At 40.5% G+C, this 118,573-nt stretch overlaps 3 protein-coding genes across 4 annotated transcripts in view; 1 reads left to right on the forward strand and 2 right to left on the reverse strand.

The window, feature by feature from the left end:
- Positions 1-1,133, reverse strand: part of icmt.S (isoprenylcysteine carboxyl methyltransferase S homeolog) — an 8,381-nt gene extending 7,248 nt beyond the window's left edge. The window contains 1 exon segment of the mRNA NM_001087750.1: positions 903-1,133. Coding sequence (NP_001081219.1) covers positions 903-1,109 — 207 coding nt within the window. The 5' untranslated portion in view covers positions 1,110-1,133.
- A 24,997-nt stretch (positions 1,134-26,130) lies between these two features.
- hes3.S (hairy and enhancer of split 3 S homeolog) lies at positions 26,131-28,199 on the forward strand. Of its 2 annotated transcripts, none has more exons than XM_018227963.2 (4): positions 26,131-26,337; positions 26,443-26,538; positions 26,792-26,873; positions 27,448-28,199. In XM_018227963.2, exons 1-4 carry the CDS (start codon positions 26,284-26,286, stop codon positions 27,828-27,830), a joined length of 615 nt encoding a protein of 204 aa, XP_018083452.1. In that variant the 5' UTR covers positions 26,131-26,283; the 3' UTR covers positions 27,831-28,199. The 2 variants fall into 2 exon arrangements, with proteins under 2 accessions (XP_018083452.1, XP_018083453.1); XM_018227964.2 differs by having other exon boundaries at positions 27,451-28,199.
- A 22,153-nt stretch (positions 28,200-50,352) lies between these two features.
- On the reverse strand, positions 50,353-118,138 carry gpr153.S (G protein-coupled receptor 153 S homeolog). The gene is made up of 6 exons (XM_018227965.2): positions 117,534-118,138; positions 84,895-85,412; positions 81,138-81,567; positions 61,513-61,702; positions 58,177-58,355; positions 50,353-52,114 (listed from the first exon to the last, which is right to left on the reverse strand). The coding sequence occupies exons 2-6, from the start codon at positions 85,269-85,271 to the stop codon at positions 51,341-51,343; spliced, it is 1,950 nt and encodes a 649-aa protein (XP_018083454.1). The 5' UTR covers positions 85,272-85,412; positions 117,534-118,138; the 3' UTR covers positions 50,353-51,340.
- Positions 118,139-118,573: the final 435 nt, after the last annotated feature.

Genomic DNA, 118,573 nt, shown 5'->3' on the forward strand with positions numbered 1-118,573 from the left:
ATATATATATATATATATATATATATTTTATATTTTATATAGAGAGAGAGAGAGAGAGAGAGAGAGATTGTATATGTGTATATATATATATATATATATATATATATATATATATATATCATGAAAACTAGAGGCATGTAAGAGAAGCTATCAGTAGAACTAGTATAGTGGCAGCAGGGTTGCCAGGTTGGCAGTTTTCCAGCCAAATTGGGTTCTAATTTCAAGCCCAGGCGGGTTTTGAAAGTACAAACTAACCAAGGTACAGATTTGGGCTACTTTTTGGGCCTTTGGCTGGTTTGTACTTTGAAAACCAGGTAAACTTGTTCTTGCCCTAATGTGCCAAGCCTGCGTCCCCCAATGCATGTTGGGAAATGTAGTTTTTGACGTGTAGAAGTCAGGAGTTACCAGATTTTGGGCTCTGTACCCCAGACTCCTGTCACTCTTAATTATTGACTTAATTTCAGACAATTTTGGGGCAAATATCTGCAGGCCACCAAAATGTCTAGAGGTTGAGCACTTTTACCAATCTTTATTGAAATTGTATATGAATTAGGGACTTATGGGGCCCCTATACCTCCTGGGCCCGCTCTATAGTTACACCCCCGGTGATGGCCGAATCTGTCCCATTTTGCTTCATGGAAAAAATGTTTAGACTTTTTTTTCCACTGCACATATTGTGCTTTTTTTGGGCTTCGGCTGAAGTGCCTCTTAGCTAGTTTTGTAGCTGACTTTGGCTGATTTTGAAAATGAGACCTGCCAACCCTGAGTGGCAAGTAAATGCAGGAAAGCCAGTGACACTGCTGCAGTAACTCAGCTCATGACCTATGGCTGTCAGTGTATTGTGAGAAGAATAGTTCAGTCACAGGTGGAACAAGCCTCTCCCCCAATCACACGCGCTGTACCTGATAGAGCTGAGCCTTATACAGCAGGAGCAGAAGTCCATTGAGCGCCGCTATGAAGAAAACAAGCGCTATCCGACCCGGCGCGGCTGCCAGCAGAGTCTGCTCCGTGAAGCTGCTAGTGAGAAGCGGCAGTGATATCACCGAAGCTCCGAGTGTGAAGCTAACTATGCTCACTCTTCCCTCCTGTAGCAGCCGCGCACCGGCCATCTTGGAGAAGGCAAAAAGGAAGTTAAAGTTTGCGCTTCCTGTCAGTCTGTAGCTAAACTGCTGTCGATGTGGCAACTTGCTGCTCTCTTAGTGCTGCCCCTGCTGGTACGGAGCGGGAACTGCAATGCTGTGAGGTAAATGTTTCTCTGAAGGAAAGAAAACGTGAGCACGAACTGCAAACTATTGTTGCTTCCCCTCAAATAATGAGTATTTCTCGCTGTTTGTTTGCAGGAGAGACTTTTTTTTCACATCCTTAATTGGAATTCATACCCAAAGTTAAATGTTGCCTAAAATACCCAATGAAAGAAAATGCAATTCTAAAGAAAATGCAATTCTAAACAGCTTTTCCAGTGGCTTTAAATCTCTTTAGAAATGTAATTACAGTCGAAAGCGGTATTTTTTCTGTCCCTTTCATTTCCCTGCACTGTTGGTTGTGACCAGGGCCGCCATTAGAAATCACCGGCCGTACAACAACATTTTCGGGGCCTGGGCCCTTGTACAACAACATTTTTGGGGCCCCCTGGGCCCCGCCCACCATGGCCCCCAGGCCCCACACACAAGTTATAAAAAGCCATTGACGGTAAGAGCCCCCCTTAAAAAAAAATCTGTTGTGCCAGGGCCCCTCTTACAAGTTAAAAAAATTTGGGACCCCAGAGAACATTTTAAAAAAGACAGTGGTGGCAGGGACCTGTAGAGTATTAAAATAATACATTGGTGGCTAGGGTTTTAAAAGATAAAAAGAAAATAAAAAAACACACATTGGTGTTCAGTAGAGCTGAACTCATGGCTTCCGGACTTCAAGTTTGGTGCTTTTCGTGACGTCTGGTCTTTGTGCGGCGTCAGGACTTCAAGTTCGGCAATTTCTGTGACGTCGAGACTTCGAACAGCTTCAGGACTTCCAAGTCCGACTCTTTTCGTTACTTCGGATCTTTTCGCGGCTTCAGGACTTCTTCAGTTTGTCTCTTTTCGGGACTTCGGCAAAGTCCGGACCAAGGAGAAAACACACGTTACAAAAGTACAGTTTATGGTAGCCAGAGGGGTTAAGATAAAGCGTAGTCAAATATCGGGCAAAAGGTTCAAGGCAGACAGCAAATAAACGTAGTCAGGATCAAAGCGAAGGGTCAGAAATCCAGGATACAATCCATAGAGAATTTAGCAACACTCAGGAACATGAGTAATAGTGCCCCATAAAATCGGACATTGAACCCGTGACCTTGGCATTCTTTTATTTCAAATTTTGGCTCAGTTTTCAGCCCAATGACGTTAGTGCACGGGGCTGGGTGCCGCCATCTTGGAAGCGAAGCAGATCGCTCCTGACACTCACCTTGCTAGACCTTTTGCCTGATTTTACAAGCAGGCCCGGACTGGCAATCTGTGGGTTCTGGCAAATGCCAGAGGGGCTGCTATAAGGCGCCATAGAAAGTCAGTATTGAGATGGCTGGTGGGGGCTGTTTGGACCCTTGTGTGGGCTGATTGGGCCTCTGTATACCTGAAATGCCAGGGCCTATTTTGACTCTCAGTCCAGACCTGTTTACAAGTGCCATTAAAGTACAATAATATACATTACACATACAGTAGTTCAACTGCCATCAGACTGAAGCCTAGGTTGTGAGCATGGAAATCACTATGGCTACAACAGGACACTGAATTTTCCCTTTACAGGTATGTGACCTGTTATACATAATGCTCTGGACCTGGGGTTTCCACATAACAGATCTTTCTGTAATTTGGATCTTCATAACTTAAGTCTACTAGAAAATCAGGTAAACATTAAATTGAGTCAATAGGCTGCCTTTGCCTCCAATAAGGATTAATTATATCTTAGTTGGGATCAAGTACAAGGTACTGTCTTATTATTACAGAGAATAAGGAAATCATTTTTAAAAATTTGGATTATTTAGATAAAATGGAGTCTATGGGAGATGGCCTTTCCGTAATTCTGAGAATTCTGGATAATGGGTTTCCGGGTAATGGATCCCTTACCTGTAGAAGTGAATTCCCTTGATAAAGGTTTAGTCTTATCATTGGCAGGGTCCAATTTATGTTAATGGTTGATAGACCTTGGGGGCTCCTGGGCTTGGGGCAAATGGTGCTTGCATGTCCTTCTTTCCTTCTGACTGATGCAGTACTACCTGTTCTAAATCTCCCTTGTTTATTTGTCCCCCATGCATTTCAAGGATTTCATGATCCCAGCCCCAAGCCCTGCAGTCTTCCCCCAGGCCTCATGGCTGAGTTGGATTTATTAAATGTGGGGCGTAATATAACAGTCTTATCTGAGGAGTACTTCAGGGTAAAGCAGTTTGTGCTGGGAGGTATGCTACTGTATGGGGTCTCCATAAGTGCAGGGCCTGATTGTGCTTAATACATTCAATTGATCTAAGGCCAACTGAACCTTAGCCCTGATCTTTGAGTTGTGTTCAACTTAGCCCTCTGGTCTGCTCCCCAAAGGTCCCACAACAGCTGCTGCATTCAGCTTATCTAGCATTGAACTACAGGTATTTAGAATTATTTTCTTATCTGACTGATAATATGTTTCTCCACAGTGATATAATCAAAGATTTCTCTATAGTTACTCTGCTGGCTATCCATTAAATCAAGGGGACTTAAATGTACCTATGCATGGTAAATGTTGAATACAGTTATCTAGACCGCTAAATGTATCTAGTCTATAAAGAAATGAAAGAATAGCCCTATGTGTTAAACTGCACTAGCGGAAAAACGTTCACAATTAAAGCAATTTTTCCTCTGCATGACTTAATTTTATTTGCACACAATCAAGATATACAGTACTTTGTGACCAGCTTGATACTCCACCAACAACCAAAAAAAAAATTGGAGCGATAATACAAAGTCCTTATAAAAATGTATTACTTTGCACCACCTTCAAGCTGGTCTGAAGAGTGTGCAGCACTAAAATAACCTCTTACAATGTAATAAACTGTGTAATGAATGTTATTGGTTTGCTGAATGCAAATATTATTCTTGTTTTGCACATTTTTATTCTGTTTACATATTTTATCACCTAGAGACTGAGTTTTCCTCTTACATTAGCATTGTTCTATATTTTTTTTTTATATTTTCTGTTTATTTGTACCCTCACACAAGATTCCTATTTCTTTTGCTTTCTTAAAGGTAAACTATCGAACTGTTTCTCTTCATTCTGTCTTCATGCAGGAGTTGGGTGTCAGATATTCATTGACAGATCCAATATATCTTATAGGGGGCTCCTTTTGCCTAGAAGATGTATTCGAGCTCACTCTATAAAATCCCCAGAAATCCTGTTTCTCTACATGCAGAATTTGTGCAAAAGGCAGTTTTATTTGTTAGATTTTGCTGGAATCAGTTATTTGAGTTAGCACTAATACATCTGCTAGGAAAGGAAGCCCCCCATAAGATATATTGGGGGATATTCACTAAAGGGTTAAGTGACTAACGTTAGCGAAAATTCGCCATCGTGACGTCATTTCGGGATTTCGCTGATTTACTAACAGGCTCAGGCGTAACTTTGCTAGCGAAGGAGATAGACTCTAGCGCTACTTCGCAAAGTTTTCGAATTCACAAAGGTGCGCATTTTACTGAATGTTACCTGTTCCGCCAGACTTACCTTCGCCAGCTCAGACCATACAAAGTGCAATAGAATGTATAGGGCTTCTTCAATTTTTAGTTGAAAAATTTCCTTAGTCCCAAAAAACGCTGGCGTCTTTTACTTTTTCAGGGTGATAGGCTGCAAAAGTCCATAAAATATTTTTGGGTACCCGGGCTCCCCCCACATGTGTAGGGCAATATAACAACTTTATTTTATATTATTAAGGTTCCCTGGGCTTGTGTAGTGTAATGTATTTGCTGCAACATATACGTCCATTCAACTTTAACTTCCTGCCGTATGCAAATTAGCCAACGCTAGCGCAACTTCGTCAGAGTTCGGCAACCTGGATGCAACTTCGGATTTTAGTGAATTAGCGTTGTCTTGGCGAATCTACGCCTGGCGAAGTGTGGCGACGTGAGTGAAGCAGTCGCTGGCGAATTTGTGCAGGTTAGTGAATTTGCCCTATTGGATCTAACTGTCAATAAATATCTGACACCCAACTGCTGCATGAAGACAAAATGAAGAGAAACAGATGCTGAGAGAGGAATAGGGAAGATAAACTTGATTATTTCAGAAATGATGCTGAATTTTTAATTAATTGTACAGTGGCGTAATTAGTTGTTACTGGGCCCCATAGCAAATTCAATTTAGGGCCCAAAAATATTTATAAGTTGGCCTATTTTACCAAGATATATTAAAATTGCTAATTAATTAGGGTCTCACTGGGCCCCCTACACTCCTGGGCCACCCTGCAACCAGGGTCTGCTTCCTCTATAGTTACGCCCCTGTAATTGTATTTAGAAAGTTTCTTATTTCAGTATGATGAAGCTTATATGAAATTTTCATTTTCGTGATAGTTCCCCTTTAGTGTTAAAAATCCTTTGAAGAGATGACTGGTAGTAGGCAGCCAGGTACATGAAGGGAGACGAGCCAAGCTGAACAAAGGCACTTTAATAGCACTGATTTTATTTTCCAGATGATTGGTATTTGTTTTGAAGCGGAGTTGGGCAAACTCACTATCTGAAAGGATCCCTTGTGGTTTTGAAAAGACATTGCCCCTAAAACCCACACTTGCCATTCAAAAGAGGTTTAGAGAAAAGTCAGAGAGTAGTGTGAGAATCATGGCAAGGCAATAGGATGAAAGGCCTGACTCACATGTTTGATAGGGCTTAGAAGTGCTACATTGACTGATAGGTCAGGAGGCCATGGGAGTTTTTAACTGAAGGCTCGACAGTAGAGCTCATGAAAGGAGTTTCTTACCGAGATCCAATGCAAAAAGAAACCTGGGGTAAATACATGGGAAGCTAAAGGCCACTATTTAAAACTAAAAATCTTTTAACTTGCTCTATTCTGAGGTTTATTTCAAGGAAACATATACAAACCTTGCATTATAAAGAAACTGAAAACCTCATTCTTAAAAGGGATTCAGTTACATCAATATAACCCTCTTTTTAACATCCCATTTACTTTTCTTGTACACATTTACATTCTGTGCAGGTTTTTTTTATTAACCAAGATAGCGGATGTTGGCTGGACAGAACAGGTGGATTTAAAACAGCCCCAAAATAAAGTGTTATAGGCACCGTCTTACTTTAACACAATATTTGACATTTGCAGCCCATTGCTTGCACAGAAAAAGAAACATTTGCAGACAGTTTGTCACATTTTTTTTTCCTTTGCATACATCTGCTGCTCACTTTGGGGGTATTTTATGCTTTACAGATTAGCAAGCACTCTGCCTGAGGTGCCACTAAGCAAGTGTCACTTGAATAAATGACAGTCAGAATCCTTTGTTGATACACTCATATTGCCACTAGAGGGTGCAATGGGCAGAACCTTTCAAGTTGATAGGAACAATCTCAGTCATACCCTTGCCCAGTGCCTGACAGGACCACAGGAGATACCCAGTGCTATTGCATAATACTGTATTCATGAGATTTATGAAATAGGTGCCCCATGACCTTCCACCCCCTACCTGTGCCCTACCTTATCCATCATCATTCAGGCACACAGTTAGTAAATCTAACACAGGTGCTTGAAGGCATTCCATAGATATATTATAATGAAGTGTTTTTTTGTTTTACCCTTCCTTTCACTTTCTTCCAGGTTCAGAATATGACTTGTTTCTCCAGAAATCCCCTTTTGATGAAACATATTGCGTTTCTGAACTGTATAAACCAACTTGTTGTTTGGGGTTAGTGATGTGAGACACTTGCTCAGCAATACGTTGAGCTGCTGTTGGTGTCACTGTGAATACTATACAGTAGAACCCCCATTTTATGTTTTTCAGGGGACCAGGAAAAAATTATGTGAAATCTGGGACAATGTAAAATCAGGAAAATGTATTAAAGTATCTTTTTCTTCAAGTACTGAAAGGATATAAGCACAGGAGTCTGTTTTACTATGAGATAGAATATTTACTGTGTTAAAGGGATGGTTCACCTTCAGGTTAACTTTTAGTACGTTATAGATTATAGAATGACAATTCTAAGCAACTTTTCTTTAAAGGGGAAGGAAACCTCCTCGGCGCTAACCCCCCACCCCCCCTCCCGTGTATTGCCCCCCCTCTCTCCTCCCCCCTGGCCTACCCCTCCCGCTGGGCAAATGCCCCTAACTTGTTACTTACCCTTCTGCGCAGGTCCAGTCCAGGGAGTTCACAGGCGACATCTTCTTCCACGCGATATTCTTTCTGCTTTGACCGGCGCATGCGCAGTAGGATCGTTTCGCCGGTACGATCTACTGCGCATGCGCAGTAGATCCGTACCGGCGAAATGCTCCTACTGCGCATGCGCCAAAACACCGGTCAAAGGAGGAAGAAGATGTCGCCTGTGAACTCCCTGGACTGGACCTGCGCAGAAGGGTAAGTAACAAGTTAGGGGCATTTGCCCAGCGGGAGGGGTAGGCCAGGGGGGAGGAGGGAGGTGGGCAATACACGGGAGGGGGGGAGGGGGGTTAGCGCCGACGAGGTTTCCTTCCCCTTTAAGCATTGCAGTGTTAATGTTACACTATGGGAGACATGTGCAAGACTCTCTGTCAGTCACATAAAGAACCTAAAGCAATAATTGATTGGTGCAAGAAGGGGCCGACTAATTGGAAAAAAAATTTCAATAATTGGACAAATTTTTTATGTAAAATCCGGGAAAATCAGGGAAATGCACTCATTGAAAAATGCATTATAAATTGGTGGGATCACAAATAAAAAATGTAAAATGTGGGAAAACTTAAAATCAGGGGATTTAAAAACAAAGTTTCACTGTATATATGCTACTTTTAGCCTAAATCTCAGATATCAGGGAGGGTCAACTGTGCTCTGCATGACTAGAAGAAGGGAAGACCTGCCCTATGTTGGGTCACACACTACGGGGCCGATTCACTAACTTCGAGTGAAGGATTCGAAGTAAAAAAACTTCGAATTTCGAAGTGTTTTTTGGGCTACTTCGACCATCGAATGGGCTATTATGACCTTCGACTACGACTTTGAATCGAAGGATTCGAACTAAAAATCGTTCGACCATTCGATAGTCGAAGTACTGTCTCTTTAAGAAAAAACTTCGACCCCCTAGTTCGCCATCAAAAGGCTACCGAACTCAATGTTAGCCTATGGGGAAGGTCCCCATAGGCTTGGCTAACTTTTTTTGATCAAAGGCTATTTCTTCGATCGTTGGATTAAAATCCTTCGAATCATTCGATTCGAAGGATTTTATCTTTTGATCGAAGGAATAATCCTTCGATCGTTCGATCGCACTATTTGCGCTAAAATCCTTCGACTTCGATATTCGAAATCGAAGGATTTTAATTCCCAGTCGAATATCGAGGGTTAATTAACCCTCGATATTCGACCCTTAGTGAATCGGCCCCTACCTGTTCAACTAAATTAGAATCCACAAGAGGTGTAGAAAAACCATACATTTTGCCGTAATGCCACAGTTTTTGTTATGTTTTTGTAACCAAAACCAAAAATAATGTTGATTTTAGATCGAAAAACATATTTGTGCATACATGCATTTTAAGTTTCAGCTCTGTACCTTACTTTTGTGCTAAAAAGAGTTTTGTCTCTTTCCTTTGATACCATTCACACTTCCCCAACCAATCAATTTCAAGCTTTCCTAACAAGGTAATTGATAGCTCTGTAAGACTTTGAAGTTCACAAAAAGATACACATCTCCAATCCATCATGATGTCCTTTCAAGTCCTTCCTTGTGCATGACTATAGACATACACTGAACATGCATACATTACAGATATACAGCACCGTTCTGTTCAGCCTGTCTTTCATATGTACAGTAAAGACTTTTCACTGCTTATAGTGCACCCTTACACGACACTTTAAAATGGACCATTGAAATTGTAGGATTGTAACCTAATGTTTTACCAACTGCAAAAAAAGGAAGTTATAGGGGGCAGGGGTGCTGATCTAGCAGATCTAGATTTCTTGATTTGGTTTCTATTGGACCCCAAATAACTAACAATTATATATACACTGTATGTAGTTTGGATATAATAATTCGTATTTGTCTATATAATAACAAAAATTAAGGAAATAAAAAAATATATGTAGAAAAAGGACAAAAAAGACCCTAGGGAAGAATAGATGCCTATGACCGATGAGCTACAAGAGGAATTACATCAGGGGGCAGATTTATCAAGGGTCAAATTGAAAATTTTAAATTCAGATTTTTGAATTTTTTAATGGTAAAAACTGACAAATTTGACTAGGGAGTTATTAAAACTCAATTTGAGTTCTTCAAAAAAATGTAAATTCGATTTTCAAGATTTATCATACTCTGGCCCTTTAAAAACTCAAATTAGATTATTTACTACCTAAAACCTGCATAATTGCTGTTTAAGTCAATGGGAGATGTCCAGGGATCAATTTGGAGATGTTTGCAGCCTTCCTGACATTCGAGTTTTTAGATTCGAGTTTTCGGGTTGATTTAATTCATCTGAGTTTTAGAAATTCAATTTTTTTTTTTAAATTTAGTTGAATTTCGAATTTATGGCTGAGCTTAGGGGAGTTTTTAAAAACTCACATGAATTCGAAATTGGACCGTTGATAAATGTGCCTCCAGAAGTATAGAAAGTCATGTATGTAATAAAAGACACAAAATAGAATATTTGCTGATGGGTGAAAAACTGCCAAATGAAGCAAGAAACAGTCTTCAGCTTCTCTGAGAAAAGGGAGAATGGCCTCAATGACTCCAAAAGGGCATTATATTAAGTACTTTTCTTAATACATAAGGGTACTTACGTAGTACCTGTATTCTGTATGTTATATATATATATATATATATATATATATATATATATATATAGTATCGAAATGCGCCCCAGAACTCTCAACAGTGCAATCAGCGCTCCTGTGGGGGACCCCGTCACGTCCCCACTAGATATATCCAGATAGAAGAATGAAGCAGCACACGATTCTTTGCAAAAGTGTATATTACAAATCAAGCATCAGTACAGCTACGTTTCGGGCAGGCTATATGCATTTTATCAAGCCTTAACAGCTTTTAAAAGCTTGATAAAGGGCATATAGCCTGCCCGAAATGTCGCTGTACTGATGCTTGATTTGTAATATACACTATTGCAAAGAATCGTGTGCTGCTTCATTCTTCTATCTGGATATATATATATATATATATATATATATATATATATATATATATATATACACAAATACAAGAGTCCTCTGCACTCAACTTATTATCAATATATTTAAGACATTGAGACATTTTGTAAAAAAATGCCTTACCCTTTAAACAAAAGAGGGATTGTTTGTCCATATATTGCAATATATTTAAGCTGGCCAACTACGTCAAAGTCATCCCATATCTGGCCAGTCCTATGCTCAATTTTCATCTGATTCATTAAGAATTCTATTGCTTCATTATACATTTTACAAAGGGACTAAGTTTTACCTGCAACTTACTTGCTGCTTTCAAAGTAAAACTCCCAAACTTGGCTGCCCTTTTATTAGACACCAGTGGGATCACCTGACTATAGTTGGAGGGGGTGGGAGCTACAACATGGAGCTGGTCACTGCTCCTGTATAACTATAACAAACAAGGGAAAGTTGTGCTCACCACTAATTTTTAAAACCATTAGGCGGGGGGTGCAATGAGGCTGTAACCACAAAATACATATAGTCAACTACAAGAGTCCTCTGCACTCAACCCATTATCAATATATTTCAGTCACAAGCAGCCGCACTCTGATGTGGATTTTATATGTAGCTGTGAGTGCTGGGTCAAATCTTTATAAAAATCTTCACATAGACCCACACTCCAATGTTCCGTGATTCAAATTATTATCTTTATTGCATACATCAAGGATGATAAAAGCCCTAAGGTGGGTCAAAATGTTGGATACACAGATGTATGCAATAAAGATAACTTGAATAACGAAACATTGGAGTGCGGGTCTATGTGAAGATTTAAATATATTTCTATGTGTATATATATAATGAAATGTGCCCTGTCTAAAACAGGTAGAGCGGTGACACAGACCTCTACACTAATATACACATGAGTTTTTTCCACATTTGGTCCCTTTGTCAGTGCTCCATCTTTGTTAATTAGGGTACTTGGCATAATATAACTTTAAAGGGTAGAGATAAACAGAGAAGGCCATGGATTAAATACAATCTTAGATACTTTTTTAAATTGACCTTGCATTGCAGTATTTCTTTATGAAATATTTGGCATCTAAGGCATTACTTTTCTAATGAAAAGAAAACCATCTTTTGCAGGCATTTTTCTATATCGGTTCTATGTCTGCTAAACCGTTCACCGATCATTTATATCTTTTAACATTCTGGTCCCCCAAACCATACCTGGTTCTCAAGCTTCGGCACTGTAATCTATAGAAGCAATAGTCTCAAGTCTCAACAGACGACCTGATATAGAACTCACAATAAAATATTCTTTTTGCTTCCACAGCTGAACCAGTAAGTCCCAAACACAAATGCAACCTTTAAAAGTACAATGCAGTTTGTATCTATAGTCAGAGCTGGGTTAGAAGCGTGGAAAATGGACAGTCCGCCTCCTTCTCCCTGCTGTTCTAAGAGATTCGACACAGAGATTCGACACACTTGGTTACAAAGGGCCAAACCGCTCCTGGGAACAGGTTCCTCATCCAATAAATCAGCCTTCCTGGCTGAATAACTAATTGAAGATACTGCAATGTGCATTGAAAAACATATGAAAAAGAGGTGTCTCTAATTCCAGAGTTCAGACCATTGCTTTTTTTGCTATGGAAGCCTGGGCAGATTTCACTTAAATACCACTTTCTTGGCAAATGTGAATACAATACAAAATGATAATACCTTATTGCTTTGTGAACTGCAAGAAAAATACAAATTATATGCGCTCTTGTAATAATGAGCCATTGAAAACACCTTTTATTTAAGGCCAGACACATTTCCAATAGGAGGCAACTTTTTAAAGTGATTTTTATTGCACAAAAAGTATTCATTGTATGCATTGCTTTACAGAAATAGGATTTAATGATTATTTACATATTTATTAGGGAGGCAATAAATACAAACTTGTATTAAAATGAAATCTAAAAAAAAATTGATATATTTTAACAGATATTTTCTCATGAAATACAATAAAAGGGTATCAAAAACTAAAAGATCAGTGAACTTACAAGAACTTACAGGAACATATGCTGATAATACTGTTTAGATGGATTCAGTTATATGTTCTACAATGTGTCGTGAAGGAAAACTACAAAAGGGGAGGTTGAGGGAATTAGTAGCATAAAATTGTGGATTTGTTAAAGCTCGAGAAGCCTCCGTTAAAAGTGGAACAAAATAGAAATCAGCAAAGGACTATTGAATGAAAGTGAGAAAGCTCCTGCTGATTCCATCTCAGCCCACCCACACCATGACCAGGCACATTAGCTGCAATTTTACGGAAATTTTATTTCTCATGTCAACTTTTTACCCCACACAGCTTTAGGTTATGCAGTAGTTAAAAAAAACAGGACACTAATCCACTGGACTCTCCAGAGAGCTGAATTCTTTGGAGGCCTCTGATGACTGGGTTAAAGGATTTTCCATTCATGAACGCTGTGTACACAAAGTTTAATCGGGAGAACACACGTTTGAAAGGGGAAAATAAAGTTGAAAGCTGTGTCTATTTTCCTTGGCATTTGCAGTTCAAACGGTCTGACATCAAAATAACTCTTGTCTGCTCTTTCTAAGAAGGTACTTGAGTTCATCTGCTACTTAACTACTTGAAGAAGTCAGTGGGGATTATTTACAAAGTCATAATATTTGCACAGAATTGCCACTTATTCTCACGCTCTATTTTGCTGCATCGGCTGGTATTTTCTATGATCCAGAAAGCTCAGAAATGTGGTGGCTGCAACACTGAGTGCAATGTTGGAATAAAGAGAGAAACACTTCATTATTGAAAACACATATATGTGTCCAACATTGCCCTTGTTTAAAAAATCCTATTCAAAAAATCCTTTTAAATCCTATTAAAAAATGATTCTTCATTTTGATTAATTTGCTTTTCTCTTTAGTAGTCTGTTAGTTGAATTTGATGATGGAAAAGGGGTGTAAAATCAAGTTAGGTTTTCAGGTTTAAATATTTTTAGCAGTCTTAAGACAGAAAGACCCCTTATCTGAAAAACCTGGGTACCAAACACTTTAAAGGGGCACATTTACCTAGGGTCGAATATCGAGGGTTAATTAACCCTCAATATTCGACCGTCGAAGTAAAATCCTTCGACTTCGAATATCGAAGTCGAAGAATTTTGCGCTATTCCTACGATCGAACGAAGGAATAATCGAACGATTTGAAGGATTTGAATCCATCGATCAAAGGATATTCCTTCGATCAGGAAATTGTTAGGAAGCCTATGGGGACCTTCCCCATAGGCTAACATTGGCCTCGGTAAGTTTTAGGTGGCGAACTAGGGAGTCGAAGAAATTTTTAAAGAGACAGTACTATCGAATGGTCGAATAGTCGAACAATTTTTAGTTCGAATGGTTCGATTCAAAGTCAAAGGTCGTAGTCGAAGGTCGAAGTAGCCCATTCAATGGTCGAAGTACCCTTATTCGACTATTCGAAATTCAAACTATTTTTCCTCTATTCCTTCACTCGAACTAAGTAAATGGGCCCCTTGGCAAAAACAATCCACTATTATGTGTTTTTGAAAGTGTAAACAAGTTTATGCACATTGGCAGCACTAATACATGATGGTAAATAAGTAGCTGGGCATATGGGAATTGATAGCAGTAATGCACGAAATGTAGGATTCTGATTAGGCTTTTGGCAAATCTCAGCACTGTATCCAAGATAATGTGATATGATCATCTTAGGACTGCTCGGAGTCTGCTTTTTTTCAGGCTTAGAGAAGCAGATCTGCTCCATGCCCCAGCTCCCTTGTTCTGCACTGAAAAGTGCAGCTTCTGCTTGCGTGCAGGCACATGCAGTGGAGTGGAGGTCAGCCTGTAAATGCCTGCTTTCAAATTTTTTGGCTGACCTCCACTTAATTTGCTGCGTGTGCCTGCATGCAAGCAGAAGATGTACTTTTCAGTGCAGATTAAAGGTACTAGGATCCATTGCAGACCAGTTTCTCTCAGCCTGCAAATACTACACAGGCTGAGTGCAGCAGAGTCATAACTCCATGTGCCCAAGGCCTTAGGGTTTAGTAAAACCAAATCAAAACCAAATATAGGAAACACATTTCTGCTTTGAAAATGTGAAGGTCGATCTTGCCCATGTTCGTCAGGACCTATTCGTACAGTAATTGTAGTCCCTGCATGAATGGAAAAGAAAGGCTGATTGGTGTCATTCAAATGCGAACAACATGCCAGATAAAAAAAGGACACTGGAGCTTATCCTCAAGGGAGAAAGTGTGACACTGTCATAATCAGCCAGAGGCCCAGAGCCACTATCTCCAGGAATGTGGATGTTAAATAGGCAGAACAAGAGTTGTGATTTTCTATTTCACTTACATGAACTCTTGAGTGTCCAGTGTGATTCCTTAAAACTCTCCTATGTGAAACATTGCAATGTCATTATTGTATATATATGTAATGCTCTTAGCATAAATGTATCATCATTTATCATTTAGCATGTTTAGTTCCAGAATATCCCCTCTAAACATTTTTTTCAGTTCAGTTGTTTTCAGATTGTTCACCATAAACAAAGAATCTTTTCAATTGCTTTCCATCGTTTATTTTTTATCATTTTCCCAAAATTGAAGTTTAAAGTTTAATGTTCCTGCCTCAAGTGTTTGAGTCTGGCAGCGCAGTGACCCAGGACCATCTAAATTGTTACAATTTGCTACGTTTAGTTGATACAATTAGTTGATACAATTAGTTGATATATTTCTCAGCAGTAACTGAAATATTAGCAACTATTGTATCAATTCTAACAGCTTCTAATAATTCTGTTCAGCAGTGACAAAGATAACAAATGTATCAAGTAAATGTATTAATTTATAATCAAGGCAGAGACGCGCTCAGATTCGGGGAGACTAAGGGGCAAATTTACTTACCGCCGAAATTGCGCCAGCGACGGCTTCACTGACATCGCAACACTTCGCCGGGCGTAGATTCCCCAGGACGCTAATTCACTAAAATCCAAATTTGAGTGCAGGGTTCTGAAAGCCATTGAAGTTGCGCTAGCGATAATATGATAAGCAGTTCGAAGTTACGCTAGCGATGCCTAATTAGCATATGGCATGAAGTTAAAGTTCAATGGACGCATATGTTGCAGCAACTACATTACACTACACAAGCCTGGGAAAGCTTCATAAAATAAAATAGAGGTATAATATAGGCCTACACATGTGCCCACTGTATAGTTTAGGTGCCATATGTTAGGAAATGTAGGGGGGAAGGAGGGTACCCCAAAAAAGATTTACGATCTTTTTCAGCCTATCACCCTGAAAAACTGAAAAGACGCCAGCGTTTTTTGAGGAAGTCCTATCTACTCTATTGCACTTTGCCTGGTCTGAGGTGGCGAAGGCAAGTCTGGCGCAAGAGGTAACGTTCAGTAAAATCCGCATCTTAGTGAATTTGCGTAGTTACGTCCATAGCGCCAGAGTCTATCTCCTTCGCTAACGAATTTACGGCAAAGTCCCGAAATGCTAGCGAATTTTTGCCAGCATTAGTCACTTTGCGCTTTAGTAAATTTGCCCCTAATTCTTTGCTGGCAGGATAGCAATCGGTGCGGTTCGTTTTCTGAAGTTGCCTCACAAGGAAACTTCGGGCAACTTCGGAAAACTAATCGCCATCCCGCCAGCGATTTACATTCTAGCTGGCAGGAGACAGTTCGGGGAGACTAGTTGCCTTGAAGAAGAGGCAATTTATCACCGGGCGACTATATCTCCCCGAACCTGAGCGTGTGTCTCTGCCCTAAAGTCAGCAACCCCTCCCCCCAGAGCTGCTTTAGAAGGTAAAAATGAATCTTTACACTTCAATATTAGAAAAATGGTTACAAATAGAAAATAGAAAGTAGTTGGGAAAAGTCTGAAAACAAAATAAACTGATAAAAGTGTTTGAAGGTGAAAACTGGTGAAACTGGTATCTTAATGCAGTGATGGCCAACCTCCAGGGTGCTGTAATGTTAGAGGACTTGGCTGACATAATCAACAGGTAATTGCCATTGAAGCAGAAGGCTGGCTAAGCCTCAGTACCACACCAGAGAGGACAGCCTGTTACATTCAGTAGCAGATTGATACTTTTTCTTTAGACCTGACCGTTGCTAATTGTTGATTTCGGGTGAATTTTCCACCGACTGCAGATTTTTGCCCCACAAGCAGCACCATATAACCCATATGTTCCACAATGGTGGTGTTATATTGCATGGGCTGCATAACTAATCGGCTGTTGTATGAATCTGTAGCTGCAGTCAAGCAGAGAAAATATACAAATCAGCCCCGCAGGGCCTTTATCCCCAGCAAAGCCAGAGCGATTCTGCTTTTTGTTTTGTGCTTTTCCTTATTACCATGAGACAAAGACAAAGGATTCTTCATTTTCAGTACAAAATACCACTTATTGCTGAATTTCTGTTCTTGTTTCAATCATTGTGTGCTGCACTGGTCCTCAGATTATTCTTCAATTTTTCGAATGGGGGAGTGCATTATAACTTATTATAATTGACTAATAAGATTTGGGTGTATGTGAATGGGACAGTCAGAGCTAGAGGGCGGTGAAATAAGTAGCGTTGAAGGGCTTCTCTATTTATATGTTGTATTCCTAAGTGAAGTGCAATATGAAGAGCAAGACTCTTTTGATTTAGCTGAATATGTAAATAGGAGCCATTGGTTTGGAGCCATCCTGCATGCTATTCATTGGTGAACAAGCCTTGAAGTGCATCTGCCTTCTACTCTGTAGCCACTTCACTGTGCACAACATGCATACCATCAATCCATAGGTTTGGCCATCATTCCGTGTCTCTTGAAGAGGTAAAAGTGGTACCTCTTTATTGCTGTGTCTGTTCTCAGTGCCAGCATTATAGATAGTTACATAGTTACATAGTTAAATTGGGTTGAAAAAAGACAAAATCCATCAAGTTCAACCCCTCCAAATGAAAACCCAGCATCCATACACACACCCCTCCCTACTTTTAATCAAATTCTATCTACCCATACCTATACTAACTATAGAGCTTAGTATCACAATAGCCTTTGATATTATGTCTGTCCAAGAAATCATCCAAGCCATTCTTATAGTCATTAACTGAATCAGCCATCACAACATCACCCGGCAGTGCATTAATTTGGATCACCATACTGTAAGTATGCTTGATATCATTTAAACATTAAACAAACCCAATAGGATTATTTTGCCACCAATACTGATTGATGAAGCTTAGTGACCATGAAGTACAAGCTACTGTTTTATTATTACAGAATGGGCTCTATGGGAGATGGCCTTCCCATAATTTGGAACTATGTAGATAAGGAATCCAATACCTGTATAATGTTCACCGTATTAGATGTCATGCGGGACATTCAGCTCCCAGGTTTTCAACTCTGTTCCCACTTGCCTCAAAAATACTTTGCAATAATTTAATTCACAGTAAGTTTATAGGGAGTTTATTTTGCATCTTTTCACTTGCAAGAAAATGCTACAAACAAATCTGAAAAATATTTTGGTATCTTTCACTGATGAAAGATTAGAATTCAAGAGCATTCCCCCCAGACTTTTGATCTGATCTGTTTGAGCTACTTGTATTAGAGAGCAAATCCTGCCAGCCCTGGCAATAGACTCAATGATTTTAGTATATGGCAATGCAGAGATCTATTTGAAGTCACATAAAGCAAAGCCCTCGGACTCAAAATTGCCTTTGGAAATGTGAGTTTGTATCTTCTGTGTTCTGCCCTTTTATCTGTATCAGCATAACAAGGATCTATGGGTTACTGAATGAGTCCTTGGAGAAAGGCTTTCAGAGCCCATGGAACTTTATGACAAGGAAGAACATCATTAGGTAACAAATTACCCTAAACAAGACTTCTAGTTAGCCTGACAATAGGGGCTCTCTTGTTGTCCTCACTCACTTTCTTTCAGACAATGGGCCGGAGTGCCCCGATTGTGTCGCGACAAAGCTGCAAATCATTTCTATATATTATTGTGTCAGGTTTAAGTGAAAGCCCTTATTTTCATCCAAGTCAAAAGTTTTAACCAAGCGTGCTGTGCTCACACTTTATTTAACGATTCTGCCCCAGAGCTAAATCCAGAGCACTGCTGAGGTCTATTGTCATCTCCAGCCTCCAGTACTGTACAGTTCTTGGGACAGGGGGGTGGGGTGCCTCCATTAAGGCTTTATGCTACAGGTAGAAGTTGCATTCATGTATTTGTTTATTGGCTCTACAAATGGGACTGCGTTGTAATCAACCGTTTGTAAACATTTTTTAGATTGGCAAATTAGACTTATAGTTAATTACACTGGCATATTAAATTTACAGTATATAGAAACACACATAGCATGCAGTTATTGCCAGAATATACATACAGAATAAACACAATATACATAAACAATGAGCAGAATATACAGCACATGAGAAAAAGATTCCTGACTGGAACAGCTTGCAATCTAATTATGCAGGGCTCATAATATTTTCTAGGTGCTTGAAGCATTAAGTATAAAGTTAGGCACTGGATTGCATCTATTAAAACTATATATACAAAACCCGAGTGCCTATTTCAATTATACTGGTGCAGTGCAAAATGTTAGTAATAGTAATCCGTATATAAAGATATAATTGAAATGGTCTCTCCAGCGCATAGCTGCATGTTTTGCATTTAAAGTACTGTACCAATCTGTGTTAGCATCTGTGTTAGATTTAATCTCCAGACAAAACTGTATTTTCTTTGAGATATTAAATAAAAATATAACTGTAATTTTAATTGGATTAGCTCAGGGATCCCCAACCTTTGGAACCCGTGAGCAACATTCAGTAGTAAATGGAGTTGAGGAGCAACCCTAGCATGAAATATATTCCTGGGTTGCCAAATAAGGGCTGTGATTGGCCATTTAGTAGTCCCTATGTGGATTGTCAACCTACATTGAGGCTCTGCTTGGCAGTACACCTGGTTTTTATACAACCAAAACTTGCCTCCAAGCCTGGAATTCAAAAATAAGCTCCTGCTTTGAGGCCACTGGGAGCAACATCCAAGGGGTTGGAGCAACATGTTGCTCACGAGCTACTGGTTGGGGATCACTGGTTTAGCTTATCCTTTTCTGTCTTTAGAGTAAGGGGAGTCAGTTCTTAAGTTTGGAACCTCATTTTCCATGTTACTAAGTAGCACCATCACTATGAAGGATCTGTCCGGTTGGGCATTGCCCTTACCTGTTTTGCTGGGAGGATGAAAAGAAGTTTGGGCTAGTTATTCATGCAATTACTTTAGCAATTCAAAGTAGCCCCATGTCAAATGTCCTGTATAAAGGGACAAAAGGCAGGGTGCTTAATGTGCTGCAGGGATCCTTTGTATTGGGGGGGGCACAATGGGACTTCTGCACAATGATCTTATAAATATTGTGGAGTTCCCTTTTACACCACTTCAGCCCCCAGCTACTTACAAAGTCCTGTTTATTTGCATTGTCTCTACTTAGCTCAGTGCTGTCCAACTTCTGTGGTACCGAGGGCCAAAATTGTACTGGCCTATGTGGTGGAGGGCCGATAATGGAAGTCAGTGTTGGCCACTCCCCCTTTTAAACCACACCCACTGTAAACCACACCCATATTACCACAAGAACTTTTAAGATCATATCCACATTAACGGTGGTAGCACACCAAAAAACCAAATGGTTGGTGCTCACTGCAGGGAAATCCCTCATCACTCATATGTGAAAAATTGAATTCATGTTAAAAACATACCCTTAAATCCATATGCCTCATCCTCCCTTGTGGATAATACAACAACCCCCCAACACACGATTAAAGACCTTAGGGGCCCTTAACAACAATTTCCAAATGCTTACAAATCCCAAGAACAAACCCAGGCTTACATTCCACAGGTAGCGTAGGGCAAGCAGAGAATGGCACACACAAGTAGCACTGGGCAAGTAGAGAATGGCACACCCAAGCATCACCGAGCAAGCAGAGAATGGCACACACAGGGAAGGCAGAACAGAGCAGGAGACAGGAATCAGGACCAGTCTAATATGTATTACATACAGTGACACAGTGCTGGTGCCCCTACAGCATTTTGTATAAAGTGTGAACAGGTGAACAATGTGGGCAGTTTCAGTCTGGGTCTCAGGTGGGAACAGTACAGAGTTTTAGGGGTGTGAACAATAGAGGTGTCACAAGTGTGAACAATACAGGGGATTAGAGTCTGAATTTGAGGTTTAAACAATGCAGGGTATAGAAAATAAACACACTGGCACACAAGACTTGTGTCTGCAGGCTTGCCCTGCAGACACAAGTCTCGTGTGCTAGTGTGGTTATTTTCTATACAGTTCACTGGGAGGTTGCCGTATCCTCCAATCACTGTGCACCGAGCAAACCCGAATATCTGCACAACGGGTGTGTGAGTGTCCTCTTCAATTAAACAATGCAGGGGCAAGTTAATTTCTGTAGTGATACCTTTTAAAGCTTACATATGGTAAGCAGACACAGCATGTGGGGGCCACAGAAGGGGGGGTCATGTGGCCCACGGGCCACCAGTTGGACAGCCCTGATTTAGCTAATCGTCCACATACAGTTTTCCTTGGGCTCCTTGTGTGTCTTTCCAAGCCAGAGAGCTTTAAACAACTTATGGAAGAGTCTTTAGAAATTCTCTGGCCTGTGTGTTTAGTTATGGGGCCACTCAGGGGCAGACACGTGTCTCTACCTGGCACACACCTGTAGGCAAGGGCACACAACCTGCATTGCCCAAGCCAGCTGCTTTACTGCTAGATATTACTGTACCCATATATTGGAGATACCTTAGTTGCAGTCCTCCAGTAGATGGACATAGTTGCGGGGGACAAACAGCTCTCCCTCTCCTGTATACATTGATTGATACCAGCCCATATGCCCTTCTAGGGGGCCCTACTAGGGGGCTCTATCCTACTGATATTCTGTATAGCTTGTAGATATGAAATCAGCAGTGGTCTTTACTGAGTATTCTCTATTGCAGGGGTCCCCAACCGCAGGGACGCGACGCTGAAGCAGGCCATCAACACTCCTGCACTGGCCCGCCGAGCCCAACGCACAAAAATGAGGCGCGCAGCTGTCCCCTGTCCAAAAAAGGTTGAGGCATCTAACTGCTTTGTAAATCATGTAGATAGGCTGGCACCAGAAGGCTCTATTCTGCAGAATACTTTATATAGCCTGTAGATAGGCTGGCACCAGCAGGCTCTCTTCTGCAGAATACTTTATAGGTATACAGTATTGGTAGCAGTAGGCTCTACCATACACTGAGCATTGTGTACAGAATATGGATAGGATGGTGTGCAGTTTAAAAGGTAGGAGTCTGCCTGGCAGGAGCACTTTCTCCGGATGGGTGGGAAGACAATTTGCTACGCTGCGAGGAGACATCCTGATTCCTGACCACTGACAGAGAAAGAGACCAAGAGAAGAAGAAAGAACAAAAGAACAATTGCCCAGTAATAGGCCTAAAGCCACAGAGGAAGTGCTATGCTAAAAATACAAATTTAGATTGAACGTGACTGATCTCTTTTATGCAAACTAAGTGTTTAGTGCCCCTGGGTGGCTGCTGGGTCTCTGGTGTCGGGTTGTTAGCGAATAATTCAATGGGATTAAATAGGAGGGCGTCCCCCTTCCCAAAGGCACTTCATACTGTGATGCAGAACCTGAGCTTCCTATTCTGGGTCACATTCACTATTTTGGGCCTTATTATATTTGGGATCAGTGTGTTCTGATCGCATTTACATCTGCATGTATCCAACCTCTCTCCATGTGTTTCTCTGTCTTTTTCCATCATGTCCCCTTATATTCTTCCCTTAATCTGTTCTTCAGTCCTTTATTTTTCACCCTACTCACTTCCTAACTCAGCATTTCTCTCTGTAATCTCTGCCATGTCTCCCTTCATAGCCCAAGTGTGTTGTGGTGCAAGTGTGGTGACATTCCATTATCCCTTCATAACCCTTCATCTGGCTCCTATTTTTCTTTATTTAGCTATTTCATACGAGACCTTTCATGTGCATTTATTTTATTTTCCTTTTTAATTGTTCTCTTTCTGCTTCTTCTGTTTTCAGTTGCATTCTCTCCATCGCTCTTTCTGTCCCATCTTTTTTACCATGTCCCTCATCTCTGTGTTATCATGCTATCACCCTAACTGCCCCACAGATGTACATGTATCTATACTGGGCTCCACTGGGATTCTTTGGGTTACATACATTATAACTGATATTAATAAATACTAGGATCCATCTGTTGTTTTGCTCTGTTTCTCTGGGGCATTGCTCCAGTGTTCTAATGGAAATGTATCTATTCACTGTGTGTATGAGTGGGACCATTTGATCTTTCTATTCTGATTTGTTGTGCTTTGGCTTTCCTTTTAATTGCAAATGAGTGCCTTCCATTCAGGTTGTAAAGCGGCCGATGAAAACAGGCTTCATACACGGTGAGACCATCATTAAATAACAAATTACTTTAACAGCGCTGCTAATTTGCCCATTTGCTGGCCCAGTTGGTCATTGCCGTAAGGTGCACCTTCATTGTCTCACTATATTAGGGCAATTAGCTCCCAGGCACCCAGCAGGCAAGCAGCGTGCTCACGTCTCATAGAATACACAATACAGTATGGGCACATGAGTTGTACTACAAGGATGAAACATATGTGATGTTATCTACAACTATTTGAAGTTAAGTGTAATTGTAATAAACTTTATTTAAAAGCGATATACCTTTTCATTTTTGTTTTATTATCAGACTATTTCGATAATAGTAGATTTTTTAAGAACAATGATTATGATGAAAGAACACATGACCCATACACACTGCACTGCAGGGACTGCACTATTGGCCGTGTAGGAAAGGCACAGATACGTTTGGTTCTGTTGGGGGGAGGGGGGGTGCAGAGGAAGGAATGGAAAGGAATGGAAAGGAAAGGAATGGATCTATGCAGGAGGAATGCTGAGTGCTCCCTATGGTTTTTATGTCGTAATTAAAAGCGGAAAATCAGAGCATCTCTCATTTCCGAGCTATAAAGAGCAGAAAATTGCTTTATTGTTGGGCTATTAGCCATAGCCAGGTGCCCCCCGCTGTCTGAGCAGAGTCAGTAAGAAAGCACTAAATTGTGCCTCTGGCAGTGCAGGCCTACAGGTCTCTGTGGGGGACATTTCATGCTCTGTGTGGAGGACCCCATGTGACTAACAGCTAAGAACTCTGATAGCAGTACAGACTTGTACCCCTCCCCCTTTCTACATGTAAATGTGTGTATATTTGTATGTACCAGTACTTACGGGCCAGGTGAGCCCAGAAGCAACCCCAATGCCCATAAATCAATAAATTTGTGGAAAGGCCACCAAGGCCTGGGCCTAGGGCGGCAGGATTTTACGGGGCGGCATGCTGTTCAACCACACACATATAGGTTCAAAAACACTGGGGATGTGCAGGAGATACAATCATTTTTTAATCTCCGACAATAAAGGCTAGGGGACAGGGGCCCTGCATGTGCCTTCTGTCAGGGGAAGTTTTATAACAATATCATCCTGGCTCTGGAGGAATTCTAGGCCATAGTGACCTGGAATATATACACTAGGATGGTGTATATATATATATATATATATATATATATATATATATATATATATATATATATATATATATATATATATACATATATATATCATCTATGTACTATGTATCTATCATCTATCCATCTATCTATCTATCTATCTATCTATCATCATCTATATATATATATATATATATATATATATATATATATATATATATATATATCATCTATGTATCTATCATCTATCTATCTATCTATCTATCTATCATCTATCATCATCTATATATCTAAATATATATATATATATATATATATATATATATATATATATATATATATATATATAGATGATGATAGATAGATGATAGATAGATAGATAGATAGATGATAGATACATAGATGATATATATATATATATATATATATATATATATATACTATAACAAACAAGGGAAAGTTGTGCTCACCACTATTTTTTAAAACCATTAGGCGGGGGTGCAATGAGGCTGGCCAACTACGTCAAAGTCATCCCATATCTGGCCAGTCCTATGCTCAATTTTATCTGATTCATCAAGGATTCTGTTGCTTCATTATACATCTTACAAAGGGACTTGGTTTTACCTGCAACTTAACTTGCTGCTTTCAAAGTAAACCTCCCAAACTTGGCTGCCCTTTTATTAGACACCAGTGGGATCACCTGACTATAGTTGGGAAGGGCTTTCTATCTATATATGCAATGAGGGTGTGACCACAAAATACATATAGTCAAATACAAGAGTCCTCTGCACTAACCCATTATCAATATATTTAAGACAGCGACATTTTGTGCATACTGCTACTAAAAAATGCCTTACCCTTTAAACAAAACAGGGATTGTTTGTCCATATATATATGACTATATGTATTTTGTGGTCACAGCCTCATTGCACCCCCGCCTAATGGTTTTAAAAAATAGTGGTGAGCACAACTTTCCCTTGTTTGTTATAGTTATACAGGAGCAGTGACCAGCTCCATGTTGTAGCTCCCACCCCTCCCAGCTATAGTCAGGTGATCCCACTGGTGTCTAATAAAAGGGCAGCCAAGTTTGGGAGGTTTACTTTGAAAGCAGCAAGTTAAGTTGCAGGTAAAACCAAGTCCCTTTGTAAAATGTATAATGAAGCAACAGAATTCTTGATGAATCAGATAAAATTGAGCGTAGGACTGGCCAGATATGGGATGACTTTGACGTAGTTGGCCAGCTTAAATATATTGCAATATATGGACAAACAATCCCTCTTTTGTTTAAAGGGTAAGGCATTTTCGGTAGCAGTATGCACAAAATGTCTCTGTCTTAAATATATTGATAATGGGTTGAGTGCAGAGGAATCTTGTATTTGACTATATATATATATATATAGATAGATGATGATAGATAGATAGATAGATAGATAGATGATAGATAGATAGATGATAGATAGATAGATAGATAGATAGATAGATAGATAGATAGATGATAGATAGATAGATAGATAGATAGATAGATAGATAGATAGATGATAGATACATAGATATATACATAGATGATAGATATATATTTATATTAGCTATGTATCTATCATCTACCTGGAATATATTCACTAGGATGGTATCTATCTATCAATCTATCAATCGATCAATCTATCAATCTATCTCTCATCTCTCTCTCTCTCTCTCTCTCTCTCTCTCTATATATATATATCATCTATCTATCATCATCTATCTATCTTCATCATCTATCTATATATATTATCTATCTATCGACAGTATCTATCTATCAATCTATCGATCTATCATAATTTATATATATATATATATCATCTATCTATCTATCTATCTATCTATCTATCTATCTATCTATCTATCTATCTCTCTCTATCTATCTATCTATCTATCTATCTATCTATATATATCTATCCATTTATTATACTCTAGATATCTGTCTGTATTCACACATTATTCACACAATTTCACACAATTTCTCTCGTCTCCAGTATGTAACTATATGGAGGGAAATTTCCTTTCCTCCCATCAGCAGTTAAGGGGTCTGTACCCTCACATAGACAAATAGTACTTTTACAACACGAAGACTCCTATAAAATGCAGCCCCCTGTATAACCAAAGCCTGGCATGAATGAGTTTATGGTTCACTGGGCAATGGACTGATGATTTCTTTCTATTGATAGCCAAAGGCCAGGGGGTCAAGTGCTGCATTGAGATGTAAATCCAGTGAGTGTATAAATCTGCATTCCTTCACTGATGCTCCCTCAGTCTCACTCGGAATCTCATAGAGCATGTGTCTCAGTTCCCTGCACTGCTGAAGCACTCTAACACCCAGCCTGCTTGTCCCTCTCAGTCTGTACCTATCAATTAATTGCCTGGATCTCTGCGCAACAACTTCTTCAAACATGGGGACTCACTCTGAACCTCAAGCAGAATCTAATCCGATAACCCTGAGAAAGGTCAGTATATTGTGCTGCACTCTCATCTTTATTGTAGTCCCATGGCTGACTATGGAGGGACCGGGCACTCATTTCTACTCTCCCTTTTTTTTCCTCTCTGTTCAGGTATCTAAACCTTTGATGGAAAAGAAAAGAAGAGCGAGGATCAATATCTCACTGGAGCAGCTCAAAGGCCTTCTAGAAAAGAACTATTCCCAAAATGTAAGTACTAGGGATCTCAACTCATCCTGTCTAATAATGAGTGCACAAGAGCTCACAGTCAGTCCTCCTTATGTTTCCAGTAAATCCTGGCCTATCTTGTAAGCACTTATAAAAACACTCTATGGTATACAACATACATGTATACAGTACAGTACAGTAATTCAATCCCCTCCTTATTGTAAAGACATTGGTCACAATACGACACTTGCATGACGATGCGCTTTATGTTTAACCAATCTTTTCTCTCTTGTAGATTCGGAAGCGTAAGCTGGAGAAAGCAGATATTCTCGAGCTGACTGTAAAATATCTGAAAACTCTTCAGAGTTCCATTCATGGTAAGTCATTTAGACCCCAGGGTTTCTCACACGCCCTTTATCTTTCCTCCCCTCTTTCCTCTGCCCCTTTAAACTGTTGTAGTTGTCCTCTCCGTTGTGTCTCCCAGGCCTCTTCTCTTTCTTCCATCTCTTTTGGGCCTCATTTGCTCAAGCTCTTTCCTCTTAGCCAGTGTCGCACTGGGATACCAGGGGCCCACCAGAAAACCTTAGGTTGAGGGCCCACTTTCCAAACCTTTATATCTCCTCTCCTCACTCAACCTCTTTATTCTCCTACTCTCTTTCTCTACATACTATACTCTATTCTTCCATTATTAAGCCTCTTTATTTCCATAAAGAAATAGGGAATGGCCATGAAATAGGCCAAAAGGTTAGAAGCAGGAGGGCCCACTGACACCTTGGCCCACCAGGAGTTTTCCTGGTATCTCAGTGGGCCAGTCCAACACTGCTCTTAGCAATCTTATTGCCTTCTCTCCGCTCTTCAACTTTCATTCAGATCATTGCCCTTCACTTACCCCTCCCACCACTTGCCTCTATGCTCCCATTTCCATAATGTCTTTCTTTTGCTTGTTAATAGCAGGAGCTCAGCTCTACAGAAGTGCCGAGTACCAAGCTGGATTCCGAAACTGTCTTAATGGAGTGAATCAATTCCTGCAGACAGCGGATAAATCCGGCCAAGCCACACACCTCACGCAAGACATTGCCCGAGCATTGCCGGCCGTAAACGCTTCTTATTTCAGCACTAAGGACAGCGCCTCACCTCCTGCCAACAACGCTCCCTACACACAGACCTTGGCTGGAAATATGGGCAACTCCCAAGCAACTAAACGCAGAATCACACCCTCTGACTGTCAGCTCCCCTCTGACCAAACCTCACTACACTTAGTAGTTCAGGGCCATGTGCTGATGGCACCTAGTGGCCATGGAGCTGTTAACCAAGACTTGTGGAGACCATGGTGAACACCATATATTTAAAAAACTTTGCCAGAGATGAATAGTGGTTGTTCTTTATAAGAATGAATTCTAGTATATACTATGTATATCCAGATATTAAAGGGGTTGTTCACCTTTGAATATGATGTAGAGAGGGATATTCTGAGACAATTTGCAATTGGTTTTCATTTTTTATTATTTAAGGTTTTTGAGTTTATTAGCTTTTTATTCAGCAGCTCTTCAATTTGCATTATTATGCAAAATAAGGTGAACCACCCTTTAATTATAAATATATATATAAATACATGTGTAAAAGTTACTTTGTCTGTACCAATACATTCTATATTTTATCTTGAACGTTTATTTATTTTCTTAATAAAAAAAACTATATGTGTATATATGCTTGACCACTCCTTATTTTAAAAGGGCTAGCCATATTTTTTTGTGGCTCTTCAGTGCTACTTTCCAGTTCAGTTGCTGTTGTCTTGAACCTTAGCAACCACTCGGTAGTTTGAATAAGAGACTGCTTTATAAACAGGAGGAGATTTAGTATAACAGCAGTAGAAATGTAGTTTCACAGGCTAGCATTCCTTTAAATACTAGCATCAGTGACAGTAGCAACAAGGTCACGGTCCTTCATTGCAGATTGGCGCAGGTAACACTGGCCTTCGAAATCCACTTTAAATTTTTGAGACAGTGGGGGTCATTTATCAACACTGGGCAAATTTGCCCATGGGCAGTTACCTATAGCAACCAATCAGTGATTAGCTATTTAAAGCCAGCTGCAAGTAGAACAATGAATGCAGCAATCTGACTGGTTGCCGTGGGTTACTGCCCATAGCAAATTTGCCCTGTGTTGATAAATGTCCCCCAGTATGTAATGGTGGAACTTGTGACGCTCCATTTGAGGCTAAAGTCCCAGCAGCCCCTGTCAATCTTTAAATGGAAAGGCATGTAGTTTATAGACAACAGGGGCAATCTCCAGCTGAAATATGAAGTCACATACAGATTAATTACATGAACTTTTTTAGCCAGTGCCTAGTGTCTAATTTTAACATGTCTGTATTTGTTTTGATACGGTGGATATTATTTTTTATCAGAAGCCTGCCATACACATAGAAGAATCACTATTTCATTTATAATGACTTCAACTTCTAGACATAATAAGGTATCAACTATATACTAAGCAGCATAGTAAAAAATATGTACTTTGTATTTTGGTATATATGTATATGTAGAACACAGAAACACATTGTATGGAACAGTGTTGCACATCCAGCTGTCATTTAGCAGTATCATGAAAAAAGCTGAATCCATAAACAAAGCAATACATAATCATTCTAGGCACTCCATTGATATAGCAAGTTTACAATTTTTAGGTAGCTGGTTATATATATGAGCCAGTTGTAGCATATACACCAAAACCAACCAGTGCATACTCCTAAATAGTTTATTATGGTTTTATTTAGGCCTTCCTTTATTCATAATCCTATCTCCCTTTCAAAGCAATGCCTGGTTGCTAGTTTAAAGCGGACCCTAGCAACCTGAAATTCCAAACTGGAGAGCTGCTGAACAAAAAAATCGAAACATTTCTAATAATGAAAAATGAAGACTAACTGCAATTTTAAAAGCTAATTTAAAGGAGTGGTTCGCCTTTAAGATAACTTATAGTATGTTTTAGAATGACCAATTCTAAGAAATTATCATTATTCATTTTTTATAGATTTATAGTTATTTGCCTTTTTTTCTGACTCTTTGCAGCTTTCAAATGGGAGTCGCTGACCCCCTTCTAAAAAAAACAAATGCTCTGTAAGGCTACAAATGTATTGTTATTGCTACTTGGTATCCCTCATCTTTCAATTCAGCCCCTCTCCTATTCATATTCCAGTCTCTTATTGAAATCAATGATTGTTTGCAAGGGGAATTTAGACCCTAGCTACTAGATTGCTTAAAATGCAAATTGAAGAGCTGCTGAATAAAAAGCTAAATAAGTCAAAACCCTTAAACAATAAATAACGAAAACCAATTGCAAAATGTCTCAGAATATCCCTCTCTACATCATACTAAAAGTTAATTTAAAGGTGAACTACCCACATTGTACTAGGGGTGGAAATAGCATAAATAAGTGGAAACGAGTTTGTACTGTGTAGCCTTAGAGATCAAGAGTAACAGAAGCAAACTGGATCATGTGAACTACAACTTTCCACATCCAACTGTGTTTAGTAGAAGTAGGTGTAGGTTCCAATTTCCAGAACTACATTATATGCTGTTTTGCTGGTAATCTAGCATATGGGCTACTTGCTTTTGAAACAGAGTTTTATTGGGGTTTAAGACGTGCGTATTATCGTCTAATGTTTGGTCACCACCTCTTTAACTTGTAACAAGAACAGAACTATAGAAAACTAAACTAAGATCTACTCTATGGAAATCAACAAGATATTCTGGGTCTCCAGAGGCATCATTTGGGCCTATTCACCTTATATGAAACAAAATATGAGTTCCTGTGGGTATGCTTCTCTAATAACTGCTGACTACTGTCCTTGGTAATTCATAAAGCTAAACCATCGATTTATTCCAAGCGATTTATCCCAATCGATTTATACCAAGCGATTTATAATTTCCCCCATGGCCAAGGTTTGGATCAGTAGGGAACTCTGCTGACTGAGGTTTCAGTGCTTTAGAAAATGTATCACATATTTAAAAAGTGTTTCAGCTAAACCAGGCCTCCTCTATCCCACAGCATTGTGCATATATATTACTTTGCATCTAGTCTCAACTTCACTTTTTTGTAGACTTCAGTAAATGCAAACAATAATGTGTGTGCGGTGCTGCCATACCTGTTATCATGTAAATGTCCAGCGCTATAGAGAACAGCTGAGAGAGAGGTGCCAGGGGCGATAGAGCTAGAGGCACAGACAAATCAGCAACACATTTGCAGGAATAATTGCTACAAACTGCTCCCACAGTCATGCTTGTCAATGGTTTGTGTTAATAACGCATCTCATTCTAACATTAACTAGTGGAAAATTCCCTGACATGTTCCCTTACAGCTAAAATGTTCTGCTCCCAGCAAGGGGCGAGGAACCCCTGTGATAATATTAGGCTTTTATTTCAATGCGTTGAATCAGTTTCACGGTCCTGCTTAAAAAGCTCAGCTTCTTGCCAATAACCGACTTGTTCCAGCAAATTTGCAATTCCATGGTCAGGAAAGAAATGTGGCCAGCAATGGAATCCAGTATTGTCACAGGGACCAATGGGCAGCAACTATAGGGGAACCCCATGGCCTTTATAACAGACCATAATCATACACAATGATATCACACACAGGGAAGTGCTGCTAGTTGTAGCTAAAAGAGTAAGTTGCATTGCTTCCTATTGGGTTATAATGGCACAATAAACTAGTTGTCCCCAACAGAAAACAAATAAACCACTTTTGGCCAACTGTTACGCAACAACTGTGTAACTATTATGTCATAATACCATATCATGTTATGTTCGGTAACTTTCATGGATAACGGATACATAAAGAAACAAAGAATCTACATTGGCCATAAACTGCGACTTCACTAACACAAGTAGAATCTATATTGACTTAAACGCTAACACTTTGGGGCAAATTTACTTAAGGTCGACTATCGAGGGTTAATTAACCGTCGATATTCGACTGTCGAAGTTAAATCCTTCGACTTTGAATATCGAAGTCGAAGGATTTAGCGCTATTCGTTAGATCGAACAAAAAATCCTTCGATTCGTTTGATTCGAAGGATTTTAATCCATCGATCGAACGATTTTTGTTTGACCAAAAAAAGATAGCAAAGCCTATGGGGACCTTCCCCTTAGGCTAACATTGACTTCGGTAGGTGGCGAACTAGGTGGTCAAAGTTTTTTCTTAAAAAGACAGTACTTCGACTATGGAATAGTCTAATAGTCGAACGATTTTTAGTTCAAAGTTTTCTTTCCTCTATTCCTTCACTCGAGTTAAGTAAATGGGCCCCTTTAAATCCTGCAGATATGGGTGTGAAGAGGTAATAAGGCAATGACCTTCAACCTGTGGCTTTCCATTCCATATATCGCTAAACTATAAGACCCACATCCTTCCCTAAGAGCTGTAGTCCTGCAACAACAGGAAAGCCACAGGCTGCAGATCTTTTTCGGCCAAGCAACCCCCACACAACAAAACCTATGAGACGTAGCATCTGAAATACCAGAGTCTACTAAAAATTAATTAACAAATGAATTCCCTATAGGGGAACCCCATAGCCTTTGTAACAGACCACAATCATACACAATTATATCTGCTATAAATGAATTAACAAATTAATTCACTATAGGGGAACCCCATAACTTTGTAACAGACCTCAGTCATACACAATTATATCTACTATAAATTAATTACCAATTTAATTCCCTGTGCACTATCCCCAGGCTATACCATCTCTTGCCTGAGCAGATTGATCTAGACAGAAGATTTTGGGTATTACATTAACAATCCTGCATCTGGGGGCCACATAATAGTAATCATTTATTTGGTTAATATGGTTAAACTAGACTAGGGACATAGAGACAGTGTGATGTGGGGGTAATGGGGAGAGGGGTTCTCTAACACTGCTGCAAGTCGCACACCCATAGAAAAGGCCAGTCACCTGCAGCGAGGAAAATTGCAGAACCGCCCAAAATCTATTGATGCTCTAAATGCAATAATCTCACCCCCCCAGAACCTTACAGAACCACCACAACGCAATCACATAGTAGATCCTCTTTTAACCCCGCAGGCTAGTATAAAATATTTTGGAAAATCTTCTTAAAGAGGCCAAAAAGGCACGTGTCGGCTTATAATCTCAAGACAAACAGGCGCTAGGAGAATTTCTATAGACTCCTCTTCTAGTTGTTTAAAGGCCCTGGGTTTGAAAATGGAAACAATACAGAGCCCTCTCCACTGGGTATTTGATGTGAAAAGCTCAACAGAAGGAGACGGGCTTATTAACATCATATTGTGTTAAGGCCGGGATTGAAATGAGCTCATAAAAAGAAAAAGTAGATTTATAGCATCATTGTTAGTAAATGCTTTTTTTGTGAGTCCCGGCTTTGGAAGAAAACAAGGCTAAATAGGGACAAAAGAGACTGGCTTCATTGTTAAACATGAGGACTGGCCTGTTGTGTTCCCTGAATCACTAAACATCTGTCCTGCAACTAACCACTTCACATCAGTTACCATAAGAAAGGGACCCAAAGGTTGCTGGAGATGCTTTGAACACTCACCCACCACAATAGACAGAGAGACAAAATACATTTAAAACGTCGCAGAAGTGGTTTTATTTTACAGAAGTCTTTACAGTCTTGTTAAGTGACATTCAGCATAAATGATACAGGAAGGTCCCATTTACTCACGGGGTAACTGGACAGCATCTCTAGGCAATGTATGGCAGCACCTCCCCTCGTATAGATGAGACTCTTCATATTGGGACATATATAGGATGATGACACTCTGATATAACTATAACAGTGACCCCCAAACAGTAGCTCATAAGGAACCAGAGCCGGGCCAAGCCGGCCAGGCGCCCTAGGCAGACTGCCCAGCTTCTGCGCCGACTAGTTGCGCGCTTCTGCACATGCGCGAAAAGAAGCTTCAGCGCATAGACGCGTCAGCGCACAGACGCTTCTGCGCATGAGCGAATAGACGCATGCGTTCGCGTACTCGCACAGATGGGCGGTCGGCAGAGAAGGGACCGGACTAGGGGTAGGAGTAAGTACGTGCCTGGCCCCTCCACCTTTGCACCCTAGGCACGTGCCTACTCTGCCTACCCCTAGTTCCAGCCCTGAAAGGAACATGTTGCTCTCCAACCCCTTTGAAGTTACTCGTAGTGGCTACAAAGCAGGTGTTAATTTTTGAATTCCAGGCTTGAAAGCAAGTTTTAATTGCATAAAAACCAAGTAGATCCTCTTGTAGGCTGCCAGTCCACATAGGAGCTACCAAATAGCCAATCACATCCCTTATTTGGCACCCCAAGGCTTGTGTTGCTCCCCAACTCTTTTTACATTTGAATGTGGCTTACGGGTAAAAAAAAAGTTGGGGACCCTGTTCTATAGGAAGTTTATTATATAAGGCAGCCTATAAAATGAAACTGTCTAATTAAACCTATGTTGAATGAAATGTATCCAGTCTTTAGTAAGCTTGTCCTATTAGAGTATACGTGGAAAGATTGCTACAGTCTACAGCAGTGATCCCCCAACCAGTAGCTGACGAGCTCACCGACCCCTTGGATGTTGCTCCCAGTGGTCTCAAACCAGGTGCTTATTTTTTGATTCAAGGTTTGGAGGCAACACTTAAAAAACAGAACCCCTATAGGCTGCCAGTCCACATAAAGACTACCAAATAGAAAATAAATGGGAGTTTGTCCTTGGCAGTCCACATGAGACTTATCTGCTAGATCAGTCTATTGAAAGTATGTAACAAGCTTGTCCTCTTGGACCATATTTAGGAAACTTGCCCTGATCTGGTGAAGTGGTTCACCTTTAAGTTAATTTGTATGTAGTTTGTTATAGAAAGGCCAATTATAAGCAACTTTTTAATTAATCTTCATTATAAATAGTTACCTGCCTCTTTCAAATGGGGATCTCTGACCCCATTTTTAATAAAAAATGCTCTGTAAAGCTAGAACTGTATTGTCTTTGCTGCCTTAAATCACTCATTTTTCTTTTCAGTCCCTATGCTATTCATATTCCAGTCTCTTATTCACGGTTGCTAGAGTGATCTGGACCCTACCAACCAGATTGCTGAAATGGCACATTGGAGAGCATAAAAAGATAAATAACTAAAAAAAACCACAAATAATGAAAACCAACTGCAGATCGTCTCAGAGTATCACTCATCTCCATCATGCTAAACGTTCACTTAAAGGTGAACAACCCCTTTAACTTATACCAGAAGTGTATTAGAATACATTAAAGGTTTTGGGTATTACTTTCATGGCGTGAAAGCTGTTTATAGCACAGTCACAGGGAACACATATCATTTCGGGGTTAAACTTGTTTCAGGGACAAATGCTGATAAAGGTGGGTTATCCCACCAATGGGCGCCACTTATTCTTCACCTTTTTGCGCCCAGGCGCTCATTCTTTCTGTCCATGATCTGATGTATGTATACATGTGTATAGGGAGACAGCTGAGAGTTGCGAATCTGGATCACTGTGAGGGCAATATCCATAATAATGATCACAGCAGCGATGAATGATTGAATTGAGTGCGCGAGTCGCAGGCAGTGGAGATAATGCGACGCTCATTCGTGGCTACGTTTGGGCCACACATTACTGAGCTGCATCAGTCTCTCGGCTCATCACGGTACAAACACAGGCTGATCAGGTGCACACGTCTTATTCTGTACTGGCCAAAGCGGCTGCGACAAAGCTAACAAACTCAACTAACTCAAGTAATGTAAATGTGGCCATAGATGAAAAGATCCGCTTGTTTGGCAAAATCGCCAAATGAGCCGATCTTTCCCCGATATGCCACTAACCGACATGGCTATATCGGGGGTAATATGAACGTTCGGCCCTATGGCCGAACAATCAGATTACGATGAGAGCGCAATAGGCTCCAGCAGGATCGGTCGGGACAAAATCAAACCTGTCTGATCGACCAAACGACCGATCTCCGCCGGACGAAAAATGTCGGGACTTTCCACACACGATCGGAAAATCGTACGAATCCTTGATTCGTCCGATAGGATCTTTGCGTCTATGGCCACCTGAAAGGAACAGTTCAGTGTGAAAATAAAAACTGGGTAAATAGATAGGCTGTGCAAAATAAAAATGTTTCTAATATAGTTAGTTAGCCACAAATGTAATGTATAAAGCAGGGGTCCCCAACCTTTTTTTACCCGTGAGCGACATTCAAATGTAAAAAGAGATGGAGAGCAACACAAGCATAAAATAGTCCCATGGGGTGCCAAATAAGGGCTGTGATTGGCCATTTGGTTGCCCCTATGTGGACTGGAAGCCTACAAGAGGCTCTACTTGGTACTATACTTAGTTTTTATGCAATTAAAACTTGCTTCCAAGCCTGGAATTCAAAAATAAGCATCTGCTCTGAGGACACAGAGAGCAACATTCAAGGGGCTGGAGAGCAACATGTTGCTCGCGAGCTACTGGTTGGGGATCACTGGTATAAAGGCTGGAGTGACTGGATGTCTAACATAATAGCCAGAATCCAACTTCCTGCTTTTCAGCTCTATAACTCTGAGTTAGTCAGTGACTTGAAGGGGGGCCACATGGGACATTTCTGTTTAGTGAGTTTGTAATTGATCCTCAGCATTCAGCTCAGATTCAAAAGCAACAGTTATGACCCATGTGGCCCCCCCTCAAGTCTCTGATTGGTCACTGCCTGGTAGCCAGGGTAACCAGTCAGTGTAAACCAAGAGAGCTGAAAAGCAGGAAGTAGTGTTCTGACTGACATGTTATACATCAAATCACTCCAGTCTTTATACATTACATTTTTGGCTAACTAACTATATTAGAAACATTTTTTTATTTTGCACAGCCTATCTATTCACCCAGTTTTTATTTTTACACTGAACTATTCCTTTAAATCACTGAATCCCACACCTGCATGCTGACTGCATCTGTCTCTTTAAGCACATTATACAGCAGCAGCAGCAGCTCCATCATCTGTGTTTTATGGGCATTTTCCACTGACTGAGTCTTTAACATTGACAAATACTTATGTACATCCCTGTCGCATGTTCTGGTCTTTGCCCAATAACCCATATAGATTGCACACTAGGAAACACAAGGTCCGGCCAGCTGTCAGTTCCTCGTTAGCTCGGGGATAAAGAGGTCTGACTGGCATTATACAGCGACTTCCCCAGATGTAATTGAGGGGCTGCGATCATCTATTTCATAAGAGAAAGATACATTTGGCTTACAGTAGTATGTGCGGGGCCAGGGGTTCTTGCAGCAGCCACATATATAGGACAGCAATTATTCAGCTGCTTGACATCTGTGAGCCTGGTGACCGCTATTCAGCAAAATCCAGCCTCTCACTCTGTCCAAGATTTTTTTTGTGTATTAAATGCTAAAAGAACGCAATGGGAACAAATCAGGGGCTTGTGTGAGCCTGGTGAAAAGCTGATTCCATTTGCTCCCAGTAAGGGAAAGTATGACACCTCGCAGCGAGGAGAATCAAGGCAATGCCTCCCCCTATTCACTTTTATCGCTGCAAAAGGGGCTTTAGAAGGCAACCAGTTCCCACCATGCACTGGGACACCAACAATAGCCCCTGCCTGTGTCTCACTCTCACAGCCTAGAGTCCTGCGCAGCCGCAGAACCAATTTCTAAGACCCGGACCAGACCAGAACCACAACCCGCATATTTACCCACTTTGATCCGGACCCACAACTGCCTTATCCGCAACCCAACAATGAAGTGATGTTGCTGCAAATTTGAAGTGACATCATCCAAAGTGGGCGCGAAACAAATTGTGTAAAATTTTAAAAGGAATAAAATATAGACAATATAACATAAGATAAGAAATTTAGATGAGACCCGCAAATCGCAGACCCGCAACTATACTAGGGATGCACCGAATCCAGGATTCGGTTCGGGATTCGGCCAGGATTCGTCCTTTGTCAGCAGGATTCGGCCGAATCCTTCTGCCCGGGCCAAACCAAATCCAGATCCTAATTTGCATTTGCAAATAAGGGCCAGGGAGGGAAATCGCAAGACTTTTTGTCACAAAACAAATTATGCAAATCAGGATTTGGTTCGGTATTCGGCAGAATCTTTCCCGAAGGATTCGGGGGTTCGGCCGAATCCAAAATAGTGGATTCGGTGCATCCCTAATCTATACCCTCACCTGAAAAACCTACCCTGCGAACTACTGATTGGGGATCACTGCTCTAGGGGATACATAATATGAGATACTTCTCTTGGGGTTCTACAAAGCAGCAGTCGTAGATAGAAAGGTTATTGGCAACTCAATAACACATTCCATGCAGGCACCTAGAGCAGCAGTGGGCTATGGGATATCTGGTATAATTGGGCGACTCCAGTGGGACAGTAACTGCTGAAAATCAGTTTTTTCCAGCAGGAAGTCTTTCAGTTCTTGTTGTACTACTACAGGTACGGGATCTGGAATGTTTGAGAGCCAGGAGTTTCCAGAAAGGGGATTTTGCTATAATTTGTATCATCATACCTTACATCTGCTAAAAAATCTTAAATAAACCCAATAGGATTGTTTTGCCACTAATAATGATTCATGCAGCCAGGGGCATTTGCCTCAGGCAGCCACGTCAGCTTCCCAGAAGTTACCTGGGGCGGCCAAAAGCCACCTTTAAGAGCCGAATTTCTGGTTATTAAACCGGAAATTCGGCTTTTCTAGCGCAGAGAGCACAATTTTGCTCTCTGCTCTAGCGATGCGGTTTTTCGAACGCTGAAACATGCCTGCATGTAGTTTAGCTACCCATCAACTGCTGAGAAATCATTTTAAAAATGATCTCTATGAGAGATGGGCATCCTATAATTCAGATAATGGGTTTCTGGATAAGGGATCTTATGCCAGTATTACTATAACTTCCACTGAAATCTATAGTCCATTGAGTAATGCTGGAGGTGTAGTTTAACAGTTCTGGAAGGGCCATAAGTTGTACAGTCTTAGTATATATAAAAGGGCCCCTTTTTCTTTGGGCCCCTCCACCACTAAAGTCCGCCTGTCCTTGCATTTGATGACTCCAAGAAAGAAACTTGGTAGAGTGTGAGTTAAGTTCCAGTTAACGTAGTATCAATCGCGGAGAACAGTCGGGAGAGTGAGGCGCGGGAGGAAGGAGAGTTGTCTATTAACATAACATTGTGTTTAGTCAGCAGGTTAAAAGGCACTGAGACCCAAACAAAAGGAGGTTTTGTCTCCCCTTTTCTAACAAGTCTTTTGTTGCTGTAGTTTTCCTAGACGCAAAAGCTAAAGGCCAAATGCATAGAGAGCTTCTCATTTTTCAGGAGAACAAAATAGCACTTTCTTTCATCAAGTCCCACACTGCTGTCAGAGAAAACAAATTAGGCCCAGACACATTGCTCCTATCTGAAATGCCTCCAAGAATTACCATTGGGTGAACTGATACCAATTTAAATATCAAAAGAGAACAGATTTATTAGTGGGCAGAGGGCCTGTTTGCCAAAAACAAGGATGTTTTGTATTTTCTATATGTGGCATCAGCAGGGTCCACTGTAGGGTAGGGCAAAAGGGCATTAGCCTGGGGCCCTTGTGGTTAAAGGAGAAGGAAAGGCCTAATTACTTGGGGGTGCCAGTATGCACCCCAGGTGATTATATATATATATATATATATATATATATATATATATATATATATATATATATATATATATATATATACTTACCTTACACCCCAGGCCCGTGCTCCTATCAGGAGAAAACTGCAACGGTTTGGGGTTCTTCCAGCGAGCACCATGGAGCCATCGTCTTCCTTCTTCTTCTTCTTTCTTCAAATCTGCACTCTCTGTTGCCGCTCCAGAGAGTGCAATTGTTATATGCTTCCTATATATACATTAAGGATGTCCAACCAGCAACAGTTTTTATTACAGTATTTATTTGTTGAAAGGGGTATAAAATAGCAAAAAGCCAACCCCATGTCATTTTATGAAACAAATTATGTTTTCAGCTCTTTCTACCCCATTAATCCCACTCCTCCTTGTCTTGGTAAAAATGTTGGAGTGGAGGGAAGTGGGAGCTGCATCAGGTGGTCTGAATCTCTCCAGGATCTCTACAGGAAAATATTGTTGTTCTAGCAGAGTAGACCAGCAACTGGAGAGATCAGGTTATCTGGATGTGAAACAGTTAATTACACCTCTTATGATTTTTGCAGGCTTTGTAGCAGAGGGATCAAGCAACAGAAGGGACCGTAACAGGAGCAACAACAAGCACAGATTAACATTCAACCAGAGCTGATTATTGCAGCAAAGGTATAACAAGCTGATCTCATAGCCAGAATACAATACAGAGACAAACTGGGAGAAAGTGTAGATGGGCCAATGAGATTCTGGTAATTGAGGGCAGGCAAAGGGGTGTCATGGATCCTTACCAAGTCTATCAGTCTCTGCAGTCACTGGGGCAAATTTACTAAAGGGCGAAGTGGCTAACGCTAGTGAAAATTCGACAGCGTGATGTCATTTTGCCACGTCACCGATTTACTAACGGGTGCTGGTGTAAATTCGCTAGCGAAGTAGACATACTCTAGTGCTACTACGCACCCTAATGCCAGGCGAAGTTGCGCTCTGGCGAAGGGACGTAACTACGCTAATTCATTAACTTACGGATTTTACTGAACGTTACCTCTTGCGCCAGACTTGACATCGCCAGCTCAGACCAGGCGAAGTGCAATAGAGTAGAGTTTCTTCAAAAATAGCTGAAAAATTTTCTAAGTCCCAAAAACGCCGTTTCTTACTTTTTACTGGGTGATAGGCTGAAAAAGATTGAAATGTTTTTTGGGGTACCCTCCTTCTCCCTTACATTTTGCACATAAACTATACAGTGGGCACATGGGTAGGGCAATATAAGACCTCTATTAAATTTTATTTCCTTGTGTAGTGTAATGTAGTTGCTACAGCATACACATCCATTGTACTTTAACTGCACACCGTATGCTAATTAGGCATCACTAGCGTAACGTCAAACTGCTTATCGTATTATTGCAAGCGCAAGTTCGCAACCGTTCGGTACCCTGTGCGCAACTTTGGATCTTCGTGAATTTGCGCAGCCCCGGCGAAACTATGCCTGGCAAAATGCCGGCGAAGCCGTCGCTAGCACATTTTCGGCGCATTTTTGCCCCACTGTGTCTGTTTCCCGCTATGCCTCTGCATTAAGCCATTGACTGTACACAAAGCTGCCAAAAGGCTTGGTTGGAATGAATAGGACCTGAATGAGAAAGCTGCACAGTAGTCTGGAACAGGTCAGATTGATAACCAGAGAGTTAGCTAGAGCCAAGGCAATAATCCGTAGTGGAGTCTGAAAGACAGAAAGTTGATGGATGTTTACTTTTAGCTAGGGTTTGTCTTGCAGGCAGCTAATAGAATGAAGTTGACCAGATGCATTTGGTCCCTGGTAAGTGTATCCTGTACATTACCCATTAGTGCTTTATATGGGTTTTTTTCTCAAGTGAAACATGTAATACAGAAAATATTATGTTTTATACTCGGAACGAAAAACCTAATTGCCTGGAAATTTGTGTCCCATGGTGCCCAACGCTTAAAAAGCACTTTATACCCTGCTTCAAGGAATGTTGTATTAATAGTGCAGTGTTTCAAGTTTAACCAAAGCTTACACCATTGTTCCTCCTCCATACTACTACCCAGTTCATTATACCATATTTTAATGTAGGGTAAATCGGTGAACTGTTTAGGGGAGGTAAATTGTGAAAACCGGATCAAGGTTGCTCTGTGTGGTGGTTTACAAGACAGGAGCCAATGTTCAAAAAAAGGTGAAAGGTCTGTGATTGGGGCTTAGAGCGCTTACAGTGTGTGCTAATAAAATGTATAATTTGGGAAGCACGTTAAAGCTCTGATTAGAGGAGCTTAAAATTTTCATGTAGCACAGCTAAAGTATAGGTGTCCCTAGGGGTAGACATTGAGTGTATTCTGCTTAGCTTGTGATCTACCCACCAGTGAATGCCTGGAGCAGACCTGTTGGTCCTGGCCCCCCTGTCCCTGCCCCCCCCCCCGCGTTACCATGGGGTCTGTTGTATTATAATTACAGCACTGGTAATAGGTATAGAGGTGTGGACAACCCAGGGCTCCAGAGTTCCTGGATCTATACAGGATGGTACGGTTCACTCTTGGCTGCCCTTCACCCCGATAGGTCTTTTTGAATTCGAAGTGGGCCGAATTCGACCTACTTTGAATCGTACGATCGTACTTCGATACAAAGTTTTTTTTAACTGCACCTTCGATCTCCCAAACTCCCCCAATTGCCTCCATACAGGTTGTAGGCTAAAACAGCACTTAGGCAGCTTTTAGGTGGCGAATGGTAGAAGTCAAATTGGTTTTTCTCTGTTTTATGCGGGGAGTTTATCATTTAGTCTGGAAGCTACTATTTTAGCCAATATTTTATGTCAATATTCAAAACTGAAATAGGGCACCAGGTTTTGGCATTTGGGATATATTTGCTGTCAGCCAGGGCTGACTGAGCTGGTGGGACACCGGGAAAAATCAAGTGGGCCCTGGCTCTTTTGGATCCGCTCCTGCACTCCATTCTTCTTTCTGGCTGTGCTGCAGCGCTGGAAAAAACGTATGAGCGCACATGTGCAAGCGTGGCAGGGGGGTGGGAGATATCAGCGGCACAGATGAGTTGACACTGCTGTCAACATATTATTGGAAAGGATGTGTCCACAGGTAAGTTGGTTAAACATGGTTGTTAAGCAGGGGGTGAGGATGTGGGAGGATTTCCCATAGTAAATGAAATGCTGAAAGACCATTGGGAACAGGTGCTTTAGATAATTTGAGGATTTTGTTGGACTTCCTGGTCTGTCATATCAGAGTCTAGAAAAGATTGCTGATCAGGGGAGAGTGTAGGGAGAGACAAGTTGTTAAAAAAAAGCCGGTTATTAGAGACAGTGCCTGTTGTGGAGTATAATCTTTTATAATAAGTGACAAATTATTCTATGTTACCGAGTGCGCCAGTTTTTAAAGCAGTTACAGGTGTGTGGAATAATTTATTATTGAGGCGCTTAGCAAAAAGCTTCCCTGGCTTGTTAGACTGGGAGTAAATGAACCGTGTCAAGGGATTGTCTATACCACTCGAATATCAAATTAAAGTCCCACATAAAATTAGATTAACATGGTCAAAATTCGAGAGCAAACACAGTAGGTGTTAAAAACAGTTTTTGCTTAGTATAAGAAGCAAAATAAGACGCAATAGTAAATGTGATTTCATCAAATGTGATTTTCATCAATTTCTTTAAAATCAAGACTCTGCCCTCAGGGTCTATATGCTGATCTAGGGTGCGATATCACATTGCGACCCCTCCAGTCTTCCGCTCGTTGGTCGAAATCACAAATGTAGAGTATTTTTTGTGTAAATTTTAAGGAGAGGAAGATTTGGAGAAGTGCGTCTCCTGTAGGCAGACGATATCAGCTTTAACTGAGCTGTAATAGGTAAAGGCTTTTCTACATTTTATGGGAGAGTTCAAGCCTTGTACATTATGAGATACAATTTGGAGACCCATCATAAGCAGTCTTCATCTTACGTCAAAGTTTTGATTATGTTTGTGTTATCAGCAATGCAAGTTTTTATTACTAGAAACTAGAACTGATTGGTGTAATGGAATATTCACGTAACGGCAGCTCCCTCTGCTGACAGATCGGAATAGTTCATGCAACTACACTTATTGGTAATAAATTGTAACTGGGCAATTAGTGGGCCACTGTGTTTTCATGTCAATGGAAGCCAGTGGCTCCCATGGGGTCTCTCTGGACATATAAAACAAAAGGTTCACTGGTGTCCGGTTGAAGGGCTAACTAGTGTTGGGAAAGTAGAGAGAGAGCAGAAACCTGTTCCAAGAAGCGACTCCAAGGCCTTTATCTAGACCATCTTCTACAAAGTCTAATGGGGAGAAATATCCTATGGTATCCTACAAGCTCTCACCACTAAGCAATGTCGGACTGGATACCTATTTCATGGCCATTTCTTATTTCTATAAGAACAAAGAGGCTAAATAGATGGAATAATAGATTATAGTATGTAAGAAAAGAGACTAGGAGAATAGAGGTTAAGTGAGGAGAGGAAGAATAATAGTACTGAGAGTGGGCCCCTGGTCTAAGGTTTTTGGGTGGGCCCCTGGTGTCCCAGTCCGACACTGATGGGGATAGAGGCACATTGGAGAGTTCTAAGAACAATCTAATTCTGGGCTAGAATGGAGCAAGCACTGCGGCCATTGTTAGGAATATTTATACAAGGTTGAAGCACAATTATGTTGTCATTGCATTGTGGACCTAGTGCAACACAACAGAAGCCTGTGATTGAATTTGAATTTCATTAAGTTCACTTTAAAGGAGAAGGAAAGGTTAAAACTAAGTAAGCCTTATCAGAAAGGTCCATCTAAATATACCAGTAAACCCCCAAAGTAGTGCTGCTCTGAGTCCCCTGTCAAAAGAAACACTGCATTTCTTTCCTTCTATTGTGTACACATGGGCTTCTGTATCAGACTTCCTGCCTTCAGCTTAAACCTCATTGCCCTGGGCAAGAGCATGCTCAGTTTGCTCCTCTTCCCCCCCCCCCTTCTCAACTGTAATCTGAGCCCAGAGCAGGGAGAGACTCAGTCAGGAAGTGATGTCACATCATGTTAATACTGCAGCTCCTATCCTAAACAAACAGAGAGTTTCTAGAACTTTTTACTCAGGTATGGTAAAACATTCTACAGAATAAATATAGCATTCTAGCTTGCACTATTGCAGCTAATCTTCTCTTCTCCTTTAAGGGTCCCACAGTGAGCCATGACTTGCTGGAAAACAGTTTTATTTAGGTCTCCCCAGGTTGAGAATATTGTGACTTTAGGATTTCCCTTCCTTATTTAACTGCCCTGATACTGTATGTAATCTGCTGCTAGATCACTACTCATTGCAGGATGTAGGTCACCTCTTTTCAGGCTGCTCTGCTTCCAGTGCCCCCTTGATGGTATATGTATTCTACAGTAATGCAGTTGTGCATCTTTACTGTATGGCCTCTTAAGGTGGCCACACGTATATATCTGCTCGTTTGGCGATTTCACATTGAAGTGGGCAATATCAGGCTGATCCGATCACGGGCCCCGAGGATCGGATCATAATGCCAGCAATACGGGCCGTCAGATCGCAGGACTGCATCAACAAACAGATGCGGCTGCGATTGATGGGATTTTTAACCCTGCCCGATCGACATCTGGCTGACTTCCAGGCAGATAGCGATCGGGGAAGCCAGTTGGAGGGCCCCATACACGGGCCAATAAGCTGCCGACTCGGTCTGTCTGCAGCTTTTATTGGCCTGTGCAGAAACGGAACTAAACGGGGGCGGGCCTTGGCGCAGGACGCGCAGCCAGGCCCCCACCCCCTCCGTAAACCCGGAACTGGCCGGGATATGCGCGGCACGCGGACTGCCGGGGGGCCCTGAGGGGGTGCGGGCCCTGGCCCGCTCGAACCCCCTGCTCCCCCGGTAGTTCCGCCCCTGGGCCTGTGTATGGCCACCTTAAGAAACAGGGTTGCCTTCAATGGGGGGAAGGGTGTACTGTAGTCAGGGGACCCAAAAGACAAAGTTGCAATTCATGGGTAGCAAAGGTGGGGCTTGTGGGGAGCGGACAGGTCGGAGTGGATTGTGGGTGGGTTTTTGTTATAGCAGAAGCTGCTTGATGGCAGGTAGACCCAGGTAACGTAATAGTATGTGGTCCTATGATTACTGATGGTTCTCCTGCATAGGAGGGTGTGTTCAGCGAATGAGGGACAAGTGGACTGCATTTAGTTTGAGAGTTGATATGATTCAACTCCATTTAGTGTGTCAACCTGTCTCGGACTTGGTTATGGTTGAATATACTTCCCCAGCTGAATTAGCTAACGTTGGATTTCACAATAAACTGGTGCAGGAAAGAACAGACCTGACACATACTGTATATGACTGGGGTCTTGATGCCACCACCAAAGAGACACTGACAAAGTAATAGATACATTGAGATTGTGGTGCACAGTGGCCCATTTAGCAACGAAGTCCAGTTGCAGGGGACACATGAAATAGAGTTAAATGTACCTCCTCTACCAAAAAAGTCTTAAGGCTGAGAATCATGCAGGACCTTGTAGTGATGTATCTGCTAGTGGCTCCTTGCCTGGCACCAGCGATTATCTTGTCCTGTTTTCCATCAACCTTGTGTTGCCTTGATAATATTACTCCTCAGGTAAATGCTCTTTGCATGATGAACCTTCCAACCGTGGGGCAGATTTACTAAAGGGCGAAGTGACTAACGTTAGCGAAAATTTGCCACCGTAACGTCATTTCGTTACTTTGCCGATTTACTAACAGTCGCCGGTGTAACTTCGCTAGAGAAGGAAATAGACTCTAGCGGTATTTTGCACCCTAACGCCTGGCGAAGTTGCACTCTGGCGAATGGACGTAACTTTGCAAATTTACTAAGATGCGGATTTTACTGAACGTTACCTCTTGCGCCAGACTTGCCTTCGCCACCTCAGACCAGGCGAAGTGCAATAGAGTAGATAGGGCTTCCTCAAAAAAAAGTTGAAAAATTTTCTAAGTCCCAAAAAACACTGGCGACGTTTCATTTTTCAGGGTGATAGGCTGCAAAAGATCGTAAATTTTTTCTGGAGTACCTGGCCTCCCCCCTACATTTCCTAACAGCAACTAAACTATACTGTGGGCTCATGTGTAGGGCAATATAATTTATTAAGGTTCCCAGGGCCTGTGTAGTGTAATGTATTTACTGCAACATATACGTCCATTCAACTTTAACTTCCCGCCGTATGCAAATTAGGCAACGCTTGTGCAAATTTGCTTTGCTTGCCACAGTAACGGTAGCGCTACTTCTCCAGCGTTCAGCGCCCTGGACGCAAGTTTGGATTTTAGTGAATTAGCGTTGTTTTGGCGAACCTACGCCTGGCTAAGTGTTGCTATATGAGTGAAGCCGTCGCTATCAGAGGTTAGTGAATTTGCCCCCATGTGTCTTTAGAATATATACTTGTGGGGGCAGGTCTTCATAGTGGAGTCCAAGGACCAGTGCTCTCATCCCTGCATTCGGCAGCACTGTATAATGTTTTCCTGGTCCCCTGAAAAAAACGTAAAACGGTGTTTCTACTGTATATGGTACAGTGTTTATCTATACATTGGTCCCTTTTGGTGTCAGGGAGGATGAAAGAAACTAGACACATGCTTTGAATTATTTTTGTTGCCTTCATTCAGATTAGGCAGAAGATAAATGAGAATTATATAAACTTATACACGTAAAGATTTGAACCCAAGGGAACAATTTCTCCTGGCATTTTCATAACTCCCAGCACTTGAGAAATCAAAGCAGACAGCAAGAACGCAGCTATAAATAATAAATGCCAAAGCAAAGGTGCTCGGATCATAACACATCAGCAATACACAGAGGTTTTCTTGGAAAGGGACAATTTTGTTAATTAAGTATTATTAAGTTTTAATAATACTTATATTATATTTAATAATATTTTAATAATATTCGCATGTTTGTGTTTCCCACTAAGCATCACATATATAATAACCTGGCAAATGCCATGTATTTCTATTCTGCAAGTCGGGGAATTATTTTGAAGCATGCATATATTAATGTCATATTGTTCTCTTTCACTTGGGCCCAGGTTACATGAGCCTTCTGGGGAGCCAATCAGTGATGTATATTTAACATATGCACAGGCTTCATGCTTGGCTGAACAGCTGGAACGTGATATGTTGAATGTATTCCAGTCTCTCATGGACTGGGCGGCTTATTCGACCCACTACATTTTTATAATGACAGAGTAGTACAGTGCTACGCAATATGTTGGCGCTATATAAATACATGTTTGGCAGGGATAACTGGCCAAGAATATCAGCCACCCTGAAATCGTCATGAAGCTGCAAACTGTCAGAAGAGCACTTTCAATACTAACCCACCTAGTGACAACAGCCCCCAGTTTTCATTAAAGGGGACCCCTCAACCAAAAATCCTATTTTGATAAATGTTAGTCAAGCAAAATGAACATTAATTACACTATAGAAATTATTTGAATCTTGTTTCCATTCGTCTGGGAATTCATAATTAGAACAAGCAGACAGGAGCCATTTTGTGGACACTGTTATTAAGACAAGTCTTGTATCATCTCAGAATCCTGTTTGTGCACCAGAATGGGGGACCTGATGTCCATCCCCATGTCCTGGTTACACAAGTTATATACTTATCAGGAGGCTATGACTGGGCAGCCCCCTTGGATTAGCACCTCAGCATGCTAATGGGTGTTTGCCTTCCAAATTCTAATCTGATTTGTATAAAAGACTGGAATATGATTAGGAGCGGGCCTGAATAGAAAGATCGGTAATAAAAAGCAGCAATATTCATTCGTTTTCCGAGGTCGCCCGAAGTTTTCTTCGGGCGACTTCGGGAAAATGAAGCACTCCGAGTGCCATCCCGCCGGCGATTTGCATTCTAGCCGGGTGGGAAGGCAGTCCGGAGAGATTAGTCGCCTGAAAAGAGATGATTTGTCGCTTGGCGACTAATCTCCCCGAATTTGACCGTGTGTCTCTGCCCTTAGAAGAAAGAGACAAATAAGTCAACTATTTAAAAAAAAGAAAAAAGGAAGGCCAGTTGAAAAGTTGCTTAGAATTAGCCATACTATAACATACTAAAGGTTAACTTGAGGTGAACCACCCCTTAAATCCACCTCTAGCTATGGGAAGTCCTGTATATGTACATCTCTCCAATCAAGGGCTTAAAGGGATACTGTCATGGGAAAAAAAATCTTTTTCAAAATGAATCCGTGAATAGTGCTGCTCCAGCAGAATTCTGCACTGAAATCCATTTCTCAAAAGAGCAAACAGATTTTTTTATATTCAATTTTGAAATCTGACATGGGGCTAGACATTTTGTCAATTTCCCAGCTGCCCCTGGTCATGTGACTTGTGCCTGCACTTTAGGAGAGAAATGCTTTCTGGCAGGCTACTGTTTTTCCTTCTCAATGTAACTGAATGTGTCTCAGTGAGACATGGGTTTTTACTATTGAGTTTTGTTCTTAGAGCTACCAGGCAGCTGTTATCTTGTGTTAGGGAGCTGTTATCTGGTTACCTTCTCATTGTACTTTTGTTTGGCTGCTGGGGGGGAAAGGGAGGGGGTAATATCACTCCAACTTGCAGTACAGCAGTAAAGAGTGATTGAAGTTTATCAGAGCACAAGTCACATGACTTGGGGCAGCTGGGAAATTGACAATATGTCTAGCCCCATGTCAGATTTCAAAATTGAATATAAAAAAATCTGTTTGCTCTTTTGAGAAATGGATTTCAGTGCAGAATTCTGCTGGAGCAGCATTATTAACAGATTCATTTTGAATTTTTTTTTCCCATGACAGTATCCTTTTAACTACAGAAAAAACAAACCCTGCAGCTGCAGGAGGCCCAGGAGGTATAGGTGACCCATGAGGCCCTAATTAATGAGCAATATCAAGATATATTGGTAACACAGGATATGTTGGGGGCCCAGTAATATCTAGTTTCGCTACTGTCACCAATGGACTAATGTAACACTGCCTCCAGTGGCCATATGAAACAAAACGTTTATGAGACATGGTAGTAACCTTGTTTTAATAAAGAAGAAGAGCCATACAAAACATATTCTATTGCAAAATCCATAACTGGTATCGGCATATAACAAATCAGCTTATTACAAATCCAACCTTGTTCAAACCATAGGTAATCAGTAAAGTTAATGTCCCAATTAACAATCCTTGAAAAATGTTTTTTTTTTTTTCAAAAAATAAAATAAAATAAAATAAAAAGAAAGGTCCGGGGACCCTGACAAACATGCTTACATACAATGCACCACACTCAGTTCCATGCGTTGGAAAGAAACGATATTGCTGGCCCTGCATCAAATAATCATCCAGAAAAATCTAATTTCAAAGGAAAGGTAAAAAACTTACTTTGTGTGATATTGTATCACAAAAATACCATAATAATACCAAAATATCAAATAAAAGAGAAATATGATTAAACCCTTGAGAACAGGTTGACAAAAAGAATTCAATACAAAAAAACAGCAGTATCATAGTGAATACAGATTTACAGTTACTTCCATCATGGATAGCAATGTATATAAAGTGAGAGAGGCGATACTGTACAGTAAGTACCATCCATTATTCAAAGTACAATAGAACTATAAAAACAATGATTTACATTTGCCAGGGTCATTCTCACTGAAAACATTTATATTGTTATAGAAAAAGAAGTTTAATAAACAGGGCTAGATTAAGGGAAGCACAGGTTGGGGGGAATGTAGATAAAATTACAAATTGCATTATATTAGGCAACAATAATTAGAGATGATTTTAATTATATACACAGAGGCCTAACTACAGGTGGTACAGGGGTTACAACCCTGCCTGAGCCTTAAACCAGAGAGGGTCCAATGGACATAAAGATTTAGATATTTCACCAATAAAACAATAAGAAAGAGTCAACAAGAATCGTACATGCAGGGTTTAAGAGATATAGGCAGTGGTGGGAGGGTGGTAACAATTGGAGTCATGGATGTTTGAGGCCAACAAGGCAGGGGGGCACAAAAATATTTGCACTGGGACTGAGGACTGTCTTTAAGGGCCAGGGCACACGCTGCTATTTCAGGAGCCTAGTCGCCCAGCAACAAATCGCTTCTTCTTCGGGCGATTTATCTCCCCGAACTGCCTTCCCGTCAGTAGAATGTAAATCGTCGGGGGGATAGCAGTCGAATTGCTTCAGCTTTCCGAAGTCGCCCTGTAGTTTCCTCATGAGGCAACTTCAATAAATGAAGCGCTCCGAGTGCCATCCCACCGGTGAGTTAGATTGTAGCCGGCGGGAAGGCAGTTCGGGGAGATTAGCCGCCCGAAGAAGCAGTTTGTCGCTGGGCGACTAATCTCCCGAAATAGCAGGGTGTGTTCTTAGGGGCTGCTAAGATCTGTTGTGCAACAAAAACTGGAAGGCCACAAGCTGGACATCCCTGATTTATACAAAATATTCCCCTTTGGATAGGGGCCCCAGACTTCCTGCATTGAAAGGAAGTCCCACCAGACTGAGGCCCTGGATTTGCATCGTACGTTTTCAACTGCATGTTGCTGAACCAAAACACCTAGCAACCTCCTGCACTCTGTCCCTCTCAGATGGTGTTGGGAGAGAAACGGCTGAGAAACAAAATCCCTGCAGTAGAGTGTATATCAAATAGGCCACCACCACCAGTGCATGCATGCGATTTTATTTACTGACGAAATGTTTAAAGAAACTGATTTTGCTGCTCTGCGCATCAAAAAAAGTGAGGAATATTTTAAAAATATCCTAGCAAATAGGTATAGAAAGCAGAATATCCCCTGCTGTGTATATATAGAACATAAAGCAGGATGCGGCACTCACAGGGACTTGATGCAAAAACAAAAAATTTTATTTATTTATTGGACTCAACGTTTCGATCCCCCACATGGACCTTCATCAAGGGTAAAACTGACGAAGATCCCTGTGGGCGGATCAAAACGTTGAGTCCAATAAAGATTTTTTGTTTTTGCATCAAGTCCCTGCGAGTGCCGCATCCTGCTTTATGTTCTATATATCCTTTATGCTGGCACCCAGGCAAAAACCTAGTCAACCGTGTGCACCGTTGGATTTGGGAATGTCCTGGGCATTTCTCATCCTAAGTATTTGTGTCCAACGAAACAACCAACGTTGAATTGTTCCTTTAACTAGTTACATTGCCAATTTTCTTCTTTGGTGCTTAATCCAGAGCCAAGTTTTTAAAGACAGAGATACAGTGGATCTAAGAACAGTTTTAAAGTCCCTTAAGATGTAGATCCAATGGAGTCAGAGTGAAACGTTATATACCCAGAGGAAGCAGAAGGGGAACTTAAAAAACTGTTCGCGCTTCCTTTGCTTTCCATTTTGGTAAGATGTTCCCGACCATCCCACTCTTTGCCCAAACCCGTCTCCTGACTGGAAGAATCGGCACAGCTGTTCGCTACAGTTTTTCTGCTCTGTTTCTGAGACTCTCTCTTTTGAACCCGCTTTTGGCTGTTCCGGTGACTTCGGTGCCCCTCTGTGTAAAATCGTTTGTGGTCCTCGCGAGACCTACGATGGCCGGGGACATTCAGTGTACAACTTTTCTCATGGGTTGAGAAACGTCGCAGGGCCTGAGGCTCCCGATCAAAGTTCGTCAATGCAAAGTGAGTCATCGCTTGATGCTGCAGGGTATCGGGAATAATGGAGATGGAAGAAGATCGGATACGTTTTTTTCTAGGACTCGGGAGAGGCGTTTCATTAATAAAACTCACTACCTCTTCCCGACTGAAGCACTTGTAATCCCCTTTGTAAAGTTCTTCCAATGTAAACTGTCTCAAGGAAATGAGGCTTTCTGAAGATTTCCGGCACTTCCGATACATCATGCTTGGATCCTCGTGATATGATACAAGGCTGCTTCTTCGGTCTCGTCGAGGAAGTGTAAAGAAGGAAATTGTAGCCACGTCCTCTGCTGAGCCCCACCCATGAGGAAAGGCTTGGATCTGACTGGTTGTCCAGATCTCCGTTTCATCATGAGAATAACGTCTGGTCACGGGAACCTATAAAAAAAAATAAATATTGAGACTATCAATATGCAGTGCTTGCTGTTCTAAACAGAGAATTACATGCTTGATTAGAAGATATTTATTGGAATGGGTGTGTTCAGATTCCCTTAAGGGCGCAAAATAAAAACACAGGACATTTATGTTTGGAAAATCCAGCCATGTTTCTTCTATTTCCCATTCTCAATAATTATAACAAATATCTTGAATGTACATCATGGCTTGGTGTGAAAAATATATACTGACATCTGGGTAGCAATTTGATCATCTGATAAGGTCCAATCAAAGCATATACATTGACATAGGTAACAAAAGTCCTATAGGTCTTTTTGAATATCAATTCAAGACTTATTGTTCAGATACGGAAGTAGTTCTCCTTAGGGTGGCTCTGAGCATGGGGTGGGGTTCAGCCTGAAGGCCAGTTAGGGTGAGGAATGACCATTTAGTTTCCAAGATACACCTGAAAGCCCAGCTTGAAGGACAGCAATGGTAAGATATGTGGTGAATATGTATTTGCGGTAGGGATGCACGGAATCCAGGATTCGGCCGAATCCCTCTGCCTGGCCGAACCAAATCCGATTTTGCATATGCAAATTAGGGACGGGGAGCGAAATCGCGTGACTTTTTGTCACAAAACAAAGAAGTAAAAAATGTTTTCCCCTTCCCACCCTTAATTTGCATAAGCAAATTAGGGTTCGGATTCCGTTCGGTATTCTGCCGAATCTTTTGCGAAGGATATGGGGGTTCGGCCAAATCCTAAATAGTGAATTCGGTGCATCGCTAATTTGCGGTTTTATTCTTGACTGAATCACTGATATTTTCCTACATCTCATTACATGACCTATGAGGTTCTTGAAGAAAGGGGGGGACCCTGTCCAACGGTTGGACCTTCGAGTGGGGCTTGAACTGAGACAGTTTGACGATAATTAACATAAGGGATGGATAAGCTGCCAGTCTGCAGATGCTCAACCGCAGAGTTTACTGGGAAATCTGCAACTGAACAAGGCAATATGTGGCCTGCTATTAGAATATAGTAACACAGTATTTAGTTTTAATGTAGAAATAATAGATTATATGTAAAACTATCATGTCAGATAAGAAGAAACAGTGCCTGAAGGATTCATAGATGTTGATATTACTTATAAAGTGAAATAATCCCTCCTCCAGCTCCCCTGAAACCTACCACCTCACCATAGCTGTACCATTCAACCAAATAATAGGAATAACCATAGTTTCTTTACACCAGTGTCGGACTGGCCCACAGGGATACCAGGAAAAGTCCCGGTGGGCCCAGGTGTCAGTGGATCCTCATGCTGCTAAACATTTGGCTTATTTCATGGCCATTCCCTATTTCTATGAGAATAAAGAGGCTAAATAGGTGGAATAATAGACTATAGTATGTAAAGAAGAGAGACTAGGAGAATAGAGGTTGAGTGACGAGAGGAAGAAAAATAGTACTTAGAGTGGGCCCCTGGTCAAAGATTTTTGGGTGGGCCCCTGGTGTCCCAGTCCGAAACTGCTTTACACTACTAAATATCTGTGATGTATTGGCACCACAAATGTAGTATAGATAGTCTAGCGTCATGGTTTTCCTTATCTATGTTCAACCTCAGTTCATATGTTTCTAGGGATGCACAGAATCCAGGATTCTGACAAACCGAATCCTAATTTGCGTATGCAAATTAGGGGCGGGGAGGGAAATCGTGTGACTTTTGTCACAAAACAAGGAAGTAAAAATGCAAATTAGGATTCTGTTCGGTACTCGGCTGAATCTTTCGAGAAGGATTTGGGGGTTCAGTCGAATCCAAAATAGTGGATTTGGTGCATCCCTATATATTTCTATAGTATGTGTGCCTTCAGATTCTATTGGTGGGAATTTTTGGGGATAATCTTGCAGTTGTGAAATAGCATGCAGGACTACAGGGAAGTATGGAATGTAGGAGGATGCCTGGGAAGAATTAAGTGCATGAAAACAATGAATTCACCAAGCAAGCAAGATGAGACTATAGAGGCTTAGACAAGAGAAGCTTGATGGAGAAGTTCTTTCAACTGTGGGCATTCTTCCTTTGGTCTATGAAATGGTCTAGAAATGATGGTTTCTGAATGGCAAATGCCATAACTTTTTGTTGAGCTCTTGTTCTTGTCAACAGATACCCAAATAGCCAATTCAGTGACCCTGATGTGCTTTGGGGGTTACTCTCCTTTGTAGACGTAATTATAGCTATAAAATCCCTAGAACAAATATCAGATAATCAGAATATAAAACTTCGGGCTTAGCGAGACAAAAGGCGATATCAGCAAGGAACCCTAGGTATTTTTCCATTAGGGCTCTTACTCACTGGCGTTCTGACCTGCGCTCCCCTGCGTTCCGTTTTTTGGCGTTCAGCCGCAGGGGAGCGCAGGAATAGATGCATGTCATTATTTCAAATGGGGCTGTACTCACTCAGGCGCGTGTAGGCGCCGAACGCAGGTTGAGACGCAACATGCTGCATTTTTCCTGCATTCGGCGCCTACACGCGCCTGAGTAAGTACAGCCCCATTTGAAATAATGACATGCGTCTATTCCTGCGCTCCCCTGCGGCTGAATGCCAAAAAACGGAACGCAGGGGAGCGCAGGTCAGAACGCCAGTGAGTAAGAGCCCATAAAGTTCTTTAAATATGTCAGGTGTAATTGATGCCACATGGAAACTTACATTTTATTATTCCTACGAAAAACACAAGCCAGATGCGAGAGATATCAAGAAAAGAAACAAACGCGCACATTAACATGCAGCCTTGAAATGAAAATTAACTAAATGAGTGCCATAAAGCCATGCAACGTCTAAGGCTCCAATGCATTGCGCATCTCCATGGCACTCATACATCAGACCGACAGAAAAACCTAAACAATAAAAAAACAAAGAAAACAAAGAAAGTTGCAGTTATTGGTTCCAGCACTAGAGAAAAGTTGCAGTTCTCTCCACGTAAGCTCTTGCAGAATGAGGGAAGGGCTGGGGATACACAATGGAGATGAATAGGTTTGACCTTTGGTTGCACTTGAAGCTGCCCCGTTATTTATTCATTAGGCATCATGTTGAGGGAAACAGACCAATCTGAAATTCAGAAAGCACAAGACCAAATTACTAGAGATCGACGGTACTGAGAGAATTGCCCTCTGTGAGCAGCAAAAGTGCAAGCAAATCATCCAGAAAAGAGATTATTTTGGAAAGAAAAGGCAACGAAGAATAAAAAAAAAGAAAAACGGACTTTCCACCAACCAGGGAAACAGTGGTGCTTTGCTTAAAATGTAAAGGTTATTACGTGTGAAATGTTTATCCCCTCTGTGTTGAGATTCTTCACTTGCCCAGCATTATAATCATGTAAACTAAAAAAAAAAATCCACACAAAAAACAGAACAAAATAATGAGACATTCAAAGGAGCGTCAGCAGAAAGAAACATGTTTAACCAAGTCTCAAATCAGGGGTGTAACTATAGAGGAAGCAGGAGGGATAGGGGCCCCATGAGGCTCGAATTCATTTACAATTCCAATAAATACTGGTAAAACGGGTCAACCTTTAGACATTTTGGGGCCTAAAATGATACTAAAGTGGCCTTAAAAGTCCTGTAACATCATGAGAATGTTTTCTACTCATACAGTAGCTACCAATGAACTGTTTAATGCACCAGTGCAGAATAATAGTACAGGTATGGGACCTGTTATCCAGAATGCTTTGGACCTGGGGTATTTCGGATAACGAGTCTTTCTGTAATTTGGATCTTCATACCTTAGTCTGCTTGAAAATCATTTAAACATTAAATAAACCCAATAGGCTGGTTTTGCTTCCAATAAGGATTAATTATATTTTAGTTTGGATCAAGTACAAGCTACTGTTTTAATATTGCACAGAAAAAGTTAATTGTTTGTAAAAATTTGGATTGTTTGAATAATCATTTTAAACAATATGAATTATTTAATAGAAATAGTGTCTCTAGGACAGGGGTCCCCAAACTTTTCTACCCATGAACCACACTTAAATATAAAATAAGTTGGAGAGAAACATAATAATGCAATAAGTTCCTATGGGTTCAAATAGGGAATGGTTTTGGCAATTGGTAGCCCCTATGTGGACTACAAGAGGCTCTGTCTGACAGTAATCCTGGTTTTTATTCAACTAAAACTTGCCTCCAAGCCAGGAAGTCAAAAATAAGCTCCTGCTTTGAGGGAGCAACATCCAAGGGGTCGAAGAACAACATGTTTCTCATGAACCACTGGTTGGGGATCACTTCTTTAGAAGATGGCCTTCCGGTAATCTGGGGCTTTCTGAGTAACGTTTACGGATTCCTGTATATCACATTTAAATGCATAAAATATACTTTCATTTGTTGGTGTTACTGGTCCTGTAACTTCTTAAAAGTTCTTTTAATATGACCCTAACGTTACACACGATCTAGAGTAGGGGCCCTCCTGTATCACAGAACATTAACATTTAGTTCACATGTATTGAATTTATTGCACATAAGTCATGGTTTATTGGACCAAGACCATTTGAAAGCTTTCTGTTGGAAATATGCACAGCACTGTGAAAGGAACAAAAAATTCCTAGATAAAAAAAAGTGTTAATGTTTTGAAGAATGGGAGACTAGAAATTGGCACGATCAACACTTGATAAAGGGCATATAGGCCCGAAACATGTCGTGTACAAGCAGTCAAGCAATAAAAAGATAACCACAGCATATTTGCTTGCAGAGTGCTCTCCTCATTTCTCTACAAATCAAGTTACAGATATCAGGATACTGGTGACCTGATCGAGGAAAGTTGCACCCTTTTCCTGAGCCAAGCGGGCGGAGCGTTTTGGGATACTATATTTTTTCTAAATTGGCACGACTACTTTTCACAGAAGCTCCAGAGACTGCCCAATAATACCTCTGGCTAAAGGTAGTGGTACATGGGCTGACCAGGTCCCCTCTACAAGCTGAATGGATAGAGTTTGAAGAAAAGCAGTGGCCGCCAGTGTCTGACCGGGGTGTCGCTAGGTGTTCTGTACAGCAAGCCCAGCGCCATCCTCCTGTAATAGGCTGAAATGTTAATTGTTTAATCTAGTGGTTTAACATTACACTTTAGGGAGTGTAAGAGAGCAAGTTAACTAGCATGGGCAGCTATGGCCCCAACTAGGAGTTAGTGGGCATAGTGTTCCTACAGGGAATCCCGCCAGCCAGGGCTTAAGAGGAAAGGCTAGAGGACCCAAGAGGGGTGCCTGCGGATGTGTGTCCCCCCAGCAGGGTGTAGTTACGGGAAGTGTCATATGTGGAAAACTGGGAGATTGAGCCCTGTAAAAGTGCTGCTGCTTAACTGAAGGCCGTGACAATTCTTTCTGGACAAGATCGGGGGTAGAGAGGGGAGTGTAGCACCCACAATTCCTGGCTGGGGGGCAGGCCTGGGTTGGCGGGGTCCACAAGGGCAGGGAACCATAGCATTTCTTCCTGGTGTCCAGCTGGTCCAGTACAACCCTGGTGGCTGCTCTTAACTTTCCTATATATTCTATATACTACAGTATATGACATGGTACAGCAGCAGGTACGATTTCCTAACCTATCTGATTCTGGAACAAGCCAATATCTATAGCACATGGAGATGGGTCAGGAGGGCTTCGTACAATATCATTGGTATTTGTATGACCCACGATTTTGTATGACCCAGTGTTTCTGTAGGGGAGCCTGAACCCCTGAAGTTATATGACTGGTTGCCCTCTGTGCTGCTGCATTCCTCCTGTCTCCTGTTTGGAGATTAAGTGCAGGGGGATCTATTGGGGCAGGGGAACCCTGAAGTTATCGCCTCCGCGTAGTGGCTCTCATGTGAAGATCATTGAATGCTAAGGTGATTTACTGTAACAAGAGTGGTTTGCTTGCCTCATTCAAACTGCAACTCCCTGCAAGCAGTGGCATCATCTGTCCTATGATCCTGGGAATTGTTGTTCAGTATTAGCTGAACATATCCTTAAACATTTTAGAGGGGGGGTGCAGAATGCTTTTGATCACACAAGTGATGTGTTAACATTAAAGTCACTGTCCGTCATTTTACCTGAAGATAGTGCATTTTATCATCTTCCTTCATGGGATAAATCTGTGGAATTCCTCGCTCTAATGCAGACAGATCATATTTAGAAATGCGCTCCATGGCCATGATATCTCCTCCATAATTATAATCGTAGGGTCTTTCATAGATGAGATCTGAATGAATGGCTCCATCCATGCTGTGCTCTGGAACAAGGGAAGCAATACACAATGAATGGAGTTTAGCATAAACAATGATAAAGGAAAATACCCTGAGACTGGGCAGAGTCACTTTTCTGAGGCTACGGCCTGTAACGCTAGACCCCTCACATAAACATTCCTTTTCCTTTTGTGTTCTATGTGCTGCTGCTGAAATCCAACCAGCCAGCCTTTTTTTTTTTTTTGCCAGGACAGCTTTGAACCACTGACTTGGTGGGTTTGGTCTTATTGGAAAATGGAGTTTGAGATGTAAATAGGGTGTGGGTAAGTGTTGGGAACTCTGGACCTTGGATACGTGGTGGTGATGAAAACGCATGCTATTTTTACTGCTGATTCTTTGCATTATCTATTTTCTTTGCATCTAAAATGCATTACCGATTTTAAGGGGTATTTATGAAAGCTCAAATTTTTTTTCATTATTTTAAAATTAAAATTCAGCCTAACTCCCAACCACGATTTGGCTTAATTTACTCAAAAAACATAACGAAAATTCTACGTCCGGGGAAAGTCTCGACAAAATCGCGAGACAATTCTGAATTATCACCTGAACACCTGGAATCTTTCTAATGAAAGCCAGCAGCAAACAGCCCAAAATCCTTCAAAATCATGAAGTCAGAAAACATATGATTATTATTGGTTATTACACGACTCAGACAGGTTTTCGCTAGAGTTTTTTCAGACTTAGATTTTGAGCAGCTTTGGAGCATAATAAATGTCAAAAAATTTAAGTTTTTCCCCAGTAAAAATTCCGATTTTCCCCCTATAACGGGGTTGTTCACCTTGCAATCACTTTTTTTGTGTTCGGTTATTTTCAGATTGTTCCCCATAAAGACTTTTTTCAATTGCTTTCCATCTTTTATTTTTCGTTTTCCAAAAATTGAAGTTTAAAGTGTAATGTCTTTAGGGCAATACGCCACTGAAACCACACGCAACCGTCAACATGCGTTTTTCAGCACGTAGGTTTCTTCTCCCAAAATGCACTTCTCATTATTTTCATTGAGAATTTGGATGCTATATTTAAAATACTGATTTAAAAAGGTGTGGTTTCAAACGTGCAGATCCCATAGAGTCTATTGATTTGGTAGTTTGACGGATTGGCGTTTCTGCTGAAAAACGCCAATACTGGCGTCCTGTGGTGGATTTCGGCTTGCAAGCGCCCTGTGTGAATTGCCATAGTGCGTTTTCCATTAGTTACAGTGGTAGTGCAGTTTATGCATATTTACGCCTGGCGGAGCTTTTTTAATACGCAGCATAAACAAATGCCATGTCTGGCAGATCAGTGATCCAGGAACATCTGAACTATTACAATTTGCTACAATTAGTTGATACATTTCTCAGCAGTATCTGTGGAATATCAGCAACTATTGTATCAATTCTAACAGCTGCCTTTAATGAAACTCAGGGATTCTGCTCAGCAGGGACAAAGATAGAAAAAGTATCGACTAAATGTATCAATTTAGAACAGTTAAAGAGTCGGCGACCCCCCCTACCAGAGCGGCTTCAGAAGGTGAAAAATAAAACTTTACATTTCAATATTAGAAAACGGTCACACATAGAAAATAGTAAGTAATTGGAAAAAGTCTTTATTTCTGGGGGACAATCTGAAACCAACTAAACCGAAAAAAGTGTTTGAAGGTGAATTCTAGGCTTAATAAATAGGCTTAATAAAAAATGTTGAGCTTTCAGACATTTGTACCACTAGATTTAGTGCATCAGCATCCAGTTCCTTTGCTGTATCAAAACCTAGTGCTCATACTAGACGCTATAATGCTATTCTGTACAACTAGATGCAGGGCACGAACATATTGCAAATCCCATTGTACCTCAGTATGCTCCCAAAGGTAAAGGCAGCACAATCTAGTGGGGCACAGTATTCCATGATGCTGTTCGGTAAAACTAGATGCAGGATACCAGCATTCTGCTAATACCAGTAGTGTAACTATACAAGAAGCTGACCCCACAGCTGCAGGGGGGCCCAGACTGTGGGGTCTGCTTCCTCTATAGCTAATAAGAAAAACCCTCCTTCTCAGCCCCTCACCAGCAAGGAAGGAAGGAAGGGAGTGGGCGGAGTCGGGCAGGAGGATGGGGATCGGAGTGCGCCGGGCCCTCTAAAAATTTTTTGCAGGGGGGCCCGGCGCACTCTAGTTACTCCACTGGCAAATACACTTAACACTACATTAATACAGTCCTCAAGGTACAATCTAGTGGATACACAGGGGCAGATTTAATAAGCTTGAGTGAATAGTTCGAATCCAAAAATATTCGAATTTCGAAGTAATTTTTTTGGGTACTTCGACCATTGAATTGGTCAAATTCGATCGAATGATTCGAAGTAAAAATCGTTTCGACCATTCAATAATCAAAGTACTGTCTCTTTAAAAAATCCTTCGACTCAATACTTTGCCAAATAAAAGCTACCAAATTGAATGTTAGCCTATGGGGACATTGTAGAGAGGTTTTGGGCACTTTTTGTGATCAAATAAAAATCTTTAGATTGATTGCTTAAAATCATTCGATCAAACGATTTTTATTCGATCGTTCGATTGAACCTTTTGCGCTAAAATCCTTCGCATTCGGTATTCAAAGGATTTTACTTCGAACCTTGATAAATCTGCCCCACAGTATGCCAAAATGCTGTTCTGTACCACTTCAATAAATCCTATTTATTATGCCATAATACAGTCGGAAAGGTACAGGTAGCGCTGCCCAGGGATTATTCTGCATGAAAACAGAATGAAGAGAAACAGATGCTGAGAGAGGAACAGTGAATAGAAACTTGATTATTTCAGAAACACTGCAGAATTTTTAATTTACTGTACATAGGACATTTCTTACTTCAGTATGAGGAAGCTTATATTAAATTTTAATTTTTTGCGATGGTTCCCCTTTCAAAAAAAAAAAAACACCTTCAACTTATGGCTAGATATCAGCTGAGTTGTTCAGGCAGAACCAATCTAATGTGTGCAGGTGATATCAGCACAAGTATGGACAGCAGTACTCAAGATCCAAACGTCTAGTTTTATATAGGATTTTCACATGTACAGATCAGAAACCCTAAAGTCCTCACCCCTTGAGTGGACAGCTGGAGAGTTTGGGGAGGACAGCATGAGACAGTCTATCTGCATTAACACTGAGAATCTCTCACCTTCATCCCCATCGTCATTAGCCATGATGGCAATACACTTGTCCCAGATGGCTTTCACATCAGCTCGGTAGCGATCACAGGCCCAGAGGAACATTGGCAGGAGCAGGGCCTGGACAACAGAGCACCACAGCACACACAGGACCATCCACTCGTAGGACTTGTCCAACTTCAGACTTGCAAAGCTCACCACCTGTACGTTGGGTAAAACACGAGACCCTGTCATTTTCACAATGTACATCCATTTCCTAAACTCCAAAAACTGTATATATGACACCGTCTAAGGGCAACGAAAGAAGCAAATATTAACAGATACTAATAGATAGAAAATGGTAATAATAATAATAATAACAACACTTTCTAGTAAACAATGAATTGTCTTTCACATAGCAGAGTAATGGGTTATATAAACCATGTAACACCCTGGCTTTCTACCACACAGCTATAACACAAGGGACAGGTTTGGAGCATTGAAGGGGAACTATTGCGAAAATGAAAATTTAATATAAGCTTCATCATACTGAAATAAGAAACTTTGTAAATACAATCAATTACATATTCTGTACCGTTTCTGAAAAAAATGTATATTTATCTTCACTATCCCTCTCTCAGTATTTGTTTCTCTTCATTCAGGAGTTGGGTGTCAGATATGCATTGACAGTTAGATCCAATATATCTTATAGGGGTGAGGGGGGGGTTCCTTTTCCTAGCAGATGTATTAGAGCTCATTCAAATAACCGATTCCAGTACAAACAAAATCTAACAAAATAACTGCCTTTTGCACAAATCCTGCATGTAGAGAGACAGGATGTCTGGTGATTTTAATAGAGTGAACTCTAATACATCTTCTAGGCAAAAGGAGCCCCCCTATAAGATATATTGGATCTAACTGTCAATGACTATCTGACACCCAACTGCTGCATGAAGACAGAATGAAGAGAAACAGATGCTGAGAGAGGAATAGTGAAGATAAACGGTTAGAAAGTTTCAGTATGCTGAAGCTAATATTAAATTTTCATTTTCGCAATAGTTCCCCTTTAAATGTTTTTCAGTCTCAAGAAAGCCCCTTGGATTAGTTTGCCCCTGCTGTAAGCTGTTCCGCTACATTACACCTAAAAAGTGAAATAAAACTGCGGCAGGAATACAAACATTGTCAATGTATTACTGCCTTCAGACAGTAGATGGCAGCATAATATTTCAGTCAATTATATTATGCATTGCTGCTACATTGTATCAACAGTCAGAAGCAGAGAACAGAAAAGGAACAGACTGTAGAGATGTGCGGGCCACCTGATACCCACGGGTTGGACGGGTTCGGGCTGACCTTGCAATGTTCTTCGCGGGTGGGGGTTGAGCACTTCTCCTGCATTCCCCACCCGTTACCGTCAAATGCCGGCTGGGTTCACCCTTTACAGACCCTGCGTCTGCTCGCTCCGCCACTTTTGTGATGTCATCGGCGGGCGGGTCGGTGCGGGTCTATAAAAGCAACCCGGAAGTCGAATGCAGAACAAACTTTTTGGCTCATTCTCTCCTCTTGCTACAGTATTATCAAGATGGAATAAAGGAGTTGTTCACCTTTGAGTTAAATTTTAGTATGCAGAGAGTGATATTCTGAGACAATTTGCAATTGGTTTTCATTATATAGAATAGAAAGATGAGTAATAAAAAAAATAGCAGTAACAATACCTTACAGAGCATTTAATTTTTAGATGGGGTCAGTGACCCCCCATTTTAAGGCTGGAAACATTCAGAATAAGGCGGCAAATAATTAAAAAAACTATAAAAAAATAAATAATGAGAACCAATTGAAAAGTTGCTTAGAATTGGCCTTTCTATAACACACTAAATTTAACTTAAAGGTAAACCACCCCTTTAAAGGGGTGGTTTACCTTTAAATGAACTTTTAGTATGATGTAGAGAGTGATATTCTGAGACAATTTGCAATTTATTTTCATTTTTTATTATTGAAGGTTTTTGAGTTATTTAACTTTTTATTCATCAGCTCTCCGGTTTGCATCTTAACCAATCTGGTAACTAGGGTCCAGATTACCCTAGCAACCATGCATTGATTTGAATAAGAGACTGGAATATGAATAGGAGAGAACCTGAATAGAAGGATCAGTAATAAAAAGTAACAATAACAATAGATTTCTAGCCTTACAGAGCACTTGTTTTTTAGAAGGGATCACCGACGCCCATTTGAAAGCTGCAGAGAGTCAGAAGAAAAAGGCAAATGACTATAAAAACTATAAAAAATAAATAATGAAAACCAATTGAAAAGTTGCTTATAATTGGCTGGTCTATAACACAATAAAAGTTACCTTAAAGGTGACCCACCCCCTTTAAGGCTCCTTTGTGAAATGGATATGGTCATTGTCTAGGGTTGCCACCTTTTTAAAAACCTTTTACCAGCTGCTGGGGGGCGGGCCGTGACGTCAAAAGGGGTGGGCTGTGATGTCAAAGTGGGTGGGGCCACGACACGGACGCTAGAATAAGTAAGAGAAAAGGTAAGTTTCGGGGATGTTCAAGTGGATTGGGGGCAGGCCGAGGGCTCCTTTTAATCGCATTACAAATTTACCGGCAGCTACATTGCCGGTAAATTTGTAATACCGGCGCCGGCCTTGGCAGGTATTTTACCGGCTAGGCCGGTAAAATAGCGGCCAGGTGGCTACCCTATCATTGTCACATCTTCCCTACAAACAGAATCATTCAGCCTATTTGCTTGTCCTGATGCCCTTGGAGCCAGAGTACACAGGGTAACCAAACACCGCCATCAATTTTATTGGGTAAAACTGAAAATAAAATGAAACGTTTAACCCTCGACAATAACATCCAATTAGACCTATACCTGCGTTCCCAACATCCAGTGCCCCAGCAACTCTGGGACATAAAAGAACATACGGAAATGAAAGTCATGTTGGCAAGAAGCAATGGTGTATGTTCACATCACTCTCACCAGCACTTTTCTAGGTTTACATCAATAAAGCAATTAACAATTATAATGACAAGAACAAGGGGGAGAGGAGGAGTGGAAGGAGGAAGCTTGTTTATATGTTTCTTTGGTTTCTGTGGTTGGAAATGCTGCCTTCTAATTTCCGTAAACAGCAGAACCTTCCATGTTGGGTTTTTTTTTATTAAGGAAGATTCAGGGGAAATTATTATTGACAATGGTGAATAATCTTTCCATTTCTGTATATTTTTAGCCTAGCTTTGTGTTCTCCACAATGAACACATAGGGGCAGATTTATCAAGGGACGAAGTGAATTCGAAGGAATTTTCAAAGTAAAAAAATTCGAAATAATTTTTTGGATACTTCGACCATCGAATAGGATACTACGACTTCGATTCGAAGTAAAATAGTTTGAATATTCGACCATTTGATAATCGAAGTACTGTCTCTTTAAAAAAACTTTGACTTCAATACTTCGCCAAATTAAACGATTTTTGAAGTCGAAAAAAAATTGGTTCAACTGTATTTTACCGTAGAATACCGAAATTACCGAAAACCCGTTATCCAGAAAGCTCAGAATTACAGAAAAGTAATGGTTCTATGATTTTTTCAGTAGTCTTAGGGGGTTATTTATCAAAGTCTGCACGGGTTTTTAGGGCATATTTATCAATACACTTTCCCGAAAATTTCGTTTGCGTTAAAAAAAGCCGGAAAAATCGCGAAAAATCCGATTTTCACGATTTTTCATACGATTTTCACGATTTTTTTCACCCAGAAAACTATGAAATTTGTCTGGAAACTCAGAAAACTTTGGGGTATTGCCAAAAACTAGGGATGCACCGAATCCACTATTTTGGATTTGGCCTAATCCCTGAATCCTTCATGAAAGATTCGGCCACATACCGAACCAAACCCGAGTCCTAATATGCACATGCAAATTAGGGGTGGGAAGGGGAAAACATTTTTTAACTCCCTGTTTTGTGACAAAAAGTCACACGATTTCCCTCCCGCCCCTAATTTGCATATAAAAAGTAGGATTCGGATTCAGTTTGGCCTGGCAGAAGAATTCGGCCGAATCTGAATCCTGCTGAAAAAAGACGAATCCTGGCCGAATCCGGAACCGAAGCCTGGATTCGATGCATCCCTACCTAAAACCCAGCGCACATCAAAAACTCATTGGGACTTTTCCCATTGACTTATATGCAACCTCGACAGGTCGTAGATGCCGGATTTTCTGATTCTGACTTTTCCATCCTCGGGGTTTAATAAATTCTGGATTTTTTTTTTTTTAAAGTTCGATCTTTTATTAATAAAAAAAAAAATAAAAAAAAATCACAAATTTTTCATGATTTTTGCATTCTGAGTTTGGTAATAACCCCCTTAAAGTATAGAGATCCAAATTACAGAAAGATTCCTTATACGGAAAGCCAAACATCCCCAAGCATTCTGGAAAACAGATCTCATACCAGCATATATAATAAATTTGGCAAATGGTTTTACTTGGATTCATATTGGATTGGGTAAAGGCTACCAATGATGCAGTAAAGAAGTAAGGCACCATAAATAGCAAGCGTTACCATAAAATAATAAAGGCATACAAGTACTAGCTCTAGACAAATGAAAGTCTAAAATACAGCAAAATCCTTTCTTTAAGCATTGAATTATGGACACATCCCTTGATCTTGTGACACGGAATCCGCCCAGCCATCAAATTCTCCGCTCATCACATATTCGGGCAGCAGTACATCCGACAAACGTTCTGCTTTTCAAGTAACAATAACCTTGGCTGATTCGGCACAAAGGTACTTCTTTTTTTAGCTGTTTTATTTCACTGGAAGGATGACCTTTTGTTCAGTTTCCTTCTTTTAAGAAAGTAAAAAATCTACAGCTGACAGTTATATACAGATTTAAGGGTTTGAACAGAATGAGGTTTCTATTTACATTTCAGAGACAAGAAAGGTGACATTCTGTACTAACCTTGATAATACGAGCCAAGATAAAGCTTACTTTGAAGTATTTTACTGCTATGGACAGATTTGGGTGCTATATATGCATTTTAGCAACCCCAGGGTCCATAAATAATCAGGTGGGGTAGGGTGGTTATTTTAATACCTTTATGTATAAATTGTGTCCTTTCTGCAGATCTACTACTAACCATTCAGATTAAATAAGTAACAAATCAGACAATGTTCTGGCCATTAATTAATTGAGAAACCGCAATCGTACAAAAGTTATGTCCGACAAATAGTAGCGAGAGATCACAATTTAATAGAAGTTTTAGAATGACATCCATATAAAGTTTTAAATTTCATAGATTTTGAAAGATTTGCCTTCCTTTTCTGTGCTCTGTGAGGCTACAATTTAAATGTTATTGTTACTTTTTTATTACTTATTTTTCTATTTGGTCCCTCGTCTATTCATATTCCTGTCTCTCTTTCAAGCCACTGCCTTGTTGCTAGGTTAAATTGGACCACAGCAACCAGATAGATGCTAAAATGAAACTGGGGAGCTGTTGAACAAAAAGCTAAATAATTAAAAAAAAATATATAATAAAAAATGATGAAAACCAATCAAACTCTCTCTATAGTAGCCTTCTATATCATACTAAAGGTTATTTGAAATGCGAACAACCCTTTTAAAGGAAAACTATACCCCCCAAACAATGTAGGTCTCTATTAAAAGATACTGAATAAAACAGCTCATGTGTAAAACCCTGCTTCATGTAAATGAACCATTATCATAATAATATACTTTTTTAGTAGTATGTGCCATTGGGTAATCATAAATAGAAAATTGCCATTTTAAAAAATAAGGGCCGCCCCCTGAGATCGTAAGATTCACTGTCTACACATACAAACCACATGTAAGGTCACATGAGCCAATTAACAGACAGAGTTCTGCCTTTTGCTTCCTCACTTCTTCCTGTTACAGTTAGTGTTGTAGTATTTCTGGTCAGGTGATCTCTGAGGCAGCACAGATGGAGTCACGAAATGGTGGTTCAAGGCAAGAGATGTAAAAGGGCAATATTTATGTAAATATATATTACAGTTTGGTAAGATTCTTTAATATGTCATTCAATTTGATATAAACTATCTGTTGCTTAAGTTTTCATTTTGGGGGTATAGTTTTCCTTTAAGGCTACTAAAACATTCAAACATTAAGCAAACCCAATAGGATTATTTTGCCAGATTCAGCAGCTTAGTTACTATCAGGTACAAGCTACTGTTTTATTATTACAGAGAAAAATGGAAATTGTTTATTAAAAAAAAAAAAAAATTATTTGGATATATATGGTTATTTTCTCAGATAAGAGGCAACTTCGGGCAACTATAGAAAACGCATCGCCGCGTGTGCATTAGCGCAGGTGACTTTTCATTGTAGCCTATGGGGAAAAACGCTGAGGCAGTTTGGGGAGATAGTCGCTCAAAAGACGAGGCGATTAGTCGCCAGGCGACAAAATCTCCCGAATCTCCTCGTGTGGCCTTACCCTTAAGGGAAATTTATTAGGTAAATATTATCACTTTAATATCCAATCTGCAACGTGAACGCCCAAATGCTTAGTAATGACAAGAGATCTGATCAACTCATATCCAAATAAACAAGCTGGAGAGAATTAAAGACAGACCGTGTAGTACAATTGATTTAATCAGCAGGAGATTAACATCCCAGAGCTTTCCTTTCAAATTGTACAGGAAAAAAAAATGGCACGTAGGATAACAGGCTAAAGCTAATCTGAACTTTCCTCAGAAAATCCAATAAAAAGTATTCTGTGTAATCCCTTGCTAGCCATGAACCGAGTCAAATGTAGTGTGTTTGTGACCAACGTTTGGCTGAGAAAAGAGATGAACCTTTCCTAAAACACTCTGCAAGATTTTTAATCTTTTAGGGTCAGGCCCCATGGGGCGTTTTGGGGAGATTTGGTTGCCTGGCGACTAAACGCCTCGTTTCCACGAGGAATCTTCGGACGACTTTGTAAAACGAATGGACGCATGTGATTAGCGCCGGTATTTTTTCATTTTAGCCGGCGCAGAGTCAGGGAAGGCGTTTGGGGAGATTAGTCGCCGCAAAGACGAGGCGTTTAGTCGCCAGGCGACCAAATCTCCCCAAAACGCCCAGTGTGGCCTTACCCATAAGAAAAACACCCCCAGAAAGCCAATTGAATTCATCCTCACAAGGAGGAAAATCCTTTCTGACCCCAAAAAAATTGCAGCCTTTTTGCTTCCCAAAGTAGTTAGTACTGTATATTTCACAAAAAGCTCATTTTAATCCCCACCATTAAATTAGCTTGTATTCTTTAATACAGAATATAGATGCATAGTTTAACTGGGTTGAAAAACCACAAAGTTCCAATAATTTATATATATCGTTATGGCAAGAGAACACATCTGAATAACATGGACTCTTTAAAGGGATTCTGACAATATATCATTTTTATTTCAAATTTACACTGATTAAACTGCAAATAATTCACTCTACCATGTATAATTTGATTCCTGAACCAGCAAGTGTATTTTTTTAGTTGTAATATTGGTGTGTAGGAGCCATCTCAGGTCATTTTGCCTGGTCATGTGCTTTCAGAAAGAGCCAGCACTTTAGGATGGAACTGCTTTCTTGCAGGCTGTTCTTTCTCTTACTCAATGTAACTGAATGAGTTGCAGTGGGACCTGGATTTTACTATTGAGCGCTGTCCTTATATCTACCAGGCAGCTATCTTGTGTTAGGGAGCTGCTATCTGGTTACTTTCCTATTGTTCTGATATTAGGTTGCTGGGGAGGGGGAAGGGAGGGGTGATATCACTCCAACTTGCAGTACAGCAATAAAGAGTGACTGAAGTTTATCAGGGCACAAGTCACATGACTGGGGGCAGCTGGGAAACTGACAATATGTCTAGCCCCATGTCAGATTTTAAAATTAAATATAGAAAAATCTGTTTGCTCTTTTGAGAAACAGATTTCAGAGCAGCACTATTAACTGATGTATTTTGAAGAAAAAATTTTTTTTCCCCCCCATGACACATTCCAGCACGGTGCTTGATCCCCGTGCCAGGGCACACGGCTCAGCTCACAATTGTGCCACGACATGATATAACATTCACAGAAAATGGTACAGCAGCTGTTTGTGCTTAGCCTTAAAAATTTAGAAGCTAACCCAAGCTGTCAGAAATGCTAATGAGTGTAAGTCTTTTAAAGTGAGCTACAAAGCCATGAATTACAGGACAGCGACCTCTCATTGTTTACATTTTATCGAAATAATCCAAATTTTTAAAAACAGTTGCCTTTTCTCTGTAATAATATAACAGTACCTTGTATTTGATACAAACTAAGATATAATAAAATCCTTGTTGGAAGCAAAACCAGCCTATTGGGTTTAATATTGTACTGTGATAAATGCAACTTGTAAGTGCAACTAGTCATTTTACCAATAGGAAAGGCAGCAGCTCAACACATATATATATATATATATAGTGAATAAAGTACCCCCTCTTGTAAAATATAAGGATATTATAAGTTACCGAGGAGTTTCATGACCATATAAAAACACGAGGCCGAAGGAAACTCCGAGTTAACTTCTAATATCCTCATATTTTACAACTGGGGGTACTTTATTTATTATAATACACACGTTTCAGTGAGTCATGTGACAGAAATGACATCAGAACTCACCGTTTATAACTGATGACATCAGAACTCACCGTTTATAAGGATATAATTTACAGGATATTCATGGCTTTTGTGTAATATATATACATATATATATATATATATATATATATATATATATATATATATATATATATATATATATTTATTTATATGACATCTAGGTAAGATCATAGCAGTTGGTTACACAGTCTGACATATCATTACAGATGGCATTTTATTTAATTGGATTTACAGATGATCATGCACCTTGTTTCCTACATAATTTCATGTCTAATTAATACCCTCCAGTGCAACACTAATCACGATGACTGGAAGTCACATAATCACTTATTCTTAATGGGATATCAGTGAATTATAGACAGGAATAGTTACAAAATGTCACTAAAGGGTATACAAATGCTACTGTATGAGGCTTAACCCTTTCACTTGTGTCTTCCAAACGACAGTTTATACCCTACAGCCAATGTGATTTCAATTTAGTTGTTTTCGAATTGTTCACTATAAACAGACTTTTTTTGTAATTGCTTTCCATCTTTTACAGTTTTCCCAAAATGTAAGTTTAATGTTCCTGTCTGTTGTTTGGCAGCTCAGTGACCCAGAACCATCTGAACGGTTACAATTTGTTACATTTAGTTGATACATTTCTCAGCAGTATCTGTGGAATATGAGCAACTATTGTATCAACTCGAACAGCTGCCTGCAGGGATGGACAAAGATAACAAATGTATTAACTAAGGGGCATATTTATCAAGGGTCAAATTTAGAGTTTATGGGAGTTTCTAAAAACTCCCATCAACTCCTATAAACTCGAAATTAAAAAAAAACAAAAACCACCAATCGAAATCTATTAGAAAAAAAATAACAAAATGATTTTTTAACATTCGGGTGAATAGGATCGACCTGCAAACTTGAATCGAATTCAATTCTTTTTTTTATTTTTTTAAATGTGATTTTCAAAAGTCCACCAAACTGGTTGTAGGAGGTACCCCATAGGCTGTAACACCAATTCGGCGGGTTTTAGATGGTGAATAGTCAAATTTGCATTCTTAAAGAGACAATACATGATTTTTTTTTTAAACTTGAATCGAATTTGGACTATTCCCTGGTCGAATTACATTAAATTAAACTCGAAATTCTAATTTAAAAATTCAAATTTTCCATTCGACCTTTGATAAATCTGCCCCTAAATATATCAACTTAGAACAGTTAAGGAGTCCGTGACCAGAGCTGCTTTAGAAGGTGAAAAATGAAACTTTACACCTCAATATTAGAAAAACTATCACACGTAGAAAATAGAAAGTGACTGGAAAAAGTCTTTATTTCATAGAACAATCTGAAACCAACTGAACTGAAAAAAAGTGTTGGAAGATGAACATCCCCTTTAATATTTTATACAGGTAAATGCACCTTGAAGTTAAGATGCTGCAGCAGGCGTGAGGGTGTAACATATGGCCTGTTGAATTGTGAGTTTAATCTGAAAGAACCTTCCATCAGCTTTACCCCATGTTAATGAAGAAGATATACTCAGATGAAGACACACAGATCTCAGCCGCTATAAAACACGAGCTGGGCGAGGCACTTCAATGTGAACAACAATGATAAGAGGAACCGACAGTGTTCGAGAGACGTTTAACAACAAATTAAAAAAAAAAATACGTAGTATGAAAAAAATAAATTTTTGTGTGACGTGTCTCCTTTAAGTAACTAAGTAAGTGCAACGTGCAAATCAATGCACATCTCTAACACAAGCAAATTTGTGAACACTTTACGGACTGCAATTCTGCGCCCAGATTTTTACATCTAGCTGCTAACTGCAATCATTACTAAGGGTAGGGACACACTGGGCGATTTGGGGAGATTTAGTCGCCTGGCGACTAATCGCCGCGACTTTCCACGACCAATCTTCCCCGAATGCCTCCCCTCACTCTGCGCCTGGATAAAATGAAAAATCGCCTGCGCTAATCACAGGCGGCGATTTGTTTTCCGAAGTCGCCCGAAGTTTTCTAGTGAGGCAACTTCGGACGATTTCGGAAAACGAATCGCCGTGTGTGATTAGCGCCGGCGACTTTTCATTTTATCCAGGCGCAGAGTGAGGGGAGGCATTCGGGGAGAAAAGTCGCTGCGATTAGTCGCCAGGCGACTAAATCTCCCCAAATCGCCCAGTGTGTCCCTACCCTAAGCCCTTAAATCTTAATTGCAAATTAGCAGCTCTCTATGAAGGATGCACCTCCTTCCTTTCTTGCAATCAACCTGTCATCAAAGACTTTAACCGATTAGTATCAGAGATTTTCCAAGTCTGTGGTGTTGGATAACCTGAGATTTGTTGAAAAAATATTTCTTTCAATTATAAAGTAATTTACTTGCTAAAGGACTCACTTGCCAAGTGTCCTAAAGACTCCGAGCTTTCCCCAAATCCTTCATCTCTGGATAATGCACTAAAGAAGTGATTGACCGTCGCTTCACGAGTATTCCACTAAGCAATCCCATTTCCCTAAATGATGTGACAGCCGTAAAGCTTATAGGGTTTTAGCATGGCACTTAATAGGCTTATTTAATCAACGCAGCTCATGAGACATGGAATAGAATCGAGAGATATTTGTGGGTCACCAGGAAGACTCATTAGTAGAACATGTGGCTTAGAGATACTGGATTTCCAAACTTCAAACTGGTCATTATAGATAACCAGTTACGATCTATACATTCTATTTAATATCAGATTATACTGACACAGAAACAAAGACATAGAATTTAAGAGGTAAGGGTGGCACATAAGTGTTTTGAAAGAACAATGATTTTGAGTAGTGATGGGCGAATCTGGGCTATTTTGCTTGGCAAAAAAACTTGCGAATTTACAGCGAAACGGCAAAGAATTCATGAAAAGCATTGAACCCGACTGTCAATTTTATATACACGTGACTATTTGGTTCAAATGCATTATAGTCAATGGGCGTCCGAATAATTTTGAGGGGCTGTAATTTTGTTGGATTTTTCGCAGGCAAATTTACTCCGCATTTTCACGCCTGCCGAATTTATTCACCCATCACTAATCTTGAGACATGGCCAAACCAAGGCCAATGGAAAATACTTGTCATTATTAGCATTCAGTAGTTATGTAAGATCACCTACCGCTAGGCTTGAAGAGAAGAGACCTCAACCAGTGTGAAGTTCTCACCATGAAACACAGAGCAGACACCTAGGCAACAACAAAAAAAGATGGAGCGACGATTGAGAGAAGCCCAACACATCATGAATAGAAGTGTCAGGCGCTAAAAAGCAGAGAATGAGTAGTGATATGAACTGCACTGGGGAGAGCGCTGAGGATCAATCAAAAATACTTGGCTTTAGAGCGAAGATAGGACATGGACCCAATTCTAGCAGCACTAAGGGAAAGGAAGATAAAGAAATGTGAGCAGTAGGAAAGCTCAGGAGGCAGATCACAGGAGTACACAACCATTGGTGTTCCACAGCTACTGCAGAGTAGGACTCATTTATCTGCTGGTCAAACAAATGGCACAACCTGCAAACTACAAAAGGAGCTTAACAGGACCAGATATTTCTACTAGATCTTAGAGTAAATAATAATAGCTTAGGAATGTGCCTGTCCCCCTTTTTATAATAAAGTCAAATATTGGGAGGCATGCTCATTTTTCAGAGGCTTAAATGGAAAATAACAATAAAACAGACTGTTTTGATTTACGATGAGCAACTGATATTTTTAATACTAAAGCTTCCAAATGGAAAAAACAATTCAAGCGCTTCCTTTCCCATATAAATTAGAATGAGAATTATAAACGCCCTATAAATTATGACCCAGCGAGATGCACTGTGAATTGGACTGATGTAACCGTTACACTACTGTAATACTGATCGGCTTAAGCAGCGTTCCTGTACATTTAGGGATTTCTTGACACAACTTATTTACAGAAAAAAAGTTCTGCAGTTTTTAGCTACCAAAATGCACCAACATTTTAATGCAAATACGAAATATCAGCCAATAACCTAATCCACGTATGTTGCTATGCCCAGTTGGGTATTGGGTATTCTTTTGGATAGCTTTTCTGCATGGCACTTGGCTTAAGGACAATGTCAGTATCTACTGTCCCCAGTGTGGGCAAGCAGATTATATAAAAAATTCTAAATATAACAATGTTCTAAAACATCCAGGGAATCATTGAAGTAGTGAGTAATGGGGCTGATGCCGAATATCTTCTAGAATACCAAGCAGGTTACTCAGCATGCAGCATCGCTCTCTCACAACCCTTTAATATTTCCATGGCCCTTGCTAAAACTTTTTGACACTTTCACCTCTTTATCTCACAATCTATTTTCTGGGATCCCAAAGTTGCACTCTATGGGGTTGAGACATTATCTCAAAGACAAAGCCAGAATGATTTCCATCAAAGGTTTCTGAAAGTAAGAAACCCTACAAAGATGCAAATATATTTAAATAAACACACAGTAAAACTTAGGAGAGTTATTACTGACACTGTCACACATTTTTTATTATTTATTTTTATTATATATTATTTGTCCCATCCCATTATTTTCCCTTTTTTTTTATTAGATCGTCAAAAACAATAATATCTCAGTGTGATCCATTCAATAATCTAAGCAGTTTGAGATGTCCTCTAGTCAATGAGGGGAGAAAGCAGTACTGAAGATCATTCTGATAAACTTCTCTGGTCATTATTTTTTTATACAAAGATATTATTGAGCATTTAGAGGATTACAACTGAAAACCACCAAAACCTTCCTACTTGACTGCTACTCAATATTGAGTTAGATCGTTTGATCTTAGTCAATTAGTTTTGTTTCTTGTTATTCAAGAAAGAAGGTTCATCCACTGCTTGGATTCCGTATGATTGTCGTAGCCATAAATTATCACCCAAAAGGCCTTACCTAAAAAAACAGCTACTTCCATCCACAGTATACAATGAGAACTATTAATCATATCCAATCATATCATGCCATAAGCACAGAAAAAAGAGAAAGGGATGGGGGAGAAAAGGCAATGAAAACAAAGTCTCTATGGATCTAGAAGGAAGACTAGGATCAGGTCCTGCCCTGCCTTTCACACCATGGAAGCCAATTGTATTCATGTCTCACCCTACAGAAACCTTACTGACAACTGTGATACAGCCACTAAAGCTCCGTGGAACTTTTTTCACCTATTGTTTGGTCAATACCACCTCATCTATTAAATATAAGGAATGTTCTGCCTGTTAAAAATACTGTTCAAAATCTTTGTCCCTGTGACTGCAATCAAATAGTATACTTAAGATTTCAAGATTAGACGGATATATTTCTGCCCTCATTAGTATTTTGCCTCTATGACTCTTATCTGGGTATTTGGATTAGGCAGCGGGGCATCCGATTAATCTACAAAATAGAATAACCTTGGCTCACATATGCTTTTTTTTTTTTTTAAATCTTTTTTATGTTAAGCCATTTGTTATGCGCAATGTATCAGTGAATTACTGACATGGGCAGGGTCGGAAAGCCTTACGTGTGCCATCAGAAATCGCAGGGCCCCATACGACAAAATTTCCTGGGCCCCCTGGGCTGCACCCACCACAAGCCCCACCTACAGGTCCGCCCTCCCCACCCCACAGGTCCACCCCCCACCACACAGTAGGGTTCCCACATGTTAATAAAAAGATATTGGTGGTCAGGGCCCCCCATAAAAAAACATTTGTGGCCAGGACCCCCCCATTAAAAATTGGTGGCTAGGACCCCACATGAGAAAAAAAATTGGGGGCCAGGGCCCCCCCCACATTTTGAGAAAATTGTTGGCCAGGGCCCCTTAAACATCCATGCCTTCCCGAAGTCAACAGCTCTCACAAAGATGGGGGGCCAGGCTAATCAAGTAAGTGTGGCGTGACCGGGGCACCCTTACCCTCGGGCCCCCTACAACTCTCCCCCCTGTCCCCCCCTGATGGCTGCCCTGCGTTTCGTGTTACAAACACTTCGTCATAGACTGGTGATCCCTGATGCTTGGCCTGACAAGTACCAGAACATCCTCAAGGTGGGCCTTGACCTTCCCAGGACACACCAGCTCATAGTTCTTTCTGTTTTCAACTGAGCCCTGGGTAAGACTCATTTTTGCTTTTCTGTATCTGTTGATTCTGTGGTTGTCCCAAGAGCTGACAACAGGGGCAACAAACCCTGGAGATGCTTGAAGGTCCAAGACAGTAACAGGGCACACAGGTACACTCACTGAGCTGCAACTGCAATATTATTTAGTGAAACACTTCATCATAAGGTTTGTAGTGTGGCCCAGTATCTTTTACTTATGCAAAGGGGTGGGCCACTTTATCCTTTTCATACCAGACACAAAACACACTTTTCATACAGTTTGAATGATTTGCATGAAATTAAAATGTATACTGCATGGCTGCAGTCACAACTGAACTGAGGGGTCCTATAAAGACCTCCATCCACCTGTACAGCTTTACATAGAGTTGCCCTTATGCCCTGGTTGCATGAAATTCTTTCAAATTGATGTGCATTCATTTATATATTCAGATCGAAAGCATTTATTAAACAAAAACAAATATTTTCATGCAAAAAAACCCCTTACGGTCAACCTTTCATAACTTGGTAGTTCAAATTCTCTCCCTGCCCCCAAGGAGACATAGCAGACTGGCAAAGCTACAAGATGACTTGCGTATGGGGGGGGAGACGCTAAGTGCATGTGACAGATTCACCCAGTCTGATGCAGATAATGGAACGCTGGATATCCTAGTGCAGGGGTCCCCAACCTTTTTTTACCCGTGAGCCAAATTCTAATGCAAAAAGAGTTGGGGAGCAACACAAGCATGAAAAAGTCCCTTGGGGTGCCAAATAAGGGCTGTGATTGGCTATTTGGTAGCCCTGTGTGGACTGGCAGCTACAGAAGGCTCTACTTGGCACTATACTTAGTTTTTATGCCATTAAAACTTGCTTCCAAGCCTGGAATTCAAAAATAAGCACCTGCTTTGAGGACACTGAGAGCAACACCCAAAGGGTTGAAGAGCAACATGTTGCTCACGAGCTACTGGTTGGGGGATCACTGTCCTAGTGAATAAAGGCATGCCACCGCATTTTAAACGAACAGTAACACCAAAACATGAAAGTGTTTTAAAGTAATGTCAATAACATGTAGTGTTGCCCTGCACCGCTAAAACTGTTCATATAAACAAGCTGCTGTGTAGCAATGGCGGAAAAAAGTCTATATGGCACAGGTTAAATAGTGGATAACACCATTATGTTCTACAGAGCTGCTGTGTAAGCGGAGCCTTTTCTCCTTTGAATGGCTGCCCCTATTGCTACACAGCAGCTTATTTATATAAACAATAGTAGTGTTTCTGCAGCAAACACAGCAGTTTTACCAGTGCAGGGCAACACTGCAGTATATTTGTATTACTTTAAAACAATTTTTTTTTTTTGATGTTACTGTTCCTTTAACCCGAAGAGCATCTGAAGCTAAACACGCAGAATCTCTAGCACATTTCCCTATAAACATTAACCGAGAATCCCACATTCAGTTCTCGGAAGTTGGAATGGACGTATTACTTAGCTGTGTAAATGAAGACACATAGCATAGAAGCACAGAGTCCGAGCCAGAAAAGCTTTTTATGTTTGATACACAGCAGTCTCTACCTCAATTAACCTGATGTTAATATTTAACTGGGTACATCTCCTAGAATGTGTATTCAATGAATAATTTGAACTGCATATGGCTACAAATGGCACCAGGCTGTCAGCTGGGGGATTACTAACAGTAAATAGTATTGATGGAGGGCCCTCAGGGTCCCTAGATACAGTCAGTGTCGGACTGGGACACCAGGGGCCCACTAAAAAACCTTAGACCAGGGGCCCACTCTCAGTACTAATATTCTTCCTCTCCTCACTCAACCTCTATTCTCCTAGTCTCTTTTCTTACATACTATAATCTATTATTCCACCTATTTAGCCTCTTTGTTCTAAATAGGGAATGGCCATGAAACAGTCCAAAAGTTTAGCAGCATGAGGGCCCACCAGGAGATTTCCTGGTATCCCGGTGGGCCAGTCCGACACTGGATACAGTTATTATAAATTTAGGAGTCAAAGGTTCATGAAATTAGAAATTCAGTTACTATTCAAGACACAAGCGCTAAGCAAAAGAACCACATTACACAGCACATTGGATTAATATTTGTAAAATAAATATCTGCAAAACACACACACGTGTATCCCAAAAACTGCACACAGGCTTGCTAGGCAGATACATTGGTGTGTGGGAGAATACTCCGGCATTTTGGACACAAAATTCTTATTTTCAATGGTAGAAACTCACTTTTTGATAAACCAAAATTAGTTAGAATTGCAGTGCATGTATGATTTTGCAGGTGTGTGAATGTGGGTCTGTTTGGTATAGGTGTGTGAATGTGGGCATTTTGTTTGGGTATGCATTGTGTATATCAGGAGTGTCCATACTTTACTAATGTGAGCTCTAGTTTTAGTGATGTTCTCCTATTACGATCTACATCCATAAAATCATTCTTAGCATTCTGTTCCATGGAAAATATTACTAAAAATGATACAGACTCAAAAATAATTCTTCAAATATGAATGTACATTATGGGGGTTATTTACTAAACTCCGAATGCAAAAACCCAGAAAAACTTGTGATTTTTTTTTAATAAAATCTGACTTAAAAACATTATGAATTTTTCGGAATTTATTGCATAGGATAAACCCTTGTATCTTTATGTATCTTAAATTGTTACAATTGTTTCTTTGCTTATTTTAAATTGTTACAAATCTATTGAAGAACAGGGACCTTGTGTTCTTGGCTCTGCCAAAAAACCTCTAAATTTTGAATTATGTTTTAGAAATGTATCTTTCTCTGGCGTCCGTGCAGGAGATCAAAGAGAAACTCAAGACATTTCAGTAAGAAACCCGCGACAGCGGGCTGAGCTGTCAAAATCAGGACTGTGCTGCAAAAAACGTACAGTTGGGAGGTATGTATATGATAAGTGAGTGCAGTTTTACACAGAAGTACAGGTATAGGATCCCTTATCCGGAAACCCGATAGCTCCGAATTACGGAATGGCTGTCTCCCATAGACTCCATTTTATCCAAATAATCCAAATTTTAAAAAATGGTTTCCTTTTTCTCTGTTATAATAAAACAGTAGCTTGTACTTGATCCCAACTAAGATATAATGTATCCTTATTGGAAGCAAAACCAGCTTATTGGGTTTATTTAATGTTTAAATTAATTTCTAGTAGACTTAAGGCATGAAGACCCAAATTACGGAAAGATCCGTTATCTGGAAAACCCCAGGTCCCGAGCATTCTGGATAACAGGTCCCATACCTGTATATATGAATTGCCTTTCCTGCTCGGGAGCGAGTGAGCTTGATAATGTCAAGTGGAGGGATCTTACCGTATATACTCTAGTATAAGCCGTCCCGAGTATAAGCCGAGGTACTTAATTTTACCTCCAAAAACTGGGAAAGCTTATTGACTCGAGTATAAGCTGAGGGTGAGAAATGCAGCAGCTTCTGGTAAGTTTCAATCAAAAAATTGAGGGTTTCTGCTCCCATTGGAGGTGCCGGCGTCTCGTTTTTTGATGCCGGCGACCATTCTTGGACGCCGGTGAATATTCTTGGAGACTATTCTTGGACGCCGGCAACTATTCTTGGACGCTGGCGACTATTCTTGGACGCCGGCGACCGTTTTTGCGCTTGACCCGAGTATAAGCCGAGGTTTTACAGCATATTTTGGGGGCTGAAAAACTCGGCTTATACTCGAGTATATACGGTAACCAGGGCCAGCACCCAGATATTGCTACATATCAGATTTTATTCTGGGTAGGGCTGCACCGAATCCACCATTTTGGACGAACCCCTGAATCCTTTGCGAAAGATTTGGCCGAATATGGAGCTGAATCCTAATTTGCATATGCAAATTAGGGGTGGGAAGGGGGAAACATTTTTTACTTCCTTGTTTTGTGACAAAAAGTTACTCAATTTCCCTCCCCACCCCTAATTTGCATATTCACATTCAGGATTCGGTTTGGCCGGGCAGACGGATTCGCCCGAATCTGAATCCTGCTGAAAAAGGCCGAACCCCGAACCGAATCCTGTATTTGGTGCATCCCTAATTCTGGGGAATGTCAATGGCCATGGAACTCCAGAAATGGACACAAGTAAAAAGAAATGTAAATGAATTATCAGTAGTCTTATGTGCCACATGCCAGTGGAATTCCTACAACATAAAGGGAAGCAACACAATCCCTAGCTTTTTAATTGCAATTAGCGAATTCATTTAAAAATTTTTTATGTATTTTAAGATGGGGCAATATTTGCAGAGCAGCGCAGAAGACCAAGGTGCTTATAGAACAACCAAGAAATTTTTCTCAAGTGCAATAACCATTAAAGGACCAGTAACATCAAATTTTTTTTTTTAAAAAAAATTGTTAGTATACTAACGAAAAAAAAATAACACCAAGACAAATTAAACTTTAAAACGGCAAAGCCTTTATCAAGAATTAACTCACCGAAACTCCACTTCCGCTCCTCTTCAGGAAAGGCGATGATCCAGCGTGCGGCTCTCGATTACTCCTCCCTGGCTATCTGCTATAAGGAAGGCAGGGAGGAGAAATTGAGCACCACACAATGGATCATCGCCCTGTCGCCTTTTCTATCGGAGTTTCAGAAAGTTATTTCTTAATGAAGGCTTTGTGATTTTAAAGTTTAATTTGTCTTGGTGTTTTTTTTTCTCGTTAGTATACTAACAGATTTTTTTTTTTTTTAAATTGATTTTACTGGTCCTTTGACCAATATCAACCAACTGCTAGTTGGCCAAAGAATATAAATCAGTTGTTGGTTGCTATGGCTTACGACACTGGTGCAAGTCTGTCTGGTTATAATAAGAGCCACTCCTGTACTGGGGTGTTAATCATTGCACTACCCCATAAATTAGAAGACATTTCTATGCCAGTACTATATTCAGCTTCATCAAGACAAACGGGTTCCTTGTACTTACCAGAATAGGGAAGCCCATTAGGAAATCATATATGAATACAATTCCAGATATCAAGTAAGTTATTTGAAGTGAGGTCTTAATGGGCTCAGATCCATCAATGGATGATCTCCGTTTCCCCTGGGCATCCTCAACCACAATAGTGGGCACATTGAATTTGTTCTTATCAATGTTTTGTCCCGTTTGAATGGAAAATGTCTGAAAAAGGGAAATACCAATGCACACCACTCCCATGATTACACTGCCGCTGATCAGTAGCAGGAAACATACTCCAAAACCGAGGCCAATTTCTGTAACAATGAAGTGGCAGTCCTGGGCGTAGAATCGCTCTGTGGTGTCGTGCCATCCAACTGCTGGTAGGGTGGAGAGAATGAACGATACCATCCATATTCCCATGACTGTGTGTACAGCTTGCTTCTTTGTATTGCTTAACCTGGGGAGCGAGAGGCAAGCATTAAGAATAACTCTACTGTAAGAAACTGGTCTGGGCTATTTCTAATGTGGAAAGAGACTCTGCTGTCCAACAGAAGGGTATGTAGAAATAAAACACTGGTCATATACAAATACAGAATGCTAAAAGAGGTAAGGTGGCTGCAAGTCATAAAAGCCTACACTCCAAATGGAGAAAAGTAGGTTTAAGCACAATGAGCAATCAGGAAAGTGATGTGTCAGTACATGTTAGCAGGTACCAGTTGCTTATAGTGTATAGCAATATATAGGGGTGGTCACACAGTGAAGGGCCCAGTGGGAATCTCAGATGACTATGAAGTATCTACCAGCCCCTGGAACAGCTACAAACTGCTCAAACCCATGGGGAAGCTGGATATCATGTATTATGCATAGCCGGGCAGCCCTATTCAAAGAACATTTTTTGGCAGCTTTATTATATAACATTCATTTGTATAAACATGTACCTTCCCTGATATATTTTTACAATAATTGTCAGTTGGTAAATGACTAAGTTTTGTGTCTAGTTTTGAATGTCACCATACTTCATAAATAAACATACAACTCTACATTTAATTGGAATTTCTTGTGATGTCTGTAGATAGCAGCGCTGCAGAACGCATAAAGGGTAAGGCCACACGAGGAGATTCGGGGAGATTTTGACGCCTGGTGACTAATCGCCTTGTCTCCTGAGCGACAATCTCCCCGAACTGCCTCAGCGTGTTTTCCCATAGGCTACAATGAAAAAAAAAGCACATGCGTGGGAATATTGTGAGTTTCTTGTTCTTTATTTCTGAGGTCAACACTGGAGACATTAAATAAACCTTATTTTTTGGTATCAGACACAAAAACAGCATTATATTCACTCCCTTTATAAGACAAAAGCAAGATGACTATTGTAGTCCTGGCAGTGAGGATTCTCATTGTCTCATTGAACTGCATCTGTAGTTACGTTTGTCTCACCTGCTTCTGAGAGATGGGGGCAATGCTAGAGTTACAAGGAAGGTTAATGTCTCATTTAAAGACAGCCTTGTTATTACACACACACAAATGAACTTAGTATTTCTGTGGTTTGCTAAGACAAGCAATAAAAAGGCATATGTCTGGGCCGTCACTCCAGTGCTCATTAAATGCACAGAATCTAAATTTCCTCATTGACTCAAGGAATGGAAAGTTTGTAAAGGATTTTTAAACGCAGACAGAATGGGAAATATTGAGCTCAGACGGGTGCTGAGATTTTATTTTGGGATGCCGTCTTATAACCATTATTCATTTAATCTATTGCTTTTAAATGAGCTTCCAAAGGACCAGACTATGTGCCTTGCTTTGTGGCTGTCTCTTAATATCTGGCCTAAGGCTTAGATGCACACATGCGCAAGGCCAATGGAAAATCAATAGAATGCACTCGCATGGAGGCCTGGCTTTATCAAGCGATTAAAAGAAGAAAAAAAACCACTTATTAAGAGAAGCCAATTCATGTCTACATAAGGCAGAGAAATGTTAAGAAACACTACCAACTCTTTATGGTCCGATTGGGTTGGCAGACAGTCATTCATTTTGCTATTTTAATACTATATAACTACCAGTTTGTTTTAAATTGAGTATTTTTTTTATATATATCTATATATTATATTTATATTATATTTTTATGTATATAGTTTTATTTTTTTACATTAATATTTATCTTACATTCTGCTTTTAACAGGCAATATAGATTAACAGCAATGCTTAAAGTGCCCATACATGGATTAATGTGGTCTCAGAATGTAGTCTCATTTAGCCAATAAAAGTCCACTTTCCAGCTGCTACCTTATTGTGGCATATTGATTTATTATTCAAGCAAAAACTTCCAACCACTGAAAGCCATATCAGGCCATGGATGTAGTCATCAGCTGACCACCACACTGTACAACCGTAGCATCACCCTATGTGCCAATGGCCTTATAGAAAATAGTAATACATGTTCCCAGACGGGTTACATATGTATGGGTTAGTGATGTGCGTTAGTACTTCCAGCGCCGGAATTTATACACTCCCGTCTGCCCCTTTTGTGACGTCACTGCGGGGCGGGCGCGGGTCTATAAACAGGGCCGCTCCGGCCATGAGGCAAGGTGAGAAGAGCGGAGCAGGAGGAGGGGCGGCATTGGGGCTGCTGCCTCAGGTGGCAGCAGCCCCTGAAACGTGCCTGTCTATAAATAAAGGAGAGCAGCGGGCCCGGGTGCGGATAGGGAGCGGGCGGGTTAGGGTCGGGTCGAGAAATTCTCGACCCGCACATCACTAGTATGGGTGTCTATCTACAGCAGGAGTGCCCATACTTTACTAATGCGAGGTCTACTTTTAGTTATGTTGCCCCACCATCCTCTTCACTTCGGTAATCTTCGGGAAGAGAGTGGCATATCGGCGCATGAGCAGTTTGAGCAATCTTCCATTTCGCGACAACTGGGCATGTGCCGAAACTCACGGAAATTACCGAAGCGCCGGAAGAAGACCCAAAGATTACTAAAGAGAAGAAGATGGCGTCCGTGAACTTCGATGCCCTGAATTTGTACGGTGGGGTAAGTATAGAGTTAGGGGCCTTTACCAGGGGTAACAGCTAGGCTGGGGGTCTATGTAGGGTAGGGGGGTAGGGTTTTTTTTTTAGTTCTCCTTTAAATACTGATTTATGAGAAAACATTAATGTAATAAATATCTAAATAAAAAGCATGAAACAGGAGGGTGATATAGACAAGCCGTTTGTTGACAGTGTCTTGAGATTTACTGATCACCAGCTAAAGGTCTACTGGTAGATCCCGAGAAACCTTTTGGGTACCCTTTGTCTACAGGACAGCGAATGTATGGATAGTGATGAGCAAATTTATGCGCAAGGCATAGATTTGCAGCGAACTTCTGTATTTTGCCATCTGCAAATGTTTTACTGAAAATGTGACAAAACACTTTTTGACGCGCATTGACTTTAATGATTTTGGACAAAAAAGTCACCAAGACAAAACGGTCAGTGAGAAAAATTTTGACACCCATTGATTTTATTGCATTTGGAGTGAGAAAAAACTGTCGTGCATAAAAAAAAGCGAATTTTCAGCATTTCGTGTTTTTTTTTTTTTTTTTTTTTTTTTGAGTTTCACACATTTTTCGGAGAAGCAAAATGGGACAGATTCGCTCATCACTATGTAAGGACACCAGATACATAATGCAAAGCAGAAAACTCACTAATCTGATATAGTGACCCATGTGTTTCAGCCCCAGACCTTCAGTTTCAGTGAGTGGACACAATACAATAAGAGGAGAATAACAATTAATTAGAGCAAGCACATACCTATAGTTTACTGGCCAGCGGACCATCCACATACGATGATATGACAAAGAGGTTACAGAGAAGCAGGTAACAAGACTTAAAGTATAAAAGGTAGACACAAATACTTTGCACAGTCCTTCATTCCATTCATAGTCTGAATGTTGCCTTCTGAGTTGAACCACAGAATACATAGTGATGGGTATTGCTATGTTAAGAATGTGTGTTCCGGCTAAAGTGCAGATCAGAAATTCCAAAGGCTTCCATTTCTTTTGCTTGGCACTTATGCTTAAAATCCCCCATGTGTTGGCAAGAAGGGAAATCCCCGAACAGATGAGCCAGCCTATCGCATTGTTGTGCAGTCTCTGCTCATCATTCATGGTGGAGAGTGAAGGCACCATCAAAGGGAGATCGGTCTGGATCAGATGTAATGATAAAAAAGAGATACAAATGCATTTTCTGCCAGCCGTGTTAGCCTAACAATAATATGTCTGAGAAGAATAGGATGTATCCATTATGTCAAGCCTTTTTTTCCTCTTGACCTGTAAAACAGATTTAAAAAGGGACACTTAAAATGGAGAAACATAAGATACATTCACACATGGCAAGAAATATATCAGCCTACTAACAGACTAGCAATTAGTACAAGAGTCAACAAACAAATCCCCACATTGAATCAGCTCCGAAGTGACTTACAATCACAGTCTGAATATCATCCCAGCCTTTGCACCCATTTGTGTTTAAGGAAATCATTTATTTAGCAGCTTTCAGAGAAAAGGCATGGCAGGTTTTTGAAGTTGTATTCACATTTTCTTAATAAAGCAAAATCTCATTGTACACGTTATATTTTGAGAACATGTAGCTGCTCCTTGCCTGTTAAAGTTGGACTACTGGACACTTTTGTATGTAGTTTGCGAATTCTAGGTAGGGATGCACCGAATCCAGGATTCGGTTCGGGATTCGGCCTTTTTCAGCAGGATTCGGATTCGGCCGAATCCTTCTACCCGGGCGAACCGAATCCTAATTTGCATATGCAAATTAGGAGCGGGGAGGGAAATTGCGTGACTTTTTGTCAGAGAACAAGGAAGAAAAAATGTTTTCCCCTTCCCGCCCCTAATTTGCATATGCAAATTAGGGTTCGGATTCGGTTCGGTATTCGGACGAATCTTTCACGAAGGATTCGGGGGTTCGGCCGAATCCAAAAAAAGTGGATTCGGTGCATCCCTAATTCAAGGAAAGGAAAATAAAATGATCCATTCTGAGATACACAAGTTCAACCCATCCTGGAGATACACAAGTTCAATCTATCTTTCTGGTAAACAAGTTCAATTGAGTTAATTCATCAACTCTGGCTCAGGGTACACTGGATGTTATAGTTCTTCAACAGCAAGAGATTATGAGGCTATACGTCCCTAAGAAAACCACTGTGACTATCTACTGTATGCAATAAAAAGCCTTTTAGGCTAATCACAAGCCTCATGCTACAAGCCAGAAATAAGAGATCTTAGCCCTGTACAAGATTAAAAGAGGTGGTCTTCAAGTTTGGATTGAACTATTAGGCTTTGCATCCAGTAATGTGCATGTCTCTACCCAGAATGCCTTAAATCAGATAATATGAAACCTGGCAAATAATTAATCATGATCATGTCATTCTGCCAATTAAGGAATTATGGAAGAAGATAGATAAGCAAGGATTTATTAATGCATAAGTTATACTGGACCAGCACAGCAGCAGTAGCAACCAGATGTTTCCTCAGCTTCAAGAATCTCGTACGTCTTTAGCCTATTACATTTCCTTCAGTTTCCTCTACTAAAGTATAATGATCAATGATTATTTGTGTCCATGATTTAAAAACCTCCAGCGTATGCACAGAAAGTGGTGCCCCATTATATGGCCACCTCCTGTGCGAGCATTTGTGTGAATCTTTCCAGTGCCAGTGAATCCATAATATTAATTTCCTAAGCATTCCTGGAGATATGTAGAGCCATAAACACACAACAGTGGAGCTAGACTTTTAATGATGGAATGTACCCAGCACATATTATACACAATGAAAGGCACAAGGGCTCATTTCTGATGGTGGGGCTGGGTGCAAACTGCCATGTTTGTTTGCACTTTGCTCCCTGCCTGGTGGGTTTCACATTAAGCTGTATATCGTTCCACTCCAGAATAGCACCAGTGGGATCAGTAAACAAGCTCCAAGATATTTAGCTTATTAATATCATAGTTAGTTTTCTGTCAAGGGGAATCGTTTGTAACACGTGACACACTGGGGTCAGTGACCCTGACAACCACAGAGCATTTTAAATTGCACGCTGGAGAATTTATAGTTCAGAAATATAGTCCAAAATAGTAAATGAAGACCACCTTCAAACACCATTAGACCCCATTTCCATACCGTTGCAATGCATACGTTGTTCTAACCTAAATAAACCGCCCCCCTCAAAATATTTCTAAACTATCTATAATATTGTACATCCAATAAGCACATTACTCAGTAAAAGTTATTTCTTCGCCTTCATTTATATGGTCATTCCACTCTCCTGGAAACAACAAACTAAGGGGCAAATTTACTAAAGGGCGAAGTGACTAACGCTGGCGTAAATTCACTAGAGAAGGAGATAGACTGTAGCGCTACTTCACACTCTAATGCCAGGCAAATTTTCGCTCTGGCGAATGTACGTAACTGCACAAATTCACTAAGATGCGGATTTTTCAGAACGTTACCTCTTGTGTCAGAGTTTACTTCGCCAGCTCAGACCAGGCAAAGTGCAATAGAGTAGATAGAAAAATGTTCAACTATTTTTGAACAAAAGTTACAAAAAACGCTGGTGTCAACTATTTTTGAACAAAAGTTACAAAAAACGCTGGTGTCTTACTTTTTACAGGGTGATAAGCTGAAAAAGATCGTAAATGTTTTTTAGGGTACCCAGCTTCCCCCCTACATTTCCTAACATATGGTACATAAACTATACACTGGGCTCATGTGTAGGGCAATATAACAACTCTAGTTTATTTTATTAAGGTTCCCTGGGCTTGTGTAGTGTAATGTATTTGATGCAACATATACGTCCATTCAAACTTTAACTTCCCACCGTATGCTAATTAGCCAACGCTAGCAAAACTTTGCCATTGTTCGGGGCCCTGGACGCAACTTCCTTTTTTAATAAATTAGCATTGCCCTGCCGAATTTTCGCCTGGCGAAGTGTGGCGATGTGAGCAAGGCCGTCGCTGGCGAATTTCCGGAGGTTAGTAAATTTGCCCCTAAGTATTTAGTTAGAGCCACACACAGAATATAAAATAAAGCAAGAAAAAAAATATAGCATCAGCTATTGCGTTTTATTCCAGGCACCTGAAAGAATTCTGCTCCCCTACAATATATTCCTGTCCATTGTAATTCAAATCCTTTTTTGCTTTGTATTTTTTTGATTTTATCTAAAATGAACTAATTTTCTTTATTCAAAAACAAACAGACAGACTGCCTATGAACACACTATTGTGTCTGCTAAGGCAATATTTGGCTAAGTGGAGCCATTCTGATGGATGCCTCAGAAGCAACATGGGGCACATTTACTAAAGGGCGAAATGACTAATGCTGGCGATGATTCGCCAGCGTGACGTCATTTTGTTACTTCGCCGATTTACTAACAGGTGCAGGAATGCGGATTTTACTGAACATTCTCTTTCGCCAGACTTGCCTTCGCCAGCTCAGACCAGGCAAAGTACAATGGAGTGCATAGGACTTCCTCAATTTTTAGTGGAAAAATTCCCAAAAGTCGCTGGCATCTTTTTAGCCTGCAAAAGTGCATAAAATTTTGTTTTGGGTAACCGGGTTCTCCCCTACATTTTCTAATATATTGAACACAAACTATACAGTGGGCTCATGTGTAGGGCATTTATAACAACTCTATTTTATTTAGGTTCCCTGGACTTGTGTAATGTAATGTATTTGCTGCAACATATACGTCCATTAAACTTTACAATTTCCTGCCGTATGCAAATTAGCCTGATCGAAGACCTCTAACGAAGTTGCTCTAGACATAATTCAAAATTCACCAGCATTCGGTGCCCTGGACGCAACTTCTCACTTTAGTGAATTAGCGGTCTGAACGATTTTCATCTGGCGAAGTGTAGCGATGGGTGCGAAGCCGTCCCTGGCGAATTTTTGCTGGTTAGTAAATTTCCCCCCCATGACTCAGAGCCATAAGCAACCATATCATTAGTGCCAGTTGTGCACCACTAATGTAAGGGCTCTCATTTAGCTTTAGCACACAGAGAAAATGAAACTGGAGAATATATAATAATATCCTTATACTTTACAATAGGACATCCATTATTCCTCATATGAAGCCATATACTGTATGCAGTCTGTGATTACAACACATTATTCCCTTTGACTTTACAATAGAATATACATTCTCTTTCAGTTAATGATGCTGGTGATGCTCTGGGGGAGCAATGCTCTAATTATGAGGCAGTGGTTGGCTCCTAGTTATCCTCCAGTAATTCCCCTTTGAGAAAGATGACGACAAAGAAGCCAGAAAAAAAAAAATACCATTCCCATGACCACCATGAAATGTCAGTACTACATGCTCTCCCCTAAGTGTCCCATCCAGCAACACTGACCTTAATGTGCAGAGTAGTGTAGCGGAGCTCAGGGGCGCCATGTTCATGAAGTGATCACGATACTTCAGCTTTTGCCGCATGCGCAGTTGGAGCCGGAAAGTTCCGCAAATTACCGAAAAGAAAGAAGTGGATCTGAAGATACCGAAGTGACCAAAAATGTCGCCCTGAGTTCCACTGTGCTACTTACCTGTGCTTCAACATTCCCTATATGGGGACAATGCCCCTATTTCTGAAGAATTCTTTCACTGTTACATGCCGGGCCCTCTTTATCTGTATCATTCAGTAATTGTATGTTTCATGCACCCATATACTGTACAAGGCCGCAGAATATATTGGCACTTTATAAATATGCAACGCTGAATTTCACCTTCTTATGTAGAATCAGCAGGCAGTATTTGTAGGTTTTAAGGACTTCGTTTTGAGCAAGATATTTGATAAACAGACGTTATTATGGTATATATCCTATATCAGTGGCCATTATAGGACAGAGCACACACAGAAGAGTTGCAAAAGGCATTGTGCTAAGACAGCAAGCTAAGAAGCCTGGTGCGGATACTGTGACAGCATCATGTGACAATAGGCAAATCCCTTAAATCTGGCTGTACCTCGGGCACTAGTTAAATTGTCATTTCTATGGGGTAAAGACTCTACTTGAAACATTCTGTATCCATAGAGAAAAATAAAGCTATCAATGTCATGAATAAAGTATAGGTAAGCCTGGAAAAGAATGAGCTCTCTGCTTATTTGCATCTCATATATATATATATATATCTATATATATATATATATATATATATACACACACACACACGTACACACATATAGATATATATATATATATATATATATATACACACACACACACACACACACACACAGACATACATATACACAATTGTATTGTTAATGTTACCCATCTTTCCTTTCTATATAGGCCCTCTCCTGTTCATATTCCAGTCTCTTATGCATATCAATGCTTGCTAGGGTGATTTAAACCCTAGCAACCATATTGCTGAGACTGCAAACTGGAAAGCTGCTGAAAAAATGAAATGATACAAAAAATAAAAGTATATATATATATATATATATATATATATATATATATATATATATATTATTTTTATTTTTTTTAGGAGCACTTGGCCTTCAGCATTGCATCTTTATAGGGCCATGGAACTCCTTGGTGACTTAGAATATCCTTATATTTTACAATAGTGGTAGATATGAGGATAGAACTCAACTGAAAACCCCCAAAACGGAGCGCAACTCCTCCAATAATTGTAGGAAAAACAATAGCTTGTCTGAAAGTAGTTCCATTGTGAAGTACTGGTTCCTTCTGAAAACACAGGAGCAGGCACAGTGGTCTAAGATGGATGCCTACACGCCAATAATACCACTAAACAAATAGGTTTATTGATTCAAGAATAAAATGTTAAATGGTAAAATATATTATTTGCATTGTACACAGTATCATTTAGTAATCAATAAACTATACCCTAAAAATCATGACCGAATCCCTATAAATCAAATACATTAAAATCAGGTCATGCTATTTTATAAGTAGGGTAATGCATGAATTTCGGCACCGCTCTTCCCACGTCAGTTTAGATGAATGTCAGTTTTTAAAGCATAAAACAGACTTTTTTTTTTTTTTTTCACTGTGTCCAACTCATCTGTACATGATATTCCCCAATGACTGGCCTCACTGAAAGTTTTCCTTTTTTGCCAAATAAAAATGCAATCATCTGTTGGTTCATTCGGTTGTGTTTCTATTTAGCAGCTGTAATTCATTTAAATAAAAGTCAGCTTGTCAGACACTCCCTCCAGCAATCAGCCCCCTATCAGCTCTGAGCAACTATTAAACAGCCTTATGTCCTACACTGATCTACACGTGGCAATTCCTTAATGGAGAAGGATCAGGGGCCACATCTGCATGCAACTCATTGGGGCAGATTTAGTAAAGGGCGAAGTGGCCGTCATTAGCGAAAATTCACCAGAAATCCAATCCGCATTGGATGACAATTTACTAACAGGCGTAGTGGACAATTTGCTCGTAAAGAGTTCATTGCTCACAAAGTTTCGCGCCCTATCGCCAGGCGACTGATCATTACTCCACTAAACTTCACTAAAATTAGAATTTTACATAACGTTTCACAGGCGAAAATTTGACCCTTTAGTGAATTTGCCCAATGTGTACAAAGGTCAGCAATTTTGTAAAATGGAGGCTTAGACTGAAACATTGGGTATCTGGGAGCTGTAACTTCTTAGTAAGACTGCATGGAAAGCATACAGCACCAGCATTTGACCATAAATGAATAAAGACAAAAGAATTATGAGGGAAAGCTTGTTAAAGGAGAACTAAACCCTTAAAATGAATATGTTAAAAATACTATATTTTATATACTGAACATATTGCACCAGTCTGAAGTTTCAGCTTCTCAGTAGCAGCAATGATCCAGGACTTCAAAGTTGTCACAGGGGGTCACCATCTTGGAAAGTGTCTGTGACACTCACATGCTCAATGGGCTCTGAGCAGCTGTTGTCAGCGCCGGATTTCAATGCGGGGCGCCCCTAGGCCGCGCGGTCGGACCAGGCGGCCGCGCGGTCCTAGCGCCCACCTCACCTCCCCTCCCCAGCGCGCCGGGCAGCTGCTGTAATTGAATGGGGACGCACGCGTCCCCATAATGCGGCTGGGCGGCATGCCGCCCCTATTTTTTTGCCGCCCTAGGCCCGGGCCTATGTGGCCTTGCCGCAAATCCGGGCCTGGCTGTTGTGAAGCTAAGCTTAGGGGTCGTTGCAAATTATCAAGCAGAAAATGAGGTTTGTCTGTAATATAAGCTGATGCTACAGGGCTGATTATTAAATTCTGATGCTAGTTGTATAAATGTAGTAATTATCTGTATTAATTACTATTCAGCCTTATATTGTGACATTTCTATTCTATGTGTACTGAATATTGTGAGTGGGTCCCTAAGCTCAGTAAGTGACAGCAGCACAGAGCATGTGCAGTGAATCAGCAGAAAAGAAGATGGGGAGCTACTGGTACATCTTCAGAGACACAGATCTTTACTGCTAAATGGCTGTGGTTGCCATGGGCTGGTACAGAAGCCCAAAACATAATGTACAACATTTATAGCTACTTCTATAGTTAAGCTTTAGTTCTCCTTTAAATCCTAATTTGCATTTTTCCTACATTAAGTTCTAGAATTGTTGATACAAGAATTCTTATGGACAATGCTCTGTTAAATTGGGTGGAATAAGAGGCTTTTTTTTTTATTTTAAAGTAAAAAGTGCTCTAGGGCTCCAGGACATGTTTACCATAATGGTATTGTGTTTAATAGACCCAGTGTATATACTAGTCAATATTGATCAAGTCAGCAGCATGCTGGCTCATGTATAGTGCCAAAGCAATGGCCTTCCCAACTGATATTGGATTGTTAAAAAGCATGTAAAATCTGGTCAAGTGAGGATTGGATAATCATGTGATCCTCCCATTACAGATCTGCACAGCCCTAGTGAAATCTGATCACTGGTCCAGAGGATCGGCCTGATTCGGAGATCGACTTGGGTGGCCAAATTAGACAAGGGTCCTCATATTTGTTGACCTCTCCATTGAGAGGATCTACCCATGTTACAGGGCGAGAGCAGAAAATGAGAACTGCATTATAGACACGGGAAAACATCTGTGCAGTTGGTCAAGTTATAAAAACAGAATTGTTGCTCCTATTAGCAGTTCTCTGAATTAAAGGGGATATGAACTAAAAATTTAAATTCTGCTAATGTAAAAGCAACCTCACAATATTATGCCACATTCGCACTTGTTACAAATGTATTTGTACATTGACTTGTAATTTTAAACAGCGTTTGTCTGTCCCTTTCTCATGGCTTATTCTTTCCCTTGAACAATGTAGCAGAAGTCAGCCTTGCATGCCTCCTCATTGTTTCCCAAGTCAGAACATCCAGGGCAGAGAAGTGAAAGAGAGAGACTGGTACTACATTCAATCGCAGTTATATATGCAGACAACTTTATACTCATAACTAATTCATAATGGAAAGACTTCAGCCTCTCTGACTGATAACTGAAAGATCCCATATCGGATAATAAATTGGGAAGAGCAAAAAAAACTCTTTAGCTTCTAGGCTAGCACACTTCATCTCTTTCTATTGCTATCTGGAAATTCATAAAAGGCTTCATTTTTGGAAGACACCCAGCAGGCATTTCTTGCCAACAACATTAGGTGATTTTGCCACTATTCCAGGCCCTGGTGGTTCAAGATAAGTGGTTTAATGGTGCTATTTTATCCTGTGAAGCAGACATCTTCTTGGCTCACTACACTGAGGTTACCCCCACCCTTCCCTCTGTCAATCACCTGAGCAGCCCATGGGGCTCAATGAGGAATTCTCAGGGGGCCGCTGATTTGTTTTCATTGGGCTCATACAAACAGAAGATAATATGACTTTACTTTAAACATCAGATTTCATCCTGTGTAGTACAGGAAATAAAAACAAACAAAAATATTTCCTACAAAATGTCTGTCACTGGGCGCATGTAAGTACAGTAGCCAGGCAGATCTTCAGTGGAAAGTTTGTGCTTTATTTTTCATGCAAATGAAGAAAACAATGTGCAAAGCTGCAGTATGCACTTTTCACCAGCAGGAGGTCAGCAGTAACCCTGCATGCACACATTCCTGAGCTCCAGAACAACCTCTCACAAAGGCTTAACACCCCCCAATGATTTCAGTCTGCAGTTTTTATAGCTTCCAGAATGCTCTATGCTGACACCATGTGATCAGCATCTACCCTATAAATATTCATTCTGAGAGGCTGCCCACCCCTTTAGGAAGTGGCTTCTCTGAGAGCTGTAGGTAAGTGCTTTGTACAATAAATTTCATTTATATATAAAAAGTAAAGCTTTCCATGCACACTTGTGTTTTAACATAAAGCAAAAACAACTTTCAATCTACAATTGTTTTAGCACCATTTACATATACTCTGAACACAGCTGAGTCACATGCTTCAAACAAGTAGGCCTCAGTTTGTTAACCAAAACTATATAACACCCAAAGTATTTACATAAATTATACACATAGCTATATACACAGATTACTGGCCAGAAAAACAAATTAGCATTAACAAACAATAAAAAACTAAATTCACCCCATCACAATGTCAAAATTATATTTAGTATATGTCCTATTCTTTGAACCAGTTTTTAAATAATGGTACCAGTATGGTTGTAATAGATACAGAAAAGGCAAATGTGCTAAATCAGTTCTTTTCTTCAGTCTACACAATAGAGGAGTCAGTGTTCCCAGGCTCACCTCATAGCTGCACTGTTGGCTCAGCTCAATCTAGTAAATCCAAATTTTTAGAATGAAAGCAGGCACCAAAGTCACAGGGAACAGACAAAACAGATATATAGGGTAATATTGTTTTACAATGTTGTCACTAGGGATGCACCGAATCAAGGATTCGGTTCGGGATTCGGCCTTTTTCAGCAGGATTCAGATCCAGCCGAATCTTTCTGCCCAGACGAACCCGAAGCCTAATTTGCATATGCAAATTAAGGGCGGGGAGGGAAATTGCGTGACTTTTTGGCAGAAAACAAGGAAGTAAAAAATGTTTTCCCCCTCCCACCCCTAATTTGCATATGCAAATTAGGGTTCGGATTCGGTATTTGGCCGAATGTTTTGTGAAGGATTCGGGGGTTCGGCCGAATCCAAAATAGTGGATTCGATGCATCCCTAGTTGTCACCTTCTGTGTTCAGCGGAAATAATTAACTCCACCTTAAAAGTGTTACCCTTATTTAGCATTCACCACCACCAAGAAGTTATAAACTTTCCTTTAAAGAAATTGTTTAGGTGGGTACTCACAAACATATATTGTCAACTTGCATGTAAAAAATCATGAAGTACGTCTCCTGGTAAAAGCTGTAAGATGACATGCAGCAGCAGATAGTGTAAAATGCCTTTATTTTTTTAAAAAAGTAAAATGTTAAAATGCACTCACATGGTGTTTGGTATAAAAAAGCAAATCTACGCCTCCGCCCTGCTGGAAGCTCCATCTTGAAATGTCCACACAGAGTCCCAAAGGGAAAGCCTTTTTTAGGGAGTTGTAAACTTAGCTTATAGCGTCCTTTCCCGAGGAAATTATGCTATAACAATATTACTCTATATATCTGTTTTGTCTGTTCCCTGTGCCTTTGGCGCTGACTTTCATTTTAGAAATTTGGACTTTGACTTGAAGGGATACAAGTAAAAGCCGGCTAAGGATTGTCAACATAGCCCAACCAGGACTATACCCTTTGGACATATTTTCAATCTAGTAAGTAGCTGACTCAGGATATGACTCATGGGGGCAAATCAACTAAAGGGCGAATTGACTAACGTTAGCGTGACATAATTTCGTTACTTCGTCGATTTACTAACGGGCACTGGTGTAACTTTGCTAGTGAAGGAGATAGACTCTAGCGCTACTTCGCACTCTTACGCCGGGTGAAGTTTCGCTCTAGCGAAAGAGTGTTACTTTGCAAATTCCCGAAGATGCGCATTTTACTAAACATTACCTGTTCCCCAAGACTTGCCTTCGCCAGCTCAGACCAGCCGAAGTCCGTAAAATTATTTTTGGGTACCCGGGATACTCCATACATTTCCTACCATATGGCACATAAACTATACACTGGGCTCATGTGTAGGAAATTATAACAACTCTATTTTATTTTATTACTGTTCCCTGGGCTTGTGTAATGTAATGTATTTGATGCAACATATATACGTGCTTTGTACTTTCACTTCCCACCATATCCAAATTAGCCAACGCTAGTGCAACTTCGCCAATGTTCAGCGCCCTGGACGCAACTTCGGATTTTAGTGCATTACCGTTGTCCTGGCGAATTTTAGGAGGTTAGTAAATTTTCTCCATAAAGCTTAGTTTAGTTTTAGACCAGACTCTCAGATTTTTTCAGATTCGCTTTCATCTGGTATGGTACCTATGGATTGGAGGAAAGCTGATGTCATTACAATATTTAAAAAGGTGATACAAAACTATCCAGCCCAATTAATTCCATCCAGGATGCGGTATCCTTGCAACAGGATCTTGACAAACTGGCAATCTGGGCAGCTAAGTGGCAAATGAGATTCAATGTTGATAAATGTAAAGTCATGCACCTGGGATGTAAAAATATCCACTTATACCCTTAATGGGACTGCACTAGGTAAATCCATTATGGAAAAGGACCTTGGAGTCCTTGTAGATGATAAACTTGGCTGTAACAAGCAATGCCAGTCAGCAGCATCAAGGGCAAATAAGGTCTTGAGCTGTATTAAAAGGGGCATAGAGTCACGGGAGGAGGGGGTCATTCTTCCACTGTATAGAGCACTTGTAAGGCCCCAACTAGAATATGCCGTACAGTTTTGGTCTCCATCACTCAAAGAGAACATTATTGAATTAGAGAAGGTAGAGAGAAGGGCAACTAAGCTGGTAAATCTGGAAAATCTAACCACTGAAATAGGAGCCAAAGCAGAAGCTGAAGCCACCAAAGCAGGAGCTAAAGTCAACAAAAGAAGCAATGCCGAAGAAGGTAAGAAGATTTGAAAGGCAAGTTCCGCTGAACACCAATGGTCTTTTTTTTTTATATATAAAACCCTGCCCACCAATGTTTTTTTTTTTTTTATTGGGGGACCCTGGCCACCAATGTTATTTTTTTACTTTTGTGGGGAGGGGGTCAAAAATGTCCTCACTAGCGCCTGGGCCTAGTGGGAGATTCCCTGATATTCAAGCAGGCCAGTCTAAAACCCACAGGCGAGTGGGGAAGTGCCACAAATTATAATATTAACAGGATGCGCAAACTATTCTCACTTTTCCTTCAAAAGTGGATGGGGCCTGCCCCCCTGGCTGCATGATGGTTTGTGTCTATACAGTGAGATGCCAAGACTAACAGATTCATGTGGTCCCTGACCCTGGACTCTAAAGAAAAAGAATAGTCTTACCAAGATTCCTGTCTTCATACGTCATTTAGTAAGTTAGTTGTGAATACACAGCAGTAGGGTTCTCTTATTATGTGGCACTAACGTTAGAGCAATACTTGATGCAGCTGTACGTTGCTTGATTTCCCATTACTTTGTTTTGTTTCTAAGCGAAGAACGGAAACTTTTTAGGAACAATATTTAATGCTAAATGGGAAAACAGAATTGATTGCATCCTCCTGCTTTCTCACATGCCAAGACAAATTGCCAAGTTACTCCCACTGGGAATAACAATTGAGGTACAAGTAATGGTGTTTAATGGAATTACAGATACACAATAACAGCATATGACAATTGTTCTGGCAAAGAAAAAACTGGGTTTAGAATTTCAATGTTTATCAACGGAACTATAGAGTATAAAACAGAGATGTCTAATAGGCATGACAGCAGCTGCTATGAACTTCAAAACCCAGCATTCTTAGCCAGCTGTTGGATTAAGAATGAGGATGCCGAGTCTTGTAGGACATGCAGCACTTGCGTTTAATCGGGCAATAAGCCTGACGTTGTATGCATCCACCCTGGAGTCTGTATACTCTTCCACACAAAGGTTGTTTGCATTCCATCACTTTTTTGGAAACAGGGTTAAATCTGTCTCCTAAAGACCATGCGGAGTACTCTTTACGACATCTTCCAAAACAAAACACTGATCTGCAATCTGCAGTAGTTTGCACAATAAGTGCTAATAATGTACTTTTTTGTGTGGGGAATTGTTAATGAGCCCTACTGTATGAGAATGAATTGGAGAACACAGCTACAGTATCCAACCTGTGGGCTGAACAAATGAACACCATACGACTAATTGGATTCTGTAACTTGCTTTTATGGTCCAGAATAGTTTAATTACATCACATTACATCAAAGATTCAGTAGCCCCCCCAGGGTTGAGCAGCCCTGGCAATTATTTCTGGGAGATCAGCAACTCTTACAGAGCACCCTACCTGGCCGGAGTTTCTACAGGTCGAGATATGAAAGGCTCAAATTGAATAAAGTGCTTCCCTTTGATGTGTTGGCAGTTTCCCAACTCTTCTCAATTTTTTAATGCAATCAAAATATCCATTGTTAAAAACTATTCCAATCACACACCCTTGTAATCTACGATAGGAGTTCCGAGATGGTCTATAATATACTCCTTCAATCATCCAGCGATAAGTTCATGGACATGCCAGGGCAGGAATGCTTAAAGGGATTCTGTCATGATTTTTATGATGTAGATTTTATTTCTAAATTACATTGTTTACCCTGCAAATAATATTGGTGTGTAGGCATCATGTCATATCTGGTCATTTTGCCTGGTCATGTGCTTTCAGAAAGAGCCAGCACTTTAGGATGGAACTACTTTCTGGCAGGATGTTGTTTCTTCTACTCAATGTAACTGAATGTGTTGCAGTGGGACCTGTATTTTTACTATTGAGTGCCGTTCTTAAATCTACCATAGAGCTGTTATCTTGTGTTAGGGAGCTTTTATCTGGTTACCTTCCCATTGTTCTGTTTTTAGGCTGCTGGGGGGGAAAAGGGAGGGGGTTATATCACTCCAACTTGCAGTACAGCAGTAGAGAGTGACTGAAGTTTATCAGAGCACAAGTCACATGACTGGGGGCAGCTGGGAAACTGACAATATGACTAGCCCCATGTTAGATTTCAAAATTAAATATAAAAAAAATCTGTTTGCTCTTTTGAGAGAATTCTGCTGGAGCAGCACTATTAACTGATGCGTTTTAAAAAAGCAAAAAAAAAAAAAAAAAAAAAAAAAAAAGGAGGTATGTGCAGGCAGGTTATGGGGCATAGGCAAAGATGAAAGAAGGTCTCCACAAGAAGAGACTACATATATTTATACAATCAGAATCTCTTCTATGGAAAGGAATCTATTGGAAACCTTCCCAAACAAAAATGCCTCCTCCCTTCTGTTGTTAGTTGGTAAAAACATGTTTTAGATATCATATATTTCAAGTTTTCGCCTGCCTCAGGACCTCAAAAACCTTCTATTTTGTATTTGTGTTTTTTGAAAACATTACATACAGCATTGCCTGTCCTGCAAATAAGATGTTGGATGCCAATTTTAATAATAGGGCAGAAATATAAAACATATAGCCACTGATTTAATATCATTACAGTTTCTAATGTTTACCCCCTATAAATATTAATAATGGTGCTTAGGGTGAGCCGGAGAGAGCTCTCAAGGGTGACAGCAGTGTCATACTGGGGGAGATGGGGTCCACTAGAAAACCCTGTCCCCTCAGCTAAGGCTCCACAACTCCAGCACACTGTGCCCCCCATGATTACCTCTGCCACAAGCATATTCCAGCCCTCCACTGCCTGCCCCTGGGGCCCGACAAAACCAGTGCCCACTGGGATTTTTCCTGGTGCCCCAGTAGGCTAATCCAACCTTGGGTGGCAGGGTGTGAAAAATGATGTGTTTGGGGGGTTACTGGCTGGGGCAAGTGATAAAGTTAAATCAGCTTCACTAGGAGCTCCTATGCAACACTCATCCTACACGACTTCAAAGTATGCCTAATATAAAGAAATACACCTCCTACTTTCCCATTGACTCTATTCCAACCATATAAGGAACAACATTTAATATTCATGGCCCAGTTATGTCTAATCATGGAAACATGGAAAAAATGTAAACCCAGTTCTCCCCAAATCCCAAGACCAGTGTTCCTGTCTCATAAAGCACCAAATACAATACCATTAGGTTAGGAGTAGAGATAAGGAAAATATAAAATAACTTCCTAAGAAGGTAGAGCTAAAGACATTGATTCCGTTTTAAAATCATAATTAAAAATGGATATAAGATATACAAATATCAGTTTAATCAATGGTTTGACCAAAGCCGCACTGGTTTATGCCCAAGTTCATTACTCCTCCGTTCTCCCCTCCCCCCACCCTATCCCCTATACAACGTGGCTATACATAAGCAGCTTATCTAGGGTACTAATGAAGAAAAATGGTGTGTATCTTACAATATGATGCCATGTAAGAAATAAATAAATAATTTAAAAAAAAAACAAAAAAAACAAACAACAAATAACGCTGTTAATGTTATGAAGTAACTTCTCAGATGCATATTGACAAAATTGTTAACACACTGTACATGAAACGTATGTACCACTAATATCTGCTTTTATCAATAAAGTCAAACTTTGAGTGAAAAAAAATTACCGGTATAATTAAAAAGATAAGCTGCGGAACTCTATTTGCTCTCACAGGAGGAAAATATCCAGGAATAAGGAAATGTAGATGAATACACTCAAGGTCAATAAAAATAATTCCCCGTGGATATTTGTAGTCGCACACATGTACAGAAAGCAAGAGATCTTTATGAATGGAAGGTTCACCTAGAATTCACCTTCAGGAGGAAAAAAAAATATCATAAAATGGAATTTTCTGCCAGAAGAAATAAGGTCCCCAAATAACCAAATACAAAAACGGGAAATTTGCAAATAACTAATTGTACAGTATACTGTAGCTCCACAGTATGCAGATTATTTTGACTCTACAATTTTTTATAGAGTTTTAATTTTTTAAGTGTTTTTTTTTTTTTTAAATTGACGTACACTGTCAAGCCATGGGGCAATGATACAGAATGGCATGGTGAGAGATTTCAGCACCAAAACCATCTAAATTGTTGCAGATAACAGACCTCTACTGTTCTGATGCTACTCTGGCTGCAGTGTGGATTTCAGCCAATTTCTGAGCATATTTGTTTGTTGACTGGTTTTGACCTTTGCTTGTTTCTCAGATGAGTCCTTCCAATGTCTCAAACAAAACTGCTGACTCTGATGCTTTCCAGTATCCTGAACTTGGCATTTAGCACATTCTACCTCGATAATCCCCCTAGACCTCCCTTATCCCTGATCCTTGCTGGGGATCTTACACATGTTCTAGGGGATCTCCTGTTTAAAGGAGAAGGAAAGGTTAAAACTAAGTAAGCCTTATCAGAAAGGTCCATCTAAATATACCAGTAAACCCCCAAAGTAATGTTGCTCTGAGTCCCCTGTCAAAAGAAACACTGCGTTTCTTTCCTTCTATTGTGTACACATGGGCTTCTGTATCAGACTTCCTGCCTTCAGCTTAAACCTCATTGCCCTGGGCGTGAGCATGCTCAGTTTGCTCCTCTTCCCCCCCCCCTCCCTTCTCTACTGTAATCTGAGCCCAGAGCAGGGAGAGACTCAGGCAGGAAGTGATGTCACACCACATTAATACTGCAGCTCCTATTCTAAACAAACAGAGAGTTTCTAGAGCTTTTTACTCAGGTATGGTAAAACATTCTACAGAATAAATATAGCATTCTAGCTTGTACTATTGCAGCTAATCTATTGGCAATAAAATGCCTCCGTAGCTTTCCTTCTCCTTTAAGTTCTAGTTACCTGTAGCGATTAGTTTATAGGACCTGTTAAAGAATTCAATGATATATGCACCTATGATGCCAGTGACAGCTTCCTATGGCCCCACTGACTTCAATGGCAAATGTCCAGGTGTGACCTGTTTTCTGCCCAAAGAAATTACAGCATAAAAGCAAATAAAAAGATGTCTTTGTGCATTACAATATTTGACATAAGCAATATGCCCCTTTAAAGTTTTCATTTTTCTTATCTCCCTTATTCGTCCTTCCTTGGCTCTATTCTCTCCATGTTATACTTGTTTGTTGCCAATGTCCTCTTTCATGTGTAGATGTTCAATAAACCTCCATTTAATCAAAGCCTTTATTTCAGTGGATGAATTCATAATAATAATGTATTTATATGAAGTAATTTAGCGACCATTTCACTCAAATGTATCATAACAATTTCTCACCCAAAATAACGGCTTATCTGGGGTTCTAGTAGGATGCAGTGAAAAGAATTCCATTCAGTGGGAACAGACCAAACAATCAGACATTTAAAGCACCATATAATCTCTGGGGGGCAGAGACACACGTGGAGATTCGTCGCCTAGTGACAAATCGCCTCTTCTTTGGGCGAATAATCTCCCCTAACTGCCTTCCTGCCGGCTAGAATATAAATCGCCGGCGGGATTATTATTATTTATTAACATGTATTTATATAGCGCCAACATATTGCGTAGCACTGTAAAGTAACTGTGATTATACAACTACATCACATGAATTACATACATAGAACATATGGAGTAACAAATATCACAATCAATACAGGTACAAAGAGGTGAGGAAGGCCCTATGCATAGGCATACAGTCTAAAGGGAAGGGAGTAATACACAAGGTGTGGGAGTGGGCAAGATCGAAGTAAGTGGGTGAGAAATGTGGTGTTGTATGTGGTGTTGCGTTTGGTAGTTAAGCAGAGTGAGGGTAGGCTTCTCGAAAGAAGTGCGTTTTCAGAGATTTTTTGAAAGCAGAAAGGTTGGGAGAAAGTCGGACAGATCGTGGGAGAGCGTTCCAGAGGAGGGGTGCAGCCCTTCCAAAGTCTTGAATGCGAGCATGTGAGGAGGTAATGAGAGAAGAGTTGAGTAGCAGGTCAGTAGAGGAGCGTAGTAAGCGAGTGGGTGAGTATATAGAGATGAGTTCAGAGATGTAGGGTGGAGCAGAGTTGTGAAGTGCTTTGAAAGTCAGTGTCATTAATTTGAATTTGATTCTGAAAGGTAACAGAAGCCAGTGCAGGGATTGACAGAATGGCGAGGCAGAGGATGAGCGGTTGCTGAGGTGTATGAGCCTCGCAGCAGTGTTCATTATGGACTGGAGAGGTGACAGTCTCTGGAGAGGGAGGCCAATTAAAAGAGAGTTACAGTAGTCTAGACGCGATATGATGAGAGAGTGAATAAGAATTTTGGCAGCGTCTTGGGTGATAAATGATCGTATTTTGGATATGTTCCTTAGGTGGAAGTGACATGATTTAATAAGTGACTGGATATGAGGAGTGAATGACAGGGCAGAATCTAGGATAACCCCAAGGCACCGGGCCTGGGGAGAGGGGGTGATAGTGGAATTGTTAACTATGATGGATACTTCGGGGATGCTACTGGTGTTTCTTGGAGGAAAGAGAACCATTTCAGTTTTAGAGAGGTTTAATTTAAGGTAGCGTTGCGACATCCAGGTAGAGATAGCGGACAGGCAGGAGGAGACGCGAGTTAGGAGTTCTGGGTTGAGATCAGGAGATGAGAGATAGATCTGAGTATCGTCAGCATAGAGGTGGTAGTGGAAACCATACGAATTTATTAATTTGCCAAGGGAGGAAGTATAGAGGGAGAATAGTAATGGTCCCAGGACAGAGCCTTGAGGAACTCCAACAGAAAGAGGTAGGGGAGAAGATGGATGGCACTCGGATCGCTTCATTTTCCGAAGTCGCCGAAGTTTCCTCATGAGGCAACTTGGAAAATTAAGCGCTCAGAGTGCCATCCCAACTGCGATTTAGATTCTAGCCTGGGAGAGAAGGCATTATGTGGGGATTAGTCGCCTGAAAAAGAGGTGATTTGTTGCTGGACAACTGAATCTCCCCGAATCTCCACGTGTGTCTCTGCCCTAAAGACAAGAACAAACAGGACAATATTTGGACTCCAAATCAGGGTATGTATGTACCTTTGCTTTTTAAATTCCTAACACACCAATTGAAATGTTTAGATCATGAGCATATGATTTACCAAATCCACAAACGGGATTCAGCCTTTTTCAGCAGGATTCGGATACAGCTGGATCCAAGTATCTGGCCGAACTGATTGCATATGCAAATTAGGGTTTGTATCAGGGTTGGTATTGTGCCATATTTTTTCTTATCTTTTATGATGTATTTAGGATCCCAAAACAGTGGATTCAGTGCATTCACAACAAAATGTTGCCCAGGGGCGCAAGTGTTCCCTCCATCAGTCCAAGTTTTCCTGCCTGATGGTGGTCTTCAGTGCAGTCAGAATATGCATTAAAGTAGGTTTATTTCATTTAAGCATGTAATTATATCTGCACTTAAACTCTATGTTTATAAACTGCATCTGGAAAAGTTTAACATACATACAAACACGTCAAATTTGGCACCAGAAGCCCTAATGCGACTGAGAATGTTTGACAACAAAAATAGATTAAGGATCCCTATGAAGCAATTCACTGCAACTCAAGCTCATGTGAGAATGCTTACAGTATTATATCATACACCCAAACGGATTTCACGTTTTTTTTCTTTATATGCAATTATTTTTTCAGAGAAGGTCCTGGATTCCTCTATAGATTATCACACTGGTCCCCTCCTAAATTTAATAGTTATCATAAAATCATATAGTGGAAATGAAAGGCCTAATGGGAATTCACCTTGACTGAAGGGGCTTACAAGAGCTGGGGCAATCTTCTGCTACTTTGGCACCCTCTGTGTGCTGCCAGTATGTGCTTTCATTTGGCAATTCTATTAATTTACTTCTGCTTTCCTTGTTTGAGGAAAGTCTGTTCTTCAATACGGCTACCTGATACATGCCTGGACTTCCAGCTTCTAGACCATTGTCTATCATGAAGAGTTTGTTTTTTCTCCATGTTGGCTCTCAGGCCCGGACCGGCAATCTATGGGTTCTGGCAAATGCCAGAGGGGCTGCTGTAAGTTGCCTATTTATTGGGCTGGTGGGGGCTGTTTGGGCTTCTGTGTACCTGAAATGCCAGGGCATATTTTGATTCACAGTCCAGGCCTGTTGGCTCTCATTCCTCTTCATTCCTCTCCTTCACCAGCTTAAAGGGGACCTGTCACCCCAAAAAAACATTCCAAATCCTATTTTATCACATTAGTCAAGCAAAATTAACTTTAATTACACTATACAGGTATAGGATCCCTTATCCGGAAACCAGATATCCAGAAAGCTCCAAATTATGGAATGGCTGTCTCCCATAGACTCCTTTTTATCCAAATAATCCAATTTTTTAAAAATGATTTCCTTTTTCTCCATAATAATAAAACAGTAGCTTTATACTTGATCCAAACTAAGATATAATTAATCGTTATTGGTAGCAAAACTAGCCCATTGGGTTTATTTAATGTTTAAATGATTTTCTAGTAGACTTAAGGCATGAAGACCCAAATTACGGAAAGATCCATTATCCGGAAAAACCCAGGTCCCAAGCATTCTGGATAACAGGTCCCATACCTGTATAAATTATTTGAATCTTTTTTCCTTCAGTCTGGGAATTCATAATTATAGCAAGCACTGTTATTAAGACAAGCCTTGCATCATCTCAGAATCTTATTTGTGCACCAGAATGGGGGACCTGATGTCCATTTCCTTGCCCTGGCTACACAATTAAACAGTAAAGAGAGAGGGGGAATGTGTGGAGAGCAGAGCAGTGACATCTAGGAAGTGCTGAATGGAAAGTGAAAGTAATTGTTAGCCCCGCCTAGTGGCATAGAGGCGGGGCAGACAATATTTAATTGACATCTGAGATTTTTAAATGAGCTTACAACAGCTATGAACGCTTTAATAAAAAATAGAAATTGGATTTCATGTTTAATTTGAAAAGGACTTTTATTATACAGATTTTTGTGTCTGGATGACAGGTCCACTTTAACTCTCTGTCTACAAGTGAGGACACATCAGAGTAGTCTTTTACCAGCCATTAGTTCCAAGTACCTGGTAACACCTACCCTGGTTGGAGGTAAACATTTCTTACAGTCCAGATATTTGCAACATGGCTTTCCTTAGTAACTTGAGTACTGTTATCATTCATGCCTACTTTTATATTAGCACAGATGCTGGAACAAACATTCATCCAAACATTCATCCACTATATTTGAAACACAGACCCACATTACTCCATATAGCCAGGGATCAGTCTGCTCTCTCCTCTGCTAATTCTATATTTTGGCTTCCCACCTCCTAAATGTCCAGTCTGGCTTCCTAAGGTATGCAGTAAGTCTTCTATCCAACAGGCCCAGGACCTAATTTCGGGAGGTTCAAGTGGATTGTTGTAACTCTCTTCTCTCTCTGTATTTTTCTTACATGGCCTTGATTTAATCAAGAACCTGCAATTTTTCTGCATAATGGAAAGGACTTTTATTTTTATTTTTTTTATATAGTTTATCGAATAATTTCCTATTTCTCTAAACAGCTTTCCTTATTTTTTTTATTTGGACACAGGGGCTAATTCAGTAACACAGGTAATAAACTACACTTGCACAGTTGCCCACAGCTACCAGTGAGATCTATGCTTTTATTTTCTTGCTATTGGTTGTCATATCATTGGTTGCCAATGGTAACAGCACTTGTGTACTTTGCACCTATGTTTAAAAAAAAAACATAATATCCTAACTTTGGATACACCATATGTTTCACTCCAGACTACATATTATTTAACAAATATAATTACAACCTTTTCTGAACAATGTCTCAGATTTGATAGTGTCATGGAAACAGAATCAGGTACTGGCAATTATTTGATGCCTTTCACAACAGAGACCCAGACTATTTGCAAAATAATTAACCGAGAGGCTGCAATTAACTTCCTTCTAGACAGCTTCCCAGTATGTATTACAATAGACATACGAGTTGTTTAAAGAACTCGGCACTGACAGAATAGTAGATAGTTATTCAGATCAACACCGAAGTTCCCCTTTGTTTATCTGTATAAATCTACAGCAACAGGAGTCAGAACATCCATTCACAGCACAACCCATTGCATGACAGAAATACAATAAAGGGACATTAGCCTAATAGAGAGCTTTAACGTACACAAGAATTCATACATCTCTGTCTTCAGAATGCAACCTATGATAAAATACACAAGGTAACCCATTTTTCACTTGCTGCATGTTAGGGCCAAACGAAAAACATTAAGTCACAAATCAGCACTGCAGAAGCATATTGTATTGGCCTGGAATTTTTTTTCTCGCATTGCATTGTTGTACAGTACAGTGTATGTACAAGAGGTCCTTTGCACTCAACCCATTATCAATATTTTTAGGACATTGAGAAATTATATTGGCCTGGATTTTTTATTTCTCACATTTTTGTACAGTACTGTGTATGTTTAGCAAACGGGAAAGGAATATATATATATATATATATATATATATATATATATATAACAGCGTGTATGGGCCTCACACCCTGAGTTTAGTGGAGACCTGGGTGCTTATGCAAAGATAATCAATAGTAAAAATAGTGATGGCACTTGCAGGATTTGTACACAAAAGACAATGAGGATGAAAAGCACAATGGTGCCTGAGTTGGCCTACATAAGGGTAACAACATCCAGGGACCTGGTGTTATAACCAGAGGGCTGTTTTATTACAGTTTTTATTATTGTTTTGAACAATACTATGTGGGAATGTGGGAAGGGTCTGTGATCACTTAGCCTCTCTTTGGCTATATATGGCGAGTTCTTTCACTGCACTGTGTTTCCTTGATAAAGGTTCCTGTGTCGGACTGAAACTTCGGATCAATAAACTTTTTTGGTTTTCATCCTCATTGCCTTTTGTGTACAAATCCTGCGAGTGCCATCACTATTTTTGCTATATATCCATCCAGTTGAAACTTTGCACTCTGAGCCAGTCTTATGTTGATGAGGGTGCAGTGTCAAAATAATTTACACAGTTCCAATATTAGTGAACCAACATTATTTATTCATCAAAAAATTTGATGAATAAATAATGTTGGTTCACTAATACTGGAGTGCGGATCCTTCTGAACTGTGTGTGTATATATATATATATATATATATATATACACTAATACTGGAGTGCGGATCCTTCTGAACTGTGTGTGTATATATATATATATATATATATATATATATGTATATGTATATGTATGTGTATATGTATATGTATATGTATATGTATGTGTATGTGTATGTGTATATGTATGTGTATATATATGTATGTGTATTTGCTAAACATGCCCTGTACTGTACAACAAAAATATAAAATTATATATAGACAAATACAAGAGGTCCTAGGCATTCAACCCATTATTAATATTTTTAGGACATTGAGACATTGTATTGGGCTGGAATTTTTTTCTCATATTGCATGGTTGTACAGTACAATGTATGTTTAGCAAACGCGAAAGGAGTGTGTGTGTGTGTGTGTGTGTGTGCGTGCGTGCACACACACGAGGACACCGGCACTCTCAAAAAGGTAATCACTGGTGCCTGAGTGCAGTCCACAATAGCAATTAACACAGTTCGATAGAAGGTAGCCGCACTCACAGGATTTATGGCAAAAAATATAAATTTATTGCAGGCACAAACGAACGTTTCAGCTGTATCTGTATTTAAGAAAGGCTGCTTGATACAGCCGAAACGTTAGTTTGTGCCTGCAATAAATTATATATTTTTACCATAAGTCCTGTGAGTGCGGCTACCTTCCATCCAACTATATATACTGCAGAGTTTATATTATGTTTATTTTCCCCCATAGAAAGGAATGCATGAGTCAAACAAATCAAAGGATTCGCAGACCCACAAGTAAAATAAGAGTGGATACAGGGCACTACTAACGGTCTGTTGATACAATGTTGGTATATACCAGACTTATAGGTCACTCATACTAACTGTTACATACTGGCGCTCACACATCACCTTTCCTCAAATGGAATGACCCATAAAACAGGGACCACATATTTGTAAGCTGAACATAAGAGGAGCACCTTCCAGGATGATGGCACACAGGGATATTTAGAGCATTTTACAGCTTTGCGGGCTTGAAATTGCTCAAGTCATTTTAAATTGGAAAACACCCAGTGCTGTCAGGTAACAGGCTTTGCATATACAGGTATGGGACCTATTATCCAGAATGCTCGGGACCTGTGGTGTTCTGGAGAACAGATATTTCCATAATTTGGATCTTCATGCCTTATATCTACTAGAAACTCATGTATACCTTAAATAAACCCAACATGCTGGTTTTGCTTCCAATAAGAATTAATTATTTCTTAGTTGGGATCATGTACAAGCTACGGTTTTATTTTTACAGAGAAAAAGGAAATCATTTTTAAAAATATGAATTATTTCTGGATAACGGGTTTCCGAATAACGGATCCCATACCAGTAATAATACTACCAGCTATGCTGTACGTTTTGCTGAGAATTTATGCAGTAAAAAAGGGACCTATAAAATAGTCTTATTAACTACAGGTATGGGATTCATTATCCCAAAAGCCATCCGAATTAGAGGAAGGTCATCTCCCATTGACTCCATTGTAATCAAATAATTCAAATTCGAATGATTTAATTTTTTCTGAATGACAATAAAACAATACCTTGTACTTGATCCTAAATAAGAGTGATGAGGAGATTTGTTAGCCACGATAAATTTGCACTACTGCGGGCAACAAATCTCCTGAAAATGTTTCTCCACCAGCAATAACTGAAATCGCAAAACCTTTTTTGCCACAGGCGATTAAAGTTGCAGCTTCAGTTTCAAGTGATTTCAGTTTCCTTTTCTGAAAATTGGCTGAAGTTGCCTCACGAGGAAGCTTTGTGAAGCGTAGATTTTACCAGGTATTTCACAGGTATTTTCATCTGTCGTCCGCAGTCGTGCAAATTTATCGAAGGCGTCAAATCTCCCTGTTGCCCATGGCCCTAGGACATACTGTAATTAATACTTATTGGAGGCAAAAGGATTTATTTATAGTTTGAATTATTTTTAGCAGATTTCAGTTATGGAGATTCAAATGACAGAAAACCTCAGGTTTATGGATAACAGGTTCCATACGTGTACTAAGAAAGAAAATGAAAGTACTTCTTTGGAAGCATACAAGGTTAATACATTTAGTTTTATTTTCACTTTAGTGACTTAATCATTCATGCAGCTCCTGGGAATAATCCCATTTGCTGTGTACATCAGACACACATCTCACGGCTGCCCCCATTCTGTCACCGATTTCGAATGAGAAATGCGTCTCCGTTCATGGTCGAAGTGCAAGAATATTTGCGTAGAAAAGGAGACGGGCGCTTGTGCATTTCAGGAGCCAATTTGCATGCCCATCGCTTGCCCCAGAAAACTCTCCCTGTTCATGGTCAGCTCCCAGCGCATTCATGTCAATGCTTGTAAGGCTTACATCCTACCTGATCACTTTATATCACAAACAATTTTTCGACCCGATCCTAACCCGCACCCGGCCCGGCTTTCATTCAATTTGGGAACAATTTGTTAAAAGGCAATTACACACACCTGTGTCCAACATAAGCAAATAAACAGGGCTGGCACTGAAAGTATATTTTGTTGATTATTTTTATTTTATAAATGATTATGTTCTTCGTTAATTTTCTCTTATAAAGAATGTTTCATTGTTTTGTTTGTACCCTCAACCCTTACTAACCGTGTACTTTAATTTGAAGCAGCCTGGGTGTTTTTTCTTGGTAAAGGAACTGATATCACCCTGCTGGATAATCTTGTCATGGATGGCACATTCTATTAATGCCTTTAATAGGAGCTTGGATGATTTTTAACATCCAAGGATAAGATAAGGGATGCACCGAATGCAGGATTTGGTTCGCGATTCCGACTTTTTTAGCAGGATTCGGCCGAATCCTTCTGCCGGGCTGATATTAATCCTAATTTGCATAAGAAAATTAGGGACGGAGAGGGAAATCATGTGACTTTTTGTCACAAAACAAGGAAGTAAAAAATGTTTCCCCTTCCCGCCCCTAATTTGCATATGCAAATTAGGTTTTGGTTCGGTATTCGGCCGAATCCTTCTCAAAGGATTCGCGGGTTCGGCCGAATTCAAAATTCAAAACTATCCCTTTATAATATCTACAGTCAGTAAGTAAAGGTAGCAGTATTTACAGTATATACAACAATCACAAACTATAGGTGTGTTTTTATGAAAGCTGCACAATGCAAATGAGCATTTAGTAATGTTAAGGGTTGTTTCCCCTCATATGGCCTGACATGCAGTGTGGCAGCTGTTGACATTAAATGCATAATTGAGCCATAATTAGGAAAGTAACTTCAAAACATAATTAAGACCAAAGAGCGTAGGAGAACTACTGCCAGTTAGGACCCAAATGCCATAATTTTTGTATTTCTCAGACGTCCCCTGTTCTTCAGTGGCTTTATGTATAAAAGGTGAGGGTCGCAATTGTGATGTGTCCATACCTAGTTAATAGGATAACTGGACCGCCCAACTGGCGGATTTGATTCCAGTACAGGTGAAGCTGATCTATTTTAGCAGGGCTCAGGTTTGGCCGAATCGAACAGTCTGGCTGAACTGAAAACGAACTTACTAATCGGCACATTTAGGCAATCAAGTTTATCTTCACTATTCCTCTCTCAGCATCTGTTTCTCCTCATTCTGACTTCATTCAGGAGTTGGGTGTCAGATGAATGATCCAATATATCTTATCAGATGAGATAGTTCCCCTATAGCACATAAGAAATCAGTGTCCAGCAGGGACATCGATTCATTCATGCTGCAGACTGTACTGTTACTGTGCAGCCGTGCAATATGGATTCAAATACATTGCGCTTTATTCATGTTGAGTAATTGTATCCACTTTTATTGAAGTAAAGCTATTGACATAATTTCACTCTTAACTCCCAATCAAGGATCAACAGAGGTGTATTCCCCAGCTCTCTTTTCCCTTGTATTTGATTTTAGGGGCATAAAGTTCAATGGGTAACAGTAGAGTTCACTCTACCTTTTGATAAATCACTCCTTCATTATCACAATTTATTTGTACCTTCTGCTCAGTGGCACAAAGCAATAAAGATGTGGCTGGCTGTGAGTGAAAAGAAAAGGTTTATTTAATAATAAAGGCAACATGTTAAATTACATTTTATGGAGGAAACCCCCAAGGTGCACGACTCACCGCACATTTCAATAAAAGCTCATGAACATGGGTGTTTACTACATGGTGAATAAATCATAAAATGGTAATAGTATTCCTTTGACAGAACAGAACAGTTATTATCCTTTATTTATATTGCACTAATATATGCTGCAGCGTTTACAGAGATTATACATCATTCACATCAGTCCCTGCGCCAGCAGAGCTTACGATTGATCACAATATTTAAAACAACAACGTTAAGTTTATCCAGTAAACCTAAATTTTGAATTCTGACATCTATACAGGTCCAGATTTGTAGGAAGGCCACAAAGGCCTGTGCCTAGGGTGGCAGAAATTCAGGGGCAGCATGCCGCCCAGCCGCATTAAAGTCAGTTGCGCATGCGCAATTTCGCATATTTAAGATATGCATATATATGCGCATGACAAGGGAGGGGGATGCGGACGGGGAGAGAGACGAGGAGGGGGAAGCAGAAGGGGAGGCCAAGGGGAAGCAGAAGGGGAGAGAGACGCGAAGGGGGAAGCAGAAGGGGAGGCAGAGGGGAAGGGGAGAGAGACGCAGAGGGGGAAGTGGAAGAGGAGGCAGAGGAGAGAGACGCGGAGGGGGAAGTGGAAGAGGAGGCAGAGGAGAGAGACGCGGAGGGGGAAGTGGAAGAGGAGGCAGAGGAGAGACACGCGGAGGGGGAAGTGGAAGAGGAGGCATAGGGGAAGGGGAGAGAGACGCGGAGGGGGAAGTGGAAGAGGAGGCAGAGGAGAGAGACGCGGAGGGGGAAGTGGAAGAGGAGGCAGAGGGGAAAGGGAGAGAGACACGGAGGGGGAAGTGGAAGAGGAGGCAGAGAGGAAGGGGAGAGAGACGAGGATGCAGAGGGGGAAGCAGAAGAGGAATGGACGGAGAGGGAGAGATGAGCAGAGACGGCCTAGGGGCGCCTGGTTTGTAAATCCGGGCCTGTATCTATACAAATTGTTAACATCTTAAAGGTTGCAGCACACTCTAGGCAAAAGTTCTAGCACAAACTTTGCATGTTCTACCCCTGGAGGCCACTGTTTCACTGCCGTCTATGGATAATATTCATCTGCTTACTCTAATGAGGGACAGTATGGCAGTTCCCGCTTATTATAATTGATTAAATATGCAAATACATAACTATTAAAAACAAAAGGAATGTTACAGCAATTAGACATATGAAGTATTTCCTTTTTAAATAGGGTTGCTTCTAGGAAGAATCCATAATGCAGGGCTGCACGGCTTTCAGCTTAGGACTGCCATGCACATTTGAGCAGAAATTTAAAGGGCAAGTCTGCTACATTAGAAACGTCGGCAACCTAAACCCCCCCCTTCTTTTCTTGTTTCTGTACCCCTCCCCAGAAAATAACATATAGCTTTTTTTTTTCTTTTTAAATAGCAATTTCTTACAAACCTCCCCATAAAGGATGACAGTCTCCTAGCAACAATGCATGGAGGGCAATGGGAAAGTGCCCCGAGCACACTAGAACCAGCCTGCATTCCAAGCTCTGTCAATTAATGTTACAACAAATTTATATAATACCATAGCGTGAAGAGAGCTCTAATGAGAAACGCAATAAACAGGGGGGATTGGTATCCCTGAAGCTCTTCCTTTTTATTAGTGTCCCCGCTGATCAGGAGGTCTGATTATCTCATAAGAGCAAATTAAACACTACTGTGACCCTGAATGGTTTTAAACAATCCCCCCCCCAAGACTTTTAATATACATTACATTAGAGTGGGGGCTCAGAAGGTATAAAGGAGCCCCATGAAACCCTAATTAACGAGCAATTTCAATATATATTGGTAAAATAGAACATCCTCTGGATATTTTGGGGGCCCTAAAATGTATTCGCTGCGGGGCCCAGTAACATCCAGTTACTCCACTGCTTCTTCTTTTCAATTAATTTAGGTTTGCATTTTTAATTAAGGAAAAGCAGTAGAACAGCAAGAGGTCCCTGATGGATAGGAAGTAAAACTACGGTTCTTTGCTGTGACCCAGTGAATGTGAGTGAAGGCACAGTGTACTTTTTAGAACATACTTGATATTAAACAATCCTGCCCTAAAGCATTGCACAGAGATTGCCTGCCGTGCCCATCTGGCCACACATTACAGGTTCCCTACGACTCTAATCAGCCAGCACGGAGTTATGGATGCCCCCAGCAGAACCAGATCAACGATTACTACGGACAGTCAATGTCCCACCGATGTGTGCGCTGAAGCATCACAAAGTATAAGCACACAGCACTGGCTACTGTCACATTCACGGTCTCTGGCCATGAATGGGGATCAGTGTGGCAATGTGTTTTACCCCAGTAACACAACCAACAACACTCTGCCTCCCACCTCCTCATGACTTAGAAAACCAAACCGGGTTAGGGTGAGATGGGCTAAAAGGAGCCAAAAAGCAATAACATGCAAAGTGAAGCCTTCTGAAATGAAATATTATGGGAGCAGACATGCAAAACACTCTTTATGTCCCATTGGCCAACTCTGCATCCAGAATGAGAGTTACATAACCCAGAACATTTTGCAAGAGGTTTCATTGAGTCTAATAGAGCACCAGCAGGAGCCTTCGTGTACAGTAAAGCAGTGCCATCTTGGCTTGTACCAAGTAAAAAGAAAGGGTGCCCTGGCAGAGTGGCTTATTCCTGGAATAAAACTGTAGTGGAGCTTAGTGTTGGACTGGGATGCCAGGGGCCCACCAGAAAGCCTTAGACCATGAGCCCACTTTCCAAACGATTCTTCCACCTTTCTTCACTCAACCTCTTTATTCTCCTAGTCTTTTATTAATACTACATTCTGTTCTTTTATTTTTAACCCCCTCAAAGAAATAGGGAACGGCCATGAAATAGACCAAAAGTTAAGAACAAGACGGCCCACTGACACCTGCACCCCTGGTATCCCGGTGGGCCAGTCCGACACTGGTGGAGCTGCAACGTGGCTTTTTCTAACTGACCTTTATAGTGCAGGAGTACTCTGCCCATCTGACTGGCCGTCGTCATACGTTACATTTACCCACCCAGCCTCAGAATTAAGCTGAAATTCACTGTCCACCTGGCCAGTTCTTGTTTGTAAAAAGTCTCAGCAGGAATACTGTGTCTGCCTCCAGACAGTAGGAAATAGCCATTACCTGGTCTCTATCTGTTTGTATAAAGTAGGAGTAATGTGCCAGCCTGGCATCTGTCTTTTAATAGAACACTGTTATAGATAAACCAGTAAATAACATCACCGGTATGGAGTCTTCTTTGGTTTGGTTTAAAGATCATATACAGTATCTTGCCAGCCAGGCCACTGTTCGTTTGACTAAAGCAGGAGTGATGTGCCAGCCTGGTGTTTATTATAACAAATCAGGACTATGAATGTGCCAGCCTGGCGTTTATTATAACAAATCAGGAGTATGAATGTACCAGCCTGGTGTTTATTATAACAAATCAGGACTATGAATGTGCCAGCCTGGTGTTTATTATAACAAATCAGGACTATGAATGTGCCAGCCTGGCGTTTATTATAACAAATCAGGAGTATGAATGTGACAGCCTGGTGTTTATTATAACAAATCAGGATTATGAATGTGCCAGCCTGGTGTTTATTATAACAAATCAGGAGTATGAATGTGCCAGCCTGGTGTTTATTATAACAAATCAGGATTATGAATGTGCCAGCCTGGTGTTTATTATAACAAATCAGGATTATGAATGTGCCAGCCTGGTGTTTATTATAACAAAATAACAAATCAGGAGTATGAATGTGCCAGCCTGGTGTTTATTATAACAAAATAACAAATCAGGAGTATGAATGTACCAGCCTGGTGTTTATTATAACAAAATAACAAATCAGGATTATGAATGTGCCAGCCTGGTGTTTATTATAACAAATCAGGAGTATGAATGTGCCAGCCTGGTGTTTATTATAACAAAATAACAAATCAGGAGTATGAATGTGCGAGCCTGGTGTTTATTATAACAAAATAACAAATCAGGAGTATGAATGTACCAGCCTGGTGTTTATTATAACAAATCAGGAGTATGAATGTGCCAGCCTGGTGTTTATTATAACAAAATAACAAATCAGGAGTATGAATGTACCAGCCTGGTGTTTATTATAACAAATCAGGAGTATGAATGTGCCAGCCTGGTGTTTATTATAACAAAATAACAAATCAGGAGTATGAATGTGCGAGCCTGGTGTTTATTATAACAAATCAGGAGTATGAATGTACCAGCCTGGTGTTTATTATAACAAATCAGGAGTATGAATGTACCAGCCTGGTGTTTATTATAACAAAATAACAAATCAGGAGTATGAATGTGCGAGCCTGGTGTTTATTATAACAAATCAGGAGTATGAATGTACCAGCCTGGTGTTTATTATAACAAATCAGGAGTATGAATGTGCCAGCCTGGTGTTTATTATAACAAAATAACAAATCAGGAGTATGAATGTGCGAGCCTGGTGTTTATTATAACAAAATAACAAATCAGGAGTATGAATGTACCAGCCTGGTGTTTATTATAACAAATCAGGAGTATGAATGTGCGAGCCTGGTGTTTATTATAACAAATCAGGAGTATGAATGTACCAGCCTGGTGTTTATTATAACAAATCAGGAGTATGAATGTACCAGCCTGGTGTTTATTATAACAAATCAGGAGTATGAATGTACCAGCCTGGTGTTTATTATAACAAATCAGGAGTATGAATGTACCAGCCTGGTGTTTATTATAACAAATCAGGAGTATGAATGTACCAGCCTGGTGTTTATTATAACAAATCAGGAGTATGAATGTACCAGCCTGGTGTTTATTATAACAAATCAGGAGTATGAATGTACCAGCCTGGCGTTTATTATAACAAATCAGGAGTATGAATGTACCAGCCTGGCGTTTATTATAACAAATCAGGAGTATGAATGTACCAGCCTGGTGTTTATTATAACAAATCAGGAGTATGAATGTACCAGCCTGGTGTTTATTATAACAAAATAACAAATCAGGAGTATGAATGTGCGAGCCTGGTGTTTATTATAACAAATCAGGAGTATGAATGTACCAGCCTGGTGTTTATTATAACAAAATAAATCAGGAGTATGAATGTACCAGCCTGGTGTTTATTATAACAAAATAACAAATCAGGAGTATGAATGTGTGGCCTCAGTGTATGGATGAAGGAAGGTGCCATTAAGTAGTGAATAATAAGTCATGAGATAGGGTGAGATATCAGAGGTGCCATGTTTGCTATAAATTCAGCACATGGGCCGGTCCGAGCCAAACAAATGAAGCGATGGATTTACCTGCTGGTCGATGCGATATGGGTCGTCTCCCTTTGATCTCATGGGAATTCCTCTGATTAAAACAGGATGCCCCGGGCAGGAAACGACAGGACCAGATTAATAACTGTCCCCCAGCTCGATCTCATGGTTTCCGCTCGTTCCAAATCAAAATCCCGACTGTGGGTTCCAAGCGATCCCTCTCCGCGGGGTGACCATGAGCCCCACCAGTAAAACATAGTTCCTCAGAGGCGGCCCCCAGCGATATCCTGGAAGAGCGGCCCCCCAGCCCGGGCTGAACAATAAGCGCTACCGCTCCATGACTCCCGCTCTCACTGGTCTATTCCATCAGCAGCGGCAGCAGAGGGGCGCTCGCCTTTTGTACAGCGAGTGAGCAGAGCGCATGCCCGGCACTGAGAGCGGGACACAAGCCCCAGCCAAGTGGACAATGTAGCCACAAAAAGTGGCAGCGCACAAATAAAGAACTGGGCGCAGAGTTGAGTTGTAACTGGTTTATACAGGGGAGGGTTAGCTGGGCTATTATTGCGCAGCCCTGGTCCTATAGCAGGGAAAGAATAGCGAGAGGCGCAATTATGCGCTGACACCTCACAAATGAACTGCAGCAGTCTCGGTTACACACATAGGTCCATAAAGAAACGCGCCAAATGCTTCTGCACTATGGGACGGGACTAGGGTCAATAAAGCTGCCCATAGACGCAAAGATGACTTCCCCATCTCCCGACCTGCCACTAACCATTCCGATCAAATAAAGTAGTTAAAGAACAGACCAGCCGATGTTCTGGCCCTGACAGCAATTGTACGATATCTATGTCTGACCGCAGCTAGTGACAGTCTCCCACTGATATCATAGATCGGCAATACATGCAGAGATATTACCAGCAGCAGACAGAAATCTTTTAACCTGTCCAATCGACCAAACGACCGATGTCAGGACTCTCCACACACGGTCCGAAAATAATAATAACCCATAAATAATGGCCCATAATAACCAGTGTCCCTGATCTGCCTTCTCTTACCTTCCACTGGCTAAAATGAAAATCGCC

The sequence above is a fragment of the Xenopus laevis genome, chromosome 7S (genome assembly GCF_017654675.1).
Source record: "Xenopus laevis strain J_2021 chromosome 7S, Xenopus_laevis_v10.1, whole genome shotgun sequence".
Classification (NCBI taxonomy): domain Eukaryota; kingdom Metazoa; phylum Chordata; class Amphibia; order Anura; family Pipidae; genus Xenopus; species Xenopus laevis.

Bases quoted from the DNA above. Each gene is read 5' to 3' on its own strand.
- hes3.S (XM_018227963.2), top strand. From the start codon at position 26,284: ATGGGGACTCACTCTGAACCTCAAGCAGAATCTAATCCGATAACCCTG. The intron at 26,539-26,791 runs GTAAGTACTAGG...TCTCTCTTGTAG, and splicing joins AAAAGAACTATTCCCAAAAT to ATTCGGAAGCGTAAGCTGGA. The intron at 26,874-27,447 runs GTAAGTCATTTA...GCTTGTTAATAG, and splicing joins TCTTCAGAGTTCCATTCATG to CAGGAGCTCAGCTCTACAGA.
- gpr153.S (XM_018227965.2), bottom strand. From the start codon at position 85,271: ATGGTGCCTTCACTCTCCACCATGAATGATGAGCAGAGACTGCACAAC. The intron at 58,356-61,512 runs GTGAGAGATTCT...CCCTTGTTCCAG, and splicing joins TAATGACGATGGGGATGAAG to AGCACAGCATGGATGGAGCC. The intron at 52,115-58,176 runs GTAAAATGACGG...TTTTTTTTATAG, and splicing joins ATAAAATGCACTATCTTCAG to GTTCCCGTGACCAGACGTTA.